The sequence below is a fragment of the Azolla caroliniana genome, unplaced genomic scaffold (assembly GCF_043228905.1).
Source record: "Azolla caroliniana isolate FFs.n. ecotype wild unplaced genomic scaffold, voAzoCaro1.0.p SCAF_2, whole genome shotgun sequence".
Taxonomy (NCBI): Eukaryota; Viridiplantae; Streptophyta; class Polypodiopsida; order Salviniales; family Salviniaceae; genus Azolla; species Azolla caroliniana.
In genome coordinates this window covers 2,475,037-2,619,215 of record NW_028230437.1, presented here as the reverse complement: position 1 = coordinate 2,619,215, position 144,179 = coordinate 2,475,037, and the positions used below count along the sequence as shown (strand labels likewise).

The 144,179-nt window shown below is 39.8% G+C and overlaps 9 protein-coding genes across 13 annotated transcripts; 6 read left to right on the top strand and 3 right to left on the bottom strand.

Moving 5' to 3' along the window:
* Window positions 1–33,982: 33,982 nt before the first annotated feature.
* On the top strand, window positions 33,983–39,952 carry LOC147867078 (auxin response factor 1-like). Of its 2 annotated transcripts, none has more exons than XM_087314769.1 (13): window positions 33,983–34,143; window positions 34,258–34,361; window positions 35,408–35,533; window positions 35,641–35,700; window positions 35,774–35,923; window positions 36,010–36,094; window positions 36,242–36,332; window positions 36,958–37,122; window positions 37,215–37,334; window positions 37,418–37,642; window positions 37,845–38,508; window positions 38,894–39,084; window positions 39,301–39,952. In XM_087314769.1, exons 1-13 carry the CDS (start codon window positions 34,035–34,037, stop codon window positions 39,467–39,469), a joined length of 2,259 nt encoding a protein of 752 aa, XP_087170895.1. In that variant the 5' UTR covers window positions 33,983–34,034; the 3' UTR covers window positions 39,470–39,952. The 2 variants fall into 2 exon arrangements, with proteins under 2 accessions (XP_087170895.1, XP_087170894.1); XM_087314768.1 differs by having other exon boundaries at window positions 37,418–37,647; window positions 37,847–38,508.
* Window positions 39,953–49,093: 9,141 nt separating this feature from the next.
* Window positions 49,094–52,157, top strand: LOC147867077 (pentatricopeptide repeat-containing protein At4g33990-like). Of its 2 annotated transcripts, XM_087314767.1 has the most exons (2): window positions 49,738–49,865; window positions 49,966–52,157. In XM_087314767.1, the coding sequence occupies exon 2, from the start codon at window positions 50,055–50,057 to the stop codon at window positions 52,119–52,121; it is 2,067 nt and encodes a 688-aa protein (XP_087170893.1). In that variant the 5' UTR covers window positions 49,738–49,865; window positions 49,966–50,054; the 3' UTR covers window positions 52,122–52,157. The 2 variants fall into 2 exon arrangements, with proteins under 2 accessions (XP_087170892.1, XP_087170893.1); XM_087314766.1 differs by having other exon boundaries at window positions 49,094–52,157.
* A 751-nt stretch (window positions 52,158–52,908) lies between these two features.
* On the bottom strand, window positions 52,909–56,866 carry LOC147867076 (ACT domain-containing protein ACR3-like). 2 transcript variants are annotated; one of them, XM_087314765.1, is made up of 8 exons: window positions 56,789–56,866; window positions 55,730–55,884; window positions 55,317–55,362; window positions 54,783–54,897; window positions 54,561–54,628; window positions 53,856–54,476; window positions 53,628–53,732; window positions 52,909–53,541 (listed from the first exon to the last, which is right to left on the bottom strand). In XM_087314765.1, exons 2-8 carry the CDS (start codon window positions 55,813–55,815, stop codon window positions 53,209–53,211), a joined length of 1,374 nt encoding a protein of 457 aa, XP_087170891.1. In that variant the 5' UTR covers window positions 55,816–55,884; window positions 56,789–56,866; the 3' UTR covers window positions 52,909–53,208. The 2 variants fall into 2 exon arrangements, with proteins under 2 accessions (XP_087170891.1, XP_087170889.1); XM_087314763.1 differs by having other exon boundaries at window positions 56,660–56,797.
* A 4,172-nt stretch (window positions 56,867–61,038) lies between these two features.
* On the bottom strand, window positions 61,039–65,510 carry LOC147867075 (coatomer subunit zeta-2-like). Its single transcript, XM_087314762.1, has 6 exons — window positions 65,381–65,510; window positions 65,060–65,219; window positions 62,924–63,071; window positions 62,715–62,792; window positions 61,912–61,996; window positions 61,039–61,380 (listed from the first exon to the last, which is right to left on the bottom strand). Exons 1-6 carry the CDS (start codon window positions 65,384–65,386, stop codon window positions 61,321–61,323), a joined length of 537 nt encoding a protein of 178 aa, XP_087170888.1. The 5' UTR covers window positions 65,387–65,510; the 3' UTR covers window positions 61,039–61,320.
* A 4,026-nt stretch (window positions 65,511–69,536) lies between these two features.
* On the top strand, window positions 69,537–72,854 carry LOC147867074 (large ribosomal subunit protein uL15c-like). The gene is made up of 5 exons (XM_087314761.1): window positions 69,537–69,661; window positions 69,813–69,951; window positions 71,160–71,378; window positions 71,739–71,890; window positions 72,401–72,854. Exons 1-5 carry the CDS (start codon window positions 69,623–69,625, stop codon window positions 72,638–72,640), a joined length of 789 nt encoding a protein of 262 aa, XP_087170887.1. The 5' UTR covers window positions 69,537–69,622; the 3' UTR covers window positions 72,641–72,854.
* A 17,463-nt stretch (window positions 72,855–90,317) lies between these two features.
* On the top strand, window positions 90,318–94,435 carry LOC147867073 (uncharacterized). The gene is made up of 2 exons (XM_087314760.1): window positions 90,318–90,447; window positions 90,612–94,435. The coding sequence occupies exon 2, from the start codon at window positions 91,560–91,562 to the stop codon at window positions 93,870–93,872; it is 2,313 nt and encodes a 770-aa protein (XP_087170886.1). The 5' UTR covers window positions 90,318–90,447; window positions 90,612–91,559; the 3' UTR covers window positions 93,873–94,435.
* Window positions 94,436–95,901: 1,466 nt separating this feature from the next.
* On the top strand, window positions 95,902–99,413 carry LOC147867072 (pentatricopeptide repeat-containing protein At2g33680-like). Its single transcript, XM_087314759.1, has one exon. It carries the CDS (start codon window positions 96,245–96,247, stop codon window positions 99,308–99,310), a length of 3,066 nt encoding a protein of 1,021 aa, XP_087170885.1. The 5' UTR covers window positions 95,902–96,244; the 3' UTR covers window positions 99,311–99,413.
* A 2,300-nt stretch (window positions 99,414–101,713) lies between these two features.
* Window positions 101,714–107,433, bottom strand: LOC147867071 (hsp70-Hsp90 organizing protein-like). The gene is made up of 9 exons (XM_087314758.1): window positions 107,312–107,433; window positions 105,176–106,125; window positions 104,740–105,028; window positions 104,551–104,636; window positions 103,661–103,831; window positions 103,515–103,567; window positions 103,368–103,434; window positions 103,219–103,278; window positions 101,714–102,178 (listed from the first exon to the last, which is right to left on the bottom strand). Exons 2-9 carry the CDS (start codon window positions 106,091–106,093, stop codon window positions 102,065–102,067), a joined length of 1,758 nt encoding a protein of 585 aa, XP_087170884.1. The 5' UTR covers window positions 106,094–106,125; window positions 107,312–107,433; the 3' UTR covers window positions 101,714–102,064.
* Window positions 107,434–124,333: 16,900 nt separating this feature from the next.
* Window positions 124,334–134,754, top strand: LOC147867070 (binding partner of ACD11 1-like). Of its 2 annotated transcripts, none has more exons than XM_087314757.1 (5): window positions 124,334–124,438; window positions 132,755–132,858; window positions 132,983–133,058; window positions 133,260–133,352; window positions 133,880–134,754. In XM_087314757.1, the coding sequence occupies exons 1-5, from the start codon at window positions 124,433–124,435 to the stop codon at window positions 134,357–134,359; spliced, it is 759 nt and encodes a 252-aa protein (XP_087170883.1). In that variant the 5' UTR covers window positions 124,334–124,432; the 3' UTR covers window positions 134,360–134,754. The 2 variants fall into 2 exon arrangements, with proteins under 2 accessions (XP_087170883.1, XP_087170882.1); XM_087314756.1 differs by having other exon boundaries at window positions 133,874–134,754.
* Window positions 134,755–144,179: the final 9,425 nt, after the last annotated feature.

Below are 144,179 nucleotides of genomic sequence, written 5' to 3'. Positions count from 1 at the left end.
TCTTTTGAGTCCAGGACTTATCGTCCACGCCTTCTCAACCCTTGTGACCTCCCCAGTCCAAGACCCCCTATGGTCCTGCTCGAGTAGTACATGCATGTGCATTATCGCGACATCATTCTAAGACTAACATGGTTTGGAGAAATCTAACGAATTGTGTATCTTGGTGAACTAGTTTTGCCACTTTATTATACTAATGTATAGAGAACAATGTATATCTCCCATCTTGTTGGAAGAGGACACTGGAAAGAGCCTTTGTTAGCATATCCATGGTCTCGCCCAATGTATGCACCTTCTATAAATTAGTGATTAGGCCTCAAAAGGATCGGTGATGCACTTTTGTATGTTTCATTAACTTCAAGAAAAAAGAGAATGTTAAGGGTCAATTTCCATTGTTGAGTATAAAGAAACCAATTTACATTTCCGTTAATATGTGCTAGAAGTGGTGGAAATAAATCATAAAATCGAAGTTCCTACAAGACCTAAAAGGAATTATGTTCTTAGTCAAGGAAACTAATAGTCTTTACTTCTTAATCCACTTTCTATGACTCAAAACCTTGAGAAGTGCAAAAAAATTGTGACGAAACATTCAAAGGTAATATATGGCCTTGCGTTTGCACAGTTAGAGAAGTCAACAACTTAGATCCACTTTCTACAACTTCAAACCTTATAAGTACGAAAACAACAAGAAGGAACATTCAAAGGTCATCTATATGGGCCATGGGTTTGCTATGCTAGATAAGTCAACCAATTTTTTGGATGACATACCATTATGACAAGTTAGACATGGCTTGTAAGGCCAAAACGTTAATCATGTGAACTTTATGATGAACCACAATCAACTCCACAAAATGAATGTGAGTAGTGAAAGCATTAGTAGGACTTCAACACCACATAATTTTCAGATCGTAAGGTTATGCAAGATTTTAGAATTTCATTTTAAAAGATTGCTATGAGTTGTGGAATTCTCTCTCTCTATCTAAACTCTATATATATACATATCTCTACATACATTCATATATACAAACAAATTTATATATGGAAAATGAGTTTTTTGTGCGTTGTGATAAGGAAAAAGTTATTACCATTGTATAGGAGATAATATTTGCACTCAAAAGTGGGGTTTGTTTAAAGATTCAACATGATATTCGTAAAACCCTATAAATTTATTATTATTTGAAAGATCTTGGTGATAAGATTATAGAGTACTAAAATGAATAATTTGGATCTATTTTATCATAGCTATAAACTTTTGCTTAAAAAAGAAAACTTGAAAAGATCCCTATTGCAAGGCTCTTTCTTATTAGTTGAAAATGAATTATTTTGGAACATTACAAAAGCTTAAATGGCCAAATATTAAGTTAAAAAATTTCCTAATGTGTGAAAGCTTTAAAGGGGGACTAAAAAGGGGTGTGAGCCATACTTGGATTTGTGCTTAGGTTAAGGAGATGAGGAAGAACAATCTCCAACCGTAAGTCGCTAAATTATTTATTTATTTTGCTTGTTTTTTTTCATTGTGATTTACATTGATATTTCGTGATTAGTGAGCAGTATTAGTCACTTTTTTTAGTGTTTATTTTTTTGTTTTTTTCATCTAGTTGATTAATCACAAGTATGATGAATTCTAACTATACTATGGATCGTACTAATCGATAATTATGATTGGTAATTATATTCTCTTCCCAAGATGATCTAGTCCTAGGACAAAATATTACTATAATCAAGATGTTCAAGTGTAGGTTTGAAAGCTCTCACTTCAAAACTCTTTAGACAACCAAACTCATCCACTCGTTCTTGTTATGTTGAATCATTATGTAGACAACCAACAATCAATAGGAACCATCACATTGATTGCTATAATCTCCCAACAAAAAATACCATAATGTGAAAGGTAGACACACTTCAAGCTCTAATGGAAGCTCTCGTTATTCTGTAACTCTTACACTCTTAGAGACTCAAGATACAAGAAGGATGATTAACATTACAATGTTAGGTTAGAGCTTATATACTAAGCCCTAACTATTTGGACGTGTTCACACTAAGGTACAAAGTGGAAGGAGTCAGCCTTTTATGCCAACACCATATACATTCATAAAGAAACTTTGTTGTCGATGCCACGGAATTGTCTTGTATTGCCTTTGCCTCAACCCATTTCGTATAGTAGTCCATTGCCACTATGATATACCTATTTCTAGTACGTGTTGTTGCCAGCTTGAACGGTCCGACAAAATCTAACCCCCATTTCTGAAATGATTCTAGCGGTAATACCGACTGGTGTGGCATTCGGGCTTGCTCAGTCGGTTGGCCCATTCTCTGGCACAAATCACACTCTTTGAAGTAATGGATGTAGTCTTTTACGGTGGTCGGCCACCACAACCCGTTGCGCCAAATTTTCCGGGTCGTCGCCTCTTTGGCATAATGCCCTCCGGTTACTCCACAAAGCGCTTCCCGGAGAACCACCTTCTTTTCGTCGCTTCAGACAACCTTCTCCATACTCTTTCGGCCAATTCGGCTAATAGCTAAATTGACTGAATCCTACGGGGCTATATTTGTAAATAGTCATGTATGTATATGAGTATAAAATTAGTTAGGGCAAGTAGTTATGATGAGTGTGAGGCAGTCATTGTAACCAACGGATCAGTGTGTGTAACTAGTGAGTAGGATAAGAGTGAGAGTAAGGAAACTTTGTTGTAATCGTCGCTTGACGAAGAGGAGCTTAAGGTTGTTGCTTATAGTTTATTGTTGTATTCCCTCTTACTATAGAGATTTTTTTTGGAGTTTGTGGACTCCCTTGGTTTCTCTCTCTCTGGGTTTTCCACGTTAAATATTATGTCTTGATGTTTTTTCTATTTTTTGCTTTCTGTTCTTTGTGTTCTCGTCATTCTTCATTGTTTCCTGTGAACCGATTATGGCCGGTCCCATTTTCTAACACCTTCTTCATTATTGAATCGTAGTAACCCACACAAAGATGTTCAACCGCACTAACAATACGATGTCGCGGAATTTCGCGAGTACGTGTAGGATCTTAGGCGGGACCGCGGGGGTCTTGGACTAGGGAGTAGAGGGGGAATGGGAGCTTAACCTTTACGACCTTTGAGCTCAAGAGGAAAGGAGAAAGAATAAGAGGTTAGCATGGTAGAGAAAATAGAGACAAGATACATCAACAAACTATATTAAGAATCCACTATACGATTACAACCATGGCCGCATAGGCTGAATCAAAACCCTAGAAGAAACCCTAACTGGATAGGTAAAGAAGAAGAAGAATGAAACCCTATGTGAAACCCTCAAAATGAGACCCTTAAAATGGCGACTCCCCAAAGAAAACCCAAAAATGGAAGCCCCTCAAAAGTGACCGCTCACTCCCTTTTATAGTAGTAAGGGGTGAGGCACATTACATAAAGAGGAGTCAAATCCCCTTGCCTTTAATGGGGAATATCTCCCACGATCTTAAATCGGTGGGCCTTTTACTCTCTCCCCTCACGCTTTCAATGTCACTGCCCATCTTATTTGTACCCCCACGTACTCCCCTTTCCTACATGCCCATGTGCACACAAGTCCACATCATCATATTTACACTCAACGAATTTTCATAGAACACCTTACACTTTACATTTGCTTATTTACTCCTAGGTTACAAATTTAATAAGTATATGTGCTACGTTGCACATCTCGTTTTATTCATTCCGCTTAGGTTTTCCCACCATGGCCGAAAATCCTCATGATAACAGTCGTTGAGGCTACGTGTAATATTTGTTTTAATCCTATTAACATCAAACAAAATGGTTAAAAATGGAATTTGCAACATATAAGAACAAGATTTTGAATACCATATTGTGAAAAAACGTGTAACACACCAATGCATGAGTTCGGTGGCATGACATTGTGACTTCAGAGCAGTTGTGACCGATAACGATTGACCCATGCTGTGAAATATGACAATTCTCCATACCAGGGCCAAGGTCAACTCTGTGAAGTCCTTTGCCATCTTCTCTCTTTGGGGATACTTAAAACGCACATCATCATACGTGGATTTCGTTATTCGGAATCCATATGGTATGTCAACAACAAGCAACGTGCAATGCCTTTTCAGTAATAGATCGAGCATATTCGCCACTTCACCATTGAATACATTGTAATGTAGTTGTTTGAAAAGATAGGTTATATGCAAAAAACTTTTCATTGTCTCTTGAGTCCTTTGGCAATTCCAACTCCTTTCCCTTTGTCATTCTCTTTTTGTATTTAGCACGTTCTAAATGCATGATGAACGAACTTGGAATACCATCATTACTATCGCTAACTTTCTTTGATCAAGGTGACTTCTACAAGTATCTATTTTGTAAGGAAATAACATAAAAAATCAATATATTCAAATTGAAATGGCACATACCCATTCTCTAAATACAATAAAGTATTCTTCCAATGCCTTATATGATGATGTTATTGGGCAAGCTTGTTCCACTTCTTCCCATGTTGGCAAGCTCAATTTTTGCAAGTTTCAAAAACCTTAACTAGATCCATTGTTTGCGCATCTTGTACAACCCACTAGAAGCAATCGTGTTGAGGTTTTAAAACCCAACCAAGACCATTGTATAGAGTTCATTAGGAACCATTATGTTGAGGTTTTTATCCTCAAGTAAAACCATTGTGTAGAGCCCATTATCAAGCATTGTGTTGTGTTTTAGGAATCATCATCGAGGAGCAGTCAACTACTCTCATTATGGTATGCATCCACACATATTACGCAACATATAGTCAAATACACTATACATGTATTTACAAATGTGAAATGGATCTCATTGTGCTAGATACACCTATATATGAGTTCCGCACCAATGTCTACCAAAGCAAGCCTACGTTAAGATAGCCTTGTCTGCTTATAAGCTAATTGGAATGGTTTGGGTTTTCAGGCTCACAAGATTCTTTAGAAAGCACACAAAGTACACCTCCCTATCGCCCTACTATAAAAAGACGCATAAAAGGCTTCAAGGTTGATTTCTATATATAGACTGAACTAAACAAGAATAAGGAGAGGGAATAAACTAGAACATCCACTTGTCCTTTGCTTGGAAAGGGTTAGCCAGAGTTGACCTTAGATGACCTCATACACACTAAAGAAGATTCAATCCTTCAATTCATAGCCTTAAATAGATAAATTGATCTTTTCTCATCTTACCTCACCTAAGGAAACCACTTTCAATACATTATAGGATAATGCATGAGTTCACGTAATAATCGGCTATTATGGATGCGATGTTGAATGTGTAAGTAGCTAAGGCCCATGAACACTACATAGTACACACATACCAACCGCCACATTCATAGACATTACGACCAAGCCTAACTTTACAAGGACTTCTACTTGACATGAGGAACCACTAATAGGATCCCAAGCCATTACAACTTCACCAGTAACCCAAGTAAAGATTACCTACAACACAATGATGTTAGCACCGATGCCCGACACACCTGATTCATAGAGATGTTGAATGTCAAAGTAACTAAGTCCCATGAACACTACGTATGTACCACCGCATTAAAAGACACGACCAAGCCTAACTTTGTTAGCACTTCTACGTGCCATGTGGGGCAATAAATAGGACCCCAAACCACTACTACTTTATATTAGTAACCCAAGCAAAGCATAACCATAACACACATACAATAATAACTCTAATGCATGACATACGTGGTTAAGAAATTTTTTTACCCCTCCATTCACATAAAAACACTATTTATTTTAATGGATAGAGAGTTCATGCCCACTCCTCTTATGGTCATATTGATTATAGTCACAAGTTAACTTAGATAAATAATCTTATGGAATTTGGTGGCGCTTATGACCTTATAGAATTGTTCAAACAAATTATGTAAACTTATGAACCCTTTTTATTTAGGACGAGAGTTGCCCCTTTGGATTCCCCTTAGTGGACCAAGCTAGAGTTTAGTTTCACGTGTTTCTAGATCTATGTATTCTAGAATGAGTTCCTTCACATAAAGGAATAACTTTTTACCAATTTGGCGAGAAGGGAAATGAAGTGGAAGCCCATATACCCAACACTTTTCTTTTCTTTTTTACCAAAAAAGAATATACTCCATAGTTAAAATGTACACAATTTAGACCCCTTTATCGGGTAGTCCTTGCCTAAATTATCCTATCATTCATGAGTGATCTCACTTATTTATCTTACAGTTTCACATGTGTCTCTAACCTAACTTTCATACACATCACCTACATTCAATATCCCACATGTCATCTCGTTCACGCCCCTCTTTCAACTAATGGGAGGGGGTAACATCCATCTGGGTACTACATACTGCCATCGTATATCCATTCCATTTGTTGTAGCCATTGGTGTAGTACACCAAAGTTTTCTGAAATATAGCCTCATTAGTTCCAAAGCATCATTAGTTCCATCAATCCATTCATATTGTGCTCTCAATTTAGTTATTAGTGTGTGCCATATTAGCTTAATCAATTCAGTTGGAGGGCGTTTGTTTGTTGAAAATACCATGGTACACCTTGTCGTCCATACACACAATATGGTAATGGGTGCAAGCAACATCCATAGATCTCCAATTTTTTGCTTCTACGCAATAACTGCACCCTGTTGTCGGTGATCAGCCAAACAGTTCCATTCTCCCCTCTGTACATTGCTTTGCATGTGCTTTCATATTTCACCACATCATTCTCAAGACAGTTCCAGCAAGCATGTCCCCAATTGAGGGTGAACGAGCTAGAGGCATGGCATAGCAAACGAAATGCCCTTCCCCATACAACTATTGCCTCGCGACATTCCCATAGATAATGGGAAAATGCTTTCTAACTGTCCACATGTAGTACATCTAGGGTCTACATTGGGGCCTTTACCCACAAGGCTCTATGCGCAATAGGCCATAAGCACATCATTAGCTTGCGGTCATTACTGTCATGCCATATCATTTTCCAGAATTGATCTAAACTCCTTTCACTAATGCCCTCATGTATCTAAAATTTATGTGATGCAATCTTGTCGTGTTCTTGCTCTAGAATAATTTGCCTTCTAAATTTTGTGTTGTACCTAAAAATTGAACCAGCTTTACATCATCGATTTATCCTTGAGCTCTCTAGAAATACATCATTGGGTCCCATGATAGTTGATCCGAATGCCCTTCTATTGGCCAACACACTGTCGTCGGTGTGATCTCCCTTGGCTTAGGGTCAATCATCATATCCTTTCCATTTTTTGTAATCAGCCTAATTGGCCTTTCTCTTTGATAGGTTGGTTGCTCACATATTGCCATTCCATGCTCTATTTTGTAGTAGCATGCCTCATTAGATCTTGCTTTCATTCCCTTAATTCCAATTAGACAATTCTCAGCATCTATAAATCTTGTCCATTCAATTTCAGAGGTAATTATATCTTCATCTTCCAAGGTATGCCTGTTGCGTGCAATGGCATATGTAATTGTCTTGAGCATGCTTTTACCCCTGCTTATCTTCCATATCCTAGCCTTTTGAATGCCCACATCATTAGACAAAAATCTCTTCCAGTCCACTAATGCATGCCCTTGGTCATTGATTCAGTTGGCCCATTTGAAGCCTATTTTTTGTCGTATCATCAACCCATCCACATCTCCAATCAGTGGGTTCCACACAATTGCATGTACATCCAAACATATGCATCATTTCTCCATCAAATACATGTGATCCCCTTTCTGATTCCTTGCCATGCTTTCATAATTCCAACAAGACATACAATATTTAGGTCGCATTTTTGGCACAAAACCCCAAAAGGGGCTACTTGGCCAGCTTCCACCTTATCTCGGCAGCCACGTCTTCCATCTGCATCTCCATATAATTTTCCAAGGTGCCTTAGGTGGTTGCAAGCTCTTGACCACCAATTTGCCTCGCAAGGCCTTCGTTTGCACCACAGGATCTATCAATCCCACCCCGCCTTCACTTATTCCTTTTATCATTGTGGTCCAAGCAACCTTGGCATGAGTTTGTATTTTCTCAGTGCCCCCTAGAAGAAATTTCTGAAAATCCTTTTTATCAATTTCATCGACTTCGGCACGATTATCCAGCGTGCAACAATATGCCATATAGTGGCCATTAGAATCTGATTTGTAATCGCAATCTTGCCCACAAAGGATAGTTTTCTTGCATTCCACCATATTAGCTTCACTTTTATTTTGTCCACTAGTAGATTGTAGTGTTCTGATCGATCAATGTCCATACCAAATTTGAAGCCCAAGTATCTAATAGCTTCTCCTCTCCTCAACCATTTGATATTGGGGTTTGGGGCCCAATTTAACATAGGCTTATTACTTATCCAAATGCCCACTGATTTATTCCAATTTAATTTAGCACCTGATCCCCTACAGAACTCATCGATTGCACTTTGCAATCCCCAAGTTGTTTGCATCTCCCTTGACATAGTCGTTGTGTCATCAACATATGTTGTATCAAGCACCATGGCAAGGGGAGGTCTTGTATTTGCCAAGATCTATCAGCAATTTGATAATGCAAAGCTTCTATTGTAATTGATGTATAGGTAGGAGGCCAATGGGCATCCTTGGTGTACTGATCGTGACATCTTAAATCGCTTCCCCATACTTCCACCCATTAAAACCTAGCTGGATGCACCTTTGTAAAGGCACCTGTTCCAAGGATCCATTGTTGTTCAAAGCCTAGGGTCTCCATCACTGCTTCAAGGAATTCCCATGAGATCCTGTCATATGCTTTTTTTAAGTCGAGTAGCATTACTGCCAGGTTCACTTCTTGCTCCTCCGCCCATGCTAAGTATTCCTAAAAGGTTATCACATTGTTAACAATATTCCGGTTTTCCAAGAAACCAGTTTACGTTGTATGTATAATGTCCCCTAGTACCGCTTTCAATCTCTTACTTATAACTTTGGCCATTATCTTATAAGCATTGGTGAGAATCGTCAATGGTCACTGTTGAGAATCAAGCTCAACCTAGTGCAACATGTAAACACACTCTTTGAGAATCTATGATCACTCAAAGGTCAAGAGTCACACCACTACTCTCTACACATTAACTATGTGTCATAGAATCATATTCTATGACACATAACTAATGAGTTCCATATTCCCCTTGACTATGAGTCTTCACATTCCCCAAGAGAGAGTAGTTGTTGTAGTGAGTTAATCAAGAGAGAGGGTGACCTTATATAAAGCACCCTTCTCCTACTTCATACTAAGTCGGTTGTGATTCCTTGTAATGCTACATTTTGTATTTGCTATTCTCCTTGTTAATATACACCTTCTTCTTGAGTACTTCATTTTTTATCTATCTGTCTTGTGTTTTCTCTTCTCTCATCTCTTTCCTCTCACACATACACATAACACACATCTCTTCCGCTACACAAGAATCATATCCGATTCTTTACAGTCACCAATTATCGAGCGTTGTCAGGTTTTTTCCATCCTTGGGTATTAAACAAATCATTCCTCTACATATTGTTGTGGGCATTAATCCTTCTATCATAATGTATTGCTTCCCTACCAACATGTCATCCTTAATTAGATCCCAATGTTTGGTGTAAAAGTATATAGGAAGTCCGTCAATTCCTACTCAACTTTGTTTGTTCATATCCCCAATTGCATCCCACAATTCTTGCATACATATAGGGGTATTTAGTCAATCCATCATCTCAGTAGTAACTTTCCTTGGTATCCTATTTATTATATTTCTGAATGCATCATGATCAATTTGTTCCTCTTTGCATACATTTAATAGTTGAGTATAATAGCTCGTAGCTATTTCAAGCATTTCCTCCTCGCATGTGCTCATTGGGCCATCTGTCATTTTTAAACATGAAGGTTGAGTCTCGGATCCTTTGTATTTGACAACTTCAAAAAGACCTTTAGTAACCCAGTCTCCTATCCTCATCCAACTTGTTGCTTTACTTCGATAGGCATAGTTAATCCTTAGTTTCTAGTACACATCCAATTTGCTTTTGGCCTCCTCTAGTCGAGCCTCAATCCATACATTATGTGGGTATAGTTCTCTTAGTCATTGCATAGAAGCGAGTGTCCATCACATTCTTCGCATTTTCTCCCTTATCTCTTTTCTAATTTCAATCACTTTCTTCTAAAAACACCATGCAAATTCCTCAAGTTTCCCAACCAACCTATGAGTAGGATCAAGGTACCTCCATATGATATTAGACCATATTTCTGTATATCATTAGTCCATTTATTATCCATAACCAATTCCTTGCTCACCTTCACATTATGTGTCCTACTTCGATTGTTTTCTTGTATATGCAACAAAACTAGTGCATGGTTTGAGAACATTGTTCCATGACAAATAATGCATTTTCCTTTCCTATCAATGAGTTGAGGGTCCAAATACCATTTGTCCAGCCTAGACATCGTCCTCCCATGCACACTTCCTCCTACTCTAGAGTATAGAAGATATTTTTCTTTTGAAAGTTAGGTGCATTCCAACAGTAATCACATTATATGCTAAACAAAACTTATCCCATGCATCCTTCTCTGCCCCCTACACCATGTCATTTGCATTTCCTCTTCTATCTTATGGTTGCTCCACCATATTAAAGTCTCCTCCAATGATCCACAACTCTGCAACTAGAATTCTTTTGCAACTGAATTTGGGGCATATATGTTTAGTATGCCCAAGTGCCCACATCTGTGTTTTATCCTTATATCGACATCACGACCTCTATTAAACTCCCCCTGCTTGTGCATGCAACATTAAACTTAGCTTTCATTACTATAAGTACTCCCCCATGAATCTGTCTATCCCCCGTAGTTGTTGACCATGTATTGGTCCAATTCCCAAGGCAAATGCTTCCAATTTTGTCGATTTTATCCCCATCTAGATGGTGCTCATGCACCATGATAACATCAGGCACCATTGTCTTAATGTAGCATTGAATTTCGGCAGCCAATACATTCTTTTTCATCTGGAATTGGGTGCCACCAATTCCTTGTATATTCCAAGTTAGCAAGCTAAGATTCATATAACCTACATCTTTTGTGGCCCGACCAATGCATTTTCAGCTTCCACTAGGGTAGCTAATATCCTATCTTGGGGATTTTCCTCTTCCAACTGTGTTAGTATTTCAGGGAGGTATACCATGAATTTTGTGATCATTTTAGGACGCTTCCAAAATTTCACATTTATGTCGCATATGCCTTGCTCATTCGCCTTGCACGAACTCCATATCGTGAACAATCTCTTGCGAAAGAGATTGTTCATGATAATAGAGGCTAAACTAAGAGACTTTATAATAGATATGAAGAGAGAGAAAGATGGCCAATGAAGGTTAATTATTTACATTCTACACGACCCCACCCTTCAAAATTTCCTCATTACTAGATGTGTTAGCAAGTTTCAATCAAAAGTGGAGAACATCCAAATGACAAAGTGAATGCCACTCACTTAGAAATTGGAGGATGAAGCATAAAAAAATTTAAGAATAAAGTTTGAGGAGAGGTGGGATATGGCTTAGGCTAGACCCTGGACTTATAATTTGGGGAAGGCCATATATGTAGTTTGAGAATAAAGCTTTATAAAAAAGAGAAGGTGCACCTTAAACATTTGGTTTGAGCTGGTATCTTGGCTGCGCAGACGATACAACTCAATTGAAGGGAACTCGGATGAAGCAGAAAGGGCTCGGTCAAAGTTTTTGCTCAAATGGGGTCATTCTCCTATGATGGTAAATTTAGCGTTAGGGCCTAAATGGAACTACCAAGCACCGAGATGGTTGTTTCCATCATTGGCTTCCATTAGTGGACAGAAGATGTAATTATGTGGTTACCATGTAAAAAGAGTTAGCGGGATACTTTTGTTGTAAATAGCAAGGTGGGGATTATGCTTAGTTTTGTGTGGAGTAGTGTGAGTTTTGTTGATTATGGCTGAACTTTGATGTACTTCGTTTGCTAACTAATGGGAAGTAGTGTTTTTTTTGGAAAAAAATAATGCAATAGACATAAAAGAAAACACATTTACAAGTGTAAAGATAAATAGTTATAACTTATAAGTATAAAGAAAAAAAAGACAGGTGTGAAATAAAAAGAAATCACAAATATCAAGAAACCACATGTGTGAAGGAAAAAGTAACAACAAGAGTGAAGAGAAAAAAGCAATGATAAGAGAAGATAAAAAAGCAATGATAAGAGTGAAGGACATCTTTTGGAAACTCTTGTTGCGTTATTTTTGAAGGATGAAGGATGGATAGGCATATAAAGGAGGTGTTATGTGCTATAGTGAAAGGGAAGAAGACAACCCATCCCACATTTATTTAGGAGGTTTGAAGAGGTTACAACAGGCTCAGAAAGTACAAGTGTCATTGCCTATTCAAGGAAACTTTGAATTGGATGTGTTCTCATTGTCTTCCTCTTGAAAATTTCAATCTTCCTATCTTATTTCTTTAGCTTTTCTTTAAGGTATGGTGAACACTAAACCTTGAGTTGCTTCTCTTGTACTAACTCTTGGTTATAAAATGTAAACTCACTGAACATGATTTTCAAACTTGAGGCATTTGCTTTCATTAACTGTTATTTCTTTGCTTCGAAGATCATCATTTTGGTCTTTAGTTTGGACATCCGAGTATCTTGGATTTGGATGCTATTTTGTTCATTGTAAGCATAGTACGTAAAATTCGTGTTCCTCTAGCATAACATTCGTTTTCCTACGTTGGAAAACGAATGCGAATGTTATTCAAACATTCTTGTGTTTTTTTCCCCTTTTTTAAGTTTTTTTTTTTGTTTTTTTCCTTTTTTCTATGTTTATTTACCTCATAATAAATAGTTAATCCAAAAGTATGGTATTTACCATTCTTCTAGGGTGTTTACCATACTCGAATGATTGAATCATTCACGAATGCGAATGCATGTATGGTTCATACTATGATTGTAAGTAACTGCTCTTTCAAATATTTAATCTGGACATCGGTTGTAAATCCATTGTAAGTTGAAGTTTCATTTCCCTCTCATTACGACCATGGACTTCATTTTGTAGTTTTATCATTATTTCTTGTAAAGAAATATGCATTGTTGAAATTATTTCAATGGATAATGGATGTGAGTTTCCACTAGACTTTTTTGATATATCAACAACGATGCCTTTTAAGAGATTTTGGACCCTACCTTAGACTTTCTATGAGTAATGTTTAGTACATGATACGTTGGTGTCTTCTATTTATGCTTATTTTACTTATATCTTTCATCTCATGGGCCTAATTTAAACATGAATGTACTCAAAATGATTGTTTTAGAATATGCAAAAACAGTAACACAATTATCATGCGATTGTACTAAAATTTTCCTTCAACAATAAAAAATGCAAAAATAGACGTAAAGCACATGGGTGAAGACATAATGCTAATGATGCTTAATACTTTATACATAAATTAGATTAGATTAGATTTTTTTAACATCCATAAAGAGGTCAATATTGACACATGGAACCTAAGTACACAAGTTCTATTGATGTGTATCTCCTTCCTAAGAAGGGATACTCATACTTCGAACCACAAAGTCTCAATGTGTTAATAAGAATACACATGTATAGAGCATGTAAAAACCAAGTGATACTCATCCACTACTAGCCCTTCATTGCATCCCTTACATACCTTTATATTTGGTTGATTTTGATGATATAATACAAATTCAATAGCTAGGGTATGTGATCGAGTTTTAAGGAGTGTTAGGGCTCTACGAGAGTTCATACTCATGTTGGTAGTGAGATAAAGTTGAATACGATCAATAGACCTTTTGTGACAAAGATGATGTCAATTTTGAAGAAAAGAAGATAATAACAAAACAAGAAGACAATAATTTGTATTACTTGGAGATCAAGATGACAAGGGTGTTGAAGACTAGCGTTGAACCGGAATGATTCAATACTAAGCAAATCTTCCACTTATATAGCATACATAGGATCATGCATGATCACCACTTGGCATACATATTGTGTGTCACTTGGCGTACATGTACATGCATGCATGCTATTTGGTGATCATCCATTGTTCACTCTAGATAATAATAATAATATGAAAACATATTTTTTAATTAAAATAAATGGGTGTAATGGTTAGAGTGTAAGACTCTTGTTGACATCATCCCGTCCTTTGACCACGAGTCCCACGAGTCGCAATGCATGGATTAGGATTTGGTTTATTGGGGTAGCATAGATGAAACTCTTGTATAAGTTCATGGGCATTAGCAGTGTTCTTTGCAAATTCCACATTCGATCATAAGGCGTGTATCCAAGCCAATCTACCAGGTAATATAACTTGTTGAAGATGATCTTGGAGTTCAAAATAGTGTCTACCTCATATTTTTGTCCTTCAGAAAGTTGAACTAGAGGTAGTGGTGGAACATTGGATTTGGAATCAAACTTGTTGTCCATGGCTCTACTAGATGAAGACGCATATGTGAAAGTAGGTCCCAACAAAATGCAACATCATTGACTTGATCAAAGATTACAAATTGAACCTAGAGATTACAAATCCAATTTGTCACATGGTCTAGTAATTTTCACATTATAACGTAACAACCATACATGATCACCAACTTGAAACTTAGGTTTCTTGATTGTAGCATCTAGGCAATGTCTATCTACAACCTTTATGTACTTAGCTTGAGCATGAAGCAAATGATCACAAAGCTTGGTTTGAATTTCTTTGAGTTGTTCTTGACGATCCTTGACAACAAGATAGTTTGAGACTTTTAGATATTCAAGCATCATCCAACGAGGATGGCATCTTGTGTTTGCAGAGAATGGAGTGAATCCCATAGAAGAAAGAATTGAATTATTGTAACCAAACTTTGCCATATGTAAGAAATCCATCAAATATTCTTGTTGTAATTCGTAAAGCAACGGAGATGCTACTCTAATGTTTGATTTGTGCGTTCAATTTGACCATTGGTTTGAGGATGATAACTTGAAGATAGTTTACGAGAAATTGTGGCCCACGATCACTAATGATTTCATATGGAAGGCCATGACGCTTGAAAACTTCTCGCATATTAAGATTTGTCATTTCCTAACTAATAAAAGCCTTTCGACATGGAAGAAAATGTGCCATTTTTGTAAAATCATCCAGCACTGTAAGAATAGCATCATAACCTTTGGAAAATGGGAGAACTCAACATTCAAGGTTGATGTTTGCAATGTAATATTATTATTCTTCTTTTCCATTTCTTCCTTACTAGTAGCAATGAGCACAGTCTGGTTCGGTTTTGAGGCAATAAAACCGAGCCGAACCGAAACTGAACCGTTTATTGAAAACAAAAACCAAACCAAACCGTTTATGAACTCTCTCTATTTAAACCAAACCATTTTAAAAAAAGTTTAAACCAAACCGTTTAGGGAAAAGTTGAAACCAAACCGAACCATTTAATAAAAAAAATTTAACCTAACCACTTAAGTCAAACTAATTAAATATCTAAATAAATAAAAATACATTTAATTAAATAAGTACTCAAGTTAAATCTATTAAATAAATAAAAGAAACTTTAATTGAACCATTAAATTAAATTAACATTTAAGTTAAATTAATTAAATCAATAAAAATCATTAATTAAACCATTAAATCAATAAACTATTAAGGTAAAAAATAAAAAAGTTAACCAAAAACCTATAAACCTTTAAACCAAACCTATAAACCTATAAACCCGAGTTCTAGAATCGAACCAAACCGAAACTGAACCGTTGATCGAAAATCCAAACCAAACCAAACCATTAAATTTTTTTGGAACCATGGCTTAACGGTTCGGTTCAGCTTGAGCCAAAACCGTGCCCATTGCTACTTACTAGTTCCATTAACCTTTCCTCAATAACAACATACTTCATAATATCACTTCAAAGCTCTAAGAGATCTTCCACACCTCGTCTTTAAATCTATTTTTTTATGTCAACGAACTAACTAGATGAAAGAATTTTGTTCTTGTGATTCTTTTGTAGTTTTCATCCAATATTCCTTAAAGTGCCCCTTATAACAAACAAACCTTGGAGAAAGACAACCACAAAAATTCAGTTTCAATGTTTGAAAAGAAAATTTTAACACATTTCTCGTTGTTTTACATTTTGAATATCCCATCTTTCCTTACATTTTATTGAGCTCTTTATTGCATACATAATTTGTGATCTATAATTATGACACTTCTTTTTTCTTTTACATTGTAGCATATGAAAATGGCATTCAAGAAAGAACAAAATCATTCTACCCACTATAGGTGTACACAATGTCTTGTATCACTCCTAATCTACAAACTTTTCTTTCATTACGCAAAATGTTTTTCATTCTTTTTCAAAGGCAAACAATTTCCTCCAAATCTAGAAACTTCTATTGTTATGCATACTACATTTTATTCCTTTTCAAATCCAATCAATTGCATTGTCACTTGCACTTTCAAGTTTATCCAAAAATTCACATTCTCATATGATACATGTCGGAGGTCAAGCTCACTTTGTCTTGTATCACCATTAGAGAGTCGTCATTTATACTTGCTACTATTCATACCTTTGCTTCACTTATTTATTATTTAGATGCCCTGATTTTTGACATTGATGAGCACATGTACTTTTTGTACATATTGACACTCAATTCTATTGAATTGACATTTCAACATTTGAAAAAAGAAAAAATCTCTATGTTTTTCCCTTTGGAAAAAGCACACAATTATATTAATAAATTCATGTGGAAATTTGACAATTGATGTATTCGACTTCTCCTTCTCCCAGTCGGCAATTGTCTTTTCTTCCATAAAGACAATGTCTCGACTCCAGATCACTTTCTTCTCGTCCAAGTCCCATAGCCAGTAACCAAACTCCTCGTCATCGTATCCCAGGAATATGCATGGCCAAGTTTTCGGGTCAAGTTTCCGCCTTTGGTCCTTTGCAACATGCACATAGGCAAGACAACCGAACACCCTCAGATGCCGGTACAAGACGTCTTTGTCGGTCCACACCCTTTGTGGAATATCTCCGTCCAAGGGTACTAAGGTGATCTATTTATCACATAAACTGTTGTCATCAGCGCCTCATCCCAAAATGCCTTGGACAGTTTTGCATGTGCAAGCATGCTTCGGACTCTCTCTATGATGGTCTAGTTCATTCATTCGGCCAACCCATTCAACTCTAGTGTCTTCCGTACGGTGTATTTTAGTCAGATTCCCTTCGACCAACGGTACTCCTTGAACTGCCCTCAGTATTCTCCTCCGTTATCCACTCGAACCGCTTTCAACTTCCGGCCGGTTTCTCAATCGGCTCTCGCGTAGAACTCCTTGAAGACTGACAACACTTGCTCTTTGGTCCTCAATACAGAAACCCACTTCCAGTCATAGTCATCTATGAAGGTCACGAAATACTATGAACCAACATGAGACTTTGTATCTACGTAACAGACATCCATATGCACAAGTTCAAGTGGCATCTTCTTCCTCATCGGGGGCCTAGATCGGAAGGAGGTTCTGTTCTGCTTGTCGGCTAAGCCATCGGTGCGCTTATCAAGTTGCACGGTCTTCATCTCCGGAATGAGGTGATTCTCGGCAAGCTTCTACATCCCCTTCTCACTCATGTGACATAGCCTATTGTGCCACAATTCACCAGGTGTGCCAGCTACAACATTTGCTTTTTCCTGGCATAATCGAGCAGGCATCAAATACAATGTGTTTGTCTTCCAAGCTCGGGTCACGATTAGGTTTCCCTTGCAAAACTTCAGAATGTCATTCCGAAAGCTACTCGTGTAGCCTTCATCATCTAGCTGACCGCCTGATATCAGATTCAATCTTACCTCCGGAATGTGTCGCACATCCTTCAATACCAATCTACACCCGGTTGATGTCATCAAACACACGTCTCCGATGCAGACAATTCGGCATGCTCCTCGCTGATGCTTTCCATCTCTCCGATCTTATGTGGGCACATGGGCTCGATTGTCGGAGTCTCCGGAATTCGCATGGAGGGCTCTTCTCCGCTCTCAACCTCCTCCTCGACCGGTCTTTCTCCGCAAGTCGAGAGGGCATCTTGCTCCACACCCTCTCCCATGGTACCGTGGTACCATTCTTCAACCTCTGCTTGGGCCATGTCCGCCTTGTCCGGAGGGCTGACTAGCTCTGAGTTTCCGGAATCCGTCCGCGTGTGGATCTCTCTTCTTCGTCAACCATCGCCTTCAGAGCCTCGTACGCTTCTCGGACTAGGGCCTCGACATCAAGCTTCGCCGATCCTTCTTGTTGTGTGCCCGCTCCTTGTTGTGATGACGCATCGTCGTGCATTACCTTCCCTTTACCTTTCGTGGACCGCTCCTCATCCAACCGTCGGCATACTCATTCGACTTCCGACCAGTCCTCGGTAAGGCCATTTTCTCCGTCGTCATCTTCGAGCTCAATTCCGATGGACTCCCGTTCCGCTCAGTCGATCGACTTAACGAACAACAGGACTTTGTCCACCCCCACCAGACTTTGTTCCCGCTCCAGGAGCCGAGCAAGCCACTGCTTGAACTCTCGGAATGCCTTCGTTGCGCCCGGGTGGGTCTTCGTCGATGCAACCCACTGGTCGAAATTGCGTCGTCCCTGGCTCTTCGGTCGTCCTCTGTATCCCTGCAGGAGCGCCTCTTCGAAGGCCTCCCACGAACTATGAGCTTCTCAGAGCTCCTTTACTTCCACGTGCATACGGACGGCGACGACCCGACATAAGAACTCCAACCTCAACGTCTTGCACCTCCATTTCAACGTTGTAGGCTTCCAAGTAGAATGGGACTCTGTCCCCGTTAAAACGGTCGACTCTTTCGACGCCGCTTCTTGCCTCATAGTCACTCATCCTAACTCCATCACCACTTCGGCCACCATCTCCACGAAGTCTTCGTCTTCCAACTCCATCCTCCCTTGCCGCCCCTTCACGTCGGGTTCACCAAAGATGCCACGGTAATCCACGCACACATGTTAGGGGCGGGACCATAGGGGTCTTGGACCAGAGAGAGATGGAGTATGGAAGGTCAAGCTTCACTGTTTCCCACGACCAGCCAAGACACCAACCAGAGCGTTTTCGGATACGTATGAGGAGCAACCGTATGAGAGAGGGAAAAAGGACACGCACACAACACTGACTAGACACACGCATCTTATGTACAGAAACTAGAAAGAAGGAAATCCAAAGACATCGATACAGACACAGATGCACAGAACTTCACTATATATATATATACAAGAGCAAGATACAACTCCGGCCTTGAACCGGACCAAGGTAGGTTAGGTTACAACAACAGTCTGTTGCCAAGCCACCGATCGGGGAGCTCTCAGGCTCGTCGCGTCGAGCGAGGTCTTGCACAAGATACCGGGCAAAAGCAAAAACCCCACAGGACATACAAGCTCTTAACCGGACTAAACCCTAAACATACACGAAGACGCAACCCACATGATGACAAAGAAGAAGACCTAGATGAAACCCTAAAGAAAGTAAGGAAGAAAGAAAGAAAGAGAAAGAAGAGAAAAGCTACCTTACTTTAGACCTAAGTGGTATACCCTATTAACTCAAAATGGGTAACCCTTTTACAAGGGAAACTCCCTTCCTTTTATAGCACAAGGAGGGAGGTGCATAACAATGTGGGATAAATCCCATATTACATGGGATTCTTTGTCCCAACATAAACTCTTATTCGGTGCCATAAAGGCGCCTCATTATCTTACACGGGTATACAAGGGTGAGTGCTCACGCCGCACCCTGCCGATATTCCCAATAGGCCCGGTTTTCTCACTATGGTCGTGAATCTTCACGACAACGTTATGGATCGACCGAACTACGCACAGTTCGGTGACAGGGCACATGCCGGCCGAGCTCATGTTCGAACAAAAGTCGATCATGCGGGTGGAGAGGACAATTACTTTGTGGATGGAGGTCGACTAGACGAACGAGATTAGTTGGGAGGAGTTGTTGGCCGCACGGATTCGACAACTCAAGAAGCGACCAGAGGACGTGGAATGAGCGAAGGCGAAGATAAAAGAAGCGCGACTGAAGAACAAGGGACAGTTTGACCAGACGCACGGATTGCGGCCGAGGAGGATAGAATAAGGTGATTGGGTGTTGGTCTACGATAGTAGCCCTGACAACCAGCACCGATCGGAGCGCAAGTTCGCAACATGGTGGTGATGAACGCCAACGACAATGCCACATATCACCTTGCGGAGCTCGACATGATGAGGATAACGGTACCAGTTGTAGGGAAGTGGATCAAGGCTTTCAAGAAACGACACGAGGCGGAACCAGATCCAGAGGTAGAGGACAAAGATGCCAACGTAGACGAGGAGCCGGACGAGAACCGAATTGGTGACTATTCGGAGGTGGACAAGTAATGGCTAAACTGAAATCTCCACTACTTCACTATTTGGCACATGCTGGAGGATGTGCGGTTTGGTGGGGGTGGATGTCGTGGGGGATTCCGACGACTAGAGGATAAGTCGTTAGATGCGTGTGAACGGGGATTTTCACATTCGCGCATGAGAGGCCCTTTGTATAAACAAATGTAAATAAAGCGAAGTATAATAAGTGTGAAACTGTGTGATTTAAATAGGTACTTTATTATCCCACAAAAAGAGGGGAATAATAGGATGTGATGGAAGGAAATCGGGGGAGAGAATCGTTGACAGAAGCGGTTGTCATGAATGTTGATGTAACCGACCCTCCTTGAACTATAAAAGGCGGGGGAGGGAGACTTACGGGATCCATCATTTTTTGTTGGAGGGGAAAATGGTGTCAGTTGCGTTGTCGAGTGTTATCAGTTTTCTGTTCTATTTTGCTCTGTTCGGATAGGAAGGTGTGAGGCCTCTGCTCGCATAGGAAGCCCGTGTGCTCCCGACCAGAGGCTCACCAATCAGTGCATTTTTGTTAAGCTCAAAGCTCTATTCCTGGCCAGCAGGTCATTCTTTGTATTCTTTCTCTGTTTAATCAAATATTGGGTTTGTTTTATCCGGATTTTTTTGTGTTCTTTGCTCCTATCTTGTGTTGTGTCCATATCCGCGTCTTATTTGTCGTTTTTCCAGGGGGGGCGTCAATTCCCCCCTCCTCGTGATGCATTCACTCATCGTGTGTGAGAACTTGGTTGCTCAGGTTTTGGAATCCGTCGACCATACCGGATCCAATACAGGTCTTACAAGCCCGTGTGCTCCCTAAAGGTCTCCAACAACTGAGCCGGTTAGGACATTGCAACCTTAGAGGTGCTTGTTCTCAAAGCTCCTTAGTCCAAGACCCCAGTGGTCTTGCCCGAGCCGAGCCGCAAGCTGCGGATTTCCACGACAACGGGATGGTCTTTGGAAGGAGAGAAGACACGTTGAGATCAATATGAGGAATCAAATTTTGAATTGTATGACAAAGAGTGTTTAAGTATTGTTGTACTCTAGCCAACGATCGATGATAGTTTAAAGTTCTTTAATCTTTTCATTTTTAATGGAATCCATAAATTCCTTCGTGCTTGACACTACTTATCGTACTTTGTGGGTGAGAAAATAAATTTGAATGATTGGTAAATAATTACACAATTCAAGATCTACTTGCCATCAAAATTTTGGCTTGTTCTCAAACTTCTACAGATTCTATTGTTCTCAAAACTTTGACTTGGTGTCCACTTCAACTTATCATCAAACTTCTATTTGTCACCAAAACATTGAGTTTTCATCTAACTAAACTTACTGACAAACTTGAACTTACACTTAAAGTCCAACATTGACCAATCACCATGATCTAACAAATCGTCCAACTCTAACTTGAATGACTCTTGGATTTCAACAATTCTTGCTAACTTAGTTGTTCAAGATCTTTGACATGTCATCTCTATTGGTTCAAAACCCTTATGGCTCCACCTCATTTTGATGTATGTACTTTCTCACTTTCATAAAAAATCACACTTTCAAAACCCTCCTCCATGCTTATGATATATAGGATAATTAGGCAAGAGGATCTTCTAAAACCTTCCAAAATCTTATTTGCGAGAGTATCCACATATGGATACGAGTGTCAATCATATATGTGATATATGTGTGGTTATCATGGTATTAAGAAAATATAAGATAGCAATAGTTGAGTAATGAATTTCCCACAATAAAAATTGAAATCAACAACAAAGTGTCATTTGAAGGAAGTTTAGAACGGAGTTGATGTTTCTACCATTATCTACATCATGTCTTAAGTGGTGCGTGGTAGAAAAATAATTAACTAATGTTGTTTGTCATTAAGGTCTTGGTGAAAATATACACATACGTTGTGTATTATAATGATAGATTAAAACAATGCGTGAATTGGAACACAAGCTTTCATATCTGTGGTCATCACTATTATCATAAATTTTATCTCTTTGCATCAAGAATAGCTTATCTCAAGCCGGGGCAAGGAAGCAAACCCATCCCTTTCTTCCAATTCACAACTAGATTGGGTCGCCACATTCTAGCTGCTCAAGCCGCCCGAGAACCGGCTGCTGCAAAGGTCTGGCGCACATTTCAAGTTCCCTCCGCAATAATCACCAAGTTTTGGCAGAAAATCTGGAAGCAACAACACGCGAGGCGAATTACCACTTTCCAATGGTTGTTAATACATAAATCCCTACCGGTGGGAGCATGGCAACGTGGGAACCTTAACTCTCCTAATTGTGTAGAGTGCCCACATTCAGTAGAATCCATACGACACGCTCTGTGGGACTGCCCAACGTCCCATAGAACATGGCGGGGGGTTGGCCGCTTGTTGCAGTTATGCCAGGTGCAAGGTTCAATCAAGTGGGGAAATATATGTTGGCTATCATGGCAGGCTGCAATTGGCCGATACGAGCATCAGGAGGAGGGGATGACTTTGGTGATAAAAGCACAAGCGGTTCTTTTCTCCTCCAGCAACAATGTCCACTATTTTCCTCTTAATGACAAAGCTCAAGAGGTGGTGGATTTGGTCAGCCCAATAACCCTTTGGATTCTATGGAAACAACGATGTAGGCGAGTCTTCTCCAACCAAACCACCCATCCAACAAGGTTACTGCAAGAGATATGGAGTGAAGTTGTAGCCACTCTGAAGAGCCAATATGATGGCCTTAAAGGTGGCTCCGAGGGAGTTGAAAGACAACGCATAGCCTTCATCCAACAATGGTCGTCCTCTCCCTTTCTTGAGTCTGTGGGCTTCCACATTAGATGGAACTATCGCGTCCCTTTAGGGATTTGTACATAATCGCCTCATTTGTAAAATTTTATAACTAATGGAAGGAGTTTTTTTTTTGGAAAAAGAAAAAAGAAAAAAAAAAAAAGAATAGCTTATCTCACATTGGAGATGTTGAAAATATTTCCATGTTAACATAAAAGTGGGTAAATGAAGTAAAGAGTGAAAGTTATTTGATATATTGTGTAATAACATGTTGGATATAAACTTGTGGAGCACGTGAACACCTATCTACTAAGTTATGATATATGAATTGTCAACACACATTTATAAGTGTGTGAAATGACCTAGCAAAAAAGGTAACAATCCAAAAATGTGTACAATTCAATTTTGTGAGACTAAGAAAGCACAATCAATTCAAATATTTGTAGTTTCTTCTAAGTCCAAAAGATAAGCCGAAATCCAACCTTTACTTCTCTAATTGATTGTTGGCCACTTTCTTAGTAAAATTCTTAAATGTTGACTTTGAAGCCCAATGTACCTTAAATATAACACAATTATTAACTATTTAGATTGATTTCAATTAGATGAATACACAACAATAAACATACTCTTATTGTTGAGTTAGGCTCACATCAATTAACGGATACTTTGAAACAAAATGCAAGTTTGGAGACAGTTAGACACTAATATACATAAAACGATATTAGACTGAACACATACAATGTGTGAGATTAAACACGTGGATGCAACTTAGACCATCATATAATGAAGATACAATTTGCCAATTGTTTTAGCATCACAAAATGTGTGCATTCAACAAATTCTTACATGAGTATAATTGGAAGGCCAAGGGATAGATAGAAATTTTGATCCTTTACAAGTTAATAAAAACATACATTTGTGGTATATGTTTGCGCTTAACTTCATGTTGCCTTCTATGTGTGACATCCATAGATAAAGGCAAGAATGCAAATTCAGAATTTCCTTCGATTGAAGTTACAACTTTTTTAATAATTTCTATTCTCCTCACAAGCTTGGTCAATTATTTTGATATTTCTCATTCACTCGAGTCCTCTGAGAATTACACAATTCACATCTTCCAAAGTCAACAAGAGTAATTGTGTTCTTATTTATCTATGAAACATGCCATTGGATTATGTCCTACCATTGAAACCTACAACAACTTGGAGATATTCTCATTATATGTTTGTGAATGTTAACACAAAAGTTAAAGAAGTTGTTTTTTACTCACACCACAATGTTGAACCCTTTGAAGAAAAATCATACCACCAACACTATGCCAACTTCCAAATGATGAATAAAAAACAACATTTATATTCTAACCACTTTATTGAATCAAGCACAAGACGAGCGTCAAGGAGTCATGAATCATGATAGGCCATTGAGTGTTGTAGACACAAACTTTCATGTCCATAAATTTCGAGTACAAAAGCTTTAAAGGTGAATAGAATGTTATTTCCATTCTCTTAAGACTACATCATAGTGCTACTACAACTAAAGCAATAATTGTCGGCTAGACATGAATCATGACACTCTTCATGCTAATTTGACAATGTTTTTGGGATATGATGGATTTTAATTGTTAGCATCAACTCATTGAAGGTACAATTAGGTAGCATTGAGCACACATGTTTCTATAGACAATTAAAATAGGTTGTAGTCACATCAACCACATTCATTGCTCCAGAGTCCATACAATATATATAGTTGTAACTTGTAACTTGTAATCAAACCAAATATTTGTAAACAAATGGCACTAATGCATGATAGTTTCATTTGAAAGGAGTTATCCAAACACTATAAAGTAGGAATCATGTATTGTGGCGGTGGATAGAGTGGATGGTATGATGCATCATGATAATTGAAAGACAAACAATGATCTCGTTTTCTTGTTTTATTATATCCTCCATATATAGCCCATTTCATTGAATGATGTACGTGGAACATTCTATATACTCCATGATATAGGTCATTTATCGAGTCAGGGTTGTTGAAGGTAGAAGTTGTGATGGGAGAATGCAACACGTTGATTCATGTTGGGTTCAATCACTACAACTTCGTATGGTGATTGGGAGGGTATGAATTGCAAAATTAAATGCCAAAAATCATAAAACGAACTAGTGGTGTATAGAAAAAGTGTAATCTTTTAAAGAATTGGCCATGCTTTAAACCCCCTACATTCTACATTGACATCTAGTAAAGTAGTGCAAATAGTGGAAGGATCCATAGATGAGCTAGAGTGAGTGCTAATTGAGGAAGGAGACAAAAACTACAAAGAGTTAAAAATATATGTACAAGCGAGATATTGCATCCTCTGAAAATGAAAAAATTTACTATGAAAAAATTTACTATGAAGACAAGTGAGATATTGCATCCTCTGAAAATGAAGCGACAATATGTACATGGATAGACTTTATCATTGTTTTCGGAGAAAGATCAAATATGGCCTATGGCACACAAACACATAATAGAGAGAAAGAGAGAGAAACATATTTTATCATCATCCTTGGAGGTCAAATATGTCTTATATAATCAAAAGTGATTTTATTTAGAAAGTGTGTCGGAAATTGATATTAACCTTCATGAATTTTACTAATGAACGTCGCAATTGAGAGTCCACATTGTCACTATAAGAGAAGTGTGAAGGGAGTGAAATGCAGAAAGAAAACTCGAATGTGGTCAAAGGTAGCTCGTTGAATCAAATCGCAATACTCAGACTCTTGAACATGTTAAAGGGCAAATATGCACAGTTTATTAATGTCTTTGCTTGTGGCCCAACGCTAGGTCTCTTATCAAAGAAAGTGTGGGCTAAGTTGTATAAGGCAATGGTGTTGATGGCAAACAAAAGCGATGGGATCTAACACATATCAATGAATGCACTTTCCTTGCCTTATCAAGAAGGTACTACAGTTTGGTGGATCACATGTAATATAATGTGTGAAACATGAATTCTCACATCTTTATTGGATTCTAGTTCTATGGCATTGCAAAAATCCTCATTCACAAAGAAAACTATTGAGGCACGGCGAAGCAAATGCAATTCATCCCATTTTCCAAACCATTTCTTCATATATTTCATCCAAAAAAAATCTTTAGTGTCTTCTGAATCTATTTTCTTGCTTTCCATGTGATTAGTTACAACACACACATTGGTCTTTGGTTTTTCAATCTTCACGTATAGCTAGTCCATTGTATGTTAAATAATCACTTAAGTCTCTTTTTCAAATTCACATTGTCTGTATTTCTCCTTTCGAGGATTTTGTATGATGTTTGTTACATTGTTCCATACATTACTTGATTTCGGAGTGGCCTTACTTAAGCTTGTCTTTTGTTGCCTTACATTCATCACTAGATCATGCATTATGAGGTGGCCCAATTAAGCATCTTCTCCTTAAGTTAAACACTCATTCTTAGTGTCAGATGGAATGTGGTGACACATGAAAAAGTTGTTTAATGTGTATGCACAAGTATTTTTTGTCTTCTCGTTTCATTTGAAATGACCAATCTATAAAGATTCAAGTGCAGAAGCTAAACATAATAGAACCGGTTCAGCCGGATACCAACAGAAAACACAGAGACCAGAGAACAATGGAAAGAATAGCACAATACGCGGGAGAGACACAGAGAGCGCAGAAGATTAAAACTCAATTAAAAAAATAACACTTTGTACATACAAATGTGCTCGACTGAATTGGCTTCGATTGGCTGGTCAGTTAATCATGATTGTTCTAGTCTGTCATACTCCCCCTCAAGCGTAGCTAGCCGGTGATTGAGAGACCGAGATTCGTTGCGAATTGCCGTAGCTTGTCAATGCCCTCGGCTTTTGTGAAGATGTCGGCCGTCTATAGACTTGTGCTAATATATTGTAGGTTGATATCTCCAGCAAAGACACGTTCTCTTATAAAGTGGTGGTGCACCTCAATGTGCTTGATCCGAGCATGGAAATTTGGGTTATGGGCCAAGTGGATGTGGCTTATGTTATCGCAATACAAGTGAATCGAACCCTTCATAGGAACACCCATATCCTTCATGATTCGTTTGAGCCAAACGGCTTCACATGCAGCGATGGTTGTACCCCTGTATTTGGCCTCGGTGCTCGACATTGCGACTGTCGACTCCTTATTGATCCACGCAATAGCTCCGTTATTGAGTTTGAATACGAATACGAACCCGGACGTCAATCGTCTATTTGCTTTATAACCGGCCCAATCAACATCGGTATATCCTTCGAGTTGAATCGAAGTTCTCGAATTGTAAAGAATACCAAAATCCATCATCCCACTCACATAGCGTAACACTCCCTTAGCACAGTCCAGATGAATGTTTTGAGGTGTTTGTATAAATTGGCTAAGGAGGTCGACCGGGTAACTGAGGTGGGTCCAAGTAATGGTGAGGTAAATTAAACTGCCGAACAGTTGACAATACTAGGTTGACTCGCATTCAAAAGTTCCAGAATCGACATCAAGCTTTTGATTACGATCGAGAGGGGTAGCCACAAGCTTACACTCTGTCATCCCAAATTTCAACAGAAGATTGAGAATGTAATGTCTTTGGGAGATCAGGATGTCGTCGAGGGTCCAAATTACCTCTATTCCTAGAAAGTAATGGAGCTCCTTCATATCAGTCATTTCGAATCGGCCGGAGAGTTACAATCTTTTGGTATGTTTGATGACCTCAAGGTGCTCTCCTCCAATGACCAAGTCGTCTACATAAATTATAATGATCAGCTATCCTCTGGAATCGATTCGGAAGAACATAGAATTATCAGACGTGGACATTTGAAAGCTGATTTGGTGAAGATATTGGGTTATCTTTGAGTGCCATGCTCTTGGTGCTTGCTTGAGACCGTAGAGAGGTTTTTTGAGTCGGCAGACAACAGTCGGATGCGTACTCGACTCGAAACCAGGTGGTTGCACCATGTACACCTCGTCGTCTAGTTCTCCTTGTAGAAAGGCATTCTTCACATCCATTTGGTGGACGTGCCACCATTTTGCTGCTGCAAGCGCGATCACGGTTCGAATGGTAGTCATCTTCGCCACTAGGGCAAAGGTCTCTTTGTAATCGATCCCGTGTGTCTGTGCATATCCTTTGGCCACAAGCCAAGCCTTAAATCGATTGACGATGCCGTCGGCATTGTGCTTCACCTTGAATATCCATCCACCGACAACCAATCGCCTTTTGGTAGGGTGAAGAAGGAACGAGATTCTAGGTTTTATTTTTGGAGAGCACTTGCATGTCCACATTCATCGCTTCGACCCATCACAGGTCCTTGATGGCTTCGAAAAATGTTTCCGGCCCTCGAACTATCGCCACTTTCATCATAACAACGTATTGATATGCCACATAGTTATTGTAACTGAATTGGCTGACTACATTCTTTTCTCGGGTGGAACGACGCGGTGGTTCATTGGTCTTTGTGTGCACTTTCTCGGCTCCTGGTGTGACCAACAAATCGAAACCACTTGTTGAGAGATCAAATTCAACTTAGTTTAGTTAGTTAGTCAACCATGTAACTTCGTAGTTACCTAGATAGAATCTAGTTAGAAGTGTTGACTATAACGCCTTAAATAGGACGTTGTACTTAAGTGGGATATTCTAGGTCCTCCACTCCCAAGTACATTTAATATAAGACTTACACCCTTGTACCTATATTTTCCTGACACATGTGCACCCTTGCACATAAGATCTATATATACCTCATTGTGGGTATTTTTGTATTTGATGATGATAATGCTAATTTAATATAGTTACTCATCCCCCATCTTGTGTTGTTCATAAGTGTTAACTTCCTCTCTCTCTCTCTCTCTCTCTTCCTCTCACACACATACACACACATATCACTTAATCTTCCGCTTATCAACTAATCACATAATTAGATACTAATTAACCCATACTTAATTACCTAATTATTAACACCACTAAACTCGTTGTCCGGTGAGTGTTCCGATTCAATTCCTTCCGAGTCTTCGTACTCAAGCATTTTGGCCTTCCCCTTGTCCATCTTCGGACTTGACCGCAACATGCTTTGGTCGCTCGAGAGCTCCTTTGGTCCACTCAACCTAGTTGAGACTAGACTCCCTTCAAATGTGAGCCTTAGTCGGTTGTCGTCCTCCGAGTCTATATCGAAATCGGTTTCGATTGGATGATCGGAAGGAGCCGAATCGATCGAATATCGGGATGTTGATTCGTCGAATACGACATCCCTATTCACTCGTACCTTTTTGGTGGATGGGTTGAAGTACTTGTACCCCTTCTGTTCGAGCGAGTACCCCTCAAGGATACACTTCACCGATTTTGGATCAAGAGTAGGGGATATGGTGGAATGGTAGACGCTATGGGCTCAATCGGATCGAGCCTAGGTGTGGAAACGGACCGAGTGACATCTCCCAAGTTCAGGGGAACCCAAGATTTTTTCACGAGTAATCCTGAGCCAAATCTAACTTCAGCTAAATGACTTTTGGACATCAAAGTGAGATAGGTACAGAGACTCGTTCATTTTGAGAGACTAACGAGTTGAACATTCCATGGTATGATTAAGTTCATCCTGTCCAACATGTCTTATCCATCGATTTTTCGTTATGGGCTTTCCAGCAGGAATGTGTACGAATGTGATCGATCAAGCAGAATATCCAGACGTGGGACAAGTTAGGCTTCTTTCCGTAGAACTTTTTGTGGGGGGTGATACAATGCACTCCGGATGACGTGCAATAGTTCATTAGATAGATGACCGTGTTTGCCAATAGGATTTTGGCAGGTTCTTTTCGTTCAATTTAGCTCTCACCACCTCCAATATATGCCGATTTTTACGTTCGGCTACTCCGTTTTGCTGAGGTCCCCATACATCTGAATGAACTACATCCAAGGTCCCTTTGCTCACATTCCTCTCTTTCGGGAATGGTTGTCAATGTTGTTTGCCGAATTGACATGCTTTGCATACACATGCCATCTCCTTCTCGGTAAAAGTTAGGAGTTCGATGACGACTCCTTTCGACTGCATATGTCGGTGTCGGCTTTCAGGCCCTTGGCATACATAGCCGATTTCATCTCATGAGAGTCAAGGATGAACATTCAGCCTTCTCTTCGATCGCAAACGATAATTCGGCCCTCCTTTTCGATGAAACACCCTTCATCGTTGAACCAAACTTGCATGCCTTGTTCCACGATCTGGCCGACTGAGACCAAATTCTTCATTATTGTCGGAACATGCAAGACATTTTTTATGCATGTCTCCATTTCCTTCTTTGCCGAATGGGACATTACCGACATGCGGAATGGGGTGTATTGTGTCATCCTCAGTTTCAACATAGCCGGGTCGATCGGGTTTTCAGAGTTCTCGAAACCAATCTGCATGAGACATCATGTGATTTGACGCACCTGAATCGACAAACCAAACATCTTCGGAATTGGAGGTGTTGGTTAAGCACGATTCCGTCATCAAATTCCCTCTATGTCGCATCAGGAATATTCCGCCACGATCATCGTAGTCGGAATTCAAGATGTAGTGAGTTCTCAACTTGTGAATGTTGTCTCACTTTTCTTTTTTCGACGCTTTGCCTCGTAGTGGCCGAATTTGCCATGATATCGGAGTTGTTATATCAGTTGGGTCCGGCATGATTGCTCCCCCTTCTACCCAAGGCTCCCCCTCGCGAGTTTGTGACGTCTTGCCGGTAGTAGAAGTTGTGCTCATGGGACTACCCTTGGTTGTGTCAGACTTGGCATAGTCGGCCTCTTCTGCCACGACCTTGTCCTCATCCTCCATCCGAGTGCGAATGGACCATGTGTCCCTCTTGCACATTGCTCCTTGCTTGGACGTGATTCTCTTCGACTAGTAACATTGACTGAAGATCGAAGAAGGAGGTAGGATTCTCTCTCGTGAGAACGACCGACCTTATTGCACTGAACTGAGGTGTCAAGCCTCCGAGGCATATTTGCACCATTTCATCGTCGTCAATCCTAACATTGATTGACTCGAGGGCATCACATAGCTCCTTGATTTTCAAGATGTAGCAACCGGTTGATATGTCCCTCAGTTGAATATTGTTCAACTCCTGCCAGAGTTGAAGTTTGTGAGCAGCCGTATTGGCCGTGAAGATTTTCTTGAGGTTCCCCCATGCCTCCTTCAACGTTTTTGCCTCTCGAATGTAGTCGGGCATGTGATCATGTACACATGATGCAAGACAATACAACACACAGCTCGCAACCTGCTCCTAGGTTGGGTAGTTGGCGTGTGTTAGGTTGGGTTGTGTTTCTTGTGCTCCTTCAATGTAGCCCCAATAGCCTTGGCTGATAAGGTATCAGTGCATCTTGTACTCCCAAGATGCAAAGTTGTTTCTGTTGAGCTTCTCGGTAGGAAGAGCGTGTCCCATCTGGATGTTCATATTGACTCTTCTCTATGATATGGATTGTGCAGAGGCTGCTACAACAATCGGCCGGTTCTTCGTGAACGTAGCCTTTAACACATGAATAGGCTTGGATCAGACTACCAATCACTTTGATACCATGTAAAGAACCGAGAGTGATTATGTGCAGCGGAAGAGATGTGTGTGTGTGTGTGTGAGTGAGAGAGAGAGCTCAAGTATGCAGAAAACAAGTAAAGTCTATATTATAAAAAAGAAATATTACAAGAATGACCAACAATTACAAATAAGGTTAGAAGGTGCTTATATAGTCACATTCTCTTTATATTCTCTTTCTACAACCACCTCTTAACTAAAGGGAGGTGGAGACTTAACTACATTGAATATGTGTCATAGAACTATAAGACTTTATTACACACAAGGGTGTGCTCCCACACTAGGGAAGTTGAGTTTGATTCTCAACACATATCTTCATTTGCAAACAACGATTATGTCCTCCTAATTCATCTTTGTACAAATGGTTATCCCTCTTAAATCCCTCATTATCATGCTCTATATCTATATAGAATGGATCACAAAATCCTCAATGCATTGGAGAAGACATGCATCGTTGGTGCCCATGTTTTTCAAAGAATGGGTACGACAACATGTAGTGAGTACCTCCTTCTCACGCCTTCTCGTTTGAAGGAGCTTGGGCTTGCTTCTTATGGGAAAGATCCAGTACCTTGAACATATAAAACACAACCAACATCTACGATTATTGTTCTTTCACTACGGTTTAACAAGAGTGCAACATAGTTTGTACATAAAACTATGGGTTGAGTTTATGGCCAAGGAAGCTTTTGATGGACACGAAGCATGTGTGGTGGAGACAAAGCAAGTGTGAAACCAAAACGAGGGAACACACAAGGCAACAAAAAAGTGCACGTGAGAGAGTGGCGAGGAAGTGTCTGGGCAAATAGGAATCGGCAACAGCTTGGCTTAAGCCTAAAGTGGGTCGTTAAACCATTTTCAACGGTTTGGCGGTTCGGTTGAGGCGTGAGCTTCCTTAACCAATTTGAGCTTGGTTTGGGATGGCTCAAGCGGAATCGAACCGATTTGGGCCAATCTGATTTCCAAGCCGTTGAAGGATTAATCGGTTTGCTAAACCGATTTAGGAACGGGTTCGGTTCAAGGTTTGGAAACTCCCAAACTAGTTTAGACTTAACCGGTTTGGTTTGGACAAGGGCAAACCGGTTAAGCCGAAACCGAACCGTTGCCGATTCCTATAATTAACTTGATGTAACAAAAAAAAGAGAGGAAACACACAAGGCAACAAAAAAGCGCACGTGTGGAGGGGCGAGGAAGTGTCCGGGCAAAGCAAGTGTGAAACGGGAAGGACAAAGAGAAAAAGCAAAAAGCAGGCAACAGAAAAAGCAAAAGCGGCCAAAAATGATGAAAAACATAATATATATACGTATTGATTTTGTGTTGCTGTGTCGGCCGGCAAAGCGACGTCTCGCACGTGCGAGTCTCTCTCCTTCTTCTTCTTTTTTGTTTTTTTTTTGTCGTTACACTCTCAGGGCGGAAAAAAAGAAAAGAAAAGAAAAAGGAAACAAAAAGAGATTATTAATTTAAAATCGGAAAGAAAAAAATTACCCAAAAAGTAACGCCCGCCTTTTTATTTCTTATTTCCGTAATAATAATAATAATAATAATAGTACTAATAGTAATCATTATCATAATAAATTTAATAATCATAATCAGAATAATAATGACAATTAGAATAATGACAATTCTAATAATCATTACCATAGTATGAACCATACGTAGAATTCGCATTCGAGAATGTTTCAATAATTCGAGTATGGTAAACACCCTCGAAGTATAGTAAATACCGTACTTTTGTATTTATTATAAGGTAAATTTGTTTTTTTAAAGTAAGAAAGTTAAGATAAAAAGTGTAAAAGAAAACATAAAAATGTTTTTGATAACATACGCTTTCCATTCGTATGAAAAAAGAATGTTTGCCAATGCATTCGAGTATATTACGTACTATGATCATTACTAATCGCTATAACTATAATTCCAATAATCATAGTAATCACTATAATTATAACCAATCAGAATTATCCCCATAATTCCATTCATAAGAATAATTGCCTATTATTATTATTATTATTATGATAATCAGAATAATCAGAATCATAATCATCATAATTTTCTACGTCTTTTTATCTTTTATTTTCAGTTTTGCTCGAAAACTAAATTTGATGAATAAAGGAAATATGTACAGTGCTTTTCTCCTTCACAATTTTTCTGCTGCTACTGCATTTCGTCTTCTTCTTCTTCTTCTGCATTTCTTCTCTCTCCTTTTGCTGCCCTATTCATTCATTCATCCATCCATCGCTGCTTCATTTCATTACCATAGCCATAGCCATAGCCATAGCCATCATCTTATTCTTCCTCTTGCTTCATTTCTTCGTCTTCTTCTTCTTCTTCTTCTTCTTAGCATCATTGTTTTCCTGCTCCATTTCTTCTTCTTCTTCTTCTCAAAGCTTTTTCCTCCATGTCTCACCTTCTCCCTCCACCTTCTCCCCTTTTCCTTGACCCTTCTCTTGCTCAAATTGCTCGCCTGCCCACATCAATGCCAAAATCTCAAAGCCCTGCTAACACAGGTAAAAAAAATCACACATTAACTTCCTCAAAGCAAAAAAAAAAATACCGATCTTTACCTTCTTTTGAAGATTGAACCTCAAAAATTAAGCTAATTTTTGCTGTTCCTATGGCAGATCTCTACACAGAAGAGTTATGGAAATCTTGTGCAGGTCCCCTTGTGTCTGTGCCCAAGGTTGGAGACAGAGTGTGGTACTTCCCTCAAGGCCATTTGGAACAGGTGAGCTTTCCGTGGAGAGAAATAAAGAGGAGGATTTCTACGGAAAATTTGGGTTTACAGGGGTGTGTGTAGAGTGCAGTGCATCTGAACAACAGAAATGCTGTTTTTAAGTTGGGGATTGGTTTCTGTCTGTATGATTCAAAGCATTTTATTTCTGCAGAATGATCTTAAGCGGGATACTTCTTATGCGATAGGAAGCAGGAATAAGGAATGTGATCGTGCTGTTTGAGCGTTTCAAATTGGGATTTTAAGTATGTTGAGGCCTTTTAATGAATGGAGGGGTTAAGACTTAGGGTTATAAGCATCAAAGAAGTGCTTGAATGAGTTTTCCTTTACATGACCGCCAAACTCTCTACAGAAATAGGGTTAGTGAAGCACAGGATGTGGTCTTCTAACATGTGATGGGCTTGAATTTAGGGTTTCAAAATAAACTGTGGCCTTTTCTCGCTGGAAATGTAGGATTAGGTTTTCAGCATCAGCTTGCTTGCCTGCTGCAGGTATATGAAGCAGGAACTATAGCCTTCGTGACTGGAGGCGTTAGAATTAGGGTTTTCAAGGTAGAATCTGAAATATCATGAGCGAAAATTACGATTGCAAGGTCGAAATTGGTGATCTCTATGGCAAGATCAAGCAATAACGAAAACGGAAGTATTAGAATGTGGTCTATCTAATATGATGGGAGGGCGGTTGAAATTAGAGTGTTAAATGTGATTGAAAACTTTTTAAGGTCGAAATCAGATTCCTGGATGAACTTCCTGTGAAATTTGAAGGAAAATTTCAAGTTAATAAGGAAGGTGCATAATGGTGACAAGAGGGGAGGTTTTAGCATGGATGATGTTGCTCATCAATAGGTCGAAATTAGGGATGGGGTGTTTTAAAATCGAATTCAGGCATGTGAATGGTCGAAATTAGGGTTTCAAAGCTGAATATGATTCTTTTTATCAGGTTTTGGAATCAGGGTTCCAAAGTAGAACTTAATTCTATGGAACTTAAGTGTTTCAAAAGTGGCTGTCTGAAGAATTGCTGTTGGAATGAATTTTCTGCAGGTTGCTGCTTCAACTGCTCCATCTCAAATTGGAGGATTACATCGTCATGAACATCATAATCAGATGATACCACAGTACAATCTGCCATCTCAGATTCTGTGTCGTGTCATGAATCTATCCCTTAGTGTAAGCTCAAACTTCTGCATACGTTACTCAAACAAGAAATTGTTGCTCTGTCTCTCTCTGTCTCTCTCTTTCATCTTCTTTGCTCATTTTGCTTCATATGTCTGCAGGCAGAACCTGAGACAGACGAAGTCTTTGCTCAGCTCACGCTATTACCAGAGCCTGAAGATGTAAGAATTTGTGTCTCTTCTCTTTACTGTGCGCTTGTCATAGTTCTTGACGTTTATGTTTATTTCTCCTCAGGATCTCCATTTGATAGAAAACAAAGAACCGTCAGAACCTCCTCGGAGATCTGTATGCCGTTTCACAAAGATCCTCACCGCTTCTGACACAAGCACTCATGGTGGCTTCTCTGTTCTGAGGAAACATGCAGAGGAATGCCTTCCACCCTTGGTAACCGACTCTGCCACTCATGGTATACATCATTCATTCATCCATTCACCAAATCATTGTGATTCTTATTCAGCTCCCTTTTGCAGGATATGAGTCAGGATATCCCTAGCCAGGAGCTTGTGGCTAGAGATCTTCATGGTCAGGATTGGAAATTCAGGCATATATATCGCGGTAATGTTCTGTTGCTTGCTGTGGAAATCTGAGCAGTATTCTTTTGGTACCTACAGAGAGATTCAAATATATGGTTAACAGTCTTATGCTCATTGTTGTGTTAGGATAGCAGTCTTCTTATGGATTTTGTGTGCTTTCCTTGGGTAGGTCATCCGCGTAGACATTTGCTCACTACTGGATGGAGCTATTTTGTAAGCCAGAAGAAACTCATTGCTGGAGATGCAGTTGTCTTTCTTAGGTAAGGACTGCTGTAGATCAGATGATTGTTTGCTCAATCAGCCATTGTTGAATATTTCACTAATTTGTCTTTTTTCAATTTTTGCTTGGTAAGACCATCATTGCTTGATTGAGGGTTTGATATTGCACATCATTTTGCCCCTGTATATTTTGCTCAGTAGAGGCCCGATTAGCCGTCCAATGTTGAATCTTGCACTCTGTTACTCTTTAGTGTAATTTGTCTTGTGTAGGGTGTCAATTGGCTATTCTTGGCAAAATGTCTTCTTTGAAGCATCAATTGACCATGTTGAGTCTTATATCATCTAGTCTATGTATATTGTGCTTGACTCAGGCTCCAATCAATGCCATTATTGATTATTATGCCAGTTTAACTCTTTTCTTTTTAGGAACTCGATCAGCCATTATGGAATTTTGCAGCATTTTTGTCTTTGTATATTTGCTCCTTTTGCAGGCATCTGTTGTCATTGTTGAATAATTTAGTATTTTTTGTCTTTTTTTGGGGGTCTAGATTGGGCCATTCTTAAATCTTGTATACTCTGGATATTTTGTCTGTCTTTTCAAGAGATGTGATCAGCCATTGTTACACCATTTTTGGCTTATTATTTTTAGTTTGGGATATTATTTAGGGGTGAGAATGGTGAACTGAGAGTTGGTATTCGCCGAACCAAACGTCAGCAACCACCACAGCCATCAAATGTTCTTACAAGCCACAGCATGCAAATGGGCGTGGTTGCTACTGCTTCCCATGCAATCTTGACAAGAACCATGTTTTCAGTATACTTTAAACCAAGGTAAATAACTTGTGGAAAAACCATGACGATTCTGTTGTGTGTTTCATTTGGATTTGTACGGGAAATCTGAAGATTTTTGTATATATGTGAAGGGCAAGCCCATCTTCCTTTATTGTACCTATCGAAAAGCTTGCAAAGGCTTCTCGCATGAGTATGTCAGTAGGAATGAGATTCAAGATGAATTTCGAGGGTGAGGATGCTTCTGTGAAAAGGTGAACTTGCTGAAAATATAAGGTTTGTATTGTACTCATGTGAAGCATTGTTAATAATATGCTTTCCTGTTTACTTCTTGCAGTTATGCTGGAACCATCACAGGGATTGATGATCTTAATTCCCTATGTTGGGTGAACTCAAAATGGTGCTCTTTGAAAGTTGATTGGGATGAGAAGACAAATAATGAGCAACGAGATCGAGTATCTCCATGGGAAATTGAGTTGAGTGCGGCATATTCAAATTCGTCTTCTAATAATAATAACTCTTCTCTGAACAACAAGAGGCTACGTCCTACCTTACCATCAGACTCAGGTAAAAATATGTTCACATGGACTGTACATAACACATTTATGTATATATGTAAAAAAACTCCTAAAAAAAATACCAAAGGTGTTTAGGGAAACAAAGAAAGACTCTGGGTTATTTCAAATCTGTTTCCCTTACATATTTAGTTGTATTTCTTTTCTTTATGATCCTGTATGGTTATTGAAATGGGGTGTTTGTAATACAGCTGGTTGCAATAAATCAACACGTTTTCCTCCCTTGCAACCGTCTATCTCACAAAGCTACCAAGGAGTGAATATGGCTTGTGATGAAGATTTTTTGACTTCTCATCGCCAGATTTGGAGCCAGACACCAGAACAAGGTGGTTATATGAAAAACATAGAAAGGTTGGATATGGCACCAAGAACAAACTCAGATTGTCAGACACACCTACATAATTGTCAAAATGGTAATAGCCTCCATAGACAACAACATGAAGGAATGGTGGATCCTGGTGCATGGCCACTCATGAACAATATGTTAACTTCTGGTCATTCCCCTGTTCTTGCTGTACCTATGCCTGCAACGAGACTAGACAATCCACAACTTCTAATGCCATTCTCATCTTGGGAATTTCACCAAAAGTCAGAAAAGCCTGATGTTGCTTATAATAATGGATGTAAACTCTTTGGTTTCTCTCTTGTTGAACCTCCCAAGTCGACCAAGCTTAGTGGTGGTATATCAGAAGATAGCAATGCCATTATGAAGGTTCCCCTTGCTTCTCAAGCATCATCGTATATTGCCGAGGACAAGTCAGCTTCCTCTGAAATTGAGTACTCAGAGAATACTAGCCTCAAATTGTTGAAAGAGTCTAGCCACTCTAATGCTCCTGTAAGAAGTTGCACAAAGGTAAACGTATGCTCTATTCTTGTTGATATTTCATATGATCCCTATTTATACCAGTTCCTTAGGAAGATAGTTCCTCCCCAACCCCCAATCATGTAGGTATGTATGAAAAGCCGCAAACAGTAGGAAATTTGTGTGAAAGGGAAATGAGTTTGTGCTAGAGTAAATGCAGAGTAAATGCATTAAATCCCACCTTTCCCATTTTGTAGTTACAGTTTCCTTTTTTATTTCTATTCCTAAGGCTATTATAATGTTCATGAGTGAGCAGTCTTTAATTTCGTGTATCTTGGTCAATAGGATCTGATAACTTAGTTATTTGCCTCAAGGTTAAATGCATTAATAAATTTGCATTACTTTGTGACTGATTTTTATGAGTGTGCATGCGCAGGTTATTAAGAAGGGAAGTATGGTTGGGAGAGGGGTAGATCTTTCCAAGTTTGATAGTTATAAGAAGCTGATTGAGGAGCTAGAAGTAATGTTTCATATTGAAGGGGAGCTTAGCAACCCTGACAAAGGCTGGCAAGTTGCATATACTGATGATGAAGGAGACACAATGCAAGTCGGTGATGATCCATGGATGTAAGCAATTTTTCTTCTCCAAAATGATGTGTATCCTGCAGTTCGAACTTTGTTTCTGAAAAAGAAGCAAAATGTAAAAGCTTGAACATTATTTCTTAAAAAGAAGCAAAAATGTTAAGCTAAGCTCCACATTTTGTTCCTAATTCTTTCCTCCACATTTATTTTTTTATTTTTCTCTATGATAAAGTATAACACATGACAATGTTTTATCAACAGTGAATTCTGCAACATGGTTAGGAAGATCTATATATTCAGTCCAGAAGAGGTACATGCTGCCAGGTTATCACCATCAAGAACTCAATGTAGTAAAGATAAACAAAGATGTGAGAGGGAATGCCCAGAAGATGAAATGGATTTGTCCACTCCATTACCACTTCCTGGATGATAAAGTTTCAGACACTCATATATATAGTAAAAAGCCATGATTTGGACATGAAAAGTAGCCCAAAAGCAAGCTAAGCAATATGTGAAAAGAGGCAATGCTATAGAGATAGTTCTCTTATGTCTTCAAGAATGATACTAAGAGAAGTAAACAGAAGGGATGAAGAATAAGCAAAAGGGTATATTTGATGCTAGAATGATTGCTGCTTGTGGATGAAAAAAGAGATATATCTGCTTGGCTTCTTGAGTGCATATTGTCCTTCAGAATGATGGGTTTTGCTTGGCTTCCTTAAATGTATACATACATGTACTGAGGTTATATGCCAACTCCCTATGTTGTAACATCCATCACATTTTTGCCCTCCCTCCCCCATTGTAAGTGGGTTGTATGAATGCTTTTCACCTATTTCATATTCTCTTATATGTTTTGTAGAAGGCAGCATGGAACTTTATACTCCTATATGTTCTGTTGCCCCTTATACATACATTCACACAATACATATGCTATACTATACTTGAAATTGTTTTTGAAAGCTTTTCCATAATTTGATCTTTACAAGCATCATTGTACTATATTGGTTTGTTATTTTAACAAACCCATCAAATCCAAAGGGTATATGCTGGAGGGTTACAATCCACCAATCTTGTGAATCAAAGCTATTTTAATCACAAGTGAAACCAAACCTGATGCAGTAGAGTAACAGTAAAGTCCTGCTAATATTAGGGTTTGATGAAATGTTTGGGAATTCTAACATTAGAACCATGAACTCTAAACTCAACCTACCCATTCATTGTCCATATTTGCAAGAAAACTGTAAAGTTACCTCAAGCTATGCATTCAAAGTCTACTCTTGAGCTAACCAAAAATCTCAAATTGCGATGCATCTAATTCGATTATCTGGACCGAAAGGTTCATGTGTGTAATCCAATGTATTTTGCGGAGAACAAGTCATTCTATTGATAAAGCAAAGTACATGCAGTGCTACTTTTCTAGTTCTCCTTTTTTGCTTGTACTGCAGCTCATTGATCTGCTTTCTGCTCTCACCTACATTCTAGAAAAAGAAGCTCAGTTCCAAAGTACTTGTCATAAAGAGTTGTTTGCCACTAGCATTTCCCCACATATTTTCCACATCAACAATATCTATGCACTTTTGAGATGGACCACTCTCTCCAAATAAATTGTGACATGGCCCGGAAGCCTTTCATAATCGAAGTCTTTCTCAAAATACTCTCTGCTTACCTTAAAGACCATCACATTATATTCATGTAGTTAGAGCATATGCTTGTATGGTCGTAGATGTTATCCCCAAGTAAATAGAGTGACACCCGTGCAATTACAATGTATACCCACAAAACACCTCATAACCTAGAGACTTTTGAAGCATCTTATAAGAATTTAACAGTATTATTGTAAACAAGCACATGTTTGAACAATGTATCTATGTTCCTTGGAGTCAAGGATCTTACCCATTGGACCCTCTCTCTCTCTCTCTCTCTCTCTCTCTCATGTGGTCATGACACCAACCATGTGCCAATCAATAGATACTAGGTTGCACATGTTTGTTTGAATAGGTGTAGCTCATACCTACTTATGGCATGTCGTGCCAATTAACCAATCTTGTGGCTTTTGGAGTGAGATTGTATTGGCTCATGTTTTTTTTTTTCCCATAAAAATATCCTCCATTGGTATTAACATAAAGTGGCCAAAGGCAATATACAAAAAAGTCCAGTATTACAAAGAAAAATGCAACATAATTAACTAGAAACTATTGAACACTCGTGCAACTCTAACAGTCTCAACAACATTGGGCTCAAGCTTTTGGCCTCAGCAACAACCAGAAGTCCATTTGATGCCTTAACATGTAAATCAACCGTTCCATGTATTGGCTAATGTTTTACGAAGGAACTTTTTTGTCTCATGTCTTTTGGGGAAGATGTACTCATATTTATCTTTTGCAAAATACTTTTAGATTAGTGATATTCTGTGGCCTCTCTCTTTTCTCATATTTGTGTTAGTGGTTTAAAACTTTGATATGTTAAATTATTATGCTAGTAGACTATTTCTTTGTGTTGAAAGACACAATATTAGAGTTTTTCTCTAGGTTTGGTATGATCTAGTTGTTCTTAAATTTTTTTTATTGGTCTATAAATTGTGCACCCAAAAGTCCGAAAATTCTATCATCTATATTGACTATTATGTGTTCTCTCAAAAAAACTAAAACCCATGCACTAAATGTTCCAATGTTTACTAGAAAGGAGCGAAACAGTGGACGATGTCACCTAGGACTAATTAGGTACCGTTGTTGGCTAGCATTCTAAATCTTGCCTTGCATTTTGTTTTAATATAATGCTTCTACCCTATCCTTTAGTCATCATATACATATGTACATACATATTAGAAAACATTACTTGTAACTTTAAATGGTTGATATTTTCTTGTTTGTTTAAATACCTTTTTGTGAGTTTAAACTCAAGTGGGACATGTCTGATTGAATTTGTCAATGATATTTTTGCCGCATATCGAGACTTACACTCTCATGAATTGCGGATGATTTCTTTTGACTCAAACCTTATTCTTTATTTCATTGTGGTTAATGTGGACCATTTTTGGTAGACATTAATAATGTAAATGGGGTAACTCACGCAAGCTTCATACTTTTCCAATGCCTAGTAAACGACCACTTTATGAATGTGTCATATTATAGGCAATGTTAAAGACAAAATATTTTATATTCAATAAGGAATATTACTACAAACTCCGGGTCTGACGTAGAATGATTGATGGATTGAAGTTGATCCATTTGCTAGATGTTGTGTTGTTTATATGCATAAAGACATGCCATATAACCAAACATAAAGTGAAATAAAAAGTAGACGATTGTGGAAACATAATAGTTAGGTTTTTGCTTTTGGAAACATAATAATTGGACTACCATGTCATAGGGGTTCTTAAACATATCAATACATATTAGGGGCAATTCAACCAATTGCCAATAAAGGTCTTGTCGATTCAAGTCGTGTGATGTTCAAGTTCTTTATCATATTGTCTCAGAATCATGATTAATAGTATTATTTATTGAATTTAATAAAAGACAGTGGGATCATTGGGCAAGTTTATGGTATTTCAAGTTTCTTTAGTCGTGATAGTTTGCCAAAGGAATAAGTCATAAATAATTGACAAGTTTCAACAATTGTTGTTTGTGTGTGATACTAGTGGAAAATGAAGATTCGTGTATGTCACAGACTTTAAATATATATTAATGTCATTACAAATGGCATCAATTTAAAATAATTGATTGGCATTGTATGGTTTGAGAAGAGATTAGTGCTGGAAAGTTGTTTTTAAGACTAAGTTCAAGATCTTTAATCAAAGAGTTTCTTGAAAGGGCATTATCAACCATCTTTTTTAATCCCAATATATTTGTAGGATTATAAAATTGACTTCTTTTGGAATAGCACATTCATGATTTTTTATTGTTGCCTTCGTTTTATATTTCGAATGTTGTAATACACTAGGGTGGGTTAGGGACAATGAATCCAATTATGCCTTGCACATGATTTGTTGTTATGAATGAATCTACACAATAAAAATAGCCTGAAGAGGATATTTTCCTTTGCCACCATTTTCCATCATGCATTGCACAATGTTATGCATTGGTTTCGTGATATAGCACATACATGTTATGTTTATTAGAAAGTTAAAGGTGGTTGACTAAAGGTGATTGGGTATGTCATCTAGATTCATAAACTTTCCTTATGGCTAGACTAACATGTGTTGTATTATTTTAATGATACCTATAATATATGCTTTATCATCTACCTTATGCTTTTGTTGCTTTGCTACCTAGACAATCATTTTCTTTGTTTTAGGTGTTAGTCTCGTGAATTCTGAACCAAGCATGGACTCTTTCTAGTTGTGATTAGAGAGTTGACCTCTTAGCAAGTCTTTTGCGTAACAATAACTTTTTTGCACACGAAATTGTATTTTGCTTAAGAGCCCTCTTTGTCTCTTAGTTTTGTCGACCTCATTTCTTCTAATCAATTTGCATAAATTAATTCAAGCCAACCATTCATATGTTTCTACACATAGACTAACATATAGTTATTCTCTTAGGTTTAGGATGCCTTTTATTCTCCTAGCTTTGTTGGGGTTTATTTTGGTCCTATAGTTCCCTAGCTTCCGTCTGTGTGATTTTTTAATGTTGAGCATGTGTGAAGTTCTCATTAACATCTATTTTGTATAAGCATGTTGGTAATGTGATACATCACTCAATAATGGCATTAAGTAATAAGGTTGATATCTAAGTACTAACATAGACAATCGGACTTGCATTGTGTTAATATAGGGACACTCTATAGTCCTAAGCAAACATAATGATGGCCAATCCAACCTAATGTAGGAAATCAAAGGTAGTTATTATCCCCCCAAAAATTAGGCAAGATAGCTACTCGTTTGGATGCCATATTCTAATATTGGAAAACAATTAGAGCTATAGGCCATTGAACAACCTAATCACAACTTGTTGGTGACAAGGGATTAAGAATGTTGTAGCCCTAATAGACGCTCTTTGATAAAATGTGGAAAGATAGTATAATTAGCCCCAATACAAGATTCTCAACCATGATAATTCTAGTGACAAAGGGCACATGGATTTTCCTTTTATCTTGAGAAACAAAAAGGCCAAGGTTTCTTGCTTGTCTTGCCATTTGATTGCAATATAATTTGGAAAATAAAAGAAGTGTATAATGGCTTGGATGTGCATTTCCAAAAAAGTTGTGTTCATGTATGTGGAGATGCAATCCCCAAAAACACAAGGATTCCATTGGAAAGGAAAAGATGGTACATATTGAAGAAGTTGGTACATATTGAAGAAGTTCTACCTTTAGGCACTTCCAAGTTCTCATTGGCGGAAGTTAGTCATGGTTGAGATTCACGTGCTTCTAATGTCATTACGAACTTTTGGCAACAATCTTTGGGACCACACAAGTTGTTGCAAGTGCAAGATACCATCAACAAACTTTGTGTTCATAATTAGGTAGATGATGAAGTAATGCACACATTTCTTCATTATTGGTTGCTTAAGAAATTGGGATGAATGGAAACACTAAATAGACAAAAGTGTTTCCATACATAATGGGTGGCATGATATGCATATAGGTTTCAACGTACATAGTTAATTGTGCTTGGGTTACTTGATATACATACTACATTAACTCATAGTTATTTAAACGTGTTCCATGTTTATTGGGATGGGGAAAGTGTTCCACCTTTGCCACTTCTGTGCACTTGCTGAGCTTGTGAGTTTTGGCTATACTTTGTTTGTGAAATATTGTAGACAAATTACACTTAGGGGTTGAGGAAACCCTCAAATGTTATTTTCTTGGATTTTCTTTTGAGAACAAAAAACATTCTTCAAGAGGGGAGTAACGTAAGAATTAGCGTAATGCGGTAATTTAATCATGACAGTCTATATCATGTAAAGGGAGTGCACAACTCAATTTGTTGCCTCTTTATTTAAAGAATAGGGAGCCCCACATGCCAATGCTATGAATACAGATAAGAATGAAGGGAGGGGGGTGTGGTTGGCATGTCATGGATAGTTAGGAGGAGGGTAAATGTCATTCAAGTAGGTTGTGACAAAGCTTGTATACTATCCATGCTTATTGTATGTATGTTGCACCACATATGGTAAATCTCTTCATTACTTCAAAAGATTGCATGTAGGTCGCAAATCTTCATCATTGGATGACATTTATGCACAGAGTGGAAGCTATTGGAGTTTCTAATATCGATTCTAGGCTTGGCCACGATTAGGTAATCACAAGGGCTCAGCTCGTGGTAGTGTCTGAGTTCGGAGTAATGTGTAAGGGAAAGCAAGGGGAAGCACCAAGCCTTCCAATCCAATATTCCAAGCTACTTTTGGTCTCTCGAGCGGCATAGAGATGGTGCCACAAAGGGATAATGAATCCAAAGTAGTGGGTAGGGAGTTTTGAGTCAACATATAGATTGTTGATGGGTAAAGTCCCATGGAGGTCATGCTCAAAGGGTTCTGAGCTAGCATATACACCGTTGATGGGTAAAGTCCCAAGGAGGTCATGACCAGAGAGGCTCCCCAATATATCTTAGAGATAGATAGATAATTTGTTAGATTCTATTATCATCTTTGTGAGGTCAAATATGACCTATGAGACAAAAAATATTACATTTATATAATAGCAACTCTCAATGTTCACGAACTTTACCAATGAATGTTGCAATCAAAAGTGCACATTGTGATTGTGAGAGAAATTCATGCAAGGATTGGGTTTGCGCAAAGATGTGTGCAAAGTATAGTCAAATATGATCAAAGGTAGAGAAGTGTATCAAAGAGTGATACTTAGACTCCCGAACTTGTTTTGGGCAAAGTGTGCATAGTCAACCACTCTCATCACTTGGAAGCAATTGTTTGGATGGCAAACAACAAGATAGGCTCTAACATGTATCAATGTGTGTAGTTTCTCATTCGACGAAGAATATGGTTAAATTTGTAGTTAGGTGCAACATGATAGCCTCCATATTTGTCCCATGTCCTGGTACATGGGCATTGCAAAAAGGCCTCAATTACCAAGGAATCTAGTGATGCATCATGGAGCAGATGTGCTGCATCCCATCATCCAAACCAAATTTCCATATCTTGCATCCAACCAGAACACAAAACTTTGCTTTTATGGGTCTTTTGGATCTATTGTCTTGCTTCCCATATGATTCTAAGACGTTGATGTGAGGAACTTCTTCAACCTTAAACTATGGCCATGATCTCACTGGGAAGTGATGCCATCTAAAGATGTGGGAGGGTGTATGACTTTTGTTTCTTAACTTGGAGAAACTTTGCATAAAAATGTTTTTCGACATTTCAAACTCTTTCCAAGTAGATTTAGGGATGTTACGACCACATAGTGAAGCACCGATGTCACCAAAGTGTCGAAAATGTATTTCTTGAGGACCCAACACTTAATTTCTCAATAAGTACATGTGTTCTCAAATGCATAACATGCTCTCTTTCCCATCTCTAGGGGCCAGGTAGCATATTAATTCAATCTATGATTTGAAGGAACTTTAAGGTCAAGATATTTGAAGTTTTCCACACATTCAAGTGGTGGTTCATTATTGTACACAATGCATGATTTATCTTTCATCTGGTTCTTCACAAGTATATTTGTTGTTTTAGAGCTGTTGACACTTAATTTAGAATGCATGCAAAATTCTTCCCATGCTTTTATAAGCTTTTGCATATCTCCTAAAGTATTTGCAAAAAGCAGTACGTGATCCGCATATAATAAAAGCATGATGACTACATTCCCAATGACAATTTCTTTAATGCATTCTTCCTTTACAAACTTGGAAACCATTTCTTCTAATTCATCAATTTGTAGACCTAATAGAGTCTGTGAGAGTGGACGTACTTGCTTAACACCAATACTGTTATTGAAAAAATCTAAAGGTCTAATACCCATGTGCACACAACACATAAATTTCTCATAAATTCAAGAAATTGCAAGCATATATTCACTTAGCACCTCGAGTTCTTCTATTCGCATCCAACGATGCTCATGAGGTACCATGTTGAAAGCTTTCTTGAAGTCTACCATTTGAAGCAACTTTCCTCTATTAATACTCGAAGGGTGATAAGGTGATCGATGGTGTCATGGTGTTTTCAAAGTCAGCTTGTCCATAAGCTCGTTAATCATTTTTTTCTAACCCATGTACTTATCTTTGATTCCATTATACATCCAAATAGTTTTGCTTTTAGTGAGCCAACCATGATGGTTTGATAATTATTTACATCTCCACCTTTACATAAAGGCTTGATCCAATTTATAGTCCGATTATACAAATTTCTCTATTTCCCTCTTAATCAAACATGTCACCCCTCGTCCTCTTTATTGTCTTGGATTTTCAACCCATTTCAAAGAGTCTACATTATAGTTTCATAAACCTTGAATCATTTCAGTATCATGCTCCCATGTTTTAACAAGAAGTGTTATATCAAAGTCATTGGTGACCTCCTCTATGCCAAATCATGCATTCCATGGGTACCCATTAGCATTCCAAAGGCATGGTCATAAAAGACATGGATTAATCCCATTGGTCATGTGTCCCTATTTGCCTACCTTTTCGTCCCTATTTTTCAAAATTTTCATATGCTTTATGATAGGCATTTTGTTGTGAGATAATACAATCTTCACTCACAAAACATTGTATACCTTTGAGGTATACCCAACTATTTTGGAGTATAATTCTTCACTTTGTTTCATTTGTCATTCTGCCTACAATAGGCCTTTCTCTTGAAGAGCAACACATGTCGGTGTGCCCCATATACATTCATGTTCGACAATACCATAATGGATATTAAAGAATTCAATGATGGCCTTTCCAAATGATATGGGTGTTCCATACTCTCTTCTTTAATCCCATGGATGAAAATGGTCTTTGATCATCGTTCGTGTTATTTCAATTCTCGGACATCTATGATTTCTACATTCTTCTCTTGATTCATCATATGCATAATAGATGAGTTTGATACCGCATCCCTATCACATATATCGGCACGTGACTTTGTTGTGTTTACATTTTTTGTCTCACTTACATCCCACCTTATTGTAGCCATGGTTTTCCTCTTTTAATGCTTCTTTTAACTCAATATTGTTTAGGCGCTCATTTGTTTCAAATGAAACTTTCGTACATTCTTGAATCTCATCATTAAGTTTCGCAACCATTTTTTTAAAACCTTCATTCTTAATAACAACAATATGTACTTTAGCATTCTCTTTCATTAGTGTCCTAATCTCTTCACTCTTCTTATTTATGGTTTCTTGAAGAGAAATCCAATGACTCATAAACATTTTCTCTATTGTGATTGAATTTGCTACATTAATATCTAGAAAAATTGGTGATCTCGACTCATTATCGATCATACTACCCGACTTTATGGCAACCTTACGAGTGATTGCCATTTTATATGACCAAACCCTACAAGAAATATACCTCTGATGAAACTTGTGACTTTAGTTTATTACAAAACTATTTTCTTAAATCATACCATAGATTTTTACAATGAGCAACAGTCCTTAACAATCGGCTTAACAGTTTGGTTCAGTCTAGGTTTAGGTTTTTATTAACGGTTCGGTTCGGTTTCAATAGTCAAAACCCGTAGTTTAAACAGTTTGATGGTTTTTTATTTTAAAAAAATTTTAAACAATCTTTTCTTTTTTAGACCTTATTCTAACATTTTAGGAACATCTTAAAAAAAATTTAAAATGAAATATTATACATTTTTTAAAATTAAAAATTAAAATTTTGACCTATGTTAAAAACCGAAACCGAACCACGAAACCGCGATTTTTACGGTTTAATGGTTTAACGGTTTGAAAATGTTTAACAGTTCAGTTTGGTTTGGTTCAGGTTTCAAAAAAATTAAATGATTCAGTTCCAAACCGGTTCGGTTCGGTTTGGACCCTCTCAAACCGAACCGTTGCCGAATGTTAACGGTCCCCCAAGAAATTTAAGCCCTAATTGAATCCAATTTAGAAGCTTCTTCTCCTTCTTCTTCTTCTTCTTCTTCTTCTAGAACCTCCTGTTCTTCTTCTAGAAGCTTCTGGAAGAAGCCCTGGCCCGGCTCCCCTCCGCCTCAGCCTCAGCCGAACCTCCACTACCGTCTCTGCCCCACCTCCTCTCTGCCCTGCGAGGATGCAGCAGAACGAAGGACCTGAGATTAGCTCACTCCCTGCATCTTCTCCTCTGTGCCTTCGGTCTCGATGCTCTAGAAAGCTTCGGAAACTTGTTTATCTCCACATTCGTTAAATGTGGCCACTTTTCCTTCTCCCTCCAGGTTTTCTCTCGGATGGAAAATCGGAATGAGCTTTCGTGGACCTCCCTCTTGCAAGGATTGGTCGAGTCTGAAGCGTTCCATGGTGTTTTCCATGTGTACCATCAGATGTGGCGAGAAAAGGTTCATTGTAGTAAGTATACTCTTGTTCCTTTGATTACTTGCTGTACCAGGCTAGGGTATGTCGAGGAAGGCCTGCAAATTCACGGTGCGATCATCAAACTTGGGTTTGAAAAAGATGAATTTCTTTGCAATGGCTTGGTTTGTATGTATTTGAGATGTGGTTGTCTCAGTGAGAGTGAAGAATTGTTGTTGAACTCTTTGCATTTGCAAAGCTACGATGTAATATCATGGACCTCTCTATTTGTTGGTTATTTGGATGCGGGACTACTTGAAAAGGCATTGGATTTCCTGGAAATAATGCAATGTGAAGGAGTAACTCCTGATCGCATAACTTGCATTTCTGGCTGGAAAGCTTGTGGTGACATAAAAGCCCCCAACATTGGCCAAAATCTACATTCATTTGCTTTCAAGGTGGGTATGGAGATGGATATTTCGTTAGAGAATGCTTTGGTGTATATGTATGCCAAATGTGGTTGTCCAGAAGATGCTGAATATGTGTTTGAAAATGTAGACATTCGAGATGTGATCACTTGGACTGCATTGAGTGGTGGCTATGTAGATCGTGGGCTTGGAAATAGAGCATTATGTTGTATCGAACAAATGGAGATTGAAGGTATAGCTCGGGATACCTTCGCTCTTGTTTTGGCTATAAAAGCTTGTGGTAATGCAATAGTAACTATAAGTAAGGGTTACTATGTACATGCCGAGGTTGTCAAGCAGGGGTTTGATTCTCTTCCTATTGTTGGAAGTGCATTAATAGGTCTTTATTTTAAATATAACTTGTTCACAGAAGCCAACGGAGTACTTAACACATTAGCTCTTCGAGATACTGTGTCTTGGAATACTATGATTTCAGGGTATATTGAAGTTGGATTTAGTGAGGAAGCATTGAGGTGTTTGCAAGAAATGCAATTGGAAGGTGTTACTCAAGATCAAGTTACATTTTTTTCAGGCCTTAAAGCCGCTGGTGATATTGGAGATCTAGAAAGGGGCACCAGTATACATATACATATTACCAGGATAGGGTTTGACGGTGATGTCACAATTGGAAATATGCTTGTGTACATGTATGCAAAATGTGGTTTTTTTCTGGATGCGGTGGAAGTGTTTGAGAATTTGGCCATCAAAGATGTGACTTCATGGACTTCACTAAGTGAAGGATATGCCAATTATGGATGTAAGGAAGAGGCATTAGAACTTTTTGAGAAGATGCAATTGAAGGGTATATCTATGGACGATGTCTCTCTTTATTTTTCCTTACAGCTGTTGGGAAGTATTCAAGTTCCAGATTGTGGCCAGAAAATACATGTCAATGTTGTCAAGAAAGGATTCGATCAGTATCCTTTTTTTGGCAATGTTTTGGTTGAGATGTATGCTAGATGCGGCTTGGTTATAGACGCACAAGACGTATTAGAAAATGTTTCATTTCAAGAGGTAGCATCTTGGAATGCACTTATCAAAATATTTGTGGATAAAAATCTCTATGAAGATGCAGTTAATTGTTTTAAGCAGATGGAGCTCAAAAATGTCTCTCCAGATGTGACAACCTTTATTGAGATTTCGAAAGCTTTGAGTAATCTTAAAGATAAATTTAGTGGTCTTAGTTTGCATGCAGCTGTCATGAAAAAGGGACTAGAGAAGGACCTTAGTGTTGCCAATGCATTGGTAGAAATGTATGCTACTTCTATGACGAAAAAAGCTGCTCTTGAGATTTTCTATAACATGTTGGTTATAGATCCTATTTCATGGAACATACTAATCAACAAGTTTATTGAAGAGGGCCATCTTGAAGAAGCACTGGATATATTGCAGCAAATGCAATCAAAAGGATTATCCCTGGGCAAAGTCACATGGATGGGGTTAATATCAGCATATGTGGAACATGGCGAAACTGAAAAAGCTCTCACTTCTTGTCGTAAAATGCAAGAGCAAGGATTGGCACCAGATAGTGGTATTTTGGTAAGTATTGTGAAAGGTTGTGGCAATGAAGCATTGTTGGAAATCGGGAAGCGAAACCATGCACAAGTCATTGCTGGACAGGAGGTTATAGGAGTAGACCTTGCAACATCTTTTGTTGATATGTATGCAAAGTGTGGGAACTTGACAGATGCGCAAGAGCTCTTTGATTCGATACCCACACGTGATATTATGACATGGGATGCACTTATTAGAGGCTATGTGTACCAAGGAGAGAGTTTGGTTGTTTTCCAGTTGTTTGAGAGATTAGTGCAAACAAGTCTGCACCCAGATGGTGTTATTTTTCTTGCAATTCTCACCTTGTGTATGCATGTGGGTCTATTAGAGAAAGCCCATAGTTATTTTGAGGTCATGAGAAAAGAGTATGGTGTGACACCGGGCATTAAACACTTTGCTTGTGTGATCGATCTTCTAGGCCGTGCAGGTCAAATAAATGAAGCTGTAAGAATTATTGGAACAATGCCCTTTCACCCAAATCTTGTAATGTGGCACACTATTCTAGGTGCTTGTCAAAAATTGGGTAATGTTGAACTAGGTAAGTGGGCATTTTTACATGCTCTTCAATTGGATAAAAGTCATGCTATATCTTTCATCTTGATGTGCAACATCTACATAGATGCTAAAATGTGGATGGAGGTAGAAGAGATTGAGGTGTTAAGGAATCAATTACGAGAAGGATTCTGTGGGTAAAATAATAGAAGCAAGCATTTGCTATATTCTATGGCACGGTTATTTACGCTCACCATTTCAATCTTTATTTGAGAGAATCGGTTGTGGATGATGTTTGAGAATGAATTATGGTGAATCGAACAATTAAAATTGGAGGCCATTGCATAGTTTCTCAACTAATTTCTAATAGTTTAAACATGGTCAAATGTAGTTAGATTTTGCTGAACAGACAACCATTGATGATTGGCGAGAATCGAATATCTGGAACTCAAGCACTTGGGAAATAAGGGATGTAGTTGGCTGTAGGGTAAATTGGACCTTACTTTGTCTACAGGTCAAGTGGGAGTAATAACCCCACAACTATATGTGACCATCTTGGGTTAGCTGAGCTCCTTTTGTGTTTAGTAGTTTTGTGGACCTTTCAAGGAACTCAAAAACAATTGTTGTCATAGGCAATATGACATCCAAAACCATTATTAATGTCAATACTCAAAACCAAAGTATCAAGATTAAATCCACCCCATACTTTGTTACCAACAAACTACAAACAAGTTTGGGAATGGAGAAAATTGTTATCCCCATAGAATTTTAATCATGGTTAAATTTTGGAATATGAAAACTCAGAGTCAGCCTCGGCATGAGGTGTGTCACTGATCCTTACCCAATTATAATAACAATGCAGCAACAGAATAACCAAAGGAAACGTCATCTGACTGGTGAATAATAGATATCTCCCTTGAAATAATATGGAGTGAGCATGCATGCAACCACACCTTCCCATCAAAGATTTATTTGCTGATTACGAATGAATGTCAATTAATCCTTGTCAGTACATTATAGCTCGGCATAAATTCTTGCCCATTAGAGTGATCCTAAATGTGGTCATGGAGAGGCTTGTCATAATCCTTAGGGGTTTTCATTCATCTATGCATAAAATGTTCAAAGTGTTTACATTCTTTTTTATTGATTCTTACAAATGTGTATGTATAATTCACAGCATGGATTGCAATGATTATGTATATCAGTTTTCTATATCATGGCTCTGCAGTATTTTGTTGATGTAACAATGACATGTTAAATAACAAACTTGATATAATTGGAACAAAGTTCAAGGACCCCAACTCGTCAAAACCTTTTCCCACTGATTTTTAATCATAGTAAAAATGGATTGAGACTGAGAGCTACAAGCCGTTTTTTCGCAGCCATCCTCAACGTGGAGCTTGATGGGACCGACATCTTGGAATCGTTCACTCATTGCATCAACAACCTTCATATCAATGGGCCCTCCACAAGCATCAGTGACGTAAAATGTATTGAATGCTGTATTTCCTTGAGTAGACACGTCAGCTCGCATCACAGTGAGCCCATTTTCTCGTAAAAGGCGAGTCACTTCAGATAGAAGCCCTACGCGATCAATTGAATAGATCTCCACCTTGAGACCCTATAAATGTATATAATAGGTATTAAGAATCCTTTCACTTATTTATCAAGAATACAAGTCATTCAAACGTATATCATATATATAACCTCGGATACCCTCCTCTCGATGGCAGCTTCCAAGCAATTGATTACGCATTGGCTCTCACACTGGCTGTCCAATGCATACCCGTCAACATGGCGGATGAAATATTCCTGCATCCTCAAAGAGTGTATAAGCAGGATATATGCATTAACCATACACTTACGCGAAAAGGTCATACAAGCTTGAAATTATGCTACATGATGTAAACAAACATAAACTTCCATGATATGTACTTGAAAGGCTTGATGACCATCGGAGCGTATACTCGCATGAAAAACAGCATATTGCATGTCCGTGAGTGTACATACGATATCGAAGAGCAACTTGGGTCGGTCCTTGCACCCGATGTTGACAACTGAGTAACCTTTCTCTTTGCAGTTCTCGATTGTGATCGATGGCTTTTCAGAGGTCACAACCAACTTTTTGTCAATATTCTCCGCTGATTGATAATCACGATCCGCGAGCATTATCTGATGTAATCGCCGCTCTTTATGGACGAAACTTTTATTTGAGAACTCCATGAGTACTTCCCCGATATCATCATTAGCTCTCAAGATGTTACTGACTTGCTCTTTGATGAGGGATAAGTGCCTCGAATCTTCGATGCGTCCATTTGTCCCTTGGTCGGTAATATAGACAACACAGGCGAGGCGTTCATTGTGTGTCCATGATTCAGCTGCCACTACATTGCATTTGAGACTAGTGAGGACAGCGGAGATTTCAGACAAGATACCACGACGATCTTGACCAGCAAGCTCAAGGACCGTGTAATCCGATAAAGTGTTCGCCCCCACAATCCTACCAAGACATGTCTTGACTTCAGTATTTGGAGCATTCCTCTTTCCAACCAGAGACTGTCAAGACCAGGGTCCTACTTTCAAAAACGCTTACATATAGTCACGACTTTCTTCTATTTGACAAATGTGTCTGTAGCGTACCTGTTGTAAGAATTCGATAAGCTTCTCATCAGTAATTTTGTTACCTAATTGATCAGTGACATGGAACACTGCCCAAAAAAATCATATGATAGATAACAAGAGATTAAGCCACCACTTTTTTCTTGTTTATCCCTAAGTTTCCAGATCAATCGAAAGGGAATGCTACCACTAGTACTGATTGAAGTACAAACTAATAACATTTACTATAATATGAGTATTCACCATCCATAAGCCAACCGCCATCCGATGAAATATAAGCTTTTGAGATGTTAAGGTCCAGATCGGCAAGAACTTGCACTACTTCTAGTAGAGTTCCGGGCCTATTTGTGCTCGCAATCTAGATCTCAATGAATGTAGATTATAAATTAATTAACAATGCTAAACCACAAAAAAAGTGTTTAAAAACTTCTAAAACATACAAACAAATATAAGAATCTACAACCATAGGAAAATGGATACAAATGCAAAACCCAGTTAGTAGACCACGCTAAGTTCTAAAACAACCACCAAATTTTGTTAAAAACCACACAACAAATTGCCAGGAAACCACCATATATATGTATGTATGTATGTATTACAAAACCACACAACCAAATGTTTTTACAAAACTACACAAAGGAAAGGAAAAAACAAAACATCCATGTTCTTTCACTATTTAGAACTCCTTTTTTAATAATTCACAAACACGGAGGCAAAATATATATACATGCAAAAAGTAATTAAGTATTCTTTCGCTCTTTTTAATTATTGACTTACCTTCACAAGTGAGAATCCATTATCTGTTTCATTATCAATCACTATCCTGTAAATCCAACCAAAGAAAATCTATTTATATGCACATTTATATGTATGTATATAACTTCCCATCACCATATAAATATTTCAGTTTTATGAAGAAAACAAAACACAAGGATAATTTAATACCCATAGCAAAGCTAGTTTGTGAGAATTGAACCTTAGACCTTTTTATTTTCATAATGGCTTTAAGGTTTCAATCCCATTGAGAAAAAAAGGTCAATCTTTTGAGTACCAATTTTCTTTTATGTTAAACCTTAAACCCTAAGCCCAATTTCCATACGTTTTTGAATGGGATTATGATGACTTTTGTATGAGTAATTGCATATTAAATGAAGGGTTTTCTATGCTTTATGGAAAGTAAAAGTATTTACCTTGGTGGGTTTATCCTGAAGCTGAAGTTCTCATATTCTGGATCAAAATAAGGCCAGCAATATCTCTCTTGAGACTCCATTTTCATTCAAACCTTTTCTCTCCCTCTCCTGCTTTTCTTCTTGTTGTTGTTTTTGGCTGGGCGATTTTGATCTTTCTGGATTTCAAAAGAACAAACCAAGAACAGCGAATTATATAGAAATCATGGGCAAAATACATTTAATTTCCTACATGCATCACACACGTCGATATATATAATAGAAGAAATCTTTTTGCAGAAAATGTAAGCAAAGATAGATTAAATTTCCATGTGGGTATCGGAGAAATTGTTGAGCACAGATTTTGAGCCAAAAAAAGAAAAAAGCATTCGAACAGCTAACGAACAAAAAAAAGGCTAAAAACAACCAACCAATACATGTTTAAAAAAACAAGAGAGAGAGAGAAATTTGGTGGGATAATAGGATTATAAAGCAGAAGAATAAATGCTTCTTTCCTTCTTCTTCAAATCTAGAGAGAGAAACAAGATTCCAAAAAAGAGGGAAAGTGTTTGGAATGATGATATGCCCATGTATTCTATTTTTGTGTGTCTTGTGATGCAGAAAGGTATGGATGAGAGCACCATCATCCATGTTTGATCGGGTTCACACCTCTTAACAGTCCACCCGATACAACCAACACACAATTCCATGGTCCGAGAGATCGTAGATTGCTCTCTTTTTCTAGTATCTCTAAAAAGGCTATCTATGGTTTTTGGGAAGCCTACTCGTGAAAAAGCAATTTTAGAGCCTATATTTCCTAGATGAAGAAACAGTTGAACTTCATATGTTTCGTAGAATTACAATAGGCCTTATTGAAGATTCTGGTATCATCTTCATTGTTAGGTACAACACATTCACGAGACTTTTGATCTCTCCAGTTTAGCTTCTACGTACCAAAGAGATGTCATTCCTCGTTTGGTTGAAGCTCGAAGCTTAATTTAAGAACACAAATCCTTGGGATAGAGAAGTTAAAACCCATGCCAATCTAAAATAAATGTACTTTTATGGACTAATATAGATTACCTTAACCCAAATCCAATGTTTTTTTTGTCTTGTCCAAACTCCATCGCTCTATTGCTCAATCTCTTTGTGGCTCATAATACATGTCCTTATAAGGTACGAGAATGAATAGGACTTTGATTCTGGCACTACGAATGTCTCATATACAGCCTTGTATGTTTATGCAAAAGTAGTATTTTTTCTTCTCTTTACAATTAGTGTAGCATCTTACTCATGTTTTGGGCTAGTGGACTAGTGGCCTTCGTCTGTATGCATCTCTCTCTCTCTCTCTCTAGAGGTGTAACACCCTTTAGATCTCAACTTAGTAGACATATGACAAGTTTTACTTCACGTACAATCAACTCGATGCATTCATATCCCACAATATTGCTTTTGTGGCATAGTGTAAGTAGCTTCCACTTTATCCCAAGTTTCAATCACATGGGTAATGTTGAATGATAAATACATGTATAAAACAAAACATGAACACTAGTCATTGCTTCTCACTTTAGATGGGTGCAGAACAATCAAGGGTATTCTTTGTGGCGTACATTAAACAATGGTCTACATATAAATATTTTGGCAATTTGGCAATCTTATTGTATTTTTGTAAATGGATTTGTAGGCATCATATCTCATAGCATATATGCCTCTAGATTACAGAATCTTGGTAAAATGAGACATTTATTTGACACTGTCTAAAGGGAATAGGAATCTTGTTTGGCTATAATATGAATTCAAAAAACAATGATCAAGCATCATTTCATTATGTAAATGGATTTCACCATTTATAAATACAATCCCTGAATGAAATTACAGAAATAATATACTTTTATGCTCTTTATTTAGTTAAAAACAAGTTGCAACTTTGAGCTACATATTAATCGATCACAATGTCCACATCAAACAAAGACATGATTAGGAGGCATTACTCTCTACCAAATGCATAGGAGTTTATAAAACCAATAATGTGGATGTATGAAAGTGCTCATCTCATTGAGTTGCGAATCAACCATCGTTTTCGTTTAAGACTTGGCAATCTGAACCAAAACATAAAGTTTGTGAATGATATCTGCTAGAAAAAAATCCAAAATACATGTGATATGAAAACTCCAATACCTCTTACAAGTCAAATTTAATGGTTGTCTTTCTTTTATACACTTGTTTGCGGTTGAAGTATTCTTTTCATGACATTCCTCGGGTAAAGTTATAACATTTGCAATCGACAACAACTAATTGATGTTTGACAATAAAAGACATTTAGTAATCCCTTGCATGCAACACAATTATTCGATGTTGTATTCCAACACAAAACAACATGATAAACCAAAGTCCAAGACTTGGCCATTGCACTACAAGCCTTCTAGATAGAACCTCTAAAACATTATATTTAAAAAATGCAATACTTTGAGCAATAATGTGATGTTTTTGTGTGGCAAAATACAAATCTGACTAATTTGATCCATCATATGCTACCACCCTCACTTTTGTTTGTAAACAAAACCAAAACGTGTGTGAGTGAGAGAGAGATAACCCACCATCAAACTTCTTCCCTAGTATATGCCCTTACTCCAACCAATCCACTTTATGTGTAGAAGGTAAATGTGCATTTGTGCATTATAAAGGATGGCACAGAAAACATTGTCATTCCTCCCCTTATCTTGTTAAGCACCAAAGTTCCTTGGTCTACCGATGAAGATAGAAATGCTCTCCTCGAACCTATAGATGGGTTGGTCCTAGACTTTAGTTAATGAGTGGAGAAAAGGTATTAATGCAGATAACACGTGCCATTTTTGTATGAATATAGAGGAGACTACTAAGCATGGTTTGTGGAGTTGTAATTTTGCAATGGAAATATGGAAAAGAATCTTAAACCAATGTTGTATGGGAAGGAGCTGTTGTAGATGTTATTTTTAAGAGACATGGTCTAATGCAAAAAACAAATGTACCCTTGAATCCACAAATAGCACTAGTAAAATTAAAATATGGAAATTTTGTAAGTAGTATTACGATTTGATATATTTGGAAAGCCAAGTGCTTGAGGTATTCCAAAATGTGACAGAATGTATGATCAAACCATAACTAGAATTTGGATAACTGTTGTGCATAATCTAAGAAGCTCTTTGGATAATATAGAAGGTGACATTCAATACTATTTGGATAATATAGAAGGTGAATACTCTAAAAGACATTATTGGGGGAAAAAAAACTCTAAAAACCTCTTTTAACTACAAAGTTTAAAGTTTCATACCATATGGGACAAAGGTAAATTTTATCGAAATTTTTTTGATCAGGGGGAGTTGTTTTATTCCACACCGAAGTATTTATTGAAGCTGATCGGTAAAACTTAACTTCGGTTAAAAATAAGGAGTAATTACTTATATGTACATTATTTCTTGTACAACATTAGGGCATTTCTTAATGCTAATCTAGTGTTTTTTTCAAGAAAATGAAGTCATGAAGAATGATAACAAAAGTTCAAAAAACATAAAGATGTATTAGAAAATTATTTTATATGTTCTGTTGATGTTTAATGACCTTTATGATTTGAATAGAGAACAATCATCCATATAAAAGAATGAAGAGGTCCCATCTCCATCCTTGTTCATTTTTACTTTTGAGTCTAATCAAATTATGACACTTTATAGTGAGCACTAGGAACATACAACAAAACAATCAGCATTGTTCTTGCTTTCTAGTCAAAAGATGGTGGTTTTACCATCGTAGTTGTCCATAAACGCTGAATGGGATATCATTTCAATTTTATCATTTCATTGCCTTTTTACAATTATTTGCCCCCTATACTCAAGAAATAAACCAGCAAAAATCGTAGTGTTTATTCCACCAATTTTGGTGGTACTTCTCCTAACACAAATTATTGAAGATATTAATACTCATTGTTAGTTTATTTATCTTTAAGTCTTTGAAGCTACTAATACTTTCATTAAGAACAAATAATTGGCTATAATAGATAGTGATGCAAGCAACATGGAAGATATATGTGTCACCTTACCATGCGTAATGCAAACAAATATATAGTATGTCACATGCAGCATGCCTAAAATGATTATTCTTCATGATTTCATAGAATACACACATCTCCATACATACACACATTCCTACATAGCATATTGAACCTTATGTTCATCCTATCTAGAAATCCTAATGTGGTGCATATCTTTGGCAAACGAGTGGAGAGGAAAAATATCCTGAGAAACCTAAAAATCTGTCCACCAATCAAGGACTAGATGGTACAATAACACAACTTGTAATAATGAACATTAAATCACTATCCTGTATTAGATTATTTATTGAACAAAGAAATTGGAACCTAAATATTAATGGTGGAATATTAATGGTGTGTGCAATGTGCATGCTCTCACAACATCTCAATGCAACTCAGTTTTCATTATTCACAGTTTCGAATATGACAATTAGAATAGATATTTGATGACACATTTTCATCTTTTGAACTGCCCAGAAATTATCCATTCAGATTTCATCGTATCAGGTTACTTCTGATCAGGTTCATGCCTATGTTTGGAGTTTACAAACCAGGTAACAATATACTTTGACCATATGCTTCTAAGACACTAACGCATGTCTATGTGCATAGCCAATCAATTAAAAGACTGTTCTCCTAATTTTGCCGTTAACATTCTTACATGTAATACTGAGAAAAATATACCTGGTTACTATTAGAATAACTGGAAATCATTATCAATATTCCCATATTTACTATGTCTTTATTAAAGGCAATGAATGATTAATCAATTAATTTTACTCTACCTACCCAGAAATTAGTCCTGAAATGAATCACGGAATGCTTAAATACAATCCAATCCATAAGATTGATCATTTGTTTTATCCATAGTGAAAACTACATGCTTTTTAAAAGGGCATAACTACTCAAGTTATATAAAGACTCCATAATTACTACCAATCAGGTGTCCTTATTTATCTCATCAACATTTCCAAACAGATCTGTTAATCAAGAGACTCACCAATTGCATGTGCTAATATTAGTGCTAGAGGGGTAAGTACTTTGGAGTATTTATCACATTAACTACATGCTGGGGAAGAAAACTGTGGGTCACATCAACTGTGTGTCGGTTCATGATTTCAAACATCCAGTTTTGGAACAATGTCTTTCATGCACTCATTCATGCGTGTTATCTTTGAATTAGCAGGAAGCATTTCCACACCATACAGTATTATTCATTTTCATCATCAAACAATACCACATTTACCTTGAACTATGCATCCTCCACTAGTAATTTGAATTGAAAATACTTTCTATTGAATATGATTTGGAAGCCTTTGATCAAACCAGATTATGAGCTTTCAAGCTGGCATGTGTTCCAATACATCAAAAAAGTGGGGCCCTATTCCCCTATACACGAAACGTGAACAATGTGCGGAATTAAAGTCCACTTAGTTCTAAGGCTCAATAGATATAGAAAAAAAAAATTGAAAATGAAAGAACAAGCTAAAATACTATTTATAGATGATTTGTATGTTGTTATGGCATAATTGTGCTAGTGTTGCACACTCTTTTACTTGAGCAAGGATCTGGCTAAATGCTCCCTTGCAGTGGCAAGTGCTTGAGAGATAGTCTGTAACAGAATGCATTCATTTAATTAGCACAAGAATCTAAAAATGCAAAACATCAAAACCTGCACCAAATGTTCTCTTTTTCCAATCGCCTCCCAGGGAAGATGTAATGAATAAACCATGAAGTAGAAAGTATAATTTTTCAAGTGGAAATTATCAAATAGTTAGTATGGTGGAGATAGTTATCCAGTTTTTCTTTCCTTTTTCTGTTTACTTTTCCAAATTGAATAAAAACATCCTAGCATTGATGTAAAAACCTATTGGGTAGCATGCATATTTGTCATGTTTGAAACCATTCAAACTGTAATCAGGCCACTTTCTTTATCAAGTTAAAATAAAGATATCCATGCAATGATGTAATGAAACACGAAGTCGAATGCATATATTTCATGTTGTAAAATGGCATGCAGGTGTATTATCCAAAAATTCTTTTTCTTGTATGCATAAATGCCCAGTTTTCTTTTTCTTTTCAAAAAGTCATTACCATACATTTTGGTATCCATGGCTACGCACAATAAAAGTGGAAAATATACCTGTTCAGATAATGGGACATCAGCATCAGCACCTCGCATAGCCACCTTTCCAGCTATTACACTTGCCTCAGTTTCCAAAATGATCCTGTATAACACAAGTTTAAAGTCATTTAATATTTTATCCTCAGGGGAAGGGCGGCCAGAGGAAAGAACTCTGAAATACCCAAGATTTTCTTTATTTCCCTAAATGCCCTTGTATCTTCGTGACTCGTCTCTTTTGGGAGTTGACCAGGGCCATTATGGAAAATAAAGAAAAACTCAAGTATTTTGGGGATTTTCCCTTTACATAATATGTCAAAGACTTTCATTTGCTGTTACTGATGCACAACAAGAGGATTGCAAGCAGCTTCAGCTCAGAAACCAACCCACATTAGACAAAGTAAAAAAACACAAGTCCGGTTTTTTAGATGTATTGGTACAAAAAAGTTTATATGTCCCTGATTACGACCTTAAATACTTCTTTTCAAATAAAAAAATTATGAAATCAATGCATCAATATTCAGAAGAATTAGGGGGTTTCTAACTTTCATTGAGAAAAATATCATTTTTCCCTACACTTGGGACTTAAAAGAAAGAAAAAAGGAATAGGAGGAAATGTATGATATCACTTCCTAAAAAAGGATTACATAAGTTTATTTAACACTTGAAAATTCAACATATGGATATTCAATGAGAAACAAAGGAAAAAAAATTGATAGCTGGCTGGGGAAGGGGGGTTCTAAATCCTCTTCTTCATTAAGAAAATGACTAGACTAAGGAGTCAAACAAAAAAGTCTGCAACATAGGTCAGTCCAAATACATACCCGCCATCCACAATATCATCAAGACACAAAAAGATGAGATCCAGGTTTTCTAACACGGTTTTCTTATCCACATTGTTCCTGAAATCACATTGAGAAATAATCAGTAGTAAATATGCAAGTCATAATGAAAACTTCGAACTAGAGTAAAGTTGGATATGAATACATAATTAACTATTTTAAACGTTGATATTGGTTTATGGATAAAGAACCTGAGTAGAAGAGACACAGCATCAAAGAAACCCTGCAGTACTGTTGCTAAGATAAGCTCATTCTCATCATCACTCGCAGTCACATAGAAATGGAGGTCAGACACAAACTTGTAAACAACAATATATCCATCGAACATCCCTATCTCCGCTGTCAAGATGTAGTTTTATGTACGTGTTAAAAAATGATTAACAAATTCTATCATTATTGCAACAAAGTAAATGTGCTACAATTATTACATCATAATGCCAACATTTTATGAACGCAATTAAGTGCAGAGTTACAAACGAATCCATTTATTCTGGGTCCTCAAATTGACACAACTGATACAATCCTTGCAAAAAAGATCCAGTAATTTTTATAAATGCTCAAGAAATTTTCAAATGTTACAAATATGAGTATCAAATAATTAAGTTCGAAAAATATCCGAACATAAAGGCAAGATTGTGCATGAACAATGTTCATGAAAATTTCAAATTTCCTATGCATAATGAACGTTTAAGTATTCAAGTTTGAAAAAGATCAACATACATTTAATATATAAATCCACATTATCTCCTCCAGGTCAAACTTGAGGTGGGTAATACAGCAATTGTCATTTTTCATGCATTGTCATGAAAGTTTCTGTGTATATAAAAGGTTGTTAATAATTGAACAATATAGAACACAATGGTCAGCCCCTGCAAAGCAACAACGAAATTTGGAAAAATATCTGAACATAAAGGTAGATCTTCACACAAGCCATGAGAATAAAACTTCCAAATTTCTTATGTATAACAACTAATTAAAGATTTCAAGTTTGGTAAAGATCAGTATACATTATTAGATATAAATCCATAGATCTGTAGTCCTCAAATTGGTGTGGCCAACACAGTTACTTGATTGTTTCTTCTCATTCATTGCCATGAATGTTTCTTTACATATAAAAAATAGTTAATGGTTGAACAATATCAAAACATAAGGGATGATCTCTTTAGAGCAAAAATGGAACTTCCAATGCTTCTAAGGAGTGTTTAATGATTGAACAAGATCAGAGAATTTAATCTGATTCTAGAATACAATTCTGTATATGCCTTGTGAAACATTCTCATCACTTATCCTAATAATTATACAAGATTCAAACATAAAGGCCGATCTCTTCAATGCAAATGAGGCATTACTTTCCATAAATTATCCTGAAGCTTCTGATGTAAATAGGGATTGTTTAAACATAAAAGATCTGAATATCAAGGAAGCAATGCAATTACGCACATTCTTCATGATACATTCGCATGAATCTTCCAATATAATTGAGGTGTGTAAGATTGAACAAAATCAGTGCATCAAATACAATTGCCACAATGCAATTAAGATGATTCCATGAAACTTTAACGTGGTTAAAGATTGAACAAGATCTGAATAATATCAAGGCCGATCTCTGGAATGCAACTAATTACATTGTTTTTCCATGCTTTCTTGTGAAATTTCCAATGCGTATAAGGAGTGTTTAAGAATATTGAACTCAAATCTGATCTCATGAATATGAACTCACATGTGGCATACATTCTGGTGGGACTGCCAACGTGTATATGTATGCAAGGTTTAAATTTTGAAATTTGGAATGGATCCTGAGCTAGAGATTTTCCTGTATAAACCAATGGAATTACAGGAGGAAAGAAGATCTTGTCTTTGTTCTTTGTCATACATTATCATGAAACTTCCAATGCATACATACTGAGTAGTGTCTCAAGATTGAATCGATCAAACTAGAAAGCAATGCCTTCTTGTGAAACGCAATGACATAACCATTATTAAAGAATAACACGCAAGGATCTTCCTTTCTCCTATCAAGATCTTCCTTTCTCGTATCAGCATTCTTGAGGTAAGGAAGGAACCCAAGGATCTGGCTTATCATATTACCATTGATGAGATGACGAAGAACACAATGTTCTAGAGTTATCATATCCGCATTGATGACAAGAAAAAGAACAGAAGGATCTAGCCTTCTCATATCAGCATTTGATGACATGAAGAACAAATGGAACTTAAAAACGACAGAATGATTTTTTACCTTATGATAACACTGTTGATGAACAGAAGGATGACGAGAGAGAGAGAGAGAGAGAGAGAGAGAGAGAGAGATTACGAGTAACCTTTACCTTCTGCTCGTGCATTTGTACGCTGAGTTTTGGTAAAGACAGATTTCTCGAAGGCGAGCTTAGCGGAGAGGTTTGGCCAATCGTCAGAGAAGTACTTCACAGCTACACGTTTACCTTCCGCATCCAGAAGCAAGACGTTCTTGATCAACGGACACGAAAGCTGCAGAAGAAGGAGGAAATTCAGTCTCAGATAACAGAAGAAAAGCGGGAGAGAAAAGATGGTCTACATCAGATCTGATCTGATAAGGAGGGAAGAGGACGGGAAGAGTGCTCGAAAGTAATGAAACATCCATTGATAGGTTTTACGGAGAGTTACTTTACCTCCATCGCTGCAGAGGAAGATCTGCAGATATGTCTGACTGTCAGCTCCTTCGTCTTCTGCTTCTGCTTCTTCTGCTGCTTCTGCTTTCTGTTTCTTCTGCTGCTCCTTCCTTCCTTCCTTCCTTCCTTCCTTCCTTCTTTCGTCAGAGTTTCATGGAATTCGCAGCCCTACCCTTCACTTGTATTCCACATGTTACAAAATGAAATTCCAAAAATTGCCCCTCTCTCTCTCTCTCTCTCTCTCTTTTTCTCGTAATAAGTTGTAACTTGTTAACACTACTTAAAAGCATTGCGTCTTGGGTTCGAAACCCAATTTTCTCACTTCTCTCTATTATATACTTCATGTATATATCTCTTAATTCACTAGATGCCACTGTGGAATGTAGGGGTTGAACCCATGACCACCTGGTTTCCATTGGGCAACCTTACCAACTGAGCTACATCCATCTGAGCTCCCTCCCTCTCTCTCTCTCTCCCTTTATCTCTCTCACACACATTTATTACATAATATAATTGTGTGTGTATATGTGTGTGTGTGTGTGAGTGAATAAGTGAGAGAAAGACATTGCCCATATGGATGTAGGTTAGTTGGTAAGGTTGCCCAATGGAGACCACGAGGTGATAGGTTCAACCCTTACAGTCCACAAGTGGCATCTAGTGAATTAAGAAATATGTATGAAGTAAAATTGGGTTTCAAACCCAAGACATATTGGCTTGTAGTGTAACAACTTACCACTAGGGTAAGCTAATTACGAAAAGAGAGAGATAGAGATTGTGTGTGTAGATGGATGTAGCTCTGTTGCCCAATGGAGACCAGGTGGTCATGGGTTCAACCCCTCACATTCCATAGTGGCATCTAGTGAATTAAGAGATATGTATGGAGTATATAATAGAGAGGTGAGTAAATTTGGGTTTCGAACCCAAGACACAATGACTTGTAGTGTAACAATTTACCAATCAGGTAAGCTAATTATGAGAAGATAGAGAGAGAATGTGTGTGGTGTCACCACTACTCGGAGGTACTACTGTGGGACATGCCAAGGAGAGAGTTTCCTCGTGTGAATCCCATTCTAGTGAGTACATTGGCATGGGGAATATAACTTCGAGATCGTTTTTCATACATATGTGTTAATGAATGCCCGGCGACTTGTTCTCCCGTGTTCTCCCTAGGCAGGTGCAATGCACTATTGATGCATGGACCCATTAGATGCGAAGTTCTTGGACACCCTACATCAATTGCAAGTCAATATTTCTTTATTGCAGTGTTAAATCTATCGTTATGCTAAAATGAGACAACTTAAGGATGGGCTCGTCGATAATCGATGTTAATCTCATTTGATTTTTCAAGCACTACATCCTACCAAGCTTGATCTGATGTGGTACATATGAAGCAAGATGATGCATTTATAATGGATCCAATTACAATAATTGCATATGTGTTCATTAATTTAAGGATTTTCTTGGTTCGTAATCATTTATGATGAATCAGGTCATTTGTAGAGCACACCACGTGGTTGGATGCATTATGCACAACACCTAGTCATGGATAGGATGTAGTTTTCACAAAGGATGAGGTGGACATGGTTTTAAGGCATCTTTCTAGTTGTAAGCGCCATAGTTTGGATGGCATGATAAATGAAGTTTTTAAGATATATCCCAACATTTTAAAGGGGCCCCGAACTTTTATGTTTCTACGTTGTTAGGATTCTAATCATATGCCTCAACCTTGGACTGTTGGTCCCATTAAATTAGTTCCAAATAGGGCACGATCAAAGTCATTTCATCAATGGCAACCTATTTGAAACAAGACGAGAGAGAGACAAACAATGACTAAGAAGGGAGAGAATGAAAGCAAATGACTTGAACTATGAATTCTATGACTTGTGTTGTTGAGCACAAGTATTATACAAGGTTTGAGAGGCATGCATACACTGAAAGTTCGAGAGATGTGCATGCTCTATCGGAATCTAGGTAGAATATGAAGAAGTGAGCCTCGACAATTAAAACTTAGAATGGGGTGATTACCTAATGTGGATATTTCATGTATAGCCTTAGGGCATTTCTTAATACTAATATAATATCTTTCTTGGAAAAAAATGTTCGATCTCGGAAGATTATAGTAAAATCTATCTATCTCTATTTCGTATTAAATGTCTTTCATTATGAACTAAAACATCACCACGACTGACTTACAACAATCTTTATAAGAACTCTAGGGAGCTAAATATTACAAATTCAATTCCACCCTACACACAAATGTTCCAATTGAACCATAACTCCCACCTCAATAACTCAAACCACTGCTCTATATGTACAAAAACCCGATTGAATGAAGATTCTCTTGCCCTAGACTGAACAAAAGACGCACATCCTCTAGCAAACTTTATCTTTATTTAATGTATGTCCCATTGGAAAAGCTCAAACCATAACTCTCCAAAATATCTTAGCTATTAGCATCATTTGAGAACACCAACCTACCATGATCACATGAAACCTTTTCATCCATCCACTTATGTTTGTCAATCAACTTGTGGAGAGCATCATTTGTTGATACCGTAATCAATCTCCTATTTCAAGCAAATGGCCAATCGAGTTCTCGAGATCCTCTATCTAAATCAAGAAATGGGTCATGCAACAATAATAATCGCCAATAAAGTCATAACATCTTGGAATACGAAATATTGATCTTGTTGTGTAGAGGTTATTAATCTTCATTGTGACACCAACATAGCATCCTTCATTATTACCAAACCAAATCTAGGCATTTGCTTAAATTGAAGGTTAAACCTAATCCTCCTATATCCTATATTTGGATGACATATTTATTACGAGGAAATATGTGTTCTAAGGAAGCTAGGTTATGAATTTGATATGAAGGATTTGGAAGGGAACGAAGTAAATCCGAGATTATATGTGGATCACGTAATTAAAGTATACATTTGAACAAGGGTGGTTGTTTAAAGTATGCATTTGAACAAGGACAACTGCAGAGAGTTTTGTACATTTTTGGTTTTGTGTCGATAGCTTAATGTATGCCCATGGTGGACACCACACCCAACATTGTATTTGCACTCAGGGTTGTAGGTAGGTTCACGTCAAACCTCAATAAAAAACACCAAGAAGCAATGAAAAGAAGAATACAATAGTTAAGTAGAATGAATAATCAAGAACTTTGCCCGATGCCAAATGTGTGAACAACAAACGTTTTAGACTCTAACAATGCCAAACGTGTGGACACCAACAAATATAAGTGAAGGTACATTTTATAGTTTGTGAGTAGAATGATATCATGGAGATCAACAATACATTATTACATGATGGCGTTGACAACAAAAGCGGAGTACATTGCAACAAATGAATCATTGTGGCTTTCTTTGTTGCCTACAGATATGAACGCAAAATGTCGAAGAAGTCCAACTGCCCACAATGCAAAATGTTGAAGCATTCAGCTTTTCATGCAAAGAATGGAACACATTAAAGTGCAACATCGTGTTATTAGAGGAATTTCCATCAGGAAGAACAAAGATCATCTCGACGAAACTACACATGACGAATAACACTAGTGACACATTTACAGGGGGTTCTACCAGCTAGCTATTGTTGCCACTATCGTGGAAATGAACTAGCTTGTCGACATGGGTCATGGAGCCAATAAAGTGTTGGCCCACAAAACCCACCAAGGAAGGGTGGACAATGACCAATGTAGGTTGCTTGCAGGGCGACATACCTAGTGGCCAGACATTTGGTTGGACGCAGGCTACTCATTCAATACCATGGAAACCCTGACCAGTGTTGGCCCACAAAACCCACTATCTAGGGTGGACAATGATTTGTGTAGGTTGTAGGCCGAGATATCCAATGCCTGAACATTGGTTGGACGCAAGCTACTCATTCAATACCATGGAAACCCTGACCAGTGGTGTCCCACAAAACCCACTATCCAGGGTGGACAATGATCTGTGTAGGTTGTAGGCCAAGATATCCAGTGCCTAGCCATTGGCTGGAGACATGCTACTTATTTAATACCATGGAACCCCTGACCAGGTCATGGTCATGTCCATTTCTTAAGCCCAAGGAGATTTGGAGGGCATTTTTGTAATTTTAACCGTTTTTTCTATTGAAAGGAAGAAGAGCCTTTTCTACACAGAAGGCATTTTCACACACAGAAGAAGAAGAAGAAGAAGAAGAAGAAGAAGCTTAAGCTTATCCAAACAGAACACACACACTCACTCACTCTCACTCATGGCTATGGCGATGGCTTCTCTCCCTTCACTCCTCAAGGTAAGTAAATCTCTGTCTCTGTCTCTGTCTCTGTCTCTGTCTCTGTCTCTGTCTCTGTTTCTCTGTCTCTCTGTCTCTCTGTCTCTCTGTCTCTGTCTCTGTCCTTGTCTCCTCCTCAGAACCGAGTTGCTTCTCTTGTTTGATTTGATAGAGCGATGTCTCTTCCCTGTCATCGTCCTCGAGCTCCACCTTCCAGCGAGGCTCCATCCTTCGGTGTTCTTCATCCTCTCTTCATGCTCTTCCTCAGCGCAAATCCGTGGCTCCTTTCCGAGCGTCTGCTACTGTACATGGTGCATTCTCGCTCTGTCTCTGTCTTAATACTTCCCGTATCTCCTCAATCTTTTCTGTTCTTTTTTTAAGTAAATTATTCTCTGCAAGACTCTTCTTTTAGGTCAGATTTATCCCTTCAGTTTTTGTTTCTTTTTGGTTGCGCTCAAATTCCGTCCAGACGTGAACTGGTATGGTTCCTTCCTGTTTTGTTTAGGTCGAGTCATTTATGCTTAAATATAGAGGTGAATGATATGTATGGTTTTGCTTTCTTTTTCGTTTATGTCAAATTCTGGTTTTCTTTTCTGGTTCAGAAATGAAATAGCATCGCTTTCCCTCTGTTTTTATTGAAAATTATTTTGTCTAGAGTCCAGAGGTGAAATAGTGGGGTTTCCTTATGTTTTGTCTTGGTTAATTCTTTTGCTTAAATCTAGAGGAGCTACTCACAATTAACCATGGGATGTTTGTGAAATGCATAGGCACCATAGTCACATGGGACGTATTTCTGGATTCCTTGTAACGAAAAGAGAAAACTAAAAAAGGAACAAAATATGGGGCTATATAAGACAGAGGAACTAGATGTCTTGGCATATATTATCCTGATCATTCCCCCAGACTTGGAATTGATAGAGGTATAGAGGAAGGCACTTTTGTCTAGACTTGTTTCTCAAGAATCCAGCTGAATATGGCATATGTAATCCTTGGTTGTAAACTTGAATATCATAGAGAATTGGTGGGAGATGCTTCTTGATAACTTCATAGCTACACGGAAGACAAAGCTATTTCTGTATGTCATTTCCTCTGTTCCTGCAGCCCGGAAATTTTTTTGTCCATATATTTTTTAGTATTTCAAACGATTTAAAGTGTGGTTGAGATGTAAATTTTCCAATTTGATTCCTCTTCCTGTCCTCCCCTCCCTCTGCATAGCTACCTCCATATGGGTTTGTATTCTACAGCTTTATGCATATTGTAGGTAACTCATGAATATATTGTCTGTATGTCTATAAATCTAAAGAAAAGGTGTTTCATTTCCTTTGGTTCCAATCATATTGGCAGCAATACATCAGTCTTGCTGCATCTGGGAACCTTATTTTTGTAGTGAGGATAAAATATGTATACTGACATTTCTTTAGAGGCCAAAATGGCTTATGAGACTGATCAAGAGATTACATCTGTCTGATCTTGATGCTGGAAAGGGACTTCTAATTGTAGCTCTTTAATATGATAAAAGATACCGAGAGATTCCACCTAGCAAATCTGGGTCCGCAACCGGGATCTCGCAAGAAAGCAAAGAGAAAGGGAAGAGGAGAAGGTGCCGGACAAGGTGGTAGCTGTGGTTTTGGTATGAGGGGTCAGAAATCAAGATCAGGTCCAGGTGTACGCCCAGGGTTCGAAGGAGGCCAAACACCTCTTTACCGACGTCTCCCCAAGCTCAGAGGAATTGCTGGAGGTATAAATACTTTTGCTGGGTATCTAGCATAGAATAGCCTTTTGTTTTCAGAAACTACGAGAAAACTCCAAAATTTTCAGAAATGACGGGAAAACCCCTGAGTTCTCTTGGAGTAACCAACTTTTGCACTAGGAAGGGGGTATTTCTTGTAATTTCTGAAAACTTAAGTGGTATTCTGAAAAATGCCTAAGGGAATCAGGAGTATTTTGATGTTTTTTGCACTGATTATATTCTTCTTTGGTGCGAAATGGTTATATACATTGTATTTGAATTTGATGATTAGGAAAGTGTTTTTTAGACTACTTTAGTGCTGTATTTTTAACACTTGATTTGTGCAAATATTGTGTGTGTCCACCACAGGTATGTCTGCAGGGCTTCCTAAGTTTGTCACGGTGAACTTATCAGATATTGCACTTGCTGGATTTGAGGAAGGAGAGGAGGTATCTTTGGAGTCATTGAAGAGCAGAGGCATACTTAACCCCTCGGGACGATTGAGAAGGTTGCGTCTTAAGGTAATGAATGTGTATTTATTTTCTGATGCTAACACTTTTGAAATGATGAATGCATCACATCTTAAATGAATACTCATAGCTTGAACTACCAGGTAGGATTATTGTATACATGAAATATTGGATTGTTACTTTTGGACTTCTGTTGAAATATCTGTCGATAATTTTCAACCCTCTGGCTGTGGTGGTGAATAAATTGTGAAGCCATTTCATAGGAGGAACATTCTAGTTGATCAAACATATAATTATCTTGAAACAAAGGCACGAAATTGTTTTACAATGAACATAACATTATATCCATTGCTTTAGACTTGAACCACAACTTATGGTTGGAGAGAATAAGCTTTTGTTGTCACAATGAAAGTAACATTAGGCCGATTAATAGTGATAATTTTGAACCTATGAACTTGAGATTGTAGACATAGCCTTTACCACACTCTCCTGATATTTGTGCATATATTGGTAGATATAATTTCACATTATAGTTCAGCAATTAATACCCTGTTTATCTAGATTCTTGGGGATGGAGAACTCAACGCCAAGCTTTCCATTAAGGCGGGGGCTTTCTCAGACTCTGCTAAAAGTAAGCTAGAAGCAGGGGGTTGCACTCTTACAATGGTTCCAGGACCAAAGAAATGGGTGAAACCGTCAGTGGCAAAGCATCAAGCACGTGCTGTCGAGTACTTTGCGAAAAAATTTGGAACATCACCAAGAACTGAGGCTGTCACTGAGACGGCTCAGACGTCAGAGTGATTGATAGCTTGTGTATACATTTTTGTTTAATTGTGATGAATTTTTTCAATCATGGAAAGCTCATCATCTCATTGCTCACATGGAGCATCGACATGTATAAGGTCCTCTCCTTAAAAGTTGAGAAATTCTTAGGTTGATAAATTTTTTTTCCTTCAATCTTTGATGTTAACATGTATTGATAATGAAAATAGAAAATCTAAAGCTTGATGACTGATTTGAAGAATCTTTCGATCACTTACGAGTGATTTAAGCTGCGATTGGATTTCTTTTTTGCATTAGGGTTGTAACTATGGTGAGCCAATTTTTTACTGACTCATGCATGCAGGTTTAAATCTCACTTTATATGCTACTAAACCTAGATACAATTGCAAAATGTAGAAATTGATGCATGACCTTTTGTTGTGAGGCAACTTTACCGATTGAGCTACAACAATTCATGAGAGGATTCTCTTGAACAAAACCATCATTATCTCTTATGGGTCAATCCATACTTCTCCACACGTGTTAGAAACATCCTTCTTTGTGACATTTGTCTTGTTGCTTCTATATGACTTGGATCACCTTCTCTTTTGTTTGAGACAAGTGTTGAACAATATGAGATGAGAGGTGTCAACTATGCATATTTTGTCTATAACAAATTTGTGAGATTGAGCATCATTCTTTTGTAGTACTCACCATTGATCACATTCAAATTTGCTTCCCACATCGTGTTATCCCCACACATCTCTTTTGCAATCACAATGCGCACTCTCAATTGTAATGTTCATCAACAATGTTTTTTGAGCATTTGGTTCCATACTAAGTACAATAATAGCATTTTTTGAGTGTTGCGAGTGTTAAATTTTTCATTAATGAACAGTGCTTGTCATAAATGGAATACTTGTGAATATTTTTAAATAGTTTGACTTGAATGCATTTTGTGAGTATATTTTTAAATACATATGATAGGAGTGGATGTTTTAAAGCGTTTTGAACATTAAACAAAGGTGTGGAAGGAACCTTGTCCATTTTTGTAAAATAGGCACATGCCGCATCTTTTGTTCAAAATGGTCTATAGACTTTGAAATTCCACTCGCCAAAGGGTTCCATTTTGAATAAGAACACGTGTTTGCATTTGCGAGCAACATGAGCATTGCCTTGTTTGATGCAAGATTCTCCTTCACTCGTGGGAGGTACATATTTTTGGGAAAGGAATCGATAATGATGAGCTTCTTTGAGGCATTTTGAGGAAATGATATTCACTCTTTTCCTAGAGTCACTTGGAGATGTCATACAACCTGCTAATAATGGTCTTTTGGCTCATGGAACCAAGGAACTCCTATGTCATTGTGTTGATGTGTTATTAGATTGACTCTCTCAGCACATTAGGTGGTTTATCATTTTATATACATTCATGAAATATTCCAATTAAACATTGTGTTGACTTGTGTTCTTTTGCAATAAATGGATCATCTCCCTTGTGTTCATTTGAAGTTAATTATATTTGGAACTATGTACAAACTAACTCATAAAATTGCTTTCAAGTTGGCTAACACTATATAGATTCAAGGTTATGCTATCCCACTATTACTCGAATAGAAGAAGGTAATTTGGGGTTTAGGGTTAACCCACTCTTTACGAAACATGTAAGAAGACCTTTAACTACATACTAATTTACCAAGCAAATGCCTACAAGTGAAAGAATGTTGTTGAATTTGACATGTGGTGGATGTGGGATGTTCTAATGCTATTGATTTGCCCCTTATTAAGTATTTTGGTTGAATGTTGATTGTTGCATCCATGTGATCCATCAAGAACGACTTACCTAATTCATTCACAGTGATTGGATACTTATAATTAATCTTGTCACACTCATCATTATAGTTATTTATGTGTCAAACATTGACTCCTTGAAAGGACAATGCAATTTGTTCAATCTTTAATATTTCTTAACCCTTCTCCAGTGCTTGGGAAGTGCCTAAAGTTACTTCACTTTAAAGTTCACATGCATGGTCATGCAAGTGATGATGCCACGACACACATGTAAGATATGTATATGTTTTGAGGTTTGGTGATATCAAGGTCAATTTTACATTTTACTTGGAGCCTCCCTACACTAAACCACATATATATTACATGCAACAATATACAAAAGCAAGTGTGTTTGTGTATAATAAACTTATTTCAGGGCGAGTTGGGTTTGTCATATCTTATTATTGTCATAGTCAAAGTACATTAACTTCACTAGAGAAATACATCAATAGGCAAGCGCTCAAGCATACATTTTCAAAGACATAAGACATTCTTTAAGAGGCAGCATCTTCTTCCTCACCCATTTGAGTTATTGTTTCCATCAAACAAATGATTTTTGCATAAGCCAATATATCTTTACAAAAAGTTTCAAGCCTTAGTTTCAGTTGCAATCCCTAGAACATTATTTTGGTTGAGACAACAAATAGCTCTATAAAGGCAGACTAAGAGCAAGAAACAAATGCCAATTATTAATTTGTTTTCATTGGATAGTGGAGGAAAGAGGATATAGCCCAAAAAAGTTGACAAATTTCATGCCAATACCTATGATACTTACTAGGAGCATGTCTTCACCTTGCATTGAAAGATCCCATTTGTGAGAAACAATAGGCCTTAGAGAAGTCTATCAAATTCAATGATAGGTTTCAAACCATCAAGATCTATATTGATGACTATCCTTCTCGCCTATTTGTAGCATTTCATAACTTTTTCTAACATAATCAAGATCGTGCTAAATGATTGATGACTCCAATGATAATTTTGAAGCCTTTGAGAACAACCTTGATTACCAACCTTCTTGCCATTCAAAGTGTTTCATATTTTTTGTTGAAAAAATATGACACTAATAATCCATGTTTGAAATGCATGTAGTATGAAATTAAGAATTCTTGGCTTCCTAAGAAATAGATAAATATCATAGGTGTTGCAATTGTGGTTCTTGAAGCGTCAATCAAATCTAGACCTATCATTGGAACTTTCCAAGGAAATTACTTTTTAGTTTGGGAGAGAGATTCCATTCCCAAACTAATTGTTGAGAATCAAACTCAACTTCCCATGTGTGGGAGCACACTCTAGGAGACTCAAGTGTGTGAACACCCCACCTCCTTGTATAATAACTAGTGTGTCATAGAAGTTAACATCCTATGACTGTTGACACATATTCTTTAAGTAGTTAAGTCTCAACCCCTTTCCCAAGGGGCCGTTTCAGTGAGAGAACTTAGAGAGAAGGTGGACTACATAAGCACCTTCTCCTTCTCTTTGTAACTGTTATTGGCTTATTCTGGCTTGTGTTAATACAATTTTCTGTTTTTCTATATTTTCTTGTGTTGTCTCTCTCTCTCTCTCTCTCACTCACTCACTCACTCACACACACATCTCTTCTGCTGCATAGAATCATCACCGATTCTTTACATGGTATCGGAGCACTTGGTAGCTTGATCCAAGCCCATCGCCTTCATGTGTGTTGTGTCTAATCCCGTGTTCACAGAGAACCTGTAGCAACAACCAACATAGTTCGAATCAAGAGAAGAAGAAGTTCGACATGAGCACTTGGATGGGAAACGCTCTTCCTACAGAGAAACTTGACAGAAACAATTTCGCATCTTAGGAGTACAAGATGAATCAATACCTTGTCGGCCAAGTTTATTGGAGTTATGTCGAAGGGGCAAACGAAAATCAGCCCAAGCACATGCCGACCATCCAACTTGGGAGCAAGCAACGAGTCAGATGTTGTACTGCCTTGCATCATGCGTCCATGATCACATGCTCGATTACATCCGAGAGGCCAAAACGCCAAAATAGGTGTGAGGGAACCTCAAGAAGATATTCGCGGCAAACACAACCACACGAAAGCTTCAGCTCCGCCAAGAGTTGAACATGATTCAATAGAGGGGCATGCCCATCGACAGCTACACCTTGAAGATCAAGGAGTTGTGCGACTCCCTTGGGTCGATCAATGTCAACATTGACGACTATGAAATGGTGCAAATATGCCTCGGCGGCTTAGCACCACACTTCAAAAGCCATTCGGTTGGTCATCCTCGCAAGGGAGAAGTCTTCCTCCATCTTCGATCTCTAGTTGATGTTATTGGTGGAAGAAAACCACGTCTGAACGAGAGGCAACGCATCTAACGGACAATTGTTTTACACAAACTCGGACGACGAAAGAGGACAAGGCCATGGAAGAAGGGGCCAACCAGGCCAAGGTCAGTACAACCAAAGGCAACCCCGAGAACAAAACTTCAACTATCGACAAGACGTTGTGAACGCACAAGGTGGAGCGTCAAGAAGCAGGGGGAGCTATCATGCCAGACCGAGCCGATAGAATAACTCCGCCCAATGCGGATACTGTGGCAAGCATGGCCACTATGAGGCAGAGTGTCGCAAAAAGAAGAGTGAGTCGGCAACTCACCAACTACGCCTCAAACGACGATCGTGGCGGAATGTTTGTGATGAGGCACATCACAAACTCTATGACAACCTCTAACTCGACTAGCACCTCCAACTCAAAAGATGTATGGTTTGTCAACTCGGGTGTATCCCACCACATGACGTCTCATGAGGATTGGTTCTAAGATCTACAAAAGCCCGAATGACTTGGCTATGTGGAAACTGGGAATGACACAATTCACCCCATTCAACATGTCGGCAATGTCCCATTTGGGGAAGAAGGCAACCAAACCTACATCAAGAAGGTCTTGCATGTTCCAACAATAACGAAGAACCTGGTCTCGATTGGCCAAATTGTGGAACAAGGCATGCAAGTTCGCTTCGACGACGGAGGGTGCTTCATCGAAAAAGAAGGCCGACTCATTGCCCACAGCTGAAGAGAAGGTCAGATGTTCATCCTTGATTCACACGAGATGAAATCGGCAATGTATGCCAAGGGTCATAGAGCCAACGCTGACATAGAGTGGTGGCACAAAAGGATTGGTCACATCAATCCTCAAAAGCTCAAAGGGATGCAATCAAAAGGAGTCGTCACCGGACTCCTGACCTTCACCAAAAAGGAAATCGTAGGCGTGTGCAAAGCTCGCCAATTCAGCAAACAACACCGACAACCGTTCCCAAAGTAGAGGAACATAAGCAAAGGGATCTTGGATGTAATACATTCAGATGTATGGGGACCAACCCAGACAACAACATTTGGTGGTTGCTACATAACGTCCATCGACGACTTCTCCAAACATACCTGGATTTATCCCATGCGCCAGAAGAATGAAGTGTTCTCGCACTTCCAAAAATTCAAAAACGAAGTTGAAAAAGCAACCAATCATCATGTAAGATGCCTTCGATCGGATGGCGGCAAAGAGTACTTCTTTGACGCCTTTACAACATACCTTCGACAAGAAGGAATCCGACAGGAGTTTGCTTGCACACACACACCTCAACAGAATAGAGTAGACGAATGCAAGAACTGGCACATACTCGAGGTGCCAAGGGCAATGATGAACGAGAAACATCTGCCAAAGTCATATTGGGCTGAAGCGGTGAATATGACCGTCTATATGATGAATCACTACACAACATCAAGAATGCATGATGTTACCCCCCCTGAGAGGTTCTATGGGAAGAAATAGGATCTATCCCATGTCAGGATATTCAATTCAATAGCATATGTACATATTCCCGACGAGAAGAGGAAGAAGCTTGATCCTAAGTCGGAAAATGTATTCTCGTGGGGTACTCACTCGAGCAAAAAGGCTATAAGTGCTTCAACCCCTCTACCAAGAAGGTACGAGTGAGTAGGGATGTTGTCTTCAATGACTCGACATCTTGGTACACAGTCGACTAAGCTCCATTCAACCCAGTTGAAATTGAGTTCGATATAGATGCTGAGGAGGTCAATCGACTGAGGTTCACATTAGAGGTAAGTCCAATCTCAACCAAGTTGAGTGGTCCACACGAGCCTCCACGTGACCAAAGCACATTGCGGGCAAGTTCGAAGATAGACACCAAAGGTAAGGCTAAAATGCCTGAGTGCAAAGATTCAGATGAAAATGAATCGACTCACTCATTCGACAATGAACATGATGGACTGGATGTGCCCATCATGAGAACCCCAGAACCATGTCGCTCCACCCGAGAGAAGAAAGTAGTCAACCGATTTGGCTACAACGATTACGTGGCATATCATTATGCATTGATGATGAAGGTGGCGACAGTTTGAGAGCCGGAAACCTTTTCTAAAGCCGCTAAAGACCCGCGATGGGTCGAAGCAATGAATCAGGAGATGCAAGCACTCTCCAAGAAAGAGACATGGGATCTTGTCCCTTCTTCACACCACCAAAAGGCAATTGGATGCCGATGGATCTTCGAAGTGAAGTACAACGTTGACGACACTGTCAATCAATACAAGGCCCGACTTGTGGCGAAGGACTACGCGTAGACGCACGGTGTCGATTATGAAGAGACCTTTGCCCTAGTAGCAAAGATGACTACCATTCGAACTGTGATTGCACTCGTAGTAGCCATGGGGTGGTGGTACCTGCACCAAATGGACGCCAAGAATGCCTTTCTCCAAGGTGAATTAAATGAGGAAGTGTACATGGTACAACCACCAGGCTTCAAGTCGAGCACACACCCACAAGCAGTATGTCGACTGAAAACGCCTCACTATAGCCTTGACCAAGCACCGAGAGCATGGCATTCGAAGATAACCCAATATCTTCACCAAATTGGCTTCAATATGTCCAAGTCCGACAACTCTCTGTTCATTGGGAGTGACTCCAAAGGACATGTATTTATCATCATTTATGTGAATGACTTGGTCATAGGAGGAGAGCACTTAGCAGACATTGAGCAGATCAAGAAGCTCATCTCTAGCCAATTTGAAATGAAAGACATGAAGGAGCTCCATTACTTTCTAGGAATAGAAGTAATTTGGACTCCTGCCGACATCATGCTTTCTCAAAGGCACTATATCCTCAATCTTCTCTACAAGTTTGGGATGACACAATGTAAGCCCATCACTACCCCTCTTGATCGCAACCTAAAGCTAGATGTCGACTTAGGCACAAGAGAGTGTGAGCCGACATTCTATCGTCAGCTAGTCAGAAACCTAATCTACCTCACCATTACCCGACCCGACTGGAGTTACCCGGTTGGCCTCCTTAGCCAATTCATGCAAACTCCGTGAGACATCCATCTCAATTGTGTTAAGCGAGTGCCAAGGTATGTGAGTGGAACCATGGATTACGGCATCCTCTACAAATCAGCCACATCAACACAACTCGAAGGGTACACAGATGCCGACTGGGCCGGCTACAAAGCCGACAGACGATCAACCTCAAGGAACTTCGTCTTCTCCCTCGGTAGCGGAGCCATCTCTTGGAGCAGTAAGAAGCAGCCGACAATCGCATTGTCGAGCACAAAAGCCAAATACAAGGATCAAATTCTCCTCTTCTGCGACAATATGAGCAATATTCACTTGGCTTGGAACCCAAATTTCCACGCTCGGACCAAGCACATTGAAGTGCACACTATCGCTTCATCGAAGAGTGTGTTCTGGCCGAGGATGTCGACCTGCAACACGTCAACGCGAACCTGCATACTGTTACATTCTAGACTCGAACCTTTGACTTTTAACTCACACAGTACATTGTGTTGTGTTAACCATATGGAAATTCTTGTGAATTGTCAAGATTCGATTGTGAACTTGTATATATTATAAAGTCTAATGTATAGTACATTCGAGAATATTCTAGTCGTTAGTATATTCTAGAATTATTATGTGGTATATTCTAAACGGGTATATTCTCGAGATATTTCTCGAGTATATTCTACAAGTATTCAATCTTAGAACATGTATAAATACTTGTAACCTCCTTGGTGTCGAATACGAGTGTATAATGGCCGTATTCACGTTGTCCCTTTGGACAACCCAAGTTTGGGCTATTTCTATAAATAGCATAAAGGGCAGTTGCCCTAGGATAGTCACTATATAAAGTGACTTTGTAACCTTTAGTTAAGGTTGGTTGTTATTATTGTAACTATTGCTATTGAGAAATATAACGTATTCTTTGTGCCTCTCTCTCTCTCTCTCTCTCTCTCTCTCTCTCAAAAAAGTCCCTCACATCGACTTCCTAGAATTGCGTGGGAAGCAAGCAAAAAGATCCAAAAGACGCATAAAAGCAAAATCTTGTGTTCCAGTTGGATGCAAGATATAGAAAAATGGTTTGGTAGATGGGATGCGAGACACTTGCTTCATGATGCATCATTAGATTCCTCTGTAAATGAGGCATTTTTGCAACGTCAATGTATCATGACATGGGACAAATATGGAGGCTCACGCTTCACACATTATACTACACATGTTGCACCTAACTACAAAACCATATTCTTTGCGAAACGGGGAAATCGTACACATCCATACATGTTAGAGCCCATACCGTTATCTGCCATTCGAACCATTGCTTCCATGCGACTTAGCTCACATGCATTGCGATGTGAAACAGGGCGTTGGGGTACAATTGATGAGAGTGGTCGGCTATGCACACTTTGCCCTAAACAAGTTCGCGAGTCTGAGTATCACACTTTGATACAATGCTCTGCCTTTGATCATATTCGACCATGCTTTCCACATCTCTTCGATTGAGCCCAATCTTTGCATGAATTCCTATCACAACCACAATGTGCACTCTCGATTGCAACATTCATTGGTAAAGTTCTTGAACATCAAGAGTCACTACTCACTTTCACACGTATCACATGAAATGTAATATTTTTGGTCTCATAGGTCATATTTGACCTCCGAAGATGATAATATAATCTATCTCTCTCTCTCTCTCTCTCTCTCTCTCTGTATTGCTCATTCGCATACGCAGGTTCTTCACCATCACAGGATGTTGTTTGTTCTTCCGCACTGACGACCTTGTTCCACAACATTTGGTATTAGAGTGTTGGAGGTTCTTCAATCCGCTGCCGGCCGTCATAGTACACCACCCAACATTATGCTTTCGTTTTCTTTTAAGAATAGAGAAGGGAGAAGAAAAACAAAAAGCTCGCATCTCACTGTGCTAAATTACAAATTGGAGTAAGCCAGCCAGCTGTACTCTATTCCTGTGATTGTAATCACTTGAGGGGAGCTCCCTGTGCAACACCTGACCCAATCGTGCTTCATTCGGTTAAACGACATCCGAATAGGTCACCGGACGCTATTCACCCGCTTGTTGTAACCACCCGCAACAGATTGGACTCCTGGCAACAACCAAATTCGCGCTTCATTTGGTTGATTGACATCCGGGAGGATCAGTTGGATCCGTCCCTCTCATCGCTGCAGTCATCCGAAGCAGAATCGGCCCAAACAATCGGTTTCTTGTAATCGGTATTCGGCATACAATCGGAAGCTAACCGGGCTCACTCCGACTTGGCAACATTCGATAAGACCAGCCGGTTTTGTCCCTCAAGTTACCGGAGTCACACCGAGCAAGTTCAACAACAAGTATCCGAAACCAAACCGACTCGGGTTCAAAATCGACTAGAACGATATCGGGTGAGCCGACCGACTGCACCCCACTAAGGTTCGTAGTCAACTCCGAACCAAGTCTTACCAACCGAAACCGAAGCAGATGGCATCAACATCCGGCTCATCGGAGATGAGTCTAAGGAGGTTCGACGGTTCGAACTTCAACTTCTGGAAGGAACAAATGCAGGACTATCTCATAGTCAAGGGTCAGATAGACCCGATTGAGAATGAAAATCCTCCAGAAGCATACAAGGCAAACGAGTGGCTCAAGCTGGACAGAATCGTTCGCGCCACGATTCAGATGCACTTGTCGGAGTCAGTGTACTTCACAGTGCAATCATGCTCGACGGCTTTTGAACTTTGGAAAACACTGTCGAAAACTTATGAAAAGAAGGTCGCGGCAACAAAGATGTATTTGATCCGGCGCCTCTACAACTTGCGGATGAAAGAATCTGATTCGGTTCAGGCACACCTCAACGAGTATGAAAGCATAAGCTCCCAAATCTCATCTCAGGGGACGACAATCGAGGTTGAACTCAGAGCAATGATACTCATGAGTAGTCTCCCCTCTTTATGGGAAACTTTCGTTACAACCGTGTGCAATGCTTCAACAGTTGCCGTTAAGTACTCCGAAGTCACGAGCGCAATCCTGACTGAAGCAGCTCGGAGAAAGTCTTTCACCAAAGACTCGACAGATGAAGCTTATGTAGTACAAGGTTCGACCGACCGATCGAACAACCGGGGAAGAAGTTCTTCCTGACCGCCGAACAATCAGCGAAGCCGGAGCAAGTCCCGGGACAACAGAATCTGCAACTACTGCAAGAAACCAGGACACATCAAAGCTGACTGTCAGGCACTCAAAGCAAAAACCGACAAAGATCAGAGAGTGGATCCGAAGAGTAGCCGGCATGAGGAGGTCAACTACATCGGCTCTTTAGTCGAAATTTTGACGACCGACCCAAACATACTATCCATAGAGAATCCAATTGAATTAGAAGTTTTGCTTACGACTGAGGAATCGAGCACATGGCTCCTGGACTCGGGCACATCGTATCATGTGACACCTCACCTATCTCAGTTTCGGCAATACTCGGACTGGCACTCCGACTCAGTTCGAGTTGGAAACTCGCAACACTGTGCTATAATCAAAATCGGCACCGTAGAGCTCAACCTTCCGTGTGGCTCTACACTCATACTACACAACGTCCGACACCTTCCTGAGCTCTGAAGACCCTTGATCTCAGTCGGACAGCTTGACGAAGCTGGCATCCGTGCCGGGTTCTCATCAGGAGGGTGGACACTCCACAAAGGGAACCTCCTGCTTACTCGAGGACAAAGGTACACTCTTTGTACCTTTTATATGTCACACTCAAAGAGGGTGACTTATTTCTAGTTGATATCCCCGTGTCATTGTTATGGCACAGACGACTTGGACACCTCAGCAAGACCGACATAACTCACCTATCCAAAGCCGGTTACATCCCCAAACTCTCCTTCTCGGATCACCAATTCTGCGAGCATTGCCAGTACGGCAAACAGGTAGCCATATCACACCCGACATCAGCACCAAGAGAATCGAGTCCCCTCGATTTGGTCCACTCGGACGTTTGTGGCCTGATGCCACATTAGTCTCTCAGCGGTGCTTTGTACTTCGTCAGTTTTATTGACGACTCGACTCGGAAGGTGTGGGCTTACCCCATAAGAACCAAAGATTGGGTGTTCTCAATCTTCTCTGAATGGCTTGCAATGGTCGAAAATCAGACCGGTCGGAAACTGAAATGTCTCCGAACCGACAACGGAGGAGAATTCAAGTCTGAAGAATTCGTCAAATTTTGTCGGGAACGCGGCATTCGACGTGAATATATGGCACCCTATAGTCTGGAGGAGAATAGAATTGCTGAACGCATGAATCAGACGATTCAAGAATGCATAGTATCCATGCTCCAACACTCCGGACTGTCGGATGGCTTCTGGGCGGAGGCTCTACTTACGTCAGTACACATAATAAATATGTCGCCAAGTAGACCTCTAGGAATTAAAATACCTCAGGAAACATGGACCGATAGTAAGCCGAATTATGACAAGCTGAGGATCTTCGGCTGCGAGGCGTATGCCCTCATACCAAAAGACGATCGCCGAAAACTCGAACCAAGATCAAGGAAATGCATTATCCTTGGATATGGACCCGATGGCGAGATCAGATACCGACTGTGGGACCCCGAACACAGACAAAATCGTCCAAAGTTCGGACGTCGTGTTCAACGAGTCAACTATGCATAAAACGGTCGAAAGGCCTATTGAAGTCCGAAGGGTAATATTTTCCAAAGTGCCAACCCTTCATGAAGGCCCAGCCCACAACACGAGATCGGTTTCACAGGTAACTGACACCTCTTGTCTTGAATCCACCAATTCACCACAGCCGAATGGCTTGGCTTCCGACCATCCGACACCTATACCCTGTGCGACCAGTCCAGTCATACCTCGAAAATCCGAGAGACTGTCGCAACCTCCGGAAAGGTACTCTCCCAGAATTTTCTTTATCGACGTTGGCGAACCGACATCTTATGAAGAAGCATCGGCACCTGCCAACTCAACCACCTGGCATCTGGCGATGGAGTTGGAAATGCACTCCATTCGCGCAAACAAGACTTGGGACTTGGTCGAATTACCGGAGAATCGACGTGCTCTTCCATGTAAGTGGGTCTATCGACTAAAAGAGACGTCTGACTCGACCAACCCAAAGTACAAGGCCATATTAGTTGCGAAGGGATTTCGACAAGAATATGGCGTCGACTTCGATGAAATCTTTTCACCAGTGGTGAAAATGACAACCCTTCATTTCATGCTCGGCGTCGTGGCCGCTGACAACTTGGAGCTGATTCAGCTAGATGTAAAAACGGCATTCCTCCACGGTGACCTACAGGAGGAAATCTATATGGAGCAGCCGAAGGGCTTCGTGGCATCCGGCCAGGAACATCTAGTCTGTCGACTCAAGAAGAGTCTCTACGGCCTAAAACAGGCACCCCGACAGTGGTACAAGAAGTTTGATGACTTCATCCAGTCGATCAGCTTCTCCAAGAGCGATGAGGACCACTGTCTCTTCACCAAAACAACTCAAGATGGGTCTCTTGTCTTCCTCATCATTTACGTGGATGACATGCTACTCTCCGACCGACATGCCGGAGAGCTCACCGAACTCGTTCGGAAATTGCGATTGAAGTTTGCCATGAAGGACCTCGGTCCGACAAGACACATACTTGGTATGAAGATTAGTCAGCATCGCAAATAAACGACAACTTTTCTTGTCTCAAACCGACTACATCGGACGTGTCTTGGAACGCTTCAACATGCACTCGGCCAAATCTGCTTCGACCCTGCTCCCCATTAACCTTCGGTTGTCTCAGCGAGACTACCCGACATCCGGTCTAGAGGGGGAAGATATGAAGTCGGTACCGTATGCACCGGCAGTCGGCTCCCTTATGTACGCGATGGTCGCGACACGGCCTGATATTTCTCACGTCATCAGCAGATTCATGCACAACCCAAGCCGATCGCACTGGAACGCAGTCAAGCATGTGTTCAGGTATCTAACTGGCACAAAAGACCACGACATTCTTTTTTGCCCGAACTCAACCTCAGGCGTAGTCGGTTACACCGACTCGAACTTCGCCGGCTGTGTGGACAGTCGGAAATCAACAATCGGATATTGTTTCAAATTCGACAATGGAGCAATCTCGTGGAAGTCGAAACTTTAGGAGTGCACAACCACCTCAAAGACCGAAGTGGAATATGTAGCTGCGTCCGACGCGGTAAAAAAAGCTTTATGGCTTGGTCGTCTGGCGCACACGTTTCGACAAGTCGACTCAGACTCGGCTCCAGTTGTCTACAACGACAGTCAGGGTGTTATTGCTTTGTCAAAGAATCTGGTTCACCACAACGCCTCCAAGCACATCGACGTTCGATATCACTTCGTTCGGGATTACGTCATTTCAAGGAAAATCAGTCTCGAGAAGATATCCACAACCGATAATGTCGCAGATGGAATGACCAAGTGTCTTTTGGCGGATCACTTTCGGTCCCTTCAACACCAGATGGGTGTAACGAAAAATCGGTCCGGTTAAAGTTGGACACACAACACAGGATGGTTTCGGACCACTGACATCGGTTCTCTGAGGATCGGCTTCAGGTCTTTCGACCCGACCGGTTCGATCTTCAGTCTTTGGATCCTGCCGACTCGAACAAAACCGATCTGTCCGACAACCTTGTACATACCTGTAACTTTAGTATAACCCATGTATACACCCATTACGGGGGAGAGTCGAATACGAGTGTATAATGGCCGTATTCACACTGTCCCTTTGGACAACCCAAGTTTGGACTATTTTTATAAATAGCATAAAGGGCAGTTGCCCTAGGATAGTCACTATATAAAGTGACTTTGTAACCTTTAGTTAAGGTTGGTTGTTATTGTTGTAACTATTGCTATTGAGAAATATAACGTATTCTTTGTGCCTCTCTCTCTCTCTCTGTATTGCTCATTCGCATACGCAAGTTCTTCACCATCACAGGATGTTGTTTGTTCTTCCACACTGACGACCTTGTTCCACAACACTTGGTCCCTTTCAAGGGATTTAATACTAGCCATTGACACATCAATTTACTATCGTCTCATTCCATCTTGTCTCCTTCTTCATCTCTGTCTTCATGCTCTCATGTCGCTCACAACTTATAGAGTTCCTAACCTCGTCACTTCTAGCTCCAAGTTCGTAGCCCCGACATAGTCCATGGTTGGTGTGTCCATGACACAGACGATCGACATCTTCACAGAAGCCTTGGGGATTGACAACCTATGGCAATTCATGACGCACCTAGGTCTTTCAACCATCAACCAACCGAGCTTGAGGGGGAGTAAGGAGCAGCAGGAGTGAACCAACCATCCAAAGCCGAAGTTGGTCAACTCAAGGCCAACCCGAATACCTTTTCTGAACCAATGATTAGATTACCGGATGTTGTGTTTGAAGGTGCGTGTTGACAAACAAACTCAACTTCCCATGTATGGGAACGCACTCTAGGACACTCAAGTGTGTGAACACCCCACCTCCTTGTATAGTAACTAGTGTGTAATAGAAATTAACATCCGATGACACATATTCTTTAAGTAGTTAAGACGAGACCTCTTTCCCGAGGGCTAGTTTCAGTGAGAGAACTTAGAGAGAAGGTGACTATATAACCACCTTCTCCTTCTCTTTATAACTCTTGTTGTTGTTGGCTTATTCTTCCTTGGGTTAATACAGTTTTTTGTTTTTCTGTATTTTCTTGTGTTATCTCTCTCTCTCTCTCTCTCTCACACACACACACACACGCGCGCGCGCATATCTCTTCTGCTGCACAGAATCCTCACCGATTCTTTACACTAATGAACTCTAAGGACAAAAGTTCAGAATTTGAATCCCATTTTTACATCTAGATTCTAAAGTGAGCCAAGTTGTTGTTTCCTGCTCATCCCAACCCATTTTGTGAAATTCCCTTATAAGAAATGAGGTCATTATTGAAGCCTCTATGGATTATGTTTTTACTTTTTGCTCTTTATGCAAATGAAAAGAGAAGATGAAGTTCTATGTCAGAATCATGTGTTTTGCTACCGGTATTGTGATGGCAATGCAACAAGGTATACCTTTTGATATTATCACAATCATCCCTTCATCTTAAACTCATATTAAAACTTCGTCTTTTATACTCTTATATAATATCATTATCGTGCCATTTTAACATTCACTAAAGAGAATAACACATAGAAACAAACACTTTGCTTTATTATCATGCTAAAGATAATGATTTGTAGTGCATGTTGTACAACCTTGGAAATCTAGCTCCTTGATAGTTCCATGAATATTTGTAGCTAGCCATTCGATGTAGTTCTACACAACTTATAGAAAGGCGGCATATGTGTTCCTTGTTATTGATTGTAGACAAAACTACACATCTCCTAATTATCCCAATCATACAGAAACTTGGCATGGTCTACAAACCTAGTCAAAGTATGGGACGGGGTGGGAAGTTGCTTACATTCAAAATTTTCAACAAACTTTTGTCACGTAACTTGAGCCTTTTCCTCATCGATCAAGTTTCTCCCTCTCTCCCTCTCTCTCTCTACTAACAATCTTTGCAAAATAACTTAAAATGGACTCAAGAAAGTAATGGAGGATATGCATAGAAGGAAGGGCGTGAGATTAGATTAGGGAAAAACAACATAAGGGGATAAGTGGGCCCTACAAACTAGTGGAAAGCCTTAATTAATATTCAATGGACGAAAATTGAAGATAAAAAGAGGAAGCATATTGACTTGCAAAAAAAGCTTTAAACTATGTTTTGGTTTGTATTATAAAAAAAGCATAGGCAATACATTCACCTACATAATCACAACAAAACTGAGTAGTTCACGAATGTGAAGGTACTAGGTCCAACAACTATAATATTTTCTCAAAATCGGTATTTCTTACATTATTGGAATTCTAAACGTGTGCACACAAGGTGAAAACCTACATCATCTATAGAACGTATGTCAAGTCAAGGTGCAGTCAACGTATGATCATATATCAATCAAGTATAGCAAAAAGACACAAAACAAAGACCTAATGAAATTGTGTTGTAAAAGGCAAAATTTGCATTGGATATATACTGTGTTTTTGTTATTGTGCGGTTGTTGTGAATATCAAAGATATCGGGTATAGAAGGAATCTAGAAGACAACCAATAGTAGAACAAGCTTAAATGTTTTTGTAAAGAGAAAAGGGGAGGGGGTTGATATTTTTCAAAGGATCTATCAAATGCAACCTTAGACAAAACAAGTCAAGCCAAGTAATGAAACACTTCGAAAGAGATATGCCTTTAAACAAAAGGCGATGTGAAAGTGATGGGCAAGAATGAGGCATGATTGCATGCACCCTTGGAAAGAGGTGACGAACTCATGGGGAAGGGAACTAGGAGAACCTGAACAAAATGTATGCAGAAGTCAGGGGTTGGAGCAAGCCATGGTCACATGCATCACATGAAGGGGTGACGAGCCCATACGAAGGAATGAACGTGTTGGCGAACAATAGAATGCGGTCTTAGGGAGATTCAAGAGAAAGAAGAAGAAGAAGAAGAAGAAGAAAGTGATCTCATCTAGGTGGGGTGGGGACATAGAATTGAAAAAATTGGGAAAGTGAAGAAATAAAAAATCCATCATTTGATGAGTCCATTTACACTAGGCCTTCCTTGTTTTGAATTACCTTACCTTAGTGGTATTATGTCTTGGGTTCGAAACTCAGTTTTTCTCTCCTCTTTATTACTCCATACACATCCTCTAAATTTACGAGATGCCATTGTGGAATATCGGGGTTGAACCCACGACCTCGTAGTCTCCATTGTGCAACTTTACCAACTGATCTACATCCATCAAAACTCCTATTGTCTCTCTCTCTCTCTCTCTATGTGTGTGTGTATCTTTCTCTCTAACTGTGCAACACCAAGACTTCCCGGGAGGTCACCCATCCCTGTCTGTGTGTCTGTCACACACACACACACACACACACACACACACACACACACACACACAGAGTGTTTGTAATTCTACCAAACCAATGCCGGAGGCTTTCTTGACGGGATCTTTAATTTTATTGTTTTCTTCGAGCTTGTCATCAGTGAGAACATCGGACGGAGTAGAGGCACGACTCATATCATGGGTTTTAGATCTATGCCTCTCTCTCTCTCTCTCTCTTTGTTCGTCTTTTCGTCTGCGAAGAGGATCGAATTTGTCCGAGGCACTCGAAGGGGGCAATCAAGAGGCATTAGGGTTAGGGTTAGGGTTTGGCGAGAGAGAGAAAGAGACTCGAGAGGGAGATTTGGGGGGGGTGTCCGCATAGCCAAAAAAATCGAAGCTTTTTTTTCGTCTTCTTTCATTTTGTTTAGTTTTTAGTTGTTTTTTTTTTGTTGTTGTTGTTACAGAGAAAAGTTTAGGGGAAGAAAGAGAAATGGAAGGGACGAGAGAAGAACGCAAAGGAGAAAAAGCAAAAAACTGAAGAAGGAAAAATCCATTTTCGCTGCAGAAGAAGAAAGAAGAAGAAGAAAGAAGAAGAAGAAGAAGGAGAAGGGAGAGCGAGAGAGAGAGAGAGAGAGAGAGCAGAACGCACAGTCGGAGCGAGCGATCGACGGACACACAGACTGAAAGGAAGAACACCGACGGAGTTCCTTTTAATATTTGCTTTTGATTCCTCTGCTCCGCCATTGCCCCTGCTGCAAACCCTAATCACGCTCTCTCCCTCAGGCATTGCCGTTTCTGTTCCTCCTCGCAGGTTAGTCCTTTTCTCCTCCCGCTCTCATTTTTTTTTCTCTCAATTTTGCACATTTCACAGAGAAGCCCAGAGTACAATACTGGCACAGACACACAGACACAGAAATCAGTTTCCATGTCTCCTCCGCCAGTGTGGAATCTGAGATCTGCCTATTTTCTTCTAAGGTATGAGCTCGTTTGCTCCTTCTGCATGCTGTGGAGTCCGACTTCAACCTCACAGACTTCACATTGTGTGTCCGTTTTCCTCCATTTCCTCATTCTTCTTGAAGAATCGTTCAAGCTCCTTACTGAACGAGAACTAAGTTCAGGGTTTAAGGTTCTTACAGGAAGAAAGCTAGCTAAAAATCTTGTTTTTTTGCTGAAAGAAAGCTAGTTCAAAGTCTTGGTTTTTGATGGAAGAAAGCTAGTTCAAAATCTTGGTTTATTTCTGAAGATAGTTACTTTGGGGTTTAAATCCTTGCTATAAGAAATCATGCTTGAGGTTTTTGCTGGAAGAAGGAAGCTAGTCGGAAATTTGAGTTTCTAGTGGAAATGAAGAGAGTTCAAGGTATAATTCCTTGCTAGAAGGAAAGATTGTATTCAAGGTTTTTGTTGAAAGAAGGAAGCTTATTCAAATCCTTAGGTTCTTGTAGAAATAGAGCTAGTTAAAAGCAGAATAATTCTCGTTAGAAAGAAGCCAGCTCAACATTGTTTGAAGATGGAAGCTTGTTTCTGGTTCTTGCTGGAAGAAGTTTACTTCAAAGTCTTAGGTTCTTGCTGAAATCGAACTAGTTTGGGATTTGAATCATTGCTAGAAGGAAGCTAGGTCATGAAGGTCCTTAGTTTGAGATTCATGCTTGCAGAAAGAAGCTAGTTTGAGGATCTTGTTTTGCGAAAGATATTTGAAAGTCTTAGGTTCGTGCTAGAAAAGAAAGATAGTTCAAGGTTCTTGGTGGAAGAAAGAGAATACAAAGTTCTAGGGTCTTGGTAGAAGGAAGCTTGTTGAAGTTCTCGATTGAGGAAAAGGATAATAGCTTGTGGTTCTTGTTTCCTAGAAAGGGAGCTGGTTTGTAATTTGTTCTAAGAGGAAGGAAAGCCAGCTGTGTGTGTTTTCATTCAAGACGGGGTCATGCTATGGAGTGTAACAGAGACGAAGCTGTTCGTGCAAGGGTCGTGGCAGAGCAGAAATTCGCATCTAAAGACTATGTTTCCGCAAGAAAGTTTGCGATTAAAGCTCAGCAGCTATTTCCTGATTTGGAGAATATTGCACAGATGATCGCTGTCTTAGATGTCCATGTGGCGGCTCAGACGAAACTTACATCTACTGATGAGAAAGATTGGTATGGAATCTTGCAAATTGAACCCACTGCTGATGATGCTTCTGTGAAGAAACAGTACAGAAAACTTGCTTTATTTCTTCATCCTGACAAGAACAAATCGGTTGGGGCTGAATCAGCCTTTAAGCTCATCGGGGAAGCTTTACAAGTGCTTTCTGACAAGGTGAAACGCCTCGTATATGATGCAAAGAGGGGGTTTCACAGTAATGCATCAGCTCAGAGTTCTACTGGTATGCAACAGTCCCAGGCTTCTTCTCATCAAGTTCCTTCCCAGAAACATAAAAGTTATGCTGAGGGAAACATCCATTTTAATGTCTGCAACAATGTAAACCAACAATATCCTCAGAATCATCCGACGGCTCCTGTTCATGCCGCTGTTCATCTTTTCACTTTCTGGACAGCTTGTTCGTCATGCCAAATGAGGTATCAATACTATAGGAAGTATGAGAATCAGAACTTGTTATGTCCCCAGTGTCGGAAGCCTTTTATTGCCAAAGACCTCTCAAATGTGCTGAAGGTGAATGTTACCCAGGCATGGCCTCCTCACGGAAGCTTGCCTGGTTCTCCGCCAGGTTCACAGTCATGGCATTCTAGTAATTCTTACATCTCTACAAATTACGGAACATCAGGGTTCAACATGGCTAATACTTTTGTTAATGGTGGAGCATCAGGCATACATGGTAGTGTTCCGAATCCAGCCAATACAATGGGTTTTTCTTCAGATGTTTCTGCGAAGAATGGTGGAGTTTCTGATGCTAATAATTCGGTTTATGGAATGGGAGGGTGTTCTGGAGCCAAAGCTGAGGCTGAAAAAGAGCTTTACAGGAAGATAGAAGAGCTTCGGAAGGCTAGAGAGATTCAGAAAGAACTGATGAAAAAAGCAAAGATGGCTGAGAGAGCACAGGAAACTATGGCTAAAGCTATGTTCAGAAAAGATCACGCTTCTTCGAAATTGAAGAACAAGCTTGCCAAAAAGCAGAAAAACGCAAGTGGTAGTGAGTCAGATGAGGAAGATGAGTGTGTGATTAAAGTAGTAAGTGGTGAAAATGGAAAAGCTTTTTCTACTGGCTATAAGAGGAGTGCTGGTTACAATGCCAGTAGAAGTGATGAAGATTTTCAAGACTTGTGCCCTGGCAAGAAATTGAGAGTTGAAATGGATTCTGGAAACATGAAGCAGGGGGTTCTGAAAGACATGGATATGACCAAAAGGCTTGCAGATATTGCAAAGAATGCTATAAGAATGCAGCTCAACTTGCAAGCAGGAAAGACCAATACAGTTACACCGACTTTCAGTAGGGATGAAAAGAAAAACTTGACTTCTGCTCCAGAGATAGAGAAGAAGCATCAACCCTCCAGTGAGGTAAAGAAAGAACAGTGCATTAGTTCTGATAAAGAAGATGGAGTTTTAGCAAGTTGCTCAGTGCCTGATGCAGATTTCCATAATTTTGATGAAGGCAGAGAAGAGAAGGATGTGGAAGTTGGACAGATATGGGCTTTGTATGATGAGAAGGATGGTATGCCCAAGTACTATGTGAAGGTTAGGGAAGTGCGATCCCGAACTCCTTTCAAAGTTTTGATTGGATGGTTTGAGTTGCGGAAACCTCCTGAAGAGCTTTATGACTTGTTGGATATGGGTTTCTCATTCACATGTGGAGAGTTTAGGGTTTCATCGAGTCAGGTGATGGATAGTGTGAACTCTTTCTCGCATCTTGTGAAATGGGAAAAGGGAAGCAAAGGTATAGTCAAAATCTATCCGAAGAAAGGCGACATCTGGAGTATATATGGTGATTGGGAACCAGGGCAAAGTGTGGTTAAGGTCACTGATGCACCTTTAAAGTATTGCATGGTAGAGGTTGTTAGTGATTGCAATGATGAAACAGGGGTTACAGTAGTGCTACTGCAAAAAGTGAAGGGTTTTAAGACTATTTTCCAACTTAGTAGTGAAAAGATCATGCAGGTACCATTCGCGGAAATGCTTAGATTCTCTCACCAAGTACCTGCTTATAAGCTCAATGGGGATGAAGCTCCAGGTATCCCGAAATGCTGTTGGGAGCTAGATCCAGCCGCAGTTCCCTCTAATCTAATAGATCCGTCCGGATTCAATTATTAACAAGACCGCATTTTGATGGCGATTTATGTTTTAATTGTTTTGAGATCAATATAGTTATGAAGTACCAAATGTGATGTTCTTTATGGCATACCCATCATCATCATCGACAAGACATCATTCAGGCTCTACCTCGATGAGATGAACTTTCTACTGACTTTATGATGGGAATGGTGGAAAAGAAAACAATCAGCATCATTGAACCAGGTCATAATTTTTTTTCCAATTTTGAATGGAAGTCCCATACAGACTTAACCCTTCATTCACAACAATGCTTAAAAAGTTGCCTTCATACTAACCTATTTGACCCTTCGATAGCTCTGTAGCATTTGAGAGTATGTGTGAGAGGGCAAGCGAGTGAGAGACCTCTTAATTTTGGGTCTTTCCCTTAACGATTGTAAACTAGTAATGAACTGTCTGTACATGGTCAGCATATTTACTTCTGCCTGGTGAAAACCATTTCTTCCAGGATTTTTCCTTGTATACTAGATTAGGCATGTATGGTTGTCATCATGGACCTGAATGTTCTGTCATAAAGAAATCACATACAAGCCACTTGTTTTTTACTTATGATCCTGAATTCTGATGCATTTCCAGGAGAAGTTAAACGTTTTATGATTGAATATTTATTTCCAATGCGCCAAAATTTGAACTTTTGCTGTGTTTTGTACAAATGTAGAAAGGTGATGCCATTTAGTTATCTTTACTAAATAAATGTTTCTTCATTAGATAGAAGTTGGTTATGTATATATATATATACTGATGTATATGGATATTTATGTTTGTAAAATGCATGCAAACATGTACTGGAAGGACATTATACATGTGAAGCTGGTTAGTGAAGCGATTTGTAAAGTGTGCTACATGGAACACACTTGTTAACAATCTAGGCTGTGCCATATTACATGATGCTATTTTCTCAACCCAATTGAACTTGTGAAAGCAGAAAACATTTAGCACATGTGAATGATTGAGTGTGATATCATGCCTTTAATGCTTTAAGACACTTGGAAAACTGTATGTCAAAGTAATTACAACTAGTTTTTTCACTTATAATTGAGACTGTATTGTAAGCTGTTCTTGTATTGGCTACACCCTATTGGTGAGGCCATTTTCAGTCTATGGGCAGCAATGTTAAGCGATAGTGTTAAATTGATTTGTATTTGAATGCTCAGTAAATGCACTTCATGGTTCTTTGTGCAATTTTGTTAGAACATACATTTAGTTTAAAATTTTTTGGGTGATATCATAGTTCCTGGCTTATGAAAATGCGTTATTAGGTGCTGTCTCTCACATCTGGCGTGAAATTCATTAGCTGGTGCTCTAGCGCTAGCCATACGCACATCAATGAGGATGCATAGGTTCTTGTGTCTGTTGCCAATTATCAGTTCTTGGATTGCCCAAATCCCACGAGTGAATGGGAGATTGAATCGCCATTAGACCTCATCTGAATGAATCACTCATTTATCTCCTCCTAAAGAGTAGTTCAGTCTTGGGGCCCGATCGAGTCTAGCAAGAGTAATTTGTAACTATTTCTTCACTTTTCTTCATTAATTCTCTGTGCAAAAAGCCCAAGTGATTTGTAACCGTGTCTTCACTTTTCTTCATCAATCCTCTAGGTAAAAAGGCCAAGTAATTTGTAACCATGTCTTCACTTTTCTTCATCAATCAAAGATCTTTACATTCACTTGATAGATTATGTATGGACGACTATTCCAAAATATTACAATCACCATCTCATAGATCTCTTCTGAACATCCCTAGAGCTGCCTTTCAAGACAGTTGTACAGTTATCTTCGTGTAAAGGATCTCGTGTCATGCTTACGTTTTCCAAAGTTTGAAAGGAATTCTCGTCATTTTTTAAAAGCCAAGGGGGTATCTCTTGTAAATATACAAAACCTCAAATTTGAGTTTGGTGTATTCTCTTTTAGATAAGAGTTAAACATCTTATGGAAATTTACCCAAAAAGAAGCCATCAAAAGTTTGATTAATAGCAAACAAGTATAAGGGAGAGCTCATTTGCATGGGTAATCACAGATTAATCCACGGTTAATTGTGATAATTAGATTGTCAAATTTTAATAAGCCTACATCAATCGAATGCGTCTCAATCTGAGAATTATAGTAATGGAAACTGCCCCTGACTTGTTTGTTTTGTTTTTATTCCCCTGCATCCGCCCTCAGTATTTTCGCAATTTCCTCAAATGCCCCAAATACTTACAGAACCTTGTTTTGGTTCTTCTATGTCGGAGCTCTCGCCATGGATCCTTCCTTCTTCTACTGGTGGAAAAAACGAAGAAAATGTCTTCATCACCGATATATCTGATCTAACAAACAAGAAAACGAAGAAGAAGAAGAAGAAGAAGAAGATAAGCTATGATAAATCCTTCTGTTGAGAACATAGTATGCAATCTTTGTACTGAAAGAAAACCCGTTTTCCGAGCTTTCTTCACTGTCTATGTTCTCAGAAGTGGGCTATCAGGACATAGATTGATAAAGGATAGACTAATCTGCATTTTATTAGACTTCAATGGAAATTTTCCGCAAGATTTGGACACTTTTCTTCATCTGAATGAACATCTAAGGTTCTCTCTTGTATCGGATCTCATCAAATGGGGTGATTTTAAGCATGCTATTGCATTATATAAAGAATTAAGAAAGAAAAATGATTTCATCCTTGACAAGTATGATTTGCTATCATTGGTTAAGGTTTGTACAGAGTTGAAAGATAGGGAAACGAGTTATTCATTGTATGATGATGTCGTTTCTAAGAAAGGTCTACTATCATTTCTTGGTAATGCCATGGTCAATATGTATGCTAAATGTGGTATGCTTAGAACAGCACAAGAAGTATTCGATCAGATTCCTGTTAGAGATGTAGTATCTTGGAACTCATTGATTATAGGATATGCTAGAGATGAAGATGGTGAAAAAGCATTAGACTGTTTAGAATTAATGCAAATTGATGGAGTTTCCCCTGATGCTATCACATACGTCAGTAGCTTGAAAGCTTGTGGTAGCATTGGAGATGTAGAAAAGGGAAGAGAATTAGAAGTGGCTATAGGAAGCAAAGGGTTATTAGTATCTAACCTTATCGTTGGAAATGCATTGATCGATATGTATGCAAGGTGTGGAATGCTGGAAAAAGCTAATGAAGTGTTTGAGAATCTTAAAATCCGAGACATAATTTCATGGAATACAATCATTACTGGATATACCAAACACGAGAAGGCCGAAATGGCATTTAAATGCTTTGAGGAAATGGAACTTGAAGGTTTTAGTCCAAATAGTGTCACTTATGTTTGCATCTTGAAATTGTGTGGGTTGGTGAGAGATATCGATAAAGGTATAGAAGTTCATGATAATATTGTCAGGAAATGGTTAGTAGAAAGAAACCTTATAATCGGCAATGCTTTGATCGATATGTATGCGAAATGTGGTTCTCTTGCAAAGGCAAAAGAAGTCTTTAATATATTGAGAGTACGAGATATTAGTTCATGGAATGCATTGATCTCAGGATATGCTGACCTTGAACAGTTTGACGGAGCTCTTCTTTATTTCAAGGAGATGCGGCTTGCAGGGGTTTCGCCTGATGTTGTTACATACGTTTCTATACTGAAGGCTTGTGGAAGCACTCAAGATGAGCTAATGGGTATCCAAATACATGCTGATGTCTCAAGAAGAGGCTTGGTGTCAATGAATCTTGTACTCGGGAGCACATTAGTGGATATGTATGTTAAATTTGGGCACCTTTTAAAAGCTCGAGAAGTCTTTAATGTGCTTCCAATCCGAGATGTTATCCTTTGGAATACATTAATTGGAGGATATGCTACACATGAGTGTGGAAAGGTGCTTGATTGTTTCAATCAGATGGAACTCGAGGGATTATCTCCAAATTCTATTACATTTGCCCACTGCTTGAAAGCTTGTGGTAGCATTATAAATATGGAGAAAGGCAGGGAGATCCATGGGGAGATCATTAAGAAAGGATTATTAGAAGAAGACCAGATCGTTAGCAACGCATTGATTGGTATGTATGTTAAATGGGGCATGCTTGCAGAGGCACAAGAAGTATTTGATAAGCTTTTAGTTCGAGATGTCGTATCGTGGACTACACTAATCACAGGGTACACCAAACAAAACTTTGGAAAAGAAGCTTTAAAGTGTTTTGAACAAATGCAACTGGAAGGAAATTCTCCAGATATCATTACAATGGCTTGCAGCTTGAATGCTTGTATTAGTGTAGGGGCGGGAAATAAGGGTGAAGAGTACTTTACAGAGATTGCCAAAAATGGGTTATTGGAAAGAGATGTTTTTATAGGATGTGCACTAGTCAATATGTATGCCAAGTGTGGGTTACTTTCAAACGCACAAGATGTGTTTGATAACCTTCCAGTCCGAGACACAGTTTTGTGGAATGCCCTGATCTCAGGATACTCTGCATGTAACCAGGAGAATGAAGCATCAAATTGCTTTGAACACATGCAGATCGAGGGAGTTTCCCCTGACATAACAACATATGCCTGCATCTTGAAACTCTTTGGTAATGTGGGAGCCATACAAAAGGGCCAGAAAATACATCTTCATATTGGAGAAAAGAAACTATTACAGGAAACCAACATTTTTCTCGCCAACACATTGGTTGACATGTATGCAAAATGCGGTTATCTTGCAAAGGCTCAGGAGCTGTTTAACAAGCTTCCAGCCAGAAACATTATCTCATGGAATGCATTAATCACAGGTTATGTGGCACACGAATACAATGAGGACGTATTGAAGTGTTTGGAAAAGATGGAAGTGGAAGGCATTTGCCCAGACAATGTTACATATCTTTGCAGCTTGAAAGCTTGTGGCTTAATTGGAGCTAAAGATAAAGGTACTGAAATATACGGTGAGATTTCAATGAGAGGGCTGTTGGAAAAAGACATACTGGTTGGTAATGCACTAGTAGACATGTATGCAAAATGTGGATCCTTGTTGAAGGCACAGGAATTGTTTGATAAGCTCCCTTGTAGAGATATTTTTTCATGGAATTCTTTGATTTCTGGATATGCACAAACAGGGGAAAGTAAACAAGTTTTTGTTATATTTAATAGAATGAGAGAAGGAGGAAATCAGCCAGACGCAATCACATTTGTTGTTATTCTAAATGTATGTAGTCACTTGGGTTTGATAGCAAAGGGCACAAGGTACTTTGAAGCCATGAGCAAAGACTTTGGTATTGATCCAACTCTTCAGCATCACACTTGCATGATTGATCTTCTTGCCCATGTAGGCCACCTTGATGAAGCTCAATCTGTGCTGAAGAAATTACCATTCTATCCCGATTCTGCAGTATGGCATTCAATACTGAGCGCATGTTGGAAGTCAGGGAATATGGAACTTGGCAAAATAACTTTTGAATATAAATTCAAGGAAAGACAAAATACAATGATTTTTTAACCCCACTAAATATGTCATCTAAAAAAACAGTACGGTTATCCTATTATTTGTTCCAAAAGATGCAACTCCTCGCATGGGAAAGTATACCAATTGGATTTTAGTCTAATGAATACTAAATTGGGCTGTTTGCATTGAATAGCAGTGACTTGCATGTGAAAGCTCTAAAGGAACTCAAACCCAAGATACTCAAACTCAGCCTAAGAGGAAATAATAAAAAGCTTCTATGATACTTGCCATCTCTCTCAGAAAGTAGACGTGAGCATAATAGTTGAGTAATCAACATGTGAGCTTCCAAGGTGTACTTGACATTATCAATTCAAGGTGCATGGAAAACCAAACATATACTATAAGTTATGTCAACTAGTGGAGAAAGAGACATGATGCATGATACAAGCAAAAAGGATTTGAAATGTGATGTGTAAAGATGATAGAAACATTGAGGTTCACGATCTTGTATGGAGATAATGTTAATTGCAATTTGGGAAAGGCTATTATCAAGGAGAGTAAGGAACCAAACACAATGCACAAGTTTTCCTCAAAACCCATGACTTTTGTTGATGTGCAAAGGTGCCCAATTGATGGCTTATGTTTCATCTAGGCTGATTCAAAATTATCATTCTTGATGGCTTATTCTATGTGATTCTGTAGAGGAATTGACAAGAAGAAAGGCCATGTTAGGTTTTAGCTTGGGCATACAAAAAGATCACTTAGATTGGTAGATCCTAATACGAAGCCTATATGAGGTGCCAATGAGCCTCAATTTTGTAGTCTACAAAGAGGTACCTCTCTGCGTCCATCTACACAATATCTAATCATCACATAACTCAAATTGCAGCTTCAAAAATCTTGTGGCTCTCCATAAAGAAGAGAGTTTCAATCCACTCTAGAGTTTGCATGCACTCACAACCAAAGAGAGGAAAGAAAGCATTCTTATTATGGTCAGTAGGATAATGAGTAAAAAGGCTTTCAAGATATTTATTATGAAGGTATTTCCCTCTATGGTCAAAGAAGTATACTCATTATCAAATAAGATACACATGCCTGCATGTGGAAACAAAGGATAAAATGAATTGTGGAGGTGAACATATGCTTCCATTTGGCTTGAAAAATGGGCTACATATGCATCACAAGTTTCTAAACATTTCCCTTCGATTATGGAAATAATAGCTTGCCAGGGTTTGGGATTTATGAAAACTATCATAAAAAATACCTTTTCAAGTGCCAGATATTAAGCATGGTACATTATTTGGATTTGATAATTCTGATCAACAAACGCAAATTGTCACGTGTTCACTAATTACACTAGAATCCTTGATATATAAAGATATATAAAACAGCATTGTTATGTGAACCTTAAGGCCTTTTCTTTGCCTATGCATTCATGGATTATAACCTACTTGACTAAAGATAGACAACATAAAAGAGGAGAATTAGGAACAAATGTTTATGAGGAAGTCTTAAAATATTCTCCTAGTTCTAGAGGGAGCAAATGAGCTGAGTGATGCTCTTTGCCCATTCTAAAACTAGCCATCCATTAACTCCTAAACCTGAATTTGGAGTTCTATCTATATCCACAAGTAGGGTGGTTTGTCATGTAATTGAGTGTTTCCTCATCCAAAAACATATCTTTGCCAAGACATTAATCCACTCACTCATATATACTATTTCTGTAATTTTATGTATATCCTAACCTACACTGGCTTTAAGGTGCAACTTTGTTAGGATTGGACGCTCACAACAATCGAGGGCCTTGCAAGTCTTCATTTCTTCAGCCTTGTGGGAAAGGAAAATAATTGTCATATATAATAATATATCAAAAAAGCCATTAAATAACAAAAAGATTACCTAATCGGTGAAGAAGATTTTATATTGCATCATAGGACAATATTACTTTTGAATCACACCTAATGCAGCCCCTAAAATCTTAACCCAGTAGTTTGTATGTGTGTTTAACACACTACAGAAATCAACGAAATTGATCCCAAATAACCATGATTTGCCAAGTGATAATTGTTGAATGAAATACATGCATAGACATTGAGATACTGTATTCTCACTGATAGGTAGAAATACTTAACAGAAATTATGTTTGAATCTAACAATTCACATGCCTCCAACCTTTTAACTTGTAAACAGGAAGACAATAACATCATCAATACTTCTCATCAATACTTCGGCATGGTGATGCACATTCACTTCAATAGGGTGAATTTCCAAGACCAGATAACAGATTGTCACTTGCACCTTCCAAATGAGTTACAAAGATTGCTTGATTCCCTACACGAGCTTTTATTTTCAATTGATGATATAAAGATTTTCAATGTGTACAACACACTACGGCCTTCACTACAATTACTATTACTTGATAAATAGCATTGTATGCATAAAAACTGTTGCTTTAAATTATGCAAGGATGCATGTCATTTAAAATATAACAAATTACAAAAGCATTAGTCCCTTAAGTTACACTCTCTTACAATCCAAAGAGTTGATTACCTTTCACATGAACGCATAAATTCTCTAGCTCAGTGGCATGAGTGGCAGCCATCAATATATGGTGATCATCGTTAATGTTTATATGTATCAGAGAATATAGTAGACAAGATCCTGAGGGCAAAAATGAAACCAAAAGCCAAAAAACAAGCCCACTTCCTGTGAGAAAAGTGATGAATGACAATATCATGTTGCTTAAATTCTGATCAGCAATTCTGATTATGAGGGCTCTTTGCACAAAAGGCTACCGAACTCATTAGCTTATCGCACTTGAATAATTCCAGCAGCCATTAGCTTCTGAAGTTTAGCCATCACCATCGGACTTTTTGTGTGTTCTTGGGCAGCACGAGGATTCTCTTGAAAATCAGTCAAAACCTGTCAAAAATGAGAAACCATCTACAAATTTGAGAAGACCAAAATCCTCGATATAAGGATACTGTTTTGATCATTGCTTAAAAAGCACCCAATACAGTTCCTTAACATCCAGAGATCTGAACTATTCAACGAACAAATACTATCCATCTGAGGTGGATAGTCCTCATACACTCAATTAAGCTACATGTCCAGCTAATCTCATACAGCGCATTTGTTGAATAAGAAAAAAGAATGGTGTTTGGATGTCATTGATTTCCATTAACCTGTCAGCTATGGCTATTCTTTAGGGTGATTGTTTATAGTCATAGATCTACTAAAAGGCAATGGCTGTAATGTTATATGATTGCACTATATCATGCTATGGTTACCCATAAATGTCTATTAAACAGTCATTTGTAGCCCTTATGAGTTAATAAGGGCATTGAACAGTTTCTCAGACACTATTGAACGGTTTACTCATGTATCATACCAGTCTAGGAACTAATGATGTAGCCTATTAGACGTCCAGATGTGAAGTATGATTTGGATGGATAGGATGTCTGGCATTGCACCCAGCAAATGGCCTCACGATTGGATGGACCCTTTTATCCTTCGGGTATGTCAATAAATGGATATGAGGAGTGTAATGTTTTGACAAACAAACATGTCTCATAAAAAGGCCAACAAAGTTGGATGAAAAGCCAAGGCTGTTCACATGTGAACAGTCAAACCTCGAAAAGGAATTTATATAAATGTGAATCTACTAAAGCATATTCATTCATATATATATATATATATATATATATATATATATATATATATATATATATATAATATATATATATCAATTGAACCTAGCTAAAAGGCTCGCAGTGATACATTGGCGTAAGGCTTCACAGTAAAGGAACCCAAAGTAACCATCACGGAGACATGAGAATATCAATGGTTAACATTATCCACATGCAATTATAGCAGTTAAGATTAGAGTTAAATGTAAGACAATTCCATGACCTTTGACAATAAACAGGTGTGAACATGAAATGCACCATCATTTATACTACCTGACGCATGATAGGATCTGAAAGTATGCTTTGTATCTCAGGATCTTGCAAAGCTTTAGCCTGGTGCATAAACAAAATTATCGGTTTAATAAATATAAACTCCTCTCCTCAATCAAAGATATTCAGTTTAATTTGGAACATTCCTGTACCTGTCTTTCCTTCAACTCATCCTCACTAACAGCTCCTCTATTGGTAGCATTAATTTGCTCAATGCATCTATAATAAGGCATCACTCATCAATCACAGCACATAATATTAAAATCCGTAAGTATAACATTTATGTTTACATGACTCACTTTCGGACACCTTCAATTAATTCCTGATTATTCTCATCATATTTAAGACCAGCCTGTAAAATAGAACATAAACAGATAAACTATCATCATCCCAGAGTACTAGATGGTTCAAAAACTTTGCACAACAAAGTTTAAAAAATCCATACCTGGTAGGTTTCTAAGGCTTTGTTATACTCCTTCATGAAGAATTGTATAGCTCCCTTACGAGCATATCCTCTAACAAAAGTTGGGTCAAGTTCAAGACATTTATCAGCATCTTTCAACCCCTCTGGCAGAGCTCCCAACTTAGTATAACAGGCAGCACGATTGCTGTAAACCTACAAGAGAAAATGTGAATCGGTCAGCCAGTAGAGTTTACCTTAAATGTATATTGCGCTTAATCATAAACATCAAGAGAAAATATCGATGCTTAACTCGACTAATAAATCGTCCTAGAAACAACATCACATCAATATCCCAGTAACAGCACATGAATCTAGCATCTATAACTTTAGTTCTTCAGAATTACCATGTTAACAATTAGTTAAATCAGCATAATACAGAGAAGGCAGACAAATATGTAAAACAATCTAAATTTTGGTTGACAGATGTTAACATAGGGAAGACCTAGATTCATTCAGAATGTCCTTTAATTCTTCAGGATGTGGCACTACATTCATAAATGTATATTGCGCTTAATCATAAACATCAAGAGAAAATATCGATGCTTAACTCGACTAATAAATCGTCCTAGAAACAACATCACATCAATATCCCAGTAACAGCACATGAATCTAGCATCTATAACTTTAGTTCTTCAGAATTACCATGTTAACAATTAGTTAAATCAGCATAATACAGAGAAGGCAGACAAATATGTAAAACAATCTAAATTTTGGTTGACAGATGTTAACATAGGGAAGACCTAGATTCATTCAGAATGTCCTTTAATTCTTCAGGATGTGGCACTACATTCATAGAACTTATGACAATCTGACTTGAATCATTGCCCTATCTAATAATAATTCCCTGAATCCTTAGATATTGAGCGTCTCACCTTGGCATCATTTGGGTTTCTCTTGATAGCTTCTGAATAATGCTTCACTGCTTCCGGATACTTCTGGTCCTTAAAACATTCATTCCCTACAAATCACCATGAAAGTATTAGTCTTTCCAAACATCTAGGTTTTGATCAAAAACATACCAAAGCTGTTTAAGCATCCCCAATAAGCAATCAAAAGCTTACCCAGCTCTCTCTCTTTTTCAGCAATCTCAGGATCGAAGTATTCCTTCTGTTCAAGATCCTTTTTAACTCTCTCAGCTTCATTCCGTTTCTTTAGAGTTTCAGGATTTCTATGTTCAGTAAGAGCTTTGTTGAATGCCTCTATAGCTAAATCATAATCCTTGGAGCATTTTGCCATTTTCACATAAGCAGTTCCCTTTCGTGTTAATGCTTTTGCAATTATCTTATAGTCAGCATGCAGTTCTCGACCCCTTTCTACAGCTTTGTCACAATCCGCAATGCATTCCTCATACTGAACATATAAGAAAAGGATTTATATATTTGCAATGAGCATGCAATGGCATACATAAAAGATAGCCAAATTTATATTTGTTGATAAAAAAATTAAGACACATATATAAGATATAACACAAGTTCAAATTTATTGAAAGATATTAACCTTGCCCATTTCAAGATAAACAGCTGCCCTGTTTGTAATGAATGAAACATCTTCATCATCAAGCTCAATGGCCTTCGTATAATGCTGGATAGCAACTTCGAAGTTCTTCTTCTTATAAGCCGCATTTCCAGACTCTTTCTCTTTCACTGCTTCAGATTTCTGAGCTAGTTTCTCCTTATCACTTCCTGAACCCCCCATAGATTCAGGCTCTGCCTCTTTCTTTGATTCAGTTGCAGAATGGCTGGGAGAAGACGTAGAAGCATTGTTAGAAGGTGGTACTGGACTTTCATACGAGACATCAGGTATATCCTCCGAAACATCTTTCGAGGCAGTCGACAGATTAATTCCTAACAACACACCAAGCGCTTGCATCATCCTTTGGTCTTTCAAGTGCAGATTTAGGAGCCCCGGATTCTTCTGAACATCCTGTATCATTTGCATAAAATCTGGTTGTTGAAGGTATGCACGAGTTTTCGGATCTTGGGAGAGCTTTACCCAGAGATCAGGTCCAGAGAAAATATCTCCAAAAGGAGATGCACCTCCTCCAGGAAACCCACGAGGTTTAGATTTAGCTGCCTGTGCATCAGATAGACCAGACTTAAGAGCCTCATTATTAGGATCATGTTCTAAACCTTTACGATATGCTGACACTGCATCATCATGCCTCTTCAGCCCAATATAGGCTGCCCCGAGCCTACTATATCCTTTGGGCCAATCAGGTTTCAATTCCACAGTTTTATTCGCATCTGCCAATGCCTCTTCATATTTGTGAAGTGAAGCATAAGATGCTGAGCGATTGGAGTATAGTACGTGATTGGAAGGAGCTGAGTCTATGGCCTCAGAAAAATGTGTAATGGCTTCTTCGAATTTCCCAGCTGAAAAAGCTGCATTTCCCTTCGCCTTAGCTTCATCTGCCATGATTTTTGGTGATGAGTTCTATCTACAAAAATCTGAAATTGGAAAAAGTAACATGTGATTAAATATGAAGAGTATATATGTAATCAAGATGTTGTTGAATTCATAGAACTTGCACTTGTGAAATTTTCATCTTTTACAAAATGCACATGCTTAGGCAAGTAGAGACAGAGAGAGCTGCTATAGCTTTGAGTATGAACGCTGGCACAAGATGAATCTCAAATGTGAATTTCTGCATTTTCATTAAAGCAATACAAAAGAGAAGAAAACGCCTTCCCAAAGATCATTAAAGAAAAATCCTATTGGTGGGATTTCCGCTATTTCAGGGAGCAAGAAAGCCCCTTCCAGAAGCTAATTGCAGAGGACAAAGCTGAGTTTTAGTAGATTTCCACTTTTCAAGGGGAACTTGAAAGGGGTTTTTTTTTTCTAGAAGAAAGGTATTATTGGTATTAAATTATCAAATTCGAGCAGAACAGGATGTTAAGATTTGGAATCTCAATAAAATTCCAACTTTTACAGGAATATAGAAAAGAAAATTCCTTCCTTAAACAATTTCATATTTCATTACTACATAGATGGAAGGAAACTCCCTTCGTCGACCCCCTTTCTTCTTAAAAAATGGATTCTTACATTCATATATGAAGTGAATAGACTTCAAGGACCCTCGTTCTAGCATTTCCATGAAGGTAAGAAAACAACTTCCTCAAGCTCATCATTCTATCATATAATGAAAAGAAAATCATGCCCCCACGGTTAGATTTGAAATAAAAATGGTCTGCGTCCCAATGATGTTTTCGGTTTCACTATAGAAGGATCTTCTCAGTGAATTTTCTCCTTGTAAAAACACGAAGACAAGATCATCTCTGTTGGATCAGAATTATGCGAGACAATGAGACAGATAATTCAAAAATATGGTATACAGTGAGAAAAAACTCGGATATCAACAATCGGAGAAGAGGACCTGTTTACCACAAAATAAATGAAACAACGAAGACAAAAAACAAAATACAGTCTTTACGTCGACAACTCAATCCCATAGTTCTTACTACGCAAATAGACACATCGAAGCAGAAAGGTAGACAGAGATCTCAATCAACGGACATTACTTCGCAACCACACACGAGAGCAACACCGCAGAGATAAACAGACAGCTGCAGGAAGGCAAGACAGAGATCTGAATACTACAGAGAATTATCCTAGAACAGACGGGAAGAGACTTACTTGGAGAGGAGAAAGAAGCAGGTTGCTGTCTTGCGATGGCGATGGCGATGGCGATGGCGATGGCGAGCTCAGTGTGGGACTCAGACAGAGCGAGAGAGACACTCACACACAGACACAGACTTTCTAGAACCTTCTTCTCTTCTTTCTTTCTTCTCTTCTTCTTCCTCTTCTTCTTCTTCGGTTTTGCGTTCACACCTGGCCGGACACTCATATCTTTGTTGCCCTAGCAAAAACCCTATCGACCCCGGTCACTAGACACTTTGACACTCCCACACCCAGACGCATGTGTGCCTGGTCAGACATATGCACTCGGCCGATTTTCCCACTACCGTTCAACCTCGGTTTTTCCTTCTTCTTTGGAGACACCGATAGGAAATCCCTTTCGTGAACCAATAGTAGCGTAGCACCTAGGAATCTACAACGGTTCAGTTTCAGCCTAACCGGTTTGGCCTTGTCCAAACCAAATCGGTTAAGCGTTAACCGGTTTGGGAGTTTTAAAACTTGAACCGAACATGTTTAAGCAAACCTATTGAGCCTTAACCAATTCAGTTCGGCTTGAGCCATCCCAAAGAGAGCTAAAATCGGTAAAGGAAGGTCATGCCGGAATCGAGCACTATCAAACTGCCAAACCATTTAAAACGGATTAATAGCTTGGTTCAGGCTTGAGCTAAGCCATTGCTATTAGCACCCTCTGTTGTTGCGGCTCATGGGAGGGACTTTTGTCTATATCCCCGCCAAACTTGGTCCCTTTCATGAATACATATTTGGCACCTTCGTATGGAACGATGCTCGACAAACCCTGTTTCATCTGTTGAATTTGCCTTCCTCACGAGGCAAATAAAAAAGCCACATGAGTTTATGGAAATTTAGCTAATAATTCTTAAATACTCATGCCATATCTAGTTCTCCTTATTAGCACTCTAGATTTTTTATACATACAAAATCTTTCTTTACTCATTTGTGTTCTTGCATGCAATAATAGAATTTATGACTCACACAACATAGACGTTTAGAAGATCTTAGGAAGTTTACATCTATTCTTTTACATTTAACATATTGGGTAACTTTTCTCGATAATTTTTCTACTCTTACTTCTCAAGACAAAAAATAATGATACAACTATGTAAGAAGCAAACATATGTATTGATTGGTATGTCCTAAATTCTAATGATAGGGACTCGGTCAACTTAGCTTGGGAGCCTATACATACAAATAGAAAGACAAATGATGTTTTAGGAATTTTTCCTTTATTAATCTATTGAATGCTACTTTCTATGCAAATAATGACAGAAATGACGAGGATAGCACGCATTCTAAGTAATGTCATATGAAATTTACAATACTCTTGGTGGGGATATTGAAGATATCCACTTCTTTCAATACAAGTATCTATTATCCAACATTGAGATTTTGTGAGTAATGTACAATTTCATGAGATGTGAATATTTAAACCATGTTAATCTTATTGGAATGACATATTTCTAATATGTTAAAGTTCAATCACATTCTAAAAATGTTGTTAACCATCCAAAAGCACAAATATAACATATGTTTATAAATTTGCATAATATTGTGGTGTGCATGTGTGCCTTTGTGCCACCCTTTCAGGACACCCTTTTTAGGATGCATGTACCTAAGCTGACCCACCCTTTTAGCACACCCTTTTTAGCTAAGCCAACCCAAATGGGTACCTTTATATGAACTATAAATTGAGTAAGAAGTACAAAGCTAACTAGGCTGGTTTTGATCTCTTATGTGCATATAACATATTGGTGGAGATGTCGGGTACTAGTCCCCCACGTCCAAGTATCCACCTCTACCCCCTTACCTTAGGTTGCCCACTAACTTCTTGTCCCACACGTTTCTCCAATCCCCTTCCCACACAATTGCCCTCATGTCCCCCACCTCAACCAAGTCCAAGAGGCCCTCAGTCCACAGGAGGGATTGATCTTTATCCGCCTATAGCCCTCCTGTCCCCCACTTCAGCCAAGCCCAAGCGGCCCTCAGTCCACAGGAGCGATTGATCTTTATCCGCCTATAGCCCTCCTGTCCCCCATTTCAGCCAAGTCCAAGCGACCCTCAGTCCACAGGAGCGATTGATCTTTATCTGCCTATAGCCCTCCTGTCCCCCACTTCAACCAAATCCAAGCGGCCCTCAGTCCACAGGAGCGATTGATCTTTATCCGCCTATAGCCCTCCTGTCCCCCACTTCAGCCAAGTCCAAGTGACCCTCAGTCCACACGAGCGATTGATCTATATCTGCCTATAGCCCTCCTGTCCCCCACCTTAGCCAAGTCCAAGTGGCCCTCAGTCCACAGGAGCAATTGATCTTTATCGACCGATTGTTAGCTCGTACATGATAGCCCTCTTGTCCCCACCTTGGCCAAGTCCAAGTGACCCTTAGTCCACAAGAGTGATTGATCTTTATCCACCGATTGCTAGCTCGTTTTCCGTCACTAGCACCATCCAACTATCAGGGTCAACACTTCCACGAGGATGTTCTCAACGTCGTTGCAGCTCAACTCGGTGTCCAACTGATGTTTACGTCCCCATACCATCCTCTGACAAATGGCATCACTGAACACCTCAACAAGACCCTCAAGTAGGAGGTTGCCGCACAAATCAGCCCTTTTCGAGCACTCTATGGGCGTGATCCTCACCTCCCACCAAAATCGTCCATTGACGTCCATTCCAAACCTGCCAACATGTCACCCTAGGCCCATCTTCTGACCCTCGTCCTTTCCCCATGTTGTAAACCTCCTTGTTTCTCTCAGGGGGGAAATGTGGTGTGCATGTGTGCCTTTATGCCACCCTTTTTAGGATGCATGTACGTAAGTCGACCCACCCTTTTAGTACACCCTTTTTAGCTAAGCCAACCCAAATGGGTACCTTTGTATGAACTATAAATTGAGTAAGAAGTGGTATGTACTCAAATATCCATATAACACTATAGAAAGCTAATGTAATTCACTCCCCAAATATTTATTAAGTGCATAAACTCCCATAATATTATAGAAGAGAGCAACATTGATTTCTGAATTTTCAAGTGTTTAGGGTAAATTAAATTTTAGTTGTGCAATATTAATGGTATTGAGGAGAACTTATAAGTCATGAAAAAATAAAATGGTATGTACATAATGCATATATTTTTGATGTGTTATTCATCTCTAGATCATAACAATAATAATTGTTAATTGCTACTAACGATCTACGTGTATATATTAGATTATAATCATTATATAATCATGCACGTGCCATATCAATTATGGCATTTATCATGCTTCATTTTAGATTAACACTTTACATAGTTACTTGTTTTCGAACGAAAGGTGTATCTCCCCCCAACCTATGCATTTCGTGGGTAAAATTTCTCAATTTGAACCCTATGATTCTATTACAATGTTTTTACGTATGATGTGACTTTTTCTAAGCCCTTAGATGGATGAAAGAGTGCCAAATCATACAATCGTTCCCATCCCCTTACTACAAGGGTAGGTTTTACACACATGTCCCTGAGGATGCGAGTTGAAGTTGTGTTGTTACGTTTTATATCTCAACATTGGCATGTGAGTTGCAAGCATTTGCATTGGCTTACAAATTTCTATAGTAAAAAGACCATATTGCTTGGAAGCATGTCACTGTTGAGAATGCTCATCGTTGATGAACTCCATGACCAATTTGGATATGTTGATATGGGTACATTTGGCATAACATGTTCTTTGCTTGTGTTATCATATGTAAAGATTAATTTGAGCACAACATGTAAGACTAGAATTTTGGAGTTGCTCAAATGGCAAGTCAATATCTAGTTCTTTTAGATTTTAATCTATGTAGACTCAAAGACATGTTTCAATGGCTTTATCTTAAAATCGACAAAAAACATTAAAAGACAGCCTCAAGCATTTGTGCACATTAAATTTTTCCATGTTGAAGATGTTAAATCTTTAATAACTTGATTTTGACGAATATTAAGGATTTTCAAAAGATGAACCAAAACATCATCTCATCTTGATTCTTGGGGGAAAGATTGGAACTTTATTTTGACATGTTTCTCTCTTTAAAATTTAAATGACAAGTGTTTGGTAGGTGAGCATTTACCAATGTATGATAAAAAGGTGCCCTCAATTCACGCTAAAACATGTTGTGATTACATATTTATAACGGGAACAATTTCCAATAGAAGGAAACAAATTTCACATTTCTAGAAATTTCTCTTGTTTTCTCAAAATATTATACCTTTTCATGCTTGAAAGGAACTCAATGATTATTAAATACAATAAAATTGCAACTGGGGCTTAAAAATGCAACATATTCAACCCACTAGTGTTGGAAAGTAAACGTATAAATCCATTTGAAAAGAAATTTTTTAACCAAATGATGATGCTTCGAGATGGCGAGAAACCCGATGGGTAGATGTCGGATTCCTCTCAGTTGTAGGTGCTTATTGTAGGATGAAATATGCATATTTCCTCAAAGAGAATGTCGAAAGTCATAGAATATCTATAATGTTGCATTAGACAATGGAAAAGGAATCAAACCTGAAGTTCATTTTTCTTCAAATTGACTAAGCATGACAACTTTTGGAAGAGTTCAATGACTACATAGCTTTAGTAGGAATTCAAACATAGAAAACAAAGTAGCGAAACATTGGAATCAATCAATTGTCAAGATGGCCTCAGAGTAGAACTTTACAATCAGTATTAGGACGAGGTGGTTAGCACCACAACCTAGATCCATAACCAAGTTTCCACTTTAAGCAACGGAGAAGATGACTACTTTGGAGGCCTAAAACATCTTTCCATATATTCGGCAAGTGGTATGTGCATATAGCTACCGAGTCCAAGACAAAGTGAAAGGAAGGTGTGCATGTTCATTGGATATGACCCCGATAGTAATGGCTACATATTCTATTATCCGATCAGAAAGAAGATTATACCTAGCCACCAAGCCAAGATGTGGAATTCAATGAAGCCTTTCAATTTTATTGGTTCCACATACATAGGATGGGATATTTGATACACAAAAAACTGGGGAAACGAGCAAGGGCTAGAGGATCAAGTGAGTCATGAACAACCTAATCATGATGAAGATGGAATAGTACTACCCGTAGGTGGGTAATTGTCTCCCCATCACTTAGATCGAGATCAAAGATGGAAGATCATATAAAAGGTCATAAAATGTAAGGGATGATAAAGGAGCAAATGCACGAGAGGGCATGCAAGGAACCAAAATAAAAAGCATGCACCTATGTTAGCCATTATGAAGATGATAAGGAGATAATAAGAAGCAATAAAGAACATGAGGTAGAACATGTCTTTTGTCACCAACAAAGGGCCTAATATGGGTGATGAAAGGATTCATCGAGAATGTTGAGAGACAAGCTCAACATGGGCCGAATCGGCTAAAGATGTCGAGAGTCGAATCGGTTGAAGACTAATCGACTAGGCCCGAATCGACTGAAGAAGCCGAGAGCCGAGAGTTGAATCTAATAGAGTTCAATTCAGATATGCCGAGTCGGATGGACTCCGGTAGGCCGTTGGATGCCTATATTCATATTTTAGTAAATAGGAATATTATAGGCAGAATTAGTGTTAGGCTCATTTATGAGCATTCAAGTACCGATGGTACTTGTGTCAGCCCACTTGCTAGGGCTTGTATAAAAAGTGCTCATTGAGCACGGTGTATGTACAAAGTATTTATTATTATTGAATACGAGTTTTGTTGTCAGCTCTCTCTCTCCAAACAACAAAATCGTTTCTCTTCTTCGTCTTTCTGCTACCAATGTTTTGGGCAGCCAAATCATAATGAATCTTCAACGAACAATTGATCCTCCCCACGTATGAGCGAAAATGCAACACGCACGATAGTAAACCCTAAACCCTAAGAAAGGAAAGCCATGTGAAAATCCCAGTCTAGCATGAGACATGATTCACACGATGACAGTTCTCCAACGAGAAATGATTTGAAAGCACCGCCAAGCCAAGCCACGTGGATAATCTCAAGTTCTCAACAATCTATGAGTCAATCCGTGGGCAAATGGACCATCTTGACAAGCCACGAGGTCAATATGTCGTGAGTTGCCATGTAGGCAGGCTCGACGTTGGAGGAGCAATGGGAAGCGAACAAGCTGCTGTTTTTCTGCACATAAAGCAAGAGAGCAACACATAGAAAAACAAGAGAGCACAAAAAGAAGACACAACAAATGTTTTGGCGGGCACAAAAGAAAACCCTCATATTATTAACTTATATACCTAGTGATAAATAGTGAGAATTACCTTTTTGGCCTTTCTTACTATCTATCAATCTCCCACTAAAGGCCAAACAAGGGATCAACAAAGTTGATGGGAAGATTGCACAAGACCTACACATCCTACTTGATGAATATGTTACATAATATACAAAAACAGTGTGTAACCTGAACACTTAAGTAATTCCCACCAAGTGACAACAATGCTCTAACATATCACGCGGTAGAGCTTTGGTCAATGCATCTGCGACATTTTCTTGAGAGACAACTTTCTCAAGACTGATGTAGCCAACAGTTATGCATTCTCGAATGAAGTGATATCGCACTCCAATGTGTTTGGTCTTTGCATGGTATACTGGGTTTTTTGCCAATGCAATGGCACTCTGACTATCACAAAACAATATGGGTATAAGTTTAGGTATGCCCATGTCACAAGCTAATCTGGACAACCATACGACTTTCTTGCATGTTTCACTAGCTGCAACATACTCTGCTTTTGTAGTGGATAGAGCAATACATTATTGGAGTCGAGATCTCCAAGATATGGCACCTCCCATAAACTGAAAAATGTACCCTGAAGTGGATTTTCTGTTGTCAAAACAACCAGCATAATCAGAGTCTGTATATCCATTAATGGATACATTTCCGCCACCTAAACATAAACACTTATTCTTAGTGCCACACGAATATCTTAATATCAGTTTAACTACCTCCCAATGTTTTTTACCAAGGTTTGACAAAAATTTGCTCACAGCTCCCACTGCAAATGCAATGTTTGGCCTAGTCGCTATCATAGCGTACATAAGACTACCAACAACAGACTAGTAAGGGAATTTACTCATGAACTCCTTTTCATGATCAGATTAGGGGTAGTCATCTTTGCTCAATTTAACATGCATAGATAATGGACTGCTCAAAGGCTTTGCATTCTCCATATTAAACCTCTTGAGTATTTTGCATACATACCCAGATTGAGGCAGATAAATACATCCATTACCCCTATCCCGAGTAATACACATTCCAAGGATGTGTTTAGCATTTCCCAAATCATTCATATCAAAGGTTTGACTCAAATTTTTCTTTAGTTTGGACAACTCATCCTTGTTCTTACCGACGATGAGCATGTCATCTGCATAGAGTATCAAAATCAATACGAGTCATCTATACATTTCTTCGTATATAAGCATTAGTCTTCATTACTCCTAGCATAACTTTGGGACCTCATAAAAGTATTGAATTTTTTATATCATTTTCGTGGTGATTGCTTAAGAACATATAAACTTTTCTTAAGTTTACATACCAAAGGCATTTTCCCATAAACTTCAAAACCCTTTGGTTGCTCCATATAGATCTCTTCATCAAGGTCTCCATGCAAAGAAGTAGTCTTTACATCCATTTGAAATAAATCAAGATCATTCTTGGCAACCAATGCAAGCATCATGCGTAACATAGTCATCATGACTACAAGAGAGAAGATTTCATCGAAATTGACTCCTTGTTCTTGTTTAAAACCTTTTGCCACAATGCGAGCTTTATACTTGGGATGAACACTATCAGATGTGTATTTGTATTTATACACCCATTTACATGGTAATGCTTTCTTACCTTTTGGCAAAGGCACTAAATCCCAAGTTCCATTCTTATGGATACTATCCAACTCATTTTGCATAACTTGTTTCCACTTAGCATGATTGTAGACATATATGGCTTCATTATAACATGAAGGCTCACCGACATATGATAGCATTACATAATCATCAAATTTACTAGGTGCTTTGGAGACACGTGTGGATCTCCTCAATGATTCCTGAACCTAAATACCATCAGGTTGTGCATGAGAAACATCATTCTAAGCATATTTTTGCTGAAAATCATCATTTTGCACATCATTGTGTCGGGCATCATCATATTGACCAATAAGAGTTTTTCGTACCAACCACATGTAGAAGCATCAACATTGATAAGATTTTTCTGTTTTACATCAACAGAAGGCATAATATCTTTAAACACAACCTTTCTCACTTCTACCTCCTTTACAGACTGTTTATACATTTTGTTCTCATAAAAAGCAACATCACTACTTCTGACCACGGTACGTGTGTCAAGGTCCCATAAGCGATATCCAAACTGCCCATCAATTCCGTAACCAAGGAATATACGTTTCTGCATTTATAGTCCAATTTCTTTCTTAGAGTTTTTGGAACGTGTACATCTGCTTCGCATCCAAAAACTCTAAGATGAGCATAATCAGGTGTCTTGCCTGTCCACAACTCTTGTGCCACTTTTAGAACTATGGCTGTGTTCGTTGATAGATTAATCACATGGACTGTTGTTAAAACAACTTATGCCCAAAAACCTTGCGAGAGGTTTGCATGGTGTAGCATAGAGACAACTCTGTCCCGGATGGTTCTATTCATCCTCTCAACCACACAATTTTGGACAGGGGTGTGAGGAGCTGTAAACTCTCTCTGAATGCCTCTAGACTTACAAAAGTCACAAAATTCGTGAGAGGTATACTCACCTCCACTGTCCGAATGTAAAGCTGTAAGCTTTATGTCCTTTTCCAACTCAACCGAACTAAGCCATTTCTGAAAGTAGGGTATACATCATCCTTTCCCTTAATCGGATAAACCCAAACTTTCCTGGTGGCATCATCAATGAAAGTAACAAAATACAGTGCACAACCCAAATATCTTGTGGGCATAGGTCCATAGACATCTATGTGGACAAGGTTCAATGGTTTAGTGGATAAGTTAACATTGGTCATATGTGCAACTCTAGTTTGCTTACCATGTTGACAATGTTCACATAAGGCAAAATTAGAGAATGAAAACTTAGGTAAGTGGCCATAACAGGATAGAATTTCCATGCCATTTCTTGACATGTGGCTTAAACGGCCATGCCAAATGCTCGTCATTCGCTGGTATGTGACAACCAACAAATGTTCTTTTTGATGAACAAATAGAGGGAAGAGGGAACCAACTTTGTTCCCTCTTGCAACAATCATACTTCCTTTCATTATACGAAAGGATTGGGAAGCAAATATCACCTTAGATCCGTTGTCATCAAGCTAACCAACGGACATTAGACTACGAGTTAGTTAAGAACATGGCGTACATCTTTAATGGTAAGATGAGAACCATCACTAAAGTGCATTGAGATATCTCCAATGCCAATCACATCACACTGATGTGAGTCTCCAAGTCTAACTTTCCCAATTGACTTGGCTTCATAAAATGTGAACCACTTTCTATGTGGAGTCACGTGGAATGATGCACCGGAGTCCAACAACCACGTATGTGATGGAGACAAAACCATATTCACCCCAACATGTGTGCTAATATAATCTAGGACCAAGATGTCTATCTCATCACATGTTGCATTTACTTCCTCTATTTCCACGGAGGAAGAGAGCCCACTAGATTGTCTTCCATGCCCATCACCTTTGAATCTAGCATTATCTTTCTCCTTATTTTTTAGGGCATAACAATCTTGCTTGAGGTGTCCATTTTTATGGCAAGAATGACACTCCATGTTTTTCTTCCTAGATTTGCTTCTACCTCTATCATTTCCACTACTATTTCTCGTTTGGCTCCTACCACGGTGTTGGTTCTTGCGAGAATCAATGTCATAAACATTATATGCATCTCCATTATGTGATGCAATGACAGATTTCCTACGAATTTCTTCACCCAATAGTGTTCCACATATGTCATTATAGACTAATTTCTCATTTGGTGCACTAGCACTAATAGCGGTGCAAAAAGTGTCCCATGCGCTAGGCAAAGTGCATAATAAAAATACACATTTTAGCTCATCGTCCATAATCATTTTCTGAGCCTGTAATTGTGACCATAGTGCATCAAAATCATTCAAATGAGAGGCAACACTATCGTTGTCCTTCATTCGAAGATCATAAAATTTTCTCATTAGATAAACTTTGTTTGATGCGGTCTCTTTTTCGTATGTACTACATAGTTTAGTCCATAACATTTCGGTTGAGTCACAATCCAAGACCGTGAAGTACATGTTGTCAACTAGGTGCGATCTTATGGTAGACATTGCCAAGAGATCGAGCTCTTCCCAATCGTCCATGGTCATGCCCTCAGGTCTCTTGGCTTCACCACCTAATGGTCTTAATTGCCTTCTTTGAATCAAAACATCTCTCATCTGATTCTTCCACAAGGCGAAGTTGGATTTGTCAAATTTACGGATCTCAAGGTGGTATTTTCCACTCATAGAGTGATTTCTATGGGAATTAAAGGAACCACCATGTGAGGTACTCGAAACCTCAAACATTTCGGAGGCGCCATTGGGTGGTAAGTAAGCTTAGTCGATTGCAAATCTAAGCACCTAATGATAGTTGGGACGCTACTCACTAGCTGGTCTCAAGTATAATGAACACCATGTTCAAAAGTATGTATGTGTGTTCACCTAAGAACAACCTCACTCTTACCTCAGCCAAAGGTAAATGGAATGCGACTAAGACATAACTTCCAATTTCACAGTCTTACATAAAGTGAGTGTGCATTGAAAATTGTAAAAGATTGCTTGCGGAAGCGTTAGAAAGAACAATACACAAGGAGAGAGAGAGAGTACGCGGGAGAGAGAGAGAGAGAGAGAGAGAGAGAGAGAGAGAGAGAGAGAGAGAGAGAGAGAGAGAGAGAGAGAGAGAGAGAGAGAGAGAGAGCAAGACACACTAATTTTCAAAATTATATGAATACTCTGTGCTCTGTATCTACAACGCGCTCATAAGCGCTATTTATACAAGTCCACACGGGACTGTTAGAAGTACGGTGTACTTCAATGCTCACACAAGCATCTGACACTAACTACAAGACTATAATTGCCTAGTAGTCTAACCTATACTAGGCTTCCAGTTACGGATTGGATCCGGCATACCGGCTCCCCAGCTCACTGGCTCAGGCTTATTTAGCCGATCCGGCTCCAGTTGAACTTGCCGCTCAACACTCCCCCTCAAGCTCAACCTGAGGTAGGGTCGTAGTGTCAACCTCTGTGGCAGCCAGTTCTTCCAACCGACTTCTCCTGGCGTCGCTTCGCCTTGCTCGCGCTCCTTGTCCGGTTCGGTCCCGTTTGCCGCGATCCCTTTGGTTCTGCGCGCCTCAACCTTCGGCATGTCTGCTCAATAGGCCCATCTCAGCTCCTTCGTTGTTATGACTCCAACACTTGCCGATCCGTCGGTTCCTCCGCGATGGCATCGACTTTCGCTGCGTCCGTGTCTCCTTGGCCTCTCGTTGATCCGACTCATCTGGATCCGTCTGTTGATCCGAATCGGCTGTCTCCGACTCGTTCCAGCTCTTGTCTGAATTGGTATCCTCCGATTCGATTTTCGGCTTCAGGCCTCTCACCACATCGGACCACGTCCGGGTCTTGGCCTTCTCTGTGCTTCCCTTGGCTTCTTCAGCCGGTTCACCGAAGTCGAATTCTTCATTCGACTCCGCATCATGGTCATTACGATCGTGATGACCTCCGCATAGCATGCACTTCTCTTCCTAAGTGTACACTTCTTCTTCACAGCCGCTCACTCCGACCTGTTCAGATGTGCCGACTTCCTTCGTCGACTCGGCTTCATTTTTCTTCTTGTCTCCACCTTTACCGGTTCTTCTCTTACCTACGGGTTCAACAATTTTTTTGCCTTTCCCCGTTTCGGTAGTGTCTTTGCTCTTGCATCTCCCCCTCAAGTGCGGCACGTCGAGATGCTGAACACCAAACATTTCGGTAAAGTGCTGCAACTTGTCCGACCCGAGCGGCTTGGTGAAGATGTCGACGACTTGCCGATCCGTGTGAACATACCGTAGTTCAACTTCACCGCTCAGGACCCGCTCACGCACGAAGTGATAATGCAATTCTATGTGCTTTGTGCGAGCATGGAACACAGGGTTCTTGGTGAGCTGCATGCTGCTGAGGTTATCGCAGTAGATCATGATCGGGGTCGGTACCTCGATCCGCAGGTCTTGCAGTAGTCGCCGAAGCCAAATGGCTTCGCAGGTGGCAACGGTCGCGCCCCGGTATTCAACCTCAGTGCTGGATAGAGCCACTGTTGGCTACTTTTTGCTGCTCCACGCGACAACCGCGCTCCCAAGAGAAAACATAAAGCCGGAAGTTGAGTGACGATTTGTTGCATCGCCAGCCTAGTCGGCATCCGTGTAGCCGACAAGCTCTTCGGTTGTACCTTGCCGGTATAAGAGCCCTCGGTCCTTAGTGCCGCTTACATACCTCAATATTCGTTGCGCGCACTGAAGGTGCTCCACGGTCGGCTTCTGCATGAATTGGCTTACCATTCGACCGAATAGCTAATGTCGGGTCGGGTGATGGTCAAGTAGATCAGGCTTCCGACTATTTGTCGGAACCGTTTCTCATCGTAGGCTGGTCCGGAGTTGGGACGGATCTTCTGATTCCGGTCCAGGGGTGTGGAGACAGGTTGGCATTCCGTCATGCCGAACTTGTACAATATATTCAACACATAATGGCGTTGAGAAAGCAATATGCCGTCGGGGGTGCGAATCACCTCGATCCCCAAAAAATAATGAAGGTCCCCCAAGTCCTTCATATCGAATGCATCCAACAACTGGGACTTGATGCGGTTGATTTCCGGAAGACCTGGGCCGGTGATGACTAAATCATCAACATAGAGTAAGATACATACCGGACCGTTTGAGCCTTGACGGATGAACAGGGAAGAGTCCGACTTAGAGGCAACAAACCCCATCTTTCGCAACCGGTGCGTGATCTTAGCATTCCAAGCACGGGGGGCTTACTTCAAGCCGTACAACGACTTCCTCAGTCGGCATACCACCGACTTGTTCACCTCCAACTGAAATCCGGGGGGCTGAGTCATAAAGACTTCTTCTTCAAGATCTCCTTGAAGGAAGGCATTCTTCACATCCATCTGATGAAGATGCCACCCCCTTGCCGCAACAACCGCCAGTACCACACGAACCGTTGTCATCTTCGCTACAGGAGCGAAGGTCTCGTCGTAGTCGATTCCGTGGGTCTGCGCATATCCCTTCGCCATTAACCGGGCCTTGTACCGGTTAACTGTACCGTCGGCATTGTACTTTACCTTGTACACCCACTTGCATCCGATCGGTTTACAGTGACGGGGAGGGTCAACCAGGTCCCAAGTTCCGTTGGCATCCAATGCCCGCATTTCTTCCTCCATAGCGGCACGCCAATTTGCGTCCTTTGCCGCTTCTGCGTAGCTCTCCGGCTCACGCACTTCCGCGACCTTGGTCATGTACACATAATGATGCGCCATGTACTCATTATACCTGTACCGTTTAATGGGATCCTTCTGGCGGGTGGACCGGCGTAACTCACCGTTATCCGATATGAGACCCTTCTTGGCTGGTTCAGTCTTCGTTCCCGAAGATCTGCCTATGTCCTTGCCGAAGTCAGATACGCACCGATCCGACTCATCATTGCCGGTCTCGAATTCTGGCATCTTCTGCTTCCCTTTCTCTTTGCGTGTGAACCGTCTCCTCGGTTCCTTGCGCGGGGAGAGCACGACAGAGTCTCCACTACTCGCCATCTCATCATCTGACTTGTTGGATTGATCCAGTCTCTCATTCGGTCTGCTTAACTGGAAGGATTCCGGACTCTTATCTTGAGTCCCGACTTCATCTTTCTCTACCTGGGCCGGTTCAGGCTCACTGGCCCCATCCTCCGACATCGGGTCGGGATCGGAAGTTGGAGTCGGTAAGGAATACCACGATGCTGATTCATCAAACTCGACATCTCGGCTGACTTGGACCTACTTCGTCCGGGGGTTATAACACTTATACCCCTTTTGCTCTTGAGCATAGCCGACTAGGATGCATTTTTCCGATTTTGCATCCAGCTTTCTTCGCTTCTCATCCGGCACATGTACATAGGCTATGCTGCCGAATATCCGGAGGTGTCTCAAATTCGGCTTGCGCCCGAAATACAACTCGTGAGCTGACACCTTGTCCCCGATCCGGTTTTGGATGTAAACGACTATTTGGACCGCCTCCGCCTAGTAGAACTTGGGCATGCTCTTTTCCTCCAGCATTGCCCTAGCCGCGTCAATCAACAACCGATTCTTCCTTTCGGCCACACCGTTCTGTTGCGGTGTGTATCTACAACTGAATTCTCGCCAAATTCCTTTTTGTTGTAGATAGCTATTGAATTGGTCGGAAAAGTACTCTTTTCCGCCATCCGACTGTAGGCATTTGATCTTCCTCTTCGATTCCCATTCCACCATCTTCTGGAGGCTCCAGAAACACTCGAAGACTTCACTCTTCCGCTCAATGAGGTAGATCCACGTATGCTACGTGTAGTCGTCGATGAAGGAGACGAAATATCGACTCCCGCCAATGCTAACATTTTGTGCCGGTCCCCACACATCCGAATGGATAAGATCGAGCTTGTTACGGCTTCGATTTCTTTCGGTGGGGAATGGAAGCCGGTGTTGCTTCCCGAGTTGGCAAGCTTCACAAATCTGGGCTCTTCGGTCGCTAAACTTCGGCAAACCGAAAACGACTTGTTCCGTTTGCAGGTCTTGAAGCCTTCGGTAGTTGACGTGGCCGATCCGCTTGTGTCACAGGTCGATATCCGATTCGACCTTCTGTCCTTTGGCGAACAGTGCGGTGCCGATGTCATTGGTGTTGAGGATAAACATCCTCCCATCTCTGCACCCTTGCGCAATAACTTCGCCCTCATCCTCAATGAAGCACCCGAGGTGCGTAAACCGCACCTGCATCCCCTGGTCGATGATCTGTCCGACCGACACCAGGTTCTTCGTGATCGTCGGAACATGTAATACATTCATCAGCTTCCCCCTCTGTCCGACGTGGCTCAAAGGGACTTCTCTGATGTGCACGATCGGGTGGGGAGTGTCGTCTCCGGTTTCGACAACTCCCGGTTGATCCGGCTTCTCCAAAAAGAAGAACCACTCCCCGTGGCTCGTCATGTGGTTCGATGCGCCGGAGTCAACGTACCACACTTCCTTCGATTTGGAAGTGGTCTTCTTCATTGAGTTTGCCTTGTGCTTGATCACCAAAGCTGGCCCCTTACCGTTCTTGGATCCTCCCGATCCGTTTGCGTAGTGCGAGCTTTGCCGGCCTTCCTTACCGGTCTTTGCCGGATCCGGATTTGTCTGAATCGGCAAACAGGTACTGGTGCATCTTGTATGACCAAGATGCGTAGTTGGTTCTGTTGAGCTTCTCCACCGAGAGCGACGTAGCCATACCTCTATCCATTTCTCCTTTTGTGTCTGCTTTCCGATCTGTTAGGGTTTCCTTCACAAGCGTAGATGTCTGCATCAGAGGTTCTCGACCCACGCGCTCTGATACCATGTAAAAGATTGCTTGCGGAAGCGTTAGAAAGAACAATACACAAGGAGAGAGAGAGAGTACGCGGGAGAGACAGAGAGAGAGAGAGAGAGAGCAAGACACACTAATTTTCAAAATTATATGAATACTCTGTGCTCTGTATCTACAACGCACTCATAAGTGCTATTTATACAAGTCCACACGGGACTGTTAGAAGTACGGTGTACTTCAATGCTCATACGAGCATTTGACACTAACTATGAGACTATAACTGCCTAGTAGTCTAACCTATACTAGGCTTCCAGTTACGGATTGGATCCGGCATACCGGCTCCCCAGCTCACCGATCCTTACTGCTTACCGGCTCGGTTGCTCACCGGCATACCGATTCATCTTGCTTACCGACTCAGGCTTATTCAGCTGATCCGGCTCTGGTTGAGCTTGCTGCTCAACAAAAATGCTAAGTCCTCTCTTTTGTAAACTAGAAACGAGCGAGTCCTCTCTGTTTCTAGGTTTAGAGAAGCAAAAATACCTTGCAAAGGTATATTTCCCCCAAAAATGGCTCGAAAAATAGTTGAACAACGTTATCTTGCATTAGCAAGAAAGTTTGGAGATTACCTCTTTTTGACGAGCTCTTGAAAAAAAACAGCAGAGAGAGGGCAAAGATAGGAAAAACTGAACGAGAGGTATATTTCCCTCAAAAATGGCTCAAAAAAGAGTCGAACAACAAGACCTTACAACAACAAGAGAGTTTGGAGATTACCTCTCTTTGACAAGTTCTTGAAAAAAAAAGAAGGCAGAGAGAGGGCAAAGATAGGAAAAACTGAACGAGAGGTATATTTCCCCCAAAAATGGCTCGAAAAATAGTCGAACAACAAGACGTTACAGCAACAAGAGAGTTTGGAGATTACCTACCTCTCTTTGACGAGTTCTTGAAAAAAAACAGTAGAGAGAGGGCAAAGACAGGAAAAACCGAACGATTCCTACCACATACGAGGTCCCTCACGAAGCCCTTCGCTCTGATACCACCATTGGAGGAGCAATGGGAAGCGAACGAGCTGCTGTTTTCTTGCACAGGAAGCAAGAGAGCAACACACACAGAAGACAACACATAGAAAAGCAAGAGAGCACAAAAAGAATCCGACACAAAAAATGTTTTGGCGGGCACAGAGGAAAAACCCTCGTATTATTAACTTATATACCTAGTGATAGATAGCAGGAATTACCTTTCTAGCCTATCTCACTATTTATCACTCGGGTTGCCACGTATGTAGGTTCGGATTTGCCACGTGGGCACATGAACCGCCTACAACAAGCCATGCGTCGACACGTGGGCGTCCATGACTTGCCAGGTGGGCAGGCTGGGATTGCCACGTGGGCATGTATTTTATTTTATTTTATTGTTTTTTCTATATATAAATTTCTTTTGTGATCTGAGCTCCAATACATACAGTGAAGTGAAGTGAAGTGAAGTGATGTGAAGAAAAAAAAACGAAAACGAACCATTTCTTCTATTTCTTTTTTCTCCTGCAGAATCTGAAGCTTTACACGATCTCGGGCTATGGCGGTGAGTCCATCCTTCTCTCATAATCTTTACGTTTTCTTTTATCTGTTCCCATGGCATCCTGTTTCCTTACCCCGTTGTGCGGCCAAAATTTAGGGTTTTTTTTTTTGTTCTTTAGATCTCCCACTTTCTTCTTTATTGTTGTTTCTGGCTTCCTTTCATTTTCTTCATGAAATGGCTTGGAACGAGTGTTTCAACATTGTGTAACTTTAAACGCTTCGTTTTATTTCATGCTTAATCAATCTGTTCCTTCGTGTTGAAGGCTTTCGTTTCCTGAAGTTTACTGTGGCTAACTAAAAGAGGTTTTCCTGTACTTCTTTTCTAAATCTAGTTTGATTTTGGATGCGAATAAAACATCTGTATGAAGTGAATGTTGTATCATATATTTAAAACAGATTTGACGAATTGTGGACTATACATTTAAATAATCATCCTTAAAAGGACAAATGGAGTTCTAATAAAACGTCTGTATGAAGTGAATGTTGTATATATATATTTGACGAATTATGAACTCTTTAGATAAATAATCAGTTTTGAAAGGATTCAAATGGAATCCTCATGAATTATAAAACAGAGTTTTGATGAATTGTGATTTAATATAGCAAATGAATTTTGACGAATTATAGACTAAATTGCAGTTCATAAGTAATTAGAATTCCATTTCATCAAGCAGGGTGAAATATCCCTTAGGAGCTAACAAAGGAAGGTAACACCCTAAACAAACCACCAATTATTCAGCGTAATAGTTTCCCTGTGATGGTAATATTAAACAAAGAAGAAACCTCTTTAAGATCTTAGGTTCATAAAGGCTCAATTATTGTAGTCAAAGAGACAGGCTGGCGAAATGGAGACAACAGTGTGAAAGAGGTAGAGGGAGGCAAATGCACAAGAAGGTGCCGGCAAGATGGCCAGAGTAATTGACTGAAGCTATCCCATCCTTTAGGAAATCATTATGATACCATGATAGGAGAGGAAATGATTTGGACACACACAGTTAAATTGCTTAGTTAAATGAAGATGTGAAGACTCTCCGTCACATCCTTCTAAATATTGTTTTTAGATGCATCTCTTTAATGGGAATGGAAGGACGATATTTCTTGTTGATCTTATTCATTCACTTGATATGCACCTAGAACTCTATGTGATGTGCACTACCCACAACATGGCTCCATTCACCAGAAGATGATGTTACATGTCAATCTACCCATCACTCAACTCGGGTCTCTCACAAGGGCCAATACAAAAAAGTGGTCTTTGCATGTCATTATATACAGGACAGTTCTAAAATAATTGAGTAAATCTTGTGTGAGAGAAGAGATTGTTGGGTGCTTTATATTTATTGCAGTTATAAAATACTCCAATAGCAAATTCTAAAAACCAAATCCAGTATACTCACAATTCTGAAGTTGTTACGCTTTATTTCTTCCATCATGATGCAGATTGCAATTGTTTGCAATATACACATGTCTTGTCCTTGCCAGAAAATACTCACAGAGATTTTGAATAACAATAGCAAAAAAATGAAGATTAAACCAGTCCCTATAGTGGTGTTATTCATGTGGTAATGTGTATAACACTATAAGTAGGTCATAAGAACTCCACAATCTGGCATGAAAACTCGATGATACGAATTATTTGCATTTGGACAAGGATTGATCTATGAGGGTTGATCCTTCAACACCAGTCCTTTTCCATTGAGTATCTCTATGGATAATTTATTGAATACTCATTTCCATTTTAAATAGAAATGAAAAGGATTAATAGATGCCTCAGTTTATCTAGTATAAAACGACAAATCAACCGCCAATCACATGTGAATTGGGTCTTTTTTGGGGTTTCACCTCAAACACACACAAACATATATACATGCATCTATATATATGTATATATACGTATATATACACACATATATATAGTGTGCATGTGTATTGTGGGGTAGCAATAAAGTCAGTGAAGTAATGTATATCTTCGAAATGAATTTCTGAAATGGGTAACCTAATAAACTCATTTCGATTGCTGTTTGTTGCTCTTATTTGAGCCACATAGAAGATACTGATTTTTGTCTCAGAGTTTTCCAAATCCGTCCAACCTTCTCAATGACCACACAATTATAGGTAAAATAGGGAAGCCATCTCTCTCTGATATTAAGGGTTTTGATGTCTTATCTTTTTAAGAAAAAGAGATCCAATTCTGAAATAAAAATTACTGATACAGGGGAGATCCCGTTCAAGCAGAACATGCATTGTTCTTGGTTTAAAAACCATGTTTGTAAATTTTCATAGATGGACATCTCTAATATCATCCCACTCTTGAGAGACACAACAGAGGTGAGATCTATTATTGGGCAGACATTTGTAAATTTCATGGTCCACATATATATACATTAGCCGATTTTATGCCCAATCACTCATTTAGAGGTGGTCAATGAAGTGCGTCGTCTTTCTTATATCCTGTTACTCTTGAGAGCTATAACAAAGATGATGCCTATTCTTGGCTAGAATGCTGTGAAATTTCATGGTTCACACATGTAAAAAATAGCGTGCAGAAGCAAGTATGAAGACGGAACAAAAGGAAGGAAACTCAGGTTCAATGGAGAGCTTGAGCTTAAACGGTATACGCGGGAGAGACAGAGAGAGTGAGAGAGAAGACACAAAAACTATATTCAACAATAATACTCTGTCTGTACATAAGACGTGCTCAGTGAACACTTTTATACAAGTCCTAGAAGGATTGACCGAAGTACTGACAGTACTTCAATGCTCATCAAGAGCTCCTACACTAACTCCCAAATATATTCCTCACGGAATATCTTTCCTAACGACCTCCCGGTTTACGCACTCGGCCTAACCGATCGGTCCCAACCAATCCGGTCCTCGGCTTCTTCAGCCGATCCGGCCGATGTTGAGCTTGTCTCTCAACACTCCCCCTCAAGCTCAACTCGAGGCTCTTCGGGATCCTCGGGCTCATGGCTCCGGTTCCTCCTGGCTTCAGGCCTCGCTCGCGCTCCTCGACCTGTTCAACTACGCGCGCTTCGACCCTTCCGGTCGGCTTGTATGCTCATGCGGCCCTTATCAGCTCTTCTGCTGTTGCGGTGTCGACGCTTCTCCTGCTGCCTTTTCTTCCGCTTGGGCCTCAGTTGATTCAGCGTATCTGAATCAAACATCCGAACCGACTCGGCTACCTCCGATCGGTTTTCGCTCTCGTCCGGGTTGGCTGTCTCCAACTCGTCTTCGGTCTTCTCGCCCTCGATGGCGTCATCTTCCCCATCCATGGTTGGCTTCAGCTCTCTCCTTCGGTTGCTCCCCTTTTGTCCGCTTCCGAACTTCTCCGCGGGTCCGTCCTCGGCTTCTTCAGCCGATCCGAAGTCGAACTTGTCAACCGACTCGGTGTCACGGTCTCCGCTCCTTTCCTGTTGCCTTGCTTGGTCGTTCGGGACTGTTCTCCCCCTCAAGTTCGGCATGTCAAGGTGACGCAATCCGAGCGCACCTGAGAATTGCCGTAACTTGTCCAGACCAAGAGGCTTGGTGAAGATGTCGGCAGCCTGCCGATCCGTCGGAACGTACTAAAGTTCGACTTCACCGGAAAGGACACGCTCACGGACGAAATGGTAGTGCACCTCAATGTGCTTGGTCCGTGCGTGGAAGACGGGGTTCTTCGCGAGTTGGATGCTGTTGAGGTTGTTGCAGTAGATCGTCGTTGGATCGGACACCTCCTCTTGCAGGTCCTTAAGTAGCCGCTTCAACCATATGGCTTCGCATGTCGCGACAGCCGCTCCTCGGTACTCCGCTTCGGTGCTCGACAGTGCAACTGTCGGCTGCTTCTTACTGCTCCACGCGATCGCGGCACTCCCGAGGGAGAACGCGTATCCAGACGTGGATCGGCGATCGGCGGCGTTGCCAGCCCAATCAGCATCGGTGTAGCCGACTAACTGCACGGCTGCACCAGTCCGATATAGCAGTCCTCGGTCCTTAGTGCCACTTACGTACCGTAGTACGCGTTGCGCACACTGAAGGTGCTCCTCGGTAGGTCGCGCCATGAACTGACTAATCACTCTGACCGGATAACTGAGGTCGGGTCGGGTGATGGTCAAGTATATGAGGCTTCCGACAATTTGTCGGAACCTCGTCGGGTCGCATACCTTTCCCGTATCGGGACGAAGCTTGACAGTTCTGTCCAGAGGAGTCGAGACGGACTTACAGTCGGCCATCCCGAATTTGAAGAGCATACTCAGCACGTAATGATGTTGGCTGATCAATATGCCTTCGGGGGTACGGATCACTTCGATCCCGAGGAAGTAATGAAGGTCCCCCAGATCCTTCATGTCGAACGATGCCGCAAGCTGGAGCTTCACGCGGTCGATTTCACCTAGGTCGGTGCCGGTGATGACCAAGTCATCAACATACAGTAAAATACTAACCGGTCCGAGTCGACCTTTCCGGATGAACAGGGAAGAGTCCGATTTTGACGTGACGAAGCCCAACCGACGCAGTTGTTGCGTGATCTTAGCGTTCCAGGCACGCGGGGCTTGCTTCAGTCCGTAAAGGGACTTCTTCAGTCGGCATACTGCCGAGGAGTTTGTTCCGGAGGGAAATCCGGGGGGCTGTACCATGTACACTTGTTCCTCAAGGTCACCTTGTAGGAACGCATTCTTTACATCCATTTGATGTAAGTGCCACCCCTTGGCCGCGGCTACTGCGAGCAAAACACGGACGGTCGTCATTTTTGCGACCGGCGCAAATGTCTCATCGTAGTCGATGCCGTGTTTCTGCGCGTAGCCCTTTGCCACTAGTCGAGCCTTGTACCGGTTGACCGAGCCATCGGTGTTGTACTTGACCTTGTACACCCACCTACACCCGATCAGTTTTACCCCTTTTGGTGCGTCAACCAGGTCCCAGGTCTCGTTCTCTGCCAATGCGTGCATCTCTTCCTCCATCGCGGCATGCCAATTCGTGTCTTTAGCCGCTTCTGCGTAGCTCTCCGGCTCACGCACTTCCGCTACACGGGTCATGTATGCATAATGATGCGCCATGTACTCGTTGTATCCGAACCGCACAACTGGGTTCTTTTGGCGGGTAGATCGGCGTAATCTCACATTAGCCGATGTCGAGGCCTTCTCGGCCGACGCGGTCTTCATCTTTAAAGACCTGTCACCGGTTCCCTCGGAGTCGGACTCGCGTCGGTCTGACTCGTTCCTTTCCGTGCCGGAATCCGACACCTTCTTCTTCCCTTTCTCTTTGCGCGTAAGCCGTCTCCTCGACTTCCTGCGCGGGGAATGCACGACCGAGTCTCCACCACTCGCTGGCTCTTCATCAGACTGGTCGTATCGACTCAGTCGTCCAATTGGTCCACTTAACCGGAGTGAAATCGGACTCTCTTCGCGGGTCTCGATTTCGGGCTCATCCGGAGGCATCTCGGCCTCGCTGACCTCATCGTCAGAGCTCGGATTGGAGTCGAGGTTCGTAGTCGGGGGTAGGTACCAGGACGCGGACTCGTCAAACACAACGTTGCGACTGACACGCGCTTGTTTGGTGCGAGGGTTATAACACTTATAACCCTTTTGCTCGTCCAAGTAACCGACCAAGATGCATTTCTTGGCCTTTGCGTCCAGCTTCCTCCTTTTCTCCTTCGGTACATGCACATACGTAATGCTACCGAACACCCTTAAGTGTCGCAAGTTCGGCTTCGTTCTGAAATATAGCTCGTGCGCCGACACTTTGTCTCCGATCCGGTTTTGGATGTATACCGCGATCCTTACCGCCTCGGCCCAGTAGAACTTGGGCAAGCTCTTTTCCTCCAGCATTGCCCGTGCCGCTTCCACAACTGACCGATTCTTCCTCTCGGCCATGCCGTTCTGCTCCGGCGTGTATCTACAACTGAATTCGCGGCGAATTCCCATTTGTTGTAGGTAACCGTTGAATTGACCGGAAAAGTACTCTTTCCTGCCATCCGACCGCAGGCACTTGATCTTTCGTCCCGTTTCTGTTTCCACGAACCCTTTGAGGTCATGGAAACAGTCGAAGACTTCGCTCTTCCTCTCAATGAGGTAGATCCACGTGTGCCGCGTGTGGTCGACGAAATATCGGCTCCCGCCAAGACTAACGTTTTGTGCCGGTCCCCATACATCGGAGTGTATAAGGTCGAGCTTGTTCCGGCTCCGGTTTCGCTCGTTTAGGAAGGGAAGTCGGTGTTGCTTCCCGAGATGGCAGGCTTCACAAATTTGTGCCTTTCGGCCACTAAATTTGGGCAATCTGAACACTACCTGTTTCGATTGCAGATCTTGAAGCCGCTGGTAGTTGACGTGGCCTATCCGCTTGTGCCACAAGTCGATGTCCGACTCGGCTTTTTGTCCCTTTGCGAACATTGCGGTGCCGCCGTCAGTGGAATCGAGGATGAACATCCTACCGTCTCTGCGCCCTTGCGCAATCACACGGCCTTCTTCCTCAATGAAGCACTCGAGGTGTGTAAACCGAACCTCCATCCCTTGGTCGACAATCCGTCCGACCGAGACCAAGTTCTTCGTGATTGTCGGAACGTGCAACACGTTCATGAGTTTCCCTTTTTGCCCGACATGGGTAAGGGGAACTTCTCCGACATTCGCGATCGGATGCGGAGTGTCGTCTCCTGTTGCGACTACTCCAGGTTGTATCGGTTTTTCAAGGTACGAGAACCACTCCTTATGGCTCGTCATGTGGTTTGACGCGCCGGAGTCTACGTACCACACCTCGTTCGATCTCGGGGTGGTCTGTTTCATTGAGTTTGCTTCGTGTCTCGTCACGAAGACAGCCCTTCTCCGGCTCTCCCGGAGTCTTCGGCGTAGTGTGATTGCTGCCGATTTCCCTTGTCGGTATGTCTGGAGCCGTTTTCGGAACCAGTTCTCTCCGAATCGGCGTGCTTCTTCCTGCACTCACTTTCCCTGTGGCCTTTCTTGCCACAGTACCAGCACTCCGCGATGGCCTTCCCTTGCCGGTTCTCATCGCTTCGACTCCCCCTGTTTCCGGAGGGTCCGGAGTTGCTGTCGGCATCACTTCGGTGCCTTCTTCCTTGATCTCGTCGGCCGCCTCCATTGCGCACCGACTCGCCTCGTCCTCCACGTCCACGGGGCCTATCTCCCTCTGTGTACAACATTCTGCTGTCGGTGTGCATGCTTGTAGATGCACCCGCGTGGTTCTCCTCTACTAGGAGCATCGACTGTAAGTCGAAAAAGGACGGCGTATTCTCCCGGGTACACACAGCCGTTCGGAACGCTCCGAACTTCGACGCCAAACCTCCGAGACAGATCTGGACCATCTCGCTCTCCTCGATGTTCACCTCTATGGAGGCAAGGGAGTCGCAGATATCCTTGATCTTCGAGGTATAGTCCGCCACCGATAAGTCGCGTTGTCGTAGGTTGCTCAACTCCTGTCGGAGCTGAAGCTTCCTGGCTGTGGTGCTCGCGGCGAAAATCTTCTTCAGATTTTCCCACACACCCTTCGGCGTCTTTGCATCCCGAACATAGCTCAATAGCTGTTCGCCCACACACGACGCGAAGCAGTACAATACCCTGCTCGCCGATTGCTCCCACGACGGGAAGCCTCTGTGTGTCGATTCGGGTGCCGCGTCATTAGCTCCTTCGACATAACTCCAGTAGCCGTGCCCGAGCAGATACTGGTGCATCTTGTAGGACCAAGACGCGTAGTTGGTTCTGTCGAGCTTCTCTGTTGGAAGCGAGCTCGCCATGCCTCTATCCATCGTTCTTCTCGTTCTTCTTCGTCAAGCTGTGTCGGCTGCAGGGTTCTCAACCCTCGCGCTCTGATACCATGTAAAAAATAGCGTGTGGAAGCAAGTATGAAGACGGAACAGAAGGAAGGAAACTCAGGTTCAATGGAGAGCTTGAGCTTAAACGGTATACGCGGGAGAGACAGAGAGAGTGAGAGAGAAGACACAAAAACTATATTCAACAATAATACTCTGTTTGTACATAAGACGTGCTCAGTGAACACTTTTATACAAGTCCTAGGACTGACCGAAGTACTGACAGTACTTCAATGCTCATCAAGAGCTCCTACACTAACTCCCAAATATATTCCTCACGGAATATCTTTCCTAACAACCTCCCGGTTTACGCACTCGGCCTAACCGATCGGTCCCAACCAATCCGGTCCTCGGCTTCTTCAGCCGATCCGGCCGATGTTGAGCTTGTCTCTCAACAACACATATCTTTTAACTGGTTTTATGCCCAATCAAAAGATTTTCACAACTAATGAAAATACCATCCTATCCTTCATTGTTTAACTTGATTTATGAGGTATGATGAATAATTTATGTAATTGTGTTCTGCAGACCAGGACTGTGAAGGTGAGCAACTTGTCTCTAAAGGTGACAGAACGCGATATCCATGACTTCTTCTCTTTTTCTGGTGAAATTCTACATATCGATGTTCAGAGGTATAGTAGTTTGCAGCACTACATGAATAACATGTAATTTCACGTGGTTCTTATTATGTTTGGAAAAACATTAAAATCTCACTTCTAAGTTAACTTGCAATTTTTGTTTATGGTTAACCAACAGTAATGCTGAAGGATCAAAGGTTGCATTTGTAACATTCAAAGATCCAGAAGCGATAGAAACTGCCATCCTATTATCTGTATATCCCTTTTTCTAATACTTGTATTAATACTGGTTGTAATGCTGTGTTTTATAAAGATGATAAGGTCACATTTCTTTCTGTCACGTTTTGATCTTCCCTTCCCTAAAAATGGGGTAGAATAGAATCTTCAATGGGATATATGACCTCTTATGTTTTGTAATTTATGATGAGTCGATAACTTTCTGGTTTTACTTTTAGGGAGCGACAATTGTTGATCAGGTGGTTACAATCACAGAAGTTGAGGAGCATCAGTCTTCTTCTCCCAACAACAACACATTAAAGCGCACTGTGGTAAAGCTTTTCGACTGAAAACTAATTGACACATATATTCTAGAAAAAACACCAAAATACTGCTAACACATTGGCTATTTACCAGAATAGCTCCTACTTTTAAAGCAAAGCCAGAATACCACAAGTAGTCAAAATTGTACTACAGTGGAGTATTTTGCTCATCTTTTAAAAGATCGGGGTATTCTGGTGAATATCCTAAAACTTCAGGGCATTTTGATTTTTTTTATATTTTAATAAGCAAGTCCAAAGCTGAAATATCCCTGATGTTTTCTTTTGATTTCCCTAAATATCCACTAGTTTTCACTATGTCCCCAAATGCCTTGATCATATAATTGCTAATAGAGTATATATAACTGAGGGAAAGGGATAAATCAGCAATATAAATGCACAAATAGCACATTCAATTGCTCTTTTGGGGGTGATCAAAGGTATTTGTGAAATAAAGAAAAACTCAACATTATTTCAGAAATTTCCCCTAAATCTAATTGGCCTCAAGGTTTCCATCATTTAATTATTTTTAGTCACAGTCATCAGCAGGAGTACCGGCGGCAGTTACTAAAGCCCAAGATATGATCTCGACAATGCTTGCTAAGGGTTATGATCTCGGAAAAGATGCAATGAGCAAGGCCAAAAACTTTGATGAAAAACATCATCTATCAGCGAATGCTACGGCCACAGTATCATCTCTAGACAAAAAAATGGGGTTGTCACAAAAAATCAGCTCTGGCACAGCTGCAGTAAACGACCATGTGAAAGCGATCGATGAAAAGTATCACGTTACTGAAAAGACTCGATCTGCATTCTCAGCTGCTGAGCAAAAGGTGACTAGTGCTGGTTCAGCACTGATGAAAAATAAGCATATTCTCACAAGTGCTGCTTGGGTTACCGGAGCTTTCAATAAAGTCTCAAAGGCAGCTGGAGAAGCGAGTCAAAAAGCTCTTGAGAAAGTTCACACTGCTTCTGGTGCAAAACAAAATCCAGGTGCGCCTGATCATAGCTCTGGTTAGAAAACTTAAGTTGAAAATATATCTCATCAGGTTTCATTGCCAATTAACCAATCAAAAATATCGTGGAAGATATTCTCTCTAGTTTGTTTATCTTTGACAGATAGATAACACATGCATGGCATTCCAACTTAACTGTAATATCTTTTATGGAATCATCTGGTTCTGGAATGTTTGAAGCAACTATTGGGAAGTTGGGATCAAAATCCTTGCGTAGACTTTATCCATGTGATTTGGTCTTTCTATTCATCAACCGATTGGCTCCCATAATGTGCTCTTTTTACACTTCAATAATTTATGGGAGCTCTCTCTCTATCTAGTTTGTTTGTCTTTTGGCAGCTCAATATATAACTCATGCATAGCGTTCAAGCTTTAATTGAAATATCTATTGTGCAATCTTTAAATTGTGTAATTTTGGATGAGTGGGGTTCTGAAATGTTTCCAGCAACAATTGGGATAGCGAAGATATAAATACATCAATCAAAATCTGTACTTAATTTTTTTATCCATGTAAGTCACTATTTGGTATTCATGGGATTTGTCTTTTTTATTCTGCATTTTTTTACTCTTAAAAGCAGTATGTAGCAAATCAAACCCTTGACAATATATGTAGCAGTTCAAGGTATGCTATTGAGCAAGCACACTATTTGAAATAAAATATGAACAAGAAATTTGCCTGTCATATTTGCTTTTTGCACAACTTTGCTTGTGAGAGAAAATAGCACAACTTTTGATGATCTGCTTGCACAGTCGCATGATTACATCGATCATGGTTTTTGTGAGATTTGGTTAGTAAAAAAAGATGAGCACATGATCTTAAGTCATATTCACCTAATATAAATTATTATTAATGAAGCTAATCAAAGAATAGACGTCAGATATTGCAAACACCATCACTTCTTTTCAAATCTAGCGATGAATTGATTGCTTAAACTTTGATTGGATACATTTGCATGCGAGATTTTTAAATCGTGTCCAAGGAAACACTGCTTGGAAGAACATCTAACATCTATTTTCCTGATATAAATTACTATTAAAGGAAGCTGAAAAAAGACAGACCAATGTGGTCTTCTTTTCATGCTCATTCTTAAGAGTACACTTTCATGTCATTGAAGAAGGTTTTGGAAAGAGAGAGACGTTATCATCTACTATAGGCCAAAATTGGCCTATCAATCATGATTACAAATATTGGTCAATTCATGTTATACATAGGAAAATAAAAATAAAATCTCTAGATTTCCTAAAGCTCATGACCATGATCTTAATGCCTGTTCTGGAATGATATTTTGAGACAATTTACAAGCATGAAGTGCATAGCTAATATCTAGTTTAGTGGTGATTGGACTTTGTATCTAGGCTTCTTGGTGTGGTGAAATGATGTTATGGGGAAATTTTTGTGTGGATCCACCATGTTAAGAAATGTTCTCCATGATTTAGTGATGCCACGGCCCATGTGCCGTATATCTTGGTAATTGTGATTTGCTTTGTCGTTGGCATTCCTTAGTCTGCTCGAACAGAGACGCCTAAGCATGTTGGTGATGGAGATTAGTAGCCATGGAAGAAACTAGTGAGATGCAGTATCATTGTATCCCATGCGCTAATATAAGAGTTGATTCCATCACAATTATATGAATTGATCTTGTGGTAACTTGTGTCCACAATTCAAAAACCTATATGGGAGATTTAGAGTCTCAAGAGTTGGCACGAGCACAATTTATCTCACTCTGGGCAACCACACCATTGGTGGACTTCACGTCAGGACATCTGAAATGGTGCTTCCAGCCACCTCACTAGCTCTACCCCCTTAACTAGCAAATCACCCATATTGCTTTCGGTGATATCAATGTTTAGCTGCGTTTCGAAGCTTGCTAGTTGTGTCTTGATGCTTGTTGAAAAATAAGGCAGTTGTTTGTTATTCTGTGGACAACAATTGCCCCACCTTTTTTGATCTAAGGTGTCATACAACGATAGCCAAATACAAATGAAAGCGATTTGTAAATAGTAGAGTACTGATAGATACTTAGAGTGTACACAACCTGATTTGTACATGCGATTCGCCTAACTAACGGGAAGCAATTTTTTCTTGGAAAAAAGAGAGTTTGCGTTTGAAGCTCGAGCAAGATTTGGCTAAAGTGTTTGTGACTCAGCCTTCTCCATCATTTGTTGAATGGTTGTTGATTTCCATATAGAAAGTGGCTAACTTCCCTCTTATGTGCTCGAGAACATTTGTAAGTTTGAAAAATATTAGGGTTAAGTTAAATTGGAGCATAATGTAGGTCCTTATGTTAACATAAAGCAATGTAGCCAAAACATTGTAAGGCATTCCCCCCCTTCAAGAAGATGATGGTTGCAATAGCATAGTTTTGGAAGATTGAATGAGGTAAGTTCTATCAAATTGTTTATACTCTCAATTTTCCAATGGATTTCAAGTATGGCTCCATGGCTCCACTTCCGTGCCGTGGCTACTGCGAAGAAATAGACTATGCTTCAAAACCACCAGAAAGGAAATGTATTTTCGGAAGATCCAATGGAAAGGCTAGTTTCTAAGCTTTTTCTCCTAAGTTAGTCGAGTCAATGCACACTCACAATGAACATTGGTTTTTTCTTGGAAAGATATGGATTCTTTTGATACCCATCACATCTGCAACTAGAAAAGCCTCTTTTGATGAGAAAACTGATGTTTTCAATCTACAGAGCCTTGAGGCAAGAGCTATATTGCAAGAGAGAAGCTGGCTACAAACCTAGAACAAAGATAGGAGCTCTTGTAGTGATGGTATAGATATGGACGGACATATGAGTTCTGTAGAATTATGTGACTTTGCAAGACTTTGATGCATTGAAGAATGAAATAAAAAAAAATACAATGAGAAAAGGGATTTAGCATTGGAAGTGGCTGGTGAGATTCGAACACGGATTTATGAGAAGAAATGTGCATTATATGCATCTTAAGTGTAAGGATGAAGAAATATGCATTATATGCAAGCATTCGCCGAGGTGGAAAGGCCGAAAAGGATGTATGATGATGAGGTTATACCAAGACGGGTGTTGAAAAAGAGCCAAGTCCCCAAGAGGAATTGACCATTGTAAAGAATTGAGTGTGATTCTATGCAGCGGAAAAGATTAAGGATTTGTGTTATGTGTGTGTGTGTGTGTGTGTGTGAGAGAGAGAGAGAGAGAGAGAGAGAGAGAGAAAACACAGAGTATACAGAAAAATAGTAAAAACTAAATTGTAGTTACCTTCTCTCTATATTCTATTACAACAACCGCCTCTTGGGAAAGAGGTGTAGACTTAACTACCTAGTAACTATGTGTCATAAGGCTTAACTTCTATGACACATTAGTTATGATACTAAGTGGTGGGGTGTTCACACACTTGGCGATTCTTAAGGTGTGTTCCCACACTAGGGAAGTTGAGTTTAATTCTTAACACGCCCCTTCAAACACAACTTCCAATCGTCGGATAGTGAAATTGGGTTGGTTTTTGGTGAGGACGGTGTTGGCCTCGGTTGCTCTGTTCGACTCTATACCCCCCCTCAAGCTTGACATGTGGCGGTCAAGAGACCTAGGTTTGTTGACGTTGCGGTTGAAACAAAGAGTGCGGAATGGTGGGTCATCGACGGGTAGATGTTGGAGAAGATGTCAGAGAAGAGGAACACCAACGCCGATTTGAGCGCACCTGAATCGTTAAAATGCTTGGTGTATAGGAAGAAGGCGGGAGTAGAAATAGGAGAAGGGGGAAGAGGGGTGGGGGGTTAATTACTACGATTAAGGTTAAACATAAACACTAATAAAACGATTAACACATAAACATAATAATAAAAATCATAAACCGAAAACTAAAAACATAAACATAAATCTAGAAATATAAACCTAAATGTAAAACAAGGTAAGGGGAGGGGATTAACATACTAATTAAAAAATTAAAAGTGTGTGTGAGAAAGAGGGTTAGAGATTAAAACATAAGTAAACCTAATATTAAACTTAAAAACAAGATTAAAAACATAATTAAAAATTAAAAAGAGGGGTAAGGGGAGAGGAGGGGATTAACATATTAATTAAAATGAAAGATAAAGGTAGTAATAAAAAGGGAAAAGTACTAGGATACCCTTGGAAGTTCGTCTATTTACCATAATGCCCCTGGAAGTTCCAAAATTACCAAACTACCCCTATGTCCAAAAAATTACACTTTATAAAGTAATTATACACTCAAATCTACAAGCCCTATTTATCAAAGATTGAAGAAATGGACCCGAACTAGTCCTATTTACCAAATATTTGAGTGTATAATTACTTTATAAAGTGTAATTTTTTGGACATAGGGGTAGTTTGGTAAATTTGAAACTTCTAGGGGCATTCTGGTAAATAGACGAACTTCCAGGGGTATCTTGGTACTTTTCCCTAATAAAAATATAAAATGAGATTAAAACATAATTAAAAAGGGAGGGAGGGAGAGAGAAAACATAATTAAAAATATGTAATTATCATTATGAATGAAAAATTACAAGGGTTTAGGGGGGAGGGGGGACATGGTCAAATGCTATTGGCAAATTAGTTTCGCCCCTAAGGGCTCATAAGTGCCATAAGACCATGAGTGGATTTGAGGGGTTTACATAGGGTTTATGAGGGAAGGGTAAAGTGGAGGGTTGAGGGGATTCAAATTAGGGAGTGGGCGGTGAGGGTGTGCTATGTGCACATGTGCACTTAGGAAAGGAAAGGGTAGTGGGTTTTAATATGGTAAGGGTATGATAAGGGGCGCTAGTGGTAATCAGTGCAAAAAGGTAGAGAGAGAAAAGGTAGGGTGGTAAGTTAAAAAGGTAAAGGTCATGGGAGGGGTAGAGGTAGAGTTAGGAAAAATGGAGGGGTAGAGGTATAAATAGGGAAACTTGGAGGAGGGGTGGAGCAAAAAATAGGTAAAAGTGGGAAGGAGTAGGAAAATTTTTAACAAAGTGGGGGAGGGGTAAAGATAGGTAGGAGTGAAAAGTGAGGGAGGGGTAGAGGTATGGTAATACGGAAAGGTGGGGGGAGGGGTAGAGCGATAAAAAAAGTGATAAAGGTGAGGGGGGGTTAGGGTGGTAATTTGGAGGTGAGGTAAGGGGTGGGGTAGAGTGGCAATTAAGAAGGTAAGGGGAGGGGTAGGAGGGTAATTAAGAAGGTAAGGGTAGGGGTAGGAGGGTAATTAAGAAGGTAAGGGGAGGGGTGGGGTGGTAATTAGGGAAAAGTGAGGGGAAGGGTAGGGTGGTAATTTTGAAAAGGAGGGTAATTTGGGAAAGTAAGGGAAGGGGTAGGAAGGTAATTTAGGAAAGTACGGGGGGTGCTAGAGTTTTTTACAAACATCGGCTACCGAAAATGTAGTCCCGAGCATGTCCTACAAGCGAAAAGGGGGGAGCTAAAATTAAAATTAAAAACATTGCACGGCTACATTATGTAGTCCCGTGTGTTACAAAAGAGAGGTGTATGAGGGGGATGTCCCCTTCAAACACAACCTCCAATTGTCGGATAGTCAGTTTGGGTTGGTCTTTGGTGAGGACGGTGCCGACTTCGGTTGCTCCGTTCGGTTTTCAGGCGAGCTCCTAGCCCGTCCCATTCCTTACTCTATAACCACCCTCAAGCTCGACTTGTGGCGGTCGAGAGGCCTAGGTTTGTCGCGAACTGCCGTAGCTTGTCGGCTCCCAGGGCCTTTGTGAAAATGTCAGCCGTTTGTAGATTTGTGTTGATATGTTGCAGGTCGACATCTTTGACCAGGACACGCTCTCGGGTGTAGTGATAGTGCGCCTCAATGTGCTTGGTTCGAGCATGGAAAATTGGGTTGCAGGCCACATGGATATTGGTCATGTTGTTGCAGTAGAGAACCATATCCTTGATGGGAACGCCTAGCTCCTTCAAGATTCTCTTCAGTCACACAACTTCTCATGCGGCAACTATCGCGCCCCTATATTCGGCCTTTCTGCTCAATAGTGCAATTGTCGGCTGCTTCTTACTGCTCCACGATATGGCTCCGCTATCGAGGGAGAAGACGAATCTTGATCTTAATCGTGAATCAACTTTGTAACTAGCCCATTCAGCATCGACGTACCCTTCGAGACAAATTAGTGTGGCCGATTTATAGAGGATGTCGAAGTCCATCGTCCCACTTACATAGCGTAACACTCTCTTAACACAGTTTAGGTGAATGTTTTGTGGTGTCTGCAGGAACTGAGTAAGGAGTTCGACCATGTAATTGAGGTCGGGCCGAGTAATGGTGAGATAGAGAAGGCTTCCAACAAGTTGTCGGTAGTGAGTCGGCTCACACTCTTATGTGCTGCAGTTGGCATCTAGCTTGAGATTTCGGCCGAGAGGGGTAGCGACGAGCTTACACTCTGTCATCCCGAACTTAAAGAGTAGATCGAGGACATAATGTCGTTGGGAGATCATGATGCCGTCAGGAGTCCATATTAGTTCTATATCCAAAAAGTAATGTAGTACTTCATGTCTTTCATTTCGAATCGGCTGGAAAGAAGCTTCTTGATATGTTTGATATCTACTATGTGCTCTCCTCCAATGACGAAGTCATCCACATATATGATGATGAATAGCTATCTTCTAGAGTTGTTGGACTTGGAATTACTAGACTTGGACATTTTGAAGCCGATTTGGTGAAGATATTGGATTATCTTCAAATGCCATGCTCTAGGGGCTTGCTTGAGCCCGTAGAGAGGCTTTTTGAGTCGGCAAATAATAGTCGGATGTGTACACGACTTGAATTCGGGTGGTTGTACTATGTACACCTCCTCATCTAATGGAGGTGTCCTTGATGTCCATCTAATGGAGGTGCCACCCTTTCGCTGTTGCAAGCACAATCACGGTTCAAATGGTAGTCATCTTTGCCACCCGGGCAAAGGTCTCTTTGTAATCGATCCCGTGTGTCTGTGCATACCCTTTTGCCACAAGCCAGACCTTATATTGATTGATGGTGCCGTCGGCATTGTGCTTCACCTTGTATATCCACCTGCATTCGATTACCTTCTGATGGGGTGAAGGGGGGACTAGTTCCCATGTCTCCTTTTTGGAGAGTGCTTGCATCTCCTTGTTCATTGCTTCGACCCATTGTGGGTCCTTAGCGGCTTCAAAAAAAATTTCCGGCTCCCGAACTGTCGCCACCTTCTATTGAGTGGACCGACAGAGTTGTTCACTTGTCTTCAAGGACATTTTCTTGGTTCCTGGTGTCCTCATGATAGGAACATCCAATCCAACATACTCACTGTCAAGTGAGTGAGCCGATTCGTTTTCATTCGAGCCATTTGTACTCAAGGCATTTTGGCCTTTCCTTTGTCCGATTTCGAACTTGGTCGTGACGTGCTATGGTCGCTCGGTGGCTCTTGTGGTCCACTCAATTTGGTTGAGATTGAACTCTCATTTGGTGTGAGCCTTAGTCAATCATCCTCCAAGTCTATTTCGAAGTTGGTTTCGATCGGATCGGATGGAATTGAGTCAACTATGTACTTGGAAGCAGATTCGTCGAATACAACATCCCTACTCACTCATACCTTCTTGGTAAAGGGGTTGAAGCACTTATACCCCTTTGTTCGAGCGAGTACCCCATGAGGATACATTTGTTCGATTTTGGATCGAGCTTTTGCCGCTTTTTATCGGGAATATGTGCAAATGCGATAGAGCCGAATATGCTTTTGTAGGATAGGTTCAACTTCTTTCCATAGAACTTCTCATGGGGGGGGTTACATAGTGCACTCCAGATGTTGTGCACCGATTCATTAGGTAGACGACCGTGTTTGTCTCTTCAGCCCAGTACAATTTTGACAAGTTTTTCTCATTCATCATTGCCCTTGCCACCTCGAGTATATGCCGATTCTTTCGTTCAACTACCCCGTTCTGTTGAGGTGTGTGTCGGTATGTAAACTCCCTCCGAATTCCTTCTTGTCGAAGGTATGTTGTGAAGGCATCAGAGAAATACTCTTTGCCTCCATGCAATTGAAGGCACCGTACATGTCGACCGGTTGTCTTTTCGACTTCATGTTTAAATTTCTGGAAGTGTGAGAACACTTCACTCTTTTGTCGCATAGGGAATATCCAGGTGTGCCTGGAGAAGTCGTCGATGAACGTCACATAATATCGACAACCACAGAATGTCGTGTTGACCGAACAGGAAGGTTCATGTCAAGCGAGTTTCGATCGAAGAGCAGTGTTTTGGTCGAGGGATTTCCGATCGACGAGAGAAGAGAAGACGAATGGAGTTCTGGTTGACGAGTTTTTGGCATGGGCATGTGGGTTCGACGTCCAATAGGCGTGCCAGGTGTTACTTGTATAGGTGTACGGGAGGGTTAAGGGTGTAATGTGTAATGTGTGACTGTGAGGAAGAGTGTGTACACATGCACATTTAGCTTTTTGTGTGCATGTGTACAAATGTGAGAGAGTGGAGCAAGTAGGTGTAACTACCCCCATTTGGCTTTTTGTATTGTCCGGTAATGCTAAGATTTTGTATTTTATAAACCCCACCCATAGGGCATGAAAAGAAGGGAATAATAGTGAAGTTACCCCTCAATAGTGTGTCTGCCTTTCATTTTCATTTTCCCTCTCATTCTGTGTGTCTCTCTCTCCCGTCACACTCAAACCCCCTTGGGAGGGGGGTGGAGCTGCTTTTGGCTCCACCCCCCACCCAACAACAGTTTCCAAAAGGCATTTGAAAACTTAGTTGAAAGTCAATACCATTGTTCATGTTCTAGGTTGAGTAATAAATATTCCAACATCTTCTTTTATAAATTGACCACTTCCATTTATGTTTGTTGACTCTAAAAAATACATTTCCTTTCGAGAGATAGAAAGGAAATGCATGTATTCTACAAATTTTGGGTTTCACATCAATTCTAGGAATGCATTTACAACATTTTAGTGGTCTCATCCATAACTATTGTTGTTGAACTGTCATAAAAAATGTGGTACTTGTTTTGGGAAATCATTAGGCGAACTATAAACGTGGACAAAACAAAAATGATGGCAATAAAGAGAATACAACCAAGGGACTACTCCACATTTACATACAAGGGAGAACCAATACAAGTGATGCAAAGCTTCGAATATTTTGGTATTAATGTCCCATTGACAAATAGATGCAATGTATACAATGAGTCCGACTTCAAGTGGGTTGGAATAGTTATTATATGTTTAGGAATCAACGCAACCAAAGCGATATCGAGGATGGGAAATGGGATTGATGTTATTCAATGCTATGGTGGTCCAAGTGTTGCTTTATGAAGTAGGAGAGATTGGGGGTAAAAGATTTATTGGAGCTCTATGTGATGTGATAATTGAAGATAGATTACTATAAGCACTAAAGATGAAGTGGCAAGATGCTAATATGTCAAAATTGGAATATTAAATTGTTAATATTAACCCCCAATATAAGGAAAAAAATGTTAGAACTTATCCAATCGCATCTCACTACCCCATGAGGCTTGGGTCTTGGAGAACCTTACACTTCTTTGGACTTTGTAACGAAAGCTAGTTGTTGAGGTGGCACCAAGGCATCATCACACAATCACGAAGATTTGCAAGGTATGCAATGAAAACCTAGTGGAGGATGAATATCACTTACTTATCACATGCTCAATGTATAAAGGTAATTCGCGAGGAATATAATGATTGGTTAAATGAGAATGATAATGTGAGTGTCATACTCAAACTTCCTCCGAGAAATGTCAACACACATATGTGTGCATTATTTTAACAATTGAGAGAAGTAGTAACCCCCATTCTTGAGGAGTCACATATGTTGATTTGGTCCCATAAGTCAAAATTTGCCTCATTAGGGATCATACATTTTTTTTATTCT

What these genes read in the sequence shown, in the direction of transcription:
- LOC147867074 (XM_087314761.1), top strand. Translation starts at nt 69,623, where the DNA reads ATGGCTATGGCGATGGCTTCTCTCCCTTCACTCCTCAAG. An exon ending in CTCTCCCTTCACTCCTCAAG is followed by an intron (nt 69,662 to 69,812) that starts GTAAGTAAATCT and finishes TTGATTTGATAG; the next exon opens with AGCGATGTCTCTTCCCTGTC. An exon ending in AGCGTCTGCTACTGTACATG is followed by an intron (nt 69,952 to 71,159) that starts GTGCATTCTCGC and finishes ATATGATAAAAG; the next exon opens with ATACCGAGAGATTCCACCTA.
- LOC147867072 (XM_087314759.1), top strand. Translation starts at nt 96,245, where the DNA reads ATGATAAATCCTTCTGTTGAGAACATAGTATGCAATCTTTGTACTGAA.
- LOC147867076 (XM_087314765.1), bottom strand. Translation starts at nt 55,815, where the DNA reads ATGAAAATGGAGTCTCAAGAGAGATATTGCTGGCCTTATTTTGATCCA. An exon ending in ATGGTCATCAAGCCTTTCAA is followed by an intron (nt 53,733 to 53,855) that starts GTACATATCATG and finishes TTGAGGATGCAG; the next exon opens with GAATATTTCATCCGCCATGT. An exon ending in TCGAGAGGAGGGTATCCGAG is followed by an intron (nt 53,542 to 53,627) that starts GTTATATATATG and finishes ATACATTTATAG; the next exon opens with GGTCTCAAGGTGGAGATCTA.
- LOC147867077 (XM_087314766.1), top strand. Translation starts at nt 49,347, where the DNA reads ATGGAAAATCGGAATGAGCTTTCGTGGACCTCCCTCTTGCAAGGATTG.
- LOC147867073 (XM_087314760.1), top strand. Translation starts at nt 91,560, where the DNA reads ATGGAGTGTAACAGAGACGAAGCTGTTCGTGCAAGGGTCGTGGCAGAG.
- LOC147867078 (XM_087314768.1), top strand. Translation starts at nt 34,035, where the DNA reads ATGTCTCACCTTCTCCCTCCACCTTCTCCCCTTTTCCTTGACCCTTCT. An exon ending in TCAAAGCCCTGCTAACACAG is followed by an intron (nt 34,144 to 34,257) that starts GTAAAAAAAATC and finishes TTCCTATGGCAG; the next exon opens with ATCTCTACACAGAAGAGTTA. An exon ending in AGGAATGCCTTCCACCCTTG is followed by an intron (nt 35,924 to 36,009) that starts GTAACCGACTCT and finishes TCCCTTTTGCAG; the next exon opens with GATATGAGTCAGGATATCCC.
- LOC147867071 (XM_087314758.1), bottom strand. Translation starts at nt 106,093, where the DNA reads ATGGCAGATGAAGCTAAGGCGAAGGGAAATGCAGCTTTTTCAGCTGGG. An exon ending in TTAATTGAAGGTGTCCGAAA is followed by an intron (nt 103,435 to 103,514) that starts GTGAGTCATGTA and finishes GCCTTATTATAG; the next exon opens with ATGCATTGAGCAAATTAATG. An exon ending in ATGAGTTGAAGGAAAGACAG is followed by an intron (nt 103,279 to 103,367) that starts GTACAGGAATGT and finishes TTTATGCACCAG; the next exon opens with GCTAAAGCTTTGCAAGATCC.
- LOC147867075 (XM_087314762.1), bottom strand. An exon ending in TACAAATGCACGAGCAGAAG is followed by an intron (nt 63,072 to 65,059) that starts GTAAAGGTTACT and finishes ACATCTTGACAG; the next exon opens with CGGAGATAGGGATGTTCGAT. An exon ending in GCTGTGTCTCTTCTACTCAG is followed by an intron (nt 62,793 to 62,923) that starts GTTCTTTATCCA and finishes ATGTGATTTCAG; the next exon opens with GAACAATGTGGATAAGAAAA.
- LOC147867070 (XM_087314756.1), top strand. An exon ending in AAACTGCCATCCTATTATCT is followed by an intron (nt 133,059 to 133,259) that starts GTATATCCCTTT and finishes TTTTACTTTTAG; the next exon opens with GGAGCGACAATTGTTGATCA. An exon ending in ACACATTAAAGCGCACTGTG is followed by an intron (nt 133,353 to 133,873) that starts GTAAAGCTTTTC and finishes AATTATTTTTAG; the next exon opens with TCACAGTCATCAGCAGGAGT.